This window comes from Glycine max, chromosome 5, assembly GCF_000004515.6.
Source record: "Glycine max cultivar Williams 82 chromosome 5, Glycine_max_v4.0, whole genome shotgun sequence".
Classification (NCBI taxonomy): Eukaryota; Viridiplantae; Streptophyta; class Magnoliopsida; order Fabales; family Fabaceae; genus Glycine; species Glycine max.
Window position 1 is genome coordinate 28,796,508 of NC_038241.2, and position 144,179 is coordinate 28,940,686.

At 34.0% G+C, this 144,179-nt stretch overlaps 5 protein-coding genes, 2 long non-coding RNA genes and 3 pseudogenes across 10 annotated transcripts; 6 read left to right on the forward strand and 4 right to left on the reverse strand.

Moving 5' to 3' along the window:
- The first annotated feature begins 4,280 nt into the window (after positions 1 to 4,280).
- On the forward strand, positions 4,281 to 8,831 carry LOC100787611 (AP2-like ethylene-responsive transcription factor ANT). 4 transcript variants are annotated; one of them, XM_006579896.4, is made up of 9 exons: positions 4,289 to 5,235; positions 5,355 to 6,033; positions 6,420 to 6,502; positions 6,702 to 6,710; positions 6,887 to 6,975; positions 7,097 to 7,170; positions 7,262 to 7,336; positions 7,428 to 7,507; positions 7,955 to 8,831. In XM_006579896.4, exons 1-9 carry the CDS (start codon positions 4,938 to 4,940, stop codon positions 8,590 to 8,592), a joined length of 2,025 nt encoding a protein of 674 aa, XP_006579959.1. In that variant the 5' UTR covers positions 4,289 to 4,937; the 3' UTR covers positions 8,593 to 8,831. The 4 variants fall into 4 exon arrangements, with proteins under 4 accessions (XP_006579963.1, XP_006579959.1, XP_006579960.1 ...); XM_006579897.4 differs by having other exon boundaries at positions 7,431 to 7,507; XM_006579899.4 differs by having other exon boundaries at positions 4,293 to 5,235; positions 7,262 to 7,312; positions 7,431 to 7,507.
- A 12,263-nt stretch (positions 8,832 to 21,094) lies between these two features.
- LOC121174855 (uncharacterized) lies at positions 21,095 to 21,849 on the forward strand (annotated as a pseudogene).
- A 291-nt stretch (positions 21,850 to 22,140) lies between these two features.
- On the reverse strand, positions 22,141 to 22,922 carry LOC102660742 (uncharacterized). Its single transcript, XR_414364.2, has 3 exons — positions 22,906 to 22,922; positions 22,740 to 22,785; positions 22,141 to 22,433 (listed from the first exon to the last, which is right to left on the reverse strand). It is a non-coding gene; the product is annotated as an uncharacterized lncRNA (long non-coding RNA).
- Positions 22,923 to 31,591: 8,669 nt separating this feature from the next.
- On the forward strand, positions 31,592 to 32,173 carry LOC121174856 (secreted RxLR effector protein 161-like). The gene has a single exon (XM_041015281.1). The coding sequence runs from the start codon at positions 31,592 to 31,594 to the stop codon at positions 32,171 to 32,173; it is 582 nt and encodes a 193-aa protein (XP_040871215.1).
- A 3,786-nt stretch (positions 32,174 to 35,959) lies between these two features.
- On the reverse strand, positions 35,960 to 36,565 carry LOC106798851 (transcription factor MYB61-like; annotated as a pseudogene).
- Positions 36,566 to 36,576: 11 nt separating this feature from the next.
- Positions 36,577 to 47,008, reverse strand: LOC100789204 (NAC domain-containing protein 75-like; annotated as a pseudogene).
- A 3,726-nt stretch (positions 47,009 to 50,734) lies between these two features.
- LOC100783342 (uncharacterized) lies at positions 50,735 to 61,406 on the forward strand. The gene is given in 7 exon segments (NM_001254621.2): positions 50,735 to 50,880; positions 50,965 to 51,074; positions 51,224 to 51,263; positions 51,797 to 51,838; positions 53,088 to 53,462; positions 53,754 to 53,809; positions 61,076 to 61,406. Coding segments are annotated over 6 exon segments (771 nt in total). The 5' UTR covers positions 50,735 to 50,880; positions 50,965 to 50,969; the 3' UTR covers positions 61,229 to 61,406.
- LOC106798730 (uncharacterized) lies at positions 53,820 to 60,624 on the forward strand. The gene is made up of 2 exons (XR_001388397.3): positions 53,820 to 54,489; positions 59,499 to 60,624. It is a non-coding gene; the product is annotated as an uncharacterized lncRNA (long non-coding RNA).
- A 28,790-nt stretch (positions 61,407 to 90,196) lies between the features above and the next one.
- Positions 90,197 to 92,319, forward strand: ACS2 (1-aminocyclopropane-1-carboxylate synthase). The gene is made up of 3 exons (XM_003525828.5): positions 90,197 to 90,489; positions 90,592 to 90,884; positions 90,998 to 92,319. The coding sequence occupies exons 1-3, from the start codon at positions 90,343 to 90,345 to the stop codon at positions 91,998 to 92,000; spliced, it is 1,443 nt and encodes a 480-aa protein (XP_003525876.2). The 5' UTR covers positions 90,197 to 90,342; the 3' UTR covers positions 92,001 to 92,319.
- Positions 92,320 to 137,425: 45,106 nt separating this feature from the next.
- Positions 137,426 to 140,620, reverse strand: LOC100791324 (uncharacterized). The gene is made up of 3 exons (XM_014776029.1): positions 139,421 to 140,620; positions 138,509 to 139,258; positions 137,426 to 138,325 (listed from the first exon to the last, which is right to left on the reverse strand). The coding sequence occupies exons 1-3, from the start codon at positions 140,618 to 140,620 to the stop codon at positions 137,426 to 137,428; spliced, it is 2,850 nt and encodes a 949-aa protein (XP_014631515.1).
- Between the last annotated feature and the right edge of the window lie 3,559 nt (positions 140,621 to 144,179).

Here is a 144,179-nt window from a genome sequence, read left to right on the forward strand (position 1 = left end):
CATATAAATTAATTAAAAGAAAAATGTTTGTAAATAAAGTATGCTAGAAAATGTATTTTTAGCACTCACGATGACCTCATGTGTCGTTTTTTTTTTTTTTGCACAGCCAAATTTAATAAGAACATAAACTCCATTTTAATGTAGGGAAAGTAAAGGGCGATCCTCTGTGTAAGAGTGCTCTAAACATAAACTCCATTTTGTATATGTGGAACTGAAAAAAAAAAAAGAGAGAAAAAAGGGGAAAAAAGAAATAGAATATTTATAATTGTTCTGTGTAAATATTGCACTAGCTACTAAGATAAATGAGTTGCTTCTCAAGTTCGATCATAAAGAAATGTGATCGTGGTTTACGTCAAAAACTGTTGGAAAAGGAATTTAATTCTGTTCAAACTTAAATACCTTTCTCATTGTTTTGGATCTTGGAATATTAGACAAGGAGTAAACTCACTGTAACAGTGGTCGTAAGTGTGGATCACTTTAATTTCTAACTATAAAATCTTCATTTTAATTTCTAGTGTTAAAAAAAGTTAGTCCACTTATTCTTTTCTATTTTACTTTTTATTTTTTATATAAAAAATACTAAAGTAAATGATTTTTTCTAAAATCAAGAATTAAAACAAATTTTATAAAGTCAAACTAAAGTAACTTACACTTTTAACTTTAAAAATTAAAATGAAAATTTACTCTTTTCTCAAGCGTATAGTGAATGTACATGTGTTTCGTGCAATGACCCTTTTCATGCAATTTTTTTTCTCAAATAAACATTCTTTTTCGAAATCGTAATCCGAGTGCCCGCTTGGCCCGGTGGGGTTGCAAGTGTGATTTTGCATGAAAAATTATTGCTTGGTTAGTTTAAAGTAATATGATTTTGTTACTAAAAGAACTTTTGTTAGGAAATGAATATTGTAACTTCTGTATTGAGTTAAAAAAAAATTACATTAAGTTTTATTATGATTTATTTTTTAGATAAAAGTTTTAACACAAATATCTTTCCTTCAAACTTAAGATCATGACTTAAAATCAAATTTATAAACGCACATCCAAATACCCCTCGTATATACGACAACTACTTCTAAATCCAAATGCTAATTAAAGACAAAGAAAAACAAGATTACTGAGCAAAGAAAATCAAATTTATAAACGCACATCCAAATTCCCCTAATTTAGTGGCTTTTGTTGTGATTCATGTGAAGTTACTGTAGTTTCACAAATCCAGACTTTATTATAATGGGATTAACCAATTCGCTAAATATCTATCTGCCAAGGATTGTACCAGCAATGCCTTGTAAGGCTTTAATTAATGTATGCATCACATAAAGGTATGTCTGTTGAGTGAAATTGATTGTCCCACACTTCCACTACATATATAGAATAAATTTAAATCCACTTATCTTTATTAAGGGCCATCACTTCATCATGCAAGGAATATCTGTAGCGCATAATTTATCGTAGGTTTCTAATCTTATTTCATCTTTGCTTCTCGAAGTGGTGAGCTTCTATTTATTAGCCTCACCAAAACGCATATGGCAATAACATAAGCACACACTTTTCACGTTAATGGTTCAATTTTTTAATTGGATTTGCTCCACATAAAATGGCACATTTTCCCTTAGCTCCTCTTGGATAAAATTCACCTTCTATATATTTCAATGGGAAACCAAGAAAAGATCCATGTTGGGATGTGTAAACTATATAAAGACTGCTTTATATATATGTTGAAGATGAGTCATGACAAATCACAACTTAGGGAGAAAATAATAATTGCTATAATTAATTAATTAAAAGATGAAATGGAAGTTTGTGTGGTTGCTATAATTAATGTGCTGATATAGATTGAATACGATTATCCACTTGCTAGTTTCCCTGTTGAAGAATGTTTAGTGACTCCACCTCTCTCTCACATTTTGTCTTGATGTTGATTGACTACAATCCGGGCCATCCCATTAAAAAAATGCACCTCAATAATTTTTTAGATTATTATTTTATTTATAATTTTATACAAAAAGTTCTCTATTCTAGATGCTTGATGAGTGGCCTAGACAATCATGTAACCCAAATAGCATTGGGTCCATTGGGGAACTTACATTACTATGACTGTGAGGGTGGACACTTGCATCTCTCATTTTTTAAAGTTCACTAAATTTGTAAATAAAATCTTATATTTTTGTATTTTATTTTATTTATATTTATATAACTAAACCCATTAATTTTATTTTTTATAATTTACATCCAGTAACTTAGAGTCTTGAATCTGTCGATCGGGCCACATTAGATCACATCCCATACATTTTTCTTTCTAGTGTTTTGTTCCGTATCCCACCCCCATCCCAACCCACGCTTTGACTTTATAAAGCACCATTCACCCTAATTAGTAGTGTGAACATTCCTGAAACTTAATCTAGCATGATTATCGTGAACCTTTTATGTTCTTGAATGCCAACAATTATAGGTCCCCCTAGAACTGTTAAGACCAAGTATCACAAATAAGCTTGCATTAATTTCTGACGCTTTTTCCCCTAGTCCCCTCCTTATTATAGAACTCCAACGAGTAATAACTAATAAAAATAAGGCTTTAAATTGTGGTTAGCATCGTGGTTGAGGTTTCATTGCAATTTATATAGTCGTGTTATTCATATAATAATTTATACAATATATTTTATGTCTATCTTTTTCTATTACGTCATTTATTAGACTTCATATTTTTTTGTTAGTTGTATCATTTGTTACATTTCTCCTATTATAACCATATATATCTATTATTATAATAAGATATATAATAATTTATATAAGAGGAGAAATCAACTTATTATAAAAGTAAATTTTTTATATTTACTTTTCATTCTAATAATTTATTTTTTAAAATCTAATAATTAATGACGTATAAGAAGAGGAATCAACATTTATTTTTTATGTAATGTATGTTTGGGTGGATGTTGCAACAGATTTCTTCTCTTTCCGATGCATAATTTTTCATATTCAATACTAAATGCATGTTTACTTTCAATTATTTACATGATTAATCACCTTAAAATAGAAGCGACAAATACTTGCTGGTGTGTAATAAGAGATTGAGAGAGTTGCATGTGGAGAGAGAGTCTTCGTTCCACCTTGCATCATCCGTTCTAAACATAGGCTAAAGCTTTGTATTGTAGCTTTTGCATCCTTTGGTTGTTTGATGATTTGTTGCATAGGATACATATTTCCAAAAACACAATATTTTGAAAAATTGTCAATAAATATAATTGATGCAGTCACAATTGCAATTTTGATCCCGTTGCAGAGACTCCAAAATCTTAATGTTATAATGACAACATCAAAACTTTGAATAAAAGTAGTAAATGGGTAGTGAAAAAAATAATTACTGTCATGTTAATTAGTTAACAAAATTGAGATGACCCCAGTTGGAAGAAAGTGCCAAGAGCCCAAAAACAAAGTCACTGGCCAGTGGTTGAAACTTGAAATATCACTGTTATTGGTTAGACCTAGTGGTAATTCGTGCGTTTGAGAATCAACGGCCAAAAGGGTGAGAGACTAGGCCACACCATATTGTGCAGTGGAGGACAAGAGAGTTGGACTTGAAGGAAACGACGTCGTAAGAGCCAACCCCTATAACGCTCAAGGGTAGCAGATACCTGTCCTGTAGTTGCAAAGTTGTAGTAGGGGTCCATAGCCAGAGAGCAGCAGGATCTGCAAAACTGTTTTGAAGTGACTGGAGGGAGGGACACGTTGTCCACGGCCCGTGAAATCTAATTCAACGTCCTCAGGAACTGAGACACCAAAACCAACCACGCCATCAAAATAGCAACACCCCATCACATTAAATGAACCTTCATTTATTCATATATATATATATATATATATATATATATATATATATATATATATATATATATATCATGAATCAATTGACTTAGATTTATTTCATCATAACTAATGATTTAGAGTTCAAATCTTTAGATATGAGACAGAGTTTTGCTTTTTATAATAATTATAGTACATGTTTAGTTTTCATTTGAAATTGTTACATTGAACAATGAACATTCTAATGCAAATTCAACGGATAAAAATAAAATGAAAATGAATGAAAGGATTTTGATCTTTTTTCAGAAGTATTTTTATCTCAAAAATTATTTTTCCCCTGATTTTTAAACATGTTCATATTCAATTTAAATATGATTATTTTTTCATTGGAGGATACAAAGATGTGGTCAAGATAAAAATAAAAGTAGTTTATAGTTTGTCAGTGTCACCAATAAATTTGAGAGAGAGACATGGTTTTGGTCTTTGAAGTAGCATTAGCATCCAGTGTGCAAAAATGAGGCCTGTTGCGGGATGCAGCACACTGCTCTATTTTGGATAGCAATAACTAATTGTTATTATTAATTTAATATAAGAGTGTGACTAGTAAGGTCTAATAGTAAGGACTAAGGAGTGTGTAGTTTCATAAAAGAGAAAAGGAAAGGAGGGAAGGAGCGTAGAATAAAGCAAAAGCGAAGGTCTTTCTCATACACGGATCCCCATGGAATCCGGGAAGGATGCCTAGCATTGCTTGCTGGAACACATTCTTTTTGTTTAGTTTAAAGGAACTTGCTTTGTTCCCTTTAGAAATCTGTCCAACGAAACACCCCTTATATACATTACATACAAGCCAACACACTCACATATAATAGAGGGAGAGAGAGAAAGAAAGAGAGTTTATAGATGATGCAGTTTCTTGCAGGACCTCGATAGATTTGTTTACATTGTTTGTTAGATTTGGCCCAGTCAGACAAAATTATTTATTTAGCAAAATCCAAAGGAAAAAAAAAATTGGTCTAAATGGTGGGGTGGGGATGCTAGAGAGTGGATATGGTTTTCCAATGATTAGTATTTGAGTAGAAAGTATATTTCTCTTGTTTGGTGAAGGAGGGAGTGAGTGTTTTGTTAAGAGAGAAAAAATGAAGAGTATGGAAAATGATGACAATGCTGACCTTAATAATCAAAACAATTGGTTGGGTTTCTCACTCTCTCCTCAAATGCATAATATAGGAGTTTCTTCACACTCACAACCTTCCTCTGCTGCTGAAGTGGTTCCTACAAGCTTTTACCACCACACTGCTCCACTTAGTAGCTATGGTTTCTACTATGGACTTGAAGCTGAAAATGTTGGATTGTATTCAGCTTTGCCAATCATGCCCCTCAAATCTGATGGCTCTCTCTATGGATTGGAAACTTTAAGCAGGTCACAAGCACAAGGTTAGTCCAAATGTGTTTTTTGCTATGTTTTTGGGAGACTTGTTTTTTAGTGCGTGTGCACTATACTAATTGTTGAACCTCTTGAGCACTGTTTTTAATTTTTATCTATTTTTGTGAAGCAATGGCTACTACTTCAACACCAAAACTGGAGAACTTCTTAGGTGGGGAAGCCATGGGGACCCCTCATCACTACGAATGTAGTGCCACAGAAACAATGCCTCTGAGCTTAGACAGTGTTTTTTACATCCAACCCTCACGCCGTGACCCAAATAATAACCAAACCTACCAAAACCATGTTCAACACATTAGCACCAACCAACAACAACAACAGCAAGAGCTTCAAGCATATTACTCTACCTTGAGAAACCATGATATGATATTAGAAGGGTCAAAGCAAAGCCAAACTTCTGACAACAACAATCTTCATGTTCAAAACATGGGTGGTGATGATGCCGTTCCTGTTCCTGGCCTCAAGAGTTGGGAAGTGAGGAACTTCCAAGCTAGCCATGCACATGAGTCAAAGATGATTGTTCCTCATGTGGAGGAAAATGCTGGTGAATCAGGGTCCATTGGATCAATGGCTTATGGTGACTTGCAATCGTTGAGCTTGTCCATGAGTCCTAGCTCTCAGTCTAGCAGTGTCACAAGTTCTCACCGTGCTTCACCTGCTGTCGTTGATTCTGTTGCCATGGATACTAAGAAAAGGGGGCCTGAAAAGGTTGACCAGAAGCAAATTGTTCATAGGAAGTCCATTGACACCTTTGGACAAAGAACCTCCCAGTATAGAGGAGTAACAAGGTTAATTAGTTCTCTTCTGCTAACATCACATTAATATGTTTATGTATTTTGAAACAATAATAAAGCTATAATAATATAGTTGAGCAAGTTGTTTGTGACTTTGTTCACTTGATTTGCCTAAGATTTTGTGTCATGGTTCATGGCTTCATGCATGAGCATCCTCACTTAATTAACATCACATTAATATGTTCATGTATTTTAAAACAATAAAGCTAAAATATAGTTCAGTAAGTTGTTTGTGACTTTGTTCTCTTGATTTGCTTAAGATTGTGTCATGGTTCATGCATGAGCAATGAGCATTCTCAACTCATTTAACTGTTCATCTTCCTTTTTGTGTTTTGTGTTTTATGATTTCTCTTTATTTCTAAAGGGTGTTTGTGTATCAGGCATAGGTGGACTGGGAGATATGAAGCTCATCTTTGGGACAACAGCTGCAAGAAAGAGGGGCAAAGCAGGAAAGGAAGACAAGGTAAGAAAGGGACTATATTCCCCATCACTTTTTCTTTTGTTTTTCTCTTGTGCATATTTTTGGTCAAGCATCTATCTATTTGAGTTCCAATGTTCCTTTGTAGCAAAGATCTGCATTTTTTTTAGTCATCACTCATTCTTTTTTGGTTTTATAACTTTGCGTTGCGGGGAATGCCACCGAAATATACGATGAATCTCAGTTTATCTAGGTAAGGTTTCTTAAGACCTTAATATCTTTTTATTTTCTTTTAATTCAGGTTGAAATTCTCAGAGCTTAGATTAACCAGACAGTTAAAGATAGATATCAATTAATATAAATGCTTATGATGTTAACAAAAGAGGAAAATTGATGTTTATTCAAGTCATTTCGAACTTTTGATTTTAGGGGGTTATGATATGGAAGAAAAAGCTGCGAGAGCTTATGATCTAGCGGCACTCAAGTATTGGGGACCCTCCACTCACATAAACTTTCCTGTAAAACTAATAATATATTTCTTTTTTCTCTTCCATGTTTCCACTCTCAAGTTGCAGTAACTGTGACTAAAATAATAATCTCATTGACATTTTTTTCTTTTCCATTCTCTTCTAATAACAGTTGGAAAATTATCAAAATGAACTTGAGGAAATGAAGAACATGACTAGACAAGAGTATGTTGCTCATTTGAGAAGGTAAAATCCTTGTTGTTATTTATCATTTGGAAATCAAATAGTAAACAACTATTTTACTTAATCATAACATCTATCACTTTTGTTCATTCAGAAAAAGCAGCGGATTCTCAAGAGGGGCTTCCATGTACAGAGGAGTAACAAGGTCTCATAGGCCAACAACCACTCAGTATATAATTACAATTTAATTAGTAATATACTAATATTTATATCTGCAAATGAAATTTCTAAAGTTTTTTCAAACTTGGTTCATTTGGTAGCAGACACCACCAACATGGAAGGTGGCAAGCTCGAATTGGTAGAGTGGCTGGAAACAAAGATCTATATCTTGGAACCTTTAGTGAGTTCTTTCGTACTCGTTGTATAACTCTTTTTGTTTTGGTTCTGAATGTACTTTTATTTTTTTACCTTATTTGCATGCATCAATGTGTTCATGTACCAATAACCGTGTTTCCCCATAGTAGTAAGCTGACAGAGAGGATGCTTTATGACTTTGAAAACTTAATCTTTGTTGCTCATCTTTTGAGTGACGATAAAGCTGATCATGAGCCACTAATTTTGTTGAGGACTGTTAGTCCCTGAGAGTCAGCTTTTACTAATGCTGTTATTCAGAATAATATACAATAAACATATTAATCTTATCCAATGTTTGTAGCATAGAAAACAATAAACTCGTATGTTTTTGACCAAATAGTACCTTTCCAATGTGTCTGCCCCCCAACCCCCCCCCCCCCCCCTTGTTTGTTGTCACAAAAATCTAATCATTATTACTGAAATTAAACTCTAGGTACACAAGAGGAAGCAGCTGAAGCCTATGATATTGCTGCTATAAAATTCCGAGGAGCGAATGCTGTAACCAACTTTGACATCACAAGATATGATGTGGAGAAAATCATGGCAAGCAGCAACCTCCTTAGCAGTGAGCTAGCTAGGCGCAACCGAGAGACGGACAATGAAACTCAGTGCATTGATCAAAATCACAATAAGCCTTCTGCATATGAGGACACTCAAGAAGCTATTCTAATGCACCAGAAGAGCTGTGAGAGCGAAAATGATCAGTGGAAGATGGTTCTCTACCAATCCTCTCAGCAACTTGAGCAGAATCCACCAACAATTGAGAGTGACAGAACTAACCAGTCCTTCGCAGTGGCTTTGGACAACATGTTTCATCAGGAAGTAGAGGAATCAAGTAAGGCGAGGACGCATGTGTCAAATCCTTCTTCATTGGCCACAAGTTTGAGCAGCTCAAGAGAAGGTAGCCCTGATAGGACAAGCTTGCCAATGCTCTCTGGAATGCCTTCAACTGCATCAAAACTATTGGCTACTAATCCAAATAACGTGAATTCTTGGGACCCTTCACCCCATTTGAGGCCAGCACTTACTTTGCCTCAAATGCCAGTTTTTGCAGCTTGGACAGATGCATAGTTCATAGCTCAATAGTCCTTTTAATTTTTTGTTCTCTCAAGTGAAATTTCAATCCTTTTTATTGTCTTTTTTTGCATGCATGAACAACACAAGAGGAAGGGGTTGTAGCTAGTCAAATGGAGGGTCTAAATATTATATCATCACATCACTGTCAGCAAGTTTAATTTAAACTTTCAAATCATTACATTTTAGCATTTTACTAGTTAAGAATTCCTGAATTTTCATTTTCATTTTCAATATATCCTTGTGGCCAGATTTTGTCAATTCATTCATTGATAGAAACGGACGAGAAGGGATATAAAAAGGTTATGATTGAGAGGGTGAAATTATTAAGGCAATATGGGGGGAGACACCATTCAATATTCATCATTAGTTCCAACATTGTTGGTCCTCCTAAGTACAGAACCCAGCTCAGAACGTGTCCCAATTAAGCAGAACTGGGCCTGAGATATATATGCAATTTTAATTTTAATTTATCCCTTTGACTGTAATGATCCTCTTGATCACGTCATTGCTACTGATTCTCCACGTCCAGGGTCATCATTACTTGCACTTTTTTATTGCTAAACTTTGTCTAAAGGAAGCAGATATTCCCTTACCTAATTAAAACAAAAGGCAGTGGGTGCAAAATTAGATTCCCTCAGAATGACTTTATGTGATCTGATTGATGACTTAATGGCATGCATCGTATTACAATTTGTCTGCTGCCTTAAGGAAAGCCACATAGTTGGAAAAACTTTTCACATATCTTTCTTATTATATTATGTTATGAGCACTCTAATGATGATATTGGCTCCTTAAAAGCAACCTTGCCTATGTCCAGTGTGGGCTTAGCTATCTTAAGTGGTCAAGCTCACTCGGCACGGGTACGTTCACACTTTGGTTTTTTTTTTTTCTTCTCTGGTGCCCATGATCTATGTTAACACATGTCATAAGGGAGGAAAATAACCTGTAATTGACCCCTAAGACCATTTTTTGTTTGCTTGTATTCCCGTTTGAGATTCAAATTAACATTGAACAAGAAATTACATTGTTTAAAGTAATATATACATCTTAAAGAAAATCATTAATTTGGTATAAAAAAGGTGATAGCTTAGGTAGGCACCCCAAATACTGTTAGGCATGACGCCAAATGACATGTTGAAATTATTAATAGAGACTCACTCAAAATATTATTGAGCATGCCTAAACTACAAACAATTTTACTTGGTTGCAATTATTTAACTAGTCTCTTGACACCAAAAGATTTCCTGAGGAGGATTATCCACCCAACAATATTTTAATTGCGTTAGGAGAATTAAACCCGCATCTACAGAGAAGATGAGAGTTAACTATTTTTAATAACACCGATTACTATTATAAAATAGTCCTTTTTAACTAAAATATCGTTATCAAGAGAGTTAAACTGTTAAAGTGAAGTCATCATTATTTTTTTAAAGTAACAAAAACTATGAAATAAAAGTGGCTGATAATTTGAAATGGTGAGAGCAATTGAAAAGCTCTAATATGATTAGTATTTCGTCATCCCCTCGTGGGCGACTCATAGTAATAATCACCATAAGTTATCATGCCAGTGGTTGTGATGCCAAAAGCCTTTGGTTAAGACAATAATTATGCATATATAGTTTTCTTCTTTTCTTTCCTCAGCAGTATATTCTGCATACTTATCCATGCCTCTCAATATACCATCACACGTACTGTTATTCTGACAAGCTTGTATAATGTATAGTTACTGAAAAATTATTGGCATGACAAGGAAATCTTAAGTATCCAATTGGTCACGCATACATATATATATATATATATATATATACACAATGTGTCAATGTGAAGACTACACCACCACATTCTTGGTGCAAAAATAGTATATACACTGTTAACCAAGGACCCTTTTGTTTTTTCCTTTTGCCTTTAATTAAGTGGGCGTGCCCTCCCAAATTTAAAAAGATAAAGTTAGCATATGGTAGCAAAATACCCTTACAAGGCAAAAAAGCAGCAAGGAAACAACCATATAAAAGAGAAGCATGCCGACGGCAAAATCAACGTGGACAGAATCAAGAGAGTGACACATTATTATGAAGTCAAAAAAGATCAGCCAGCCATGCAGAAGAAGAATGGAGGCATTTGCAATGTGTACGGCTTCATCAAAGAGAGAGTTTGGAAAAGTTTTAAGAGAAAAAAAAATTATACACTCATAATCTAAAACTATCTTACACCATCATCCTATCAAAACCCACTATTTTTTATAATAAGTTATTGACTTTTACAAAATTATTTTTAAAGTCATATAAATAATAATTTGTTGTTAGATGATCATATAAAATCAATTAATAATCATTAAACTCAGTTTATATATATATATATATATATATATATATATATATATATATATATATATATATAAAAGAATGATCTACTTATTCTAAAAGTAACTTTTTTAAGGTTAGTTTTCATTTTCATCATTTATTTTATTAAGATCTAATTGTTATAATAAATAATTAAATTTAATAATTGAATCTAAAAAAATAAATGATAAAGATGAATAATAACTAGTAAAATTATAGTTAGAAATAAGTGGATCTTTTCTCATATATATATATATATATATCATGTCCAAGATATTGTGCATAAATACAATGCAGTGGTTTAATTCAACTTTCACCTCTTCTGTTCGTGGATCCTGCATTTTCGTGCTGATGATTATATCACCGGATTAGATATCATTGGAAATTAGAGGGACTTTTAACTTTTGTGTTCGTTGTATATAGCTGTAATATCAGCAATTTTAATCATCTGGGCCTAGCATTAGGGAAAAAAAGTTAACATTATAGTCAACACATGTCCCAAGCAATAATGCAAAGAAGTCAAAATTAAAAGATATGGAAATATAAGATTGTGGTTATTATTATCCAGCTTTGATGATTTGAAGCAAAAATATTATCATCATTAATGGCTAACATCTTATCAAAACGTTGAAATTGTAATACATAGATTCTGGCATACAGAATAGGGGTGGGAATAGCGAGGTCGGTCTATAGGGGCCTACGACCTGACCTACATAAAGTCTGACCTGAGCTGACCTATTTAATTAAAAAGTTAGACTTAGACTTTTTTAAAAGCATATTAAATTAAATAGACCAGGATTAGGCTTATTAAAAAGTCTTATAAGCCTGATAGGCCGGCCTATATATATATTATTTTTTGGATACAATTAATTTTTTTTTGAAACTATCAGACTTTGATTACATATTATTGTTCCATAATTTCTATTCCTATAATCAAGGACTTTAATTACAATTTAGGTGTGAGTCATGTGTCCTTTTATATTCCTCATTATTTTGATTGACTTTCCTTATTTTTTTTAACTTTCCTACTCCATAAAATATTAAATATTTATTGCGAAGAAGGCTTTTAAAAAGGCTATCAGGTCAGGCTTTTAAAAAGGTCAGACCGAACCAAAATAAAAGCCTTTGATAGGCTATAGGTCAAGCTCAGGCCTCATAGATTCATCGTAGGCTAGGCTCAGACCTTTCAAAGCCTGATCTGGTTTGGCCTATTCTCACCCCTAATACACACTACTAGAAAATAAGGTTTCAACATCGGTTATTTAAGACTTTCAACATCGGTTATTAATTGATGTTGAAAGTACCGATGAAGAAAGTAGTATCGTTAACATCGGTTTTTCAAAACCGATGTTAACTAATAAATACAACATCGGTTATTTAAATAAGCGATGTTATATGATAAGAATTATGAAAAAAAAAGTCATAAATTTATATATCAAAATCGGTTTTTAAAAAAACCGATGTTGTAAGTGACATTTAACATCGGTTTTTAGAATAATCGATGTTAAATGTGACATGTGACATCGGTTTTCAAAAAAATTGATGTTGTAAGTAACATTTCACATCGGTTTTTTAAAAAGCTCATGTTGTAAGTGATATTTAACATCGGTTATTTAAATAGGTCATGTTATATGATACGAATTATGAAAAAAAAAAGTTATAAATCTATAAATCAACATCGATTTTTTAAAAAACTGATGTTGTAAGTGACATTTGATATCGGTTTTTAAAAAACTGATGTTGTAGGTGACATTTCACATCGGTTTTTAAAAATACAACATCAGTTTTTTTAAAAACCGATGTTAAATGTCACTTACAACATCAGTTTTTTAAAAAACCGATGTTAAAAAATGTTGAGGTAAGTGACATTTAAAAAACTGATGTTGTAAGTAACATTTCACATCATTTTTTTAAAAAATCGATGATGTTTTAGAAATTTTTTTTTAAAATGATGTCTGTTTTTTCAATAAATCCCAAAAATAACCTGCAAATTTTAAAATTGGACCACACAACATATAATTTTCATTCCATTTTGAATCAGTTTTTACCAGAAAATTCAATGAGAAATTTACTAATTACTATGAATTTAAAACATATTTAATGTTGAGACATGAATTGTAAATTAAGTAAGTAAATATAAACTACAATTACAAAATTGTCTAAACATCTTAAGTTTCATTTTTCATTTTCAAATAGTACTTTGCCCACTGGTTGCGAAGCGCCTTCAATCTTTCTGGTTCCAATGGTTTAGGATCAGTGAAATACTGCATGATATAATAAAACATAAGTTAATAATATATTAGCAATCATAATAATATGAAATTTGGTGAATTAAAAATTATCATTTCCCAATTATTCTGAAAATTTCCTAAGATTATAGTTGACATCCAGTGCATGACGTAAGACCCACACTCAGTGCTTCCTTTTTGTCTATTACACTAAATACATTATTAAATTTAGATATGCAACGTTCAGTACAAATTAGTCTACACAGTACTAAAATATAAGTAAAAACATATTGTTTAAATAACTTACTTTAACAACAATCCACCTAGCAGGAGGCTTGGATTTACTTTGTTGAGTATCGTCAAGTCCTTTCAAAGCATTATTGAATACAAACATAGATTCTTATTGTACATTTAAAATTTTGATTTACCTGACTAATGCTAATGCAAATGTATTGAAAAACAACACTGACCTATTAATTATGCCTTTGAGGTAGTTGTCTGGCTTATTATGCAACGAACAAAACCAAATGACAACATTTTCCTTAGGCAAAATGACGACCATTTACCAATGTGCACTGCAGTGGAGACCAATATAGGTTATTATACTATTATACATTATTTAAATTCATTTGTTGAGTTTAAGTTACCCATTCAGGTAGGCTCCTAGGTACACATCCCGTTTTGAATTTTGCATCCAGTTCTTAATGTAATTTTCTGATTCAAATTGTGATTAGTCAGATCTCTGGATAGACTGTGGCTCGAGGAATCCATACATATCGATATTCCCGGCTCGCATACTTGTCTTAGTCATATGCCTATTGTTATTAATACAAAGTAAATTATGCATGAAGGTAAAACAATAAATTAGGTAATTAACAATAATCTAAATTGACTTACAGAATCCACAACTATATAACAGATATGCTGAGACATTGACCACCGTGTGCAATTTCAGACAGATCTTCATGCTTTATGTACAAGGAGAAATTTTCATTAAACAGGCCAAACAAGGTAGCATCCCACAACGACCTCATCATCCGGCCTATCTGCAGGTTTCGCAAGTCCCACAACTCCCTGTTTATCCAACATAATTAATTGACATAATTTAATCACAGTAAACATTTTAATTGGAAAAATAAACATTTAATGACACTAAAATACCTGTTCTGATAAACGCTTGACAAGATGTATCGGCCAAGGAAGGAATGTGTTAAGAGCCTGTCTCATGACCTTAACCTCTTTAGTGGGTACAGGAATGGGAGCATCTGCATCTCTAATCTCCTTAACACCAACCTTGACTTGATCATGCAGCAAAGGAATGTTATGAATGGTTGTGGATCCCTCATAAACTCTTCCTAGGACAACCAGGCGAGAAGGATATTCTTTAATATACAACCCACATTTGTATGAGTCACCGGTGTCTGGATTGTTTCCTGAGGGATTAACACAACTCTCCTTTGTGCTGACACGAACAGCTGAAGGACCAACATCAGGCTCAAGAGGCAGTGCGAGTCCCTGTGATTGCATTTGGCTGAGGGATAACATTAGTCGTCGAGTGACTTTTTCTGTGATTGAATCCTCCAGTTGGTCCTTGATTTGTTGCGTCAACTGTTGCAGGTATTCGGGAGCAATGGAGGAGGTCCTTGAAGTTGATCCAAAGTATTGCTTGATGGTTATACCGACTCCTACAGCACGCACACGACCAGGGTCTTCTGGTCGCCCAATGGCAGCAGTCAGTATATCTTGATGTTCATGGGTAACAAAGGAACCCTGTGAGGCCTGCTCCTCAAGCGCATCCTGTGAAGAAAACATTTATTTTATACTTAATCACACAATAAAAAAAATTACAATTATGAATTGAAAGTGACTTACAATCTTGTCAGCAATTTCCTTTGCTGCTTCAGATGTCATGTCACCAGTTTTCTTGGTGTGGGCTAACTTCCACTTCACGTGTCGTTTGATGGGAGATGGAGGATCAATGACGGTGTTAGTGCTTCCGGATTGAGTAACTTCCTCTAGTTTTTTCTTTCTCTTCTCATCGATCAACTTTTTTTCTAAATATTCATAACCCCCACGAGACATCACGTGAGGGGCAGTGTTTTGTTTTTGGACAGCTTGTGCTTTTTTTCGGACATTCTATAAAAATGAAACATTAATGAAACTCATGATTACAATGTATTATAATAAGTTCATTTAAAGTTAAAAAAAATGAAAATCACAAATTAGTTACCTCCCATGAAGGGTCTCTACGGCTCTGACAAAATTGGGCCCATTTCTCCTTGCTAATGCCATACATTTTGCATACAGTGTCATCGACACTATCCTTGTCAGCTGTAAGTGCCCATTTTGACGTCAAATCAGACTTAAACTGTCTCCACCGCTCCCCCACAGTCTGAAGTATTTTCTTTTTTGTCCTTAAATCAGATGCTTCAGGGATATCAAATTCAGCCTAACAAAGAGTAAATTAGGTTTTATTAATACTAAATTCAAATATTTGGCTAACAAACAATATGGAACATGAAATAATACATGATACCTGAATATCCTCCCATATCAAATCCTTCTGAGTAATAGGGACATGCTTCCAATTTTCGTATGTGACATCCACCTTATCACGAGCAACGATCCCTAAATATGTTCTAAATTTCTTGTTGTGGAGAACATCTACTTTGCCAGTAACAGGATCCACATGGACAAGGGGTCCCTCTGCCCCAATTGGTCTAGTCGCCAATGATCTTAGGCATGAGGCCTTTCTAGTCCGCTTCAATGGTGGTGACGACGAATGCGATGCTACACCAGTAGAAGGAGGAGGAGGCGGAGGAGAGTTTGGTTGTGTAGCCATTTGGCTGTAAACAAAAAAAAAAACATTAATTCAATATGTTATCAAAAATAAATGCGTATGAATGTAATTAAATGAATTTAAATTAAGTACAAAATAAAAAAAAATTACATTAGACGATGTTAATTAATTCTCCTTCATCGTGATCATTACGATTAGCATGAACGTCGTCAGTTTTTTCTCCGACGACATTAGGTGACAGTTGTGTGGACAAAGGACTAACATAAGTATCAATGTATGAATAATCATCTTCAACATTGACACCTATTATTTTCCCATATAAAACCACTGACCACCTTTGATCACAAGGGTCTTCGACATAAAATACTTGTTTCGCTTGTTCTGCCATAATAAAAGGATCATTCTGGTAAGCGAGTTTGTTAAGATCCACCAACGTAAATCCCACATGATCGGTCCACACACCGGTAATACTGTCAACCCACTTACATTTGAAAACACAGACAGTGAATTTGACATAGTTAAACTCCCAAATTTCCTCAATGAAACAAAAGTAAGGGGATGAAAGCTACACAAGGATTGTCATCATGTACACTAGCGAAGTGTTGAGATTCAGCCCTTAGGGTAACCCCACTGTTTTGCATTGTACTTTTTTGGTCTTGTGCTTTTGTATAGAAGGAATACTTGTTTATATCATATCCTTGCCAAGTTATAACATTTCTTTTAAGCCCATCTGCTAGCTTTCTCAACATTTCAGAAGCATTATCATCAGCCAAGATTGTGTGTTTAAACCAATCTAGGAAAGTCTTGTTATGTTTTTTCAACACTGAGTTCTTCGACATTTTTGGATTACTTTGTTTGACTAAATTTTCATGACAAACTATGTATGGCAAAACTTCATTACTATTATTCAACACATACAAGTGAGCTTGTTGCAAATCTTCTACACTTGGAGTGATAACATGCAGTCCTCTTGAACCCTTACCTCTTACTCTTTCGTCATGCCGAGACTCGGGAAGCCCAACAGGTTTAACTTTTTCAATGTACTCTAAACAAAATTCAATGGCTTCTTCTGCAATGTACCTTTCAACAATAGATGCTTCAGGACAGTGTAGATTTTTGGTATACCCTTTTAAGATCTTCATGTATCGCTCAACCGGATACATCCACCGCAAATAAACAGGACCATAACATTTGATTTCTCTAACTAGATGAATAATTAAGTGAACCATGATGCCAAAGAATGCAGGCAGAAAATACTTCTCCAACTCACACAATATAATAGCAGTCTCATTTTCCAGTTCGTCTAACTTCACAGGATCAAGAACTTTGCTACATATGGAATTGAAGAAAAAGCGTAGCCGAGTTATGGCAAGCCTGACTTTGTTAGGCAAAATGTCTCGTATGGCCACCGATAACAATTATTGCATCAAGACGTGACAATCATGAGACTTTAAGCCTACCAACTTAAGATTCTTCAAATTCACAAGGCTCTTAATATTTGAAGAGTATCCTTGTGGAACTTTGACCCGTCGTAGGCACTGACAAAAATTGATCTTTTCCTTTCTGGACAAAGTATGACAAGCTGGAGGCAAGTATATTTTTCTACCATCAGACCTTGGATGTAACGACGCTCAGATACCCATCTCAGCTAGATCTTGACGAGTATTCAAACCATCTTTCGTCTTGCCGTGAATGTTAAGGAGCGTCCCAATGAGACTATCACATACATTTTTCTCCACATGCATAACATCAATACAATGTCTAACATCTAGATCAACCCAGTACGGAAGATCAAACAAAATCGACCTTTTCTTCCATATGCAAGTCTTATTTTTGTCCTTCTTTTGGATCTTTCCAAATATTGTATTTAGGTGTTGAACCCGCTGGAAAATCTGGTCACCAGTCAACGGTACCGGTGCATTTTCATGCTCTTGACTTCCATTAAATGCTTTTTTCAATCGTCGGTAAGGATGATGAGGTTTAAGAAAACGTTGATGCCTAGTGTACACTGTTTTTCTTTCATGTTTCAGTTATATGTAGCTTGTGTCTTCTTCACAGATGGGGCATGCACGATGGCCCTTAACACTGTAACCGCTCAAATTCCCATATGCTGGAAAATCATTAATGGTACAAAAAAGCATTGCACGCAAATTAAATGTCTCATTTTGAAACCCATCAAACACTAAAACTCCTTCGTCCCACAACTTTGTAAGGTCTTCAATCAAGGGATTGAGATAAACATTGATATCATTTCCTGGCTGTCTTGGGTCCGTTATCATCATAGACAACATCATGTATTTTCGTTTCATACACAACCAAGGAGGCAAATTGTAAATCACTAGCAAAACTGGCCACGAATTGTGTTGCATGCTTAAACTGCCATATGGATTCATTCCATCAGTGGCTAGTCCAAGCCTAAGATTTCTTGCCTCTTTGCCAAAATCTGGATACAAACGATCTATCTTCTTCCATTGCAAGGAATCAGCCGGATGACGAAGCATTCCATCACAGTTTCTCCCATTTGCATGCCATGTAAAGTCTTTTGCGTCGTCTCCATTAGCAAACAGACGCTTAAACCTTGGAATGATCAGAAGATACCACAACACCTTCGCTGGGGGGCCCTTGTTTGAGTTTTCATCACTACTACACTTCTCATCATCCTTGAGTTTGTACCGTGATACCCCACACCTAGGGCATTTCGACATTTCTTGAAATTGATGTCTGTATAATTCATTCGGGCAAGCATGAATCTTCTGATACTCCATACCCATGGGACACAATATTTTCTTTGCTTGATAGTAACTTTTAGGCAATGTGTTTTCCTCTGGAAGCATGTCGTGCACTACTTGAAGCAGTGAACTAAAGCTTTTGTCACTCCACCCATATCTGGCTTTGATATTAACCAGACTTAAAATCGCCGACAACAGCGTCAACGAATTCTTGCACCCCAGATACAAAGGTTTCTTTGAATCAGTTTGTAATGTATCATACATAGGGGCATGTGCTTGCTGAAAAGACTCTTGTCTAAGGTCACGAATCATATCCTCCAAGCGATCTCTCATTTCTACATCAAACGGTTCGGATTGCTGCCCACTCTACATGTCTGTCATTTCACCATGCCATATCCACGTCGTATAATTCCTCTTAATTCCATCACACAACAGATGCTCTTGTATGTCATCTAGTATTTGTCGTCTTCCGTTCAAACAATTGATGCAAGGACAATAATATTTTCCATCTTCATTCGGTTGACCTCTTTCTGAAGCAAATTGTAAGAATTGCTCGACGTCTTCCTCATATTCTGGGCTGATGCGACTTTCATTCATCCAACTTCGATCCATCTAAGTAATAACTCGGTCATACTCTCAAAGTTATTCGATGCATGAAAATCTCACTTTTTTATTATAGGTGTGGCCCTATCCCATTTGGGAAGACCGTCTTTTATGGTAGCTTCATACATCAGGGTTAATTCTATTTTGTTAAATTTGACAAAATTTTGGCAGCATTTCGCATTGGTCTCCAAGTACACCACATGAAATCGGTGAAATTAATTTTCCGATAATCAAGTATGCACCCAGAGAACAACTAGAAATGCATTACCAAAATTTCATCAAATTAAACAAAATAATTTTAACCTTAACACATGAATCTACCATAAAAATATCAGTCTCCCCAAACTGTCCAAACGGACAATTCAAGATTAAATACAATGATTAATGCAAACTGTCCGCAAGAATCATTGCATCCAATCTCAAACGGGAATCTAAGGTTCACTCATCATGAACACAATTTATATAGCATATATCAATTGTCATTAATGGTAGTGAACACGTAATAAAAATATTCATTGGTAACAAACATTTGTATCTGTGATGATGAGCAGTACGGTCCAAAATGAAAGCAAGAATCAAAGAAATAACTGAATGAACACCTACATCAATCATCATTCCGAAAAACAGATATCAATATGAATGCTACACTCAAACTCTGAAGAAGAATAAAGGATAATATGGCGGAAAGGATACAGTGTTGTTTGCACCCAAACTCTTACTAATGTGGCTAACATAATTTATGGAAAAATCATTTATGGAAAAATCCACAAATAGAGCAACATAATTTCAGGATCACTGTAAGCATTCATTAGTTTCAGTCACACAATAGTTTAACTATTTCGTCACATTACATAGAAATAGTTTCAGTCAACTATTTTTTATTCTGGAACAATAAATATAAAGTATCAAATCATTTAACCAATAACTTCATGTGATTCATGTCATATGGGAGTCAAAATTAATGGGCAATTTGTAGCAGACTATGATGCATGCATGTAGCCCATGGATTATGGATAGCAATCAGCAGCTAGTATTTTCCGAAACAGGGGAAAGAAAAATATGCAGCTACACATAATCCAAGTTCTTGACAACAGTAGTGCTAGTTAAAAAGTATTTTACATTTTTAAATATAATAAAATTTTTTATGGAAAAATATTTTTTATGCATTATATGTAGTTTAAGAAAATTGCTTATCTAAAGAGTTTGAATTATATTATAAAACTTTAAACTTAAGCTAGCTTTTGCAACCATTCTTTAGACATGTAATTTAAGAAAATTGCTTGATAAAAGTTTACACTCTAATGTACATAATTGTGCATTACTAAATCATTGAATATGAAGTTGTAATAGATAATTTGGTAACAGCGTAATGATTTTCATATCAATAATAGCATATTAAATCAAAAGAATAGCATCTATAATTACAACATGTTAAAAAAAAAAACTAACTGTAGTGGATGAACAATTTTTACGCAAGTACTATACTCTTCTCCAAGTTAAGAACCACATATGCAAGAGTCAACATAAGGACCCCACTCTCCCACTTATTATGTGGTGAGGCTAAGTCATCGTGTTGTGTATAGACAAATTTCCCATGAAAAGGTAAGAAGCACTAACGCCACTTCCCAAAGTTGGATGATGCTAGAGATGAGGAGAAGACCCAAAAAACAAAACCAAAACGCCACGTCTCTTGTGGTTTTCATTCAATAATACACCTCTTGGCTCTTGTCGGTGGCCGATGGGTGAGAACAGAGAAAGACCCTTTTATTATTATTGAAGTCCAAACAATATACAAGCATGGAACAAGATCGATGGTTTGAGCTCATCGACCACGCAATTCAGAAGCTTGTACACGACAACACCAACAAAGTCCAAGAATCCCTCCATAACAATGATGCTCAATACCAACACGCTCTTTCCCACCTTCTCTCTGTCTCTCAGGTATATTTGCAATTCATGCATATTGATATGCTCATATGCAAAAACTAGTTTCAAATTTTATTCTTGCGTATGGTGTTTGTTTATTATATGCATAGTTTGTCAATCTTCCTTAAAACTTTATTTTAATATTAATGGTATGTATTGAATGTTTTTAATGGTTGAGATAGGTAGCACTGACACAGAAGTGCTGAATTTATTGGCAGTTGAAAGGAGAAGAGATACTTGAGCAATTCGAAGCTTCTAGTTCTTCTGAGCCGGTCGCTTCTATAACTCAGGAAACAGAAAGTGAAAATGAGGATGCTGGGGAAAGTAAGGGAAGTGAAAATGATGAGATAATCAAAGAACTAAAGAAGGTGAAGAGGCAAAACTTCATGACTCATTGTCTAAAAACTCTTTAGATAATCCAAGTTCTTGACAATAGTAGGGGTGCCATGAAACACAGAAGTGTGTCGTGTGTGTACTGCTTGGACGCAAAAGCCAGAAGAATTAAGGTGGGGCATCAACAAATAACCGAATACAAACAATGTTTAGTGCTCTTTCATGAAAATGAGCATTCCAAATATAATATAAACAGAGATAAAAAGAGGGAGAATAACTTTTTGGTGGGTTAATGATCAAATAACAATAAATATAAAAGTAAATCAAGAAAAGCACATTTTCAGCATTTCAGCATTTCAACAATTCAGCATTTCAGCATTTCAGCATTTCAACAAAAAAGAATAACACATTTTCTTTTGAAAAGCAAGAAAATTAAAAAGCAATAAAATATCTTAATTAAATTATGTTTGACGAGTTATCATTCATATAACACATTATCATCAACAGCAAAAAATACACAATCCAAATGAATGAATGATTGTACGAAGTAAAAGCAAGTTAAGGGGGGGGGGGGGGGCGGTGACTGCTCTCACCTCAAAACACGTATTTGGTATTTCCAATCAGAAAACACTGCTTATTATAGATCTCTGTATATAAAAGTTCCCTGTCCCCAAGATCAATCTCAATCACCTTCAATTGAACTATACTCCAAAAACATTCATTTTAGGAGGAAGTGTCTGTACAGTAACCACCAAGAATAACTAGGAAGCACAGAGGATAACCTTATTGCCAACTAAAAAAAGTTCCACCTCTGCAAAATTCTACTTTCCTTGCTTGTTCTTTCTCTTTTCAAAACATTCCCTCAAAGCGTATACCTCTGTCAAGAGTTCATCAATGGTTAACTGTTATTATTATTATTATTATTTCGGTGCACAACTGCAATGGTTAATTCAAATACAATCATGGAAGGTAAACTTGCTGAAGAAAATATTTTACAAATTCTAATTCAATAAAATAAACTCAGACGAACAATTAGCTATTTGGATTCCAAGTGAAAAAATTTCCATGAATTCCAACAATGCATTCTTACACACATTCAACTAGAAATTTAGAAATCGAAAACACGTTACGCACACAAAAAGGATTAAAGGAACAGAGAGAGTGTGGAAAATGGATACAATACCTGGTTGGCATTCTTTCCAATTCCTGTTTGTTCGAACAACGCAATCCTGAAAATTACAGAAAAAGAATTTCCTCAATAAATCGACGAGTTCAATGAATCTAAAATTTGAGGGTTTAGGGTTTTAGAAAGGGGAAATAAGTAAATAACAAAGGGAAATGAGGTTAACCTGCATCAAGCGATAGATTTACACTGTTGATTTACACATTTTCTTATTTTTATAAATCTATAATTTAATTTTTATTTTTTAATTAAGATATTTTATTTTTTAAAAATTTGTAATTTTAATCATTGATCATTTCATTTAATTAAGATAGTTCGTCTTTTACTTCTAAAAAATTAAAATTAAAATTAATTTTTTTTATTAAAATAGAAAATGAAATATCTCAATTAAAGAATAAAAGAGTTAAAATTATGAATTTTTAAAAATAAAAGATAAAATATTTTAATTAAATAAAAAAACTAAAATCATGAATTTTAAAAAGTAGATGAACGAAAAATATGTTTTAATCAAATAAATAATGTCTGCATATATTTTGACTTTTTTGACAGTAAGTTATAGTATCGTAAATTTCTGTAATAATTATACTAAAAATTATATCAAAATATTTTTCAATTAATTGATATTATAAAAAAATTGTAACAATTTTTGTTTGCTACTAAGTATATAAATCAATTGATAAGATTGTTTTAATTTAACTAGTGATTTTAAATTTAAGTTTTAATACAATATTAAATATTAATAAGGATGACTTTTTTATAATAAGAACTCGGTGATAATCATTTCATAATTGATAATCATACTAAATTTGAGTTGTCGTGGTTACCAGACCTAATATGCTAATCTTGTTCTCAAACTTAGTTCGTGAATTAAAATTTAAAGTTTTATTAAGTAAATCTAAAAAAAAAATATTTAATTGAGTATTAAAATAACTTTTGACAAAAAATATTCATCACTATTTAAATATAACTCTTTTTCTTTGTTTCTTCTTTCCTAAATAATTTTTTTATTAAATTTATTAACAAAAAATTCACATAATTAACAAATGAAGTTAAAAATAATAAAAAAAATGACAAATATAATAAAAATAAATTACATGTGGATTATAATTAACTCTATATTTAAAGACTTAAAACATAATTTTCGTGTCTCATGAAAATATTTTTATTTTTGTTCTGAAAAGTTTGTTTAAAAATAATAAAAATATCATTTTTTTTTCAAATATAATAATTAAATAAAAATATATTAATAATAAATTTTATTTTTTTTACGATATAATTATTTTTACCAACATTCTATAAAAATTCTATAAAAGTTAAACTCTATTATTAAAAACAGTTTTTTTTTTCAAATTAACTAATATCAAATAATTTATATAAATGTGTGTTATATTTAAATGATAATCATGAAATAATAAAATTAAAATTACGAAATTCATTTTAAAAATTTAGTTTAATTTTTAAATGCTTACCTTTTGAATTTATTATTGTTTATTAATTATTATATTTTTTTAATTAAAATATAATTAATGATGCAATATATGATTTTTTTAAAAATATATAAATAATTAAAAAAAAAGTTTAGATTAACATCGGTTATTTGAACCGATGTCATTAAGCACTTACAACATCGGTTTTCAAATAACAGATGTTAAAACTGAATTTAGTGTGATTTTAACATCGGTTATTTGAAAACCGATGTTGTAAGTGCTTAACGACATAGGTTTTCAAATAACCGATGTTAAATTAACATCAGTTATTTAAAAATAGATGTCGTTAAACACTTACAACATCGGTTTTCAAATAACAGATGTTAAAACTGAATTTAGTGTGATTTTGACATCGGTTATTTGAAAATTCATAGGAATGTCTACTAAATATTGAGATACACGTCCATAAAATTAATTAGATACACATTGAACATTTAAAATTATTTCAATCCTTAGAAAGCTTGAATGTGTCTCATGTAAGACTTTTGCCATGAATAGGCTTCGGGTGTGCAGTATCTTTTCCATTGTGGTACAATAGGAGATAAAGGACAATTATCCCTTAAAAAAAGATACATTATCATACAAAAGACGGAGTTACCGAATAAATCAATATTAGTCTACAAAAGTAAATGGTATCTTTAATGGATAATGTATACCTACACAAAGTAATTTCTATTAACAAATCCAATTGAAATGTGACGGGACACAACTGACATAGGACTCCTAAGTGGAAAGAAGGTTCAACTTTGCAACCTAGATAAGCGGACCAATATAACATTATACCGACTTGCAATGACATAACCTATGTCGAGAATGGTCATCCATTTCGCTTCGGGTATTGGGCCATGTTCAACATACAAAGAGGTTATTAATTCCCATAATTTTTCTTCTGAGCCAAATAATTGAGCATAAAGAGAGTACCATGTTTGAAGTTTCTGAATCAAATCTTGGCAAACGAGAGACCAAGACACCTCACCCTAGCCTAGCAAAGCTGCAACTGTCCTGTAACCACAATTTCCATTCATTCAGTGTGACATCTTTAATGTTCATAATGTATTATTGCAACTCATTGGAAAATTCATCCATATAATGGTCCATTTTTGTCTTCTTCTTGTCACAACCAACCTTGTGAGCCATACTTGGAGTTCCTAAACTACCAACCATCATGCTCTTTTCATCGACACACTCCCACATTGAAGGTTTACGTTTGGTAGATTTCACAGACTTCAATGCACCCTTTGTTTTAACTTTCTATGGAGGGGAACACATTGAAGTGGTATTCAAAGATACAAGTTCACAAACTTTAGTCTTTAGGATGATTTTAACGCACCAATCTAGTTGTGAAAATCTCTTTAACAATGCATCAACCTCATGTGTTAGGGTTAAGTCCCCTCAAGAGCCATATGTGTCTTCTGAACTACGAATGGATAACATCTAATATACTTGAATAAACTTCAAGAAAATGGAGCCATATATACTGATAAATTGTTTAAGTTCACAAGTACATGGTAGACTATGAGTAACTCTAAGTGCGTAGTTGCACATTAACTTGTCTTTGTATTTTTTGTACTTCTTTCCCCCTCTCATGCTACTTTCCCACATGTTGAGCCCAATTTCACAATTCATCGTGCTCTTAAAAAACCTAAAAGAATCTAAAAAATCATTCAATAGCAAAATGCATGGCTTCATAAAACATAGACATATAAAAGCCATGAAATATATCTTATCAATCATGAATTAACTAGAAAAGTTAGAATAGTTAGGTTGCAATTGAATTTCAATATTTTTAGCATCCACATTTTCATCATTATCATTCTTGATACCAGTATCATTATCATTCTCTAATTTTGTAAACTAATTGTATGCATATTTTATTTGGTGTATTTTTTTATTTTTTTTATTTGGTGCATTTATTATTATTATTATTTAAATTCTCAAAAAGGCATTCTAAATTAATTATGCATCTTGGATATATTTTGTTTTCAGATTCAACAATATAGGCATTTAATCATTTTCTAATTTAAAAATATCTAAAGTAGCTTGACCAAAAACAAAATTTAAATTAAGAAGAATTTAATTTCCGTTACAGTATAATTAATTGAAGAGAAATAAAAATGAAAAGTGATATATAAGAATAATGAAACATAAAATTAATATAAATAGCTTATAATATGTTCAAATTTTCATTGTTTAAATTTGAATAAATTCAATTTATTATATTTCAAATCATATGATATATAATACTTACTTTTTATCATTAATAAATGAATAAAACAATGATTTCATTATTATTCTTTATATTTCAAAATATTTTTAATAAATTTGTTTAAACATTGGTATATTTATTTGTCATAGATAACTTTGGTAATATAAGATCATCAAGATTAGTATACTTATCAATATGGATATTGTTATTTCTTTATTTCATATTATTAGTATACTTATCAATTATTCAAATGATGTAATCAAGAAATAATGAAATCTTGAATCGAGAAAAAATAAATAATGAAATCTAAAATTGATATAAATTAAATAACTTATAATATTTTCCTTATAAAAAATGGTAATATTTTAAATTTTTATAGTTAAAATAAAATCAACTTAATATATTTCATACTGTATGATATTTTTACTTATTTTTATCATTAATTAATATAATTTTAGTAATTATCATTGTTTCTATTTGAAGTATACTTTAATAACTTTATTTCAGCGTTAGTATACTTATTTATTTCTATATTATCTTTATCCAATTCAAAATCTTCTTTCATACGAAGGCTGATGTCCATGTAAAAGTTTACTTGTGACTCTAATAAATATATATAAAAAAAATTATACCTTAGGTCATATTATGCTCATTGTCTTGCACCATTCAATAGGCCAAGAGGAAAGAAACATAGGGAACTACTCAATAGATAAGCTCTTATGATGCACAAATAAGAATTTACAATTATTTTCTTCTAATTTCAACTGTGCATGTGTAGGTGTATTTGTAAGTTGTTATTTAATAGAATGAATGTGTTATGTATCCAATAACATTATAAAGTTTCTAAAATCATCAGCCGAAAATCTAAAATAAGTTGATTGTAAAATCTCTACGATTTTTTTTTTTTTTGGAAAAGCCAATACTAATTAGATTGTAGTAAAGCACAAGGCATACCCTACATACACCATACACCATACACCCTGGTAAAAAGAAAATTGAAAAAAATGTGTTACTGCCTATAGACCAACAACCAAATTACAAAATTCCTACCCGACCCAACTCTAGAATACAATCTAAAAACATTATATATTACCGCTCGAACATGTAAAATAAATACCTTATTCATTACGTTTACCGTAAATCTGTACGCCCCATCACCAACAATAAGTACCAAAACTATCACCAAAGCACCAACATAATGAACATAGCATTCGTTCTAATTTAATACTAATGTATTGTTACGAAAATAACGCTTGAGAAATAACCTCAGAATCGAAAGTATAACTTTTTCTTGTCCTTGTGAAATAGAATTCGCTTGCAATCTACCCCCACACCAACATTCCTTCTTCAGCTGAACTTGCGCCCCACATAAAGCAAAACAATATGAAAACAAAACCAGAACCGAATAGAAACCAATCGATCTTCCCCTTTAGTTAAAGGCTGAAGAAGAACGTACCTATCGGCGTGAGGGATAAAAGAATTGTTGGGCTGTGATTAAAATTTATATGGAAGTTTATTCTGTAATTTTTTTCTGTTTTGTCCTCTGCCTATATAAGGCAAGGATGCCCTATTCTTTTAGGATAAGCTTTCACTTGTATATTGCTTCAATAATAAATAAAATTTCTCTGTTTTCCCTCCAGTGGATGTAGCCTTGATCAAAGGTGAACCACGTAAATCTGTGTGTTCTTTCTCATCTCTCTCTCCCTTTCAATTTGCTGCAAAATCTGTGTGTATGACATTTCTGTTCTGCTGCATCTACTGCTATTGTTCTTGATTGTTCTTCATCACTTCCATAACAAACTGATATCAAGAGCTCAAGTTGCAATCAAGGGAATTCAAGATTCTCATCTGAATACAAAGATCAAGTTGTGGGATTCTTGTTTCTAGTTCTTTCATTGCTTCACTGTGATCAATAACACTTAAGAAATCATGTCAAACACAATCAGGATTGAGAAATTCAATGGAAAGAACAGCTTCAATCTGTGGCGCATCAAGATGCGTGCTTTGTTGAAGGAACATCGTGTTTGGGCTCCTGTTGCTTCTGCATCTGTGAAGAAAGAAGTGGCTTCTGAATCAAAAGAAAATGCCTCTGTTTCAAAGACTGGAGAACTTGTAGAACAAGAAGAAAAGGCTCACTCACTAATCTTGCTTTCCTTGTCTGATGAAGTTTTATATGAAGTTGCAAATGAAGAAACTGCAAGTGACTTATGACTCAAGTTGGAAAAGTTGTATATGACTAAGTCAATATGCAACAAGCTCTTCTTGAAGAGGCGTCTATTTGGTTTACACATGAAAGAAGGTACATCTCTTAAAGATCATCTTGATGAATTGAATTCTATTTTGATGGAATTAAGAGATATAGATGTTAAGATAGAGGGTGAAGATGCTGCCATGATTCTGTTAGCCTCTCTACCATCATCATATGAGAGTTTTGTCAATTCTCTTAGTGTTGGTAAGGAATGTGTCACCGTGGAGGAGGTGAAATCCAACTTATACTCAAGGGAACTTCGATCTAAAGCATCTGGAAATTCTGAAGAACCAAATGGATCTGGTCTGGTGGTCTCTAACTCCATCAAGAACATCAAGAAAAAGGTGTTTAAAGGAAAGAAGAAGACTCATGTCAATCCAAAGGGCATCTGTAAATACTGCAAGGAGCCAGGTCACTGGAAGAAAGATTGTCCCAAGAAAAAGGGCAAACCATATGTTGTTGTTGCCAAGGAAGGTTCCACATCTAAAAATGAGCTTGTTCTCTCAGTTGCTGATCGTCACCAACATTCTGAAAATCAGTGGATATTAGACTCTGGCTGTTCCTTTCATATGTGTCCTAACAAAACCTGGTTTGACATCTATGAAGAGAATTCGGGTGGAAATGTCTTCATGGGAAATGATGTCTCATGCAAGACAATTGGAATTGGCACAATAAAAATCAAGATGCATGATGGAATTATCCGAACACTCACTGAAGTTAGGCATGTTCCAGAGCTAAAGAAGAATCTAATCTCCATAGGTATTATGGATGGAAAGGGGTTCAAATGCAGCACTGAAAATGGGGTCATGAAAATTCAGAAAGGCTCTACAATGGTGATGAAGGGTATAAAGAGGGGTAATCTCTATATACTTCAAGGTACAACATGTGTTGAGGATGGTCTAGTAGTTGTTGCATCAAGATCTAATAAGAGCATACCTGACTTAACTCAATTGTGGCACATGAGGCTAGGTCATATGAGTGAAAAAGGTATGATGATACTTCAAAAACAACAGCTGTTCGGAAATCAAAAACTGGATGAACTTAAATTCTGCGAACATTGTGTTTTCGGCAAGCAACATAGGATCAAATTTCCTAAAGCAATTGACACCACCAAAGGAACTCTTGATTACATTCATGCTGACTTCTGGGGGCCTGCAAGAGTACCTTCACTAGGTGGTGGAAGGTATTTTCTGTCCATAATTGATGACTTCTCAAGGATGACATGGATCTACGTCATGAGTCATAAGAGTCAAGCTTTCAAATGCTTCAAAGAATGGAAAGCACTAATTGAAAAACAAACTGAAAGGAAAGTTAAAAGACTCAGAACTGATAATGGCTTGGAGTTTTGCTCAACAAAATTTAACAAATTCTGCAGAGAAGAAGGAATTGCTAGACAATTTACTGTTAGGAACACTCCTCAGCAAAATGGAGTTGCTGAACGAATGGACAGAACACTCCTAGAAAGAACAAGATGTCTGTTATCCAATGCTAGTCTCAACAAAAGTTTTTGGGGAGAAGCTATCAATACAACTTGTTTTCTGATCAATAGAACACCCTCTACTGCTATAGGACTTAAAACTCCTATTGAAATCTGAAATGGAAAAACAGCAAACTACTCAAACCTAAGAGTATTTGGTTGCAATGCTTATTATCATGTCAAAGAAGGAAAGCTGGTACCTAGATCAAGAAAGGGTTTGTCCATGGGTTATGGTGATGGGGTGAAAGGCTATAGGATATGGTCACCCTCAGAAAAGAAAGTTCTTCTCAACAGAGATGTAATTTTTGATGAATCACATTTGTTTCATCCCAAGCTTAAGGTTCCAATTGCTGGAACACAGAGCTACCACTCTCCTCAAGAAAAGGATGTAGAATCTATAACCAAAGACTCAGAAAAAAGAGGTCATTTTGAAACATCTCTTGTGGTTCTTCAAGAAGGTGAGAAATCAGAAGATTCCAGTGCAAATGAGTCTCATTTGGCTGCTGAAGCTGATCCTTCACAGCTCAATTCTGGAATCAATCAGAGACCAAAAAGGGTCACTAAACCTCCTGAAAGATATGGTTTTGAATACATGGCTGCCTATGCATTACATGTAGCGGAATAAATAGATTCAAATGAATCAGCCACTTACCAAGAAGCTATCAATCATCCCGAAGCTGAAAATTGGTTGTTAGCTATGAAAGAGAAAATTGAATCTTTATATAAGAATCATACCTGGAAACTTGTTGAACTACCTAAAGGAAGACATGTGGTAGATTGCAAGTGGATATTCAAGAGGAAACTTGGTCTTTCAGAAAAGGAAGGGATAAGATACAAGGCTAGGTTAGTTGCCAAGGGATTTAGCCAGAAATAAGGAATAGATTTCAATGAAATTTTTTCACCCGTGGTTAGACATACATCCATCAAGGTTCTTCTTGCTATTGTGGCAAGCCAAGATTTGGAACTTGAACAGCTTGATGTCAAGGCTGTTTTTCTCTATGGAGATTGGAAGAAAATATTCTAATGAAACAACTTGAAGGATTTGAAGTTCAAGGAAAAGAAAGGTATGTTTGTCAACTGCAGAGGTCCTTGTATGGATTGAAACAATCTCCAAGGCAATGGTACATGAGGTTTGACAACTTTATCACCAGCCAAGGATTCAAAAGAAGTCTCTATGATTGTTGTGTTTATCACAACAAGGTGGAGGATGGATCAATGATCTATCTTCTACTCTATGTAGATGACATGCTTATTGCAGCAAAAAGCATGTGTGATATACAAAATCTGAAGATCCTCCTGAGTGGTGAATTTGATATGAAGGATCTAGGGGCTGCAAAGAAAATCTTAGGAATGGAGATCTATAGGGATAGAACTTAGAAAAGGCTATTTTTGTATCAAAAGGATTACATTCAGAAGATACTTGTGAGGTTTGAAATGACTGACTCTAAACCTATCAGCACTCTCCTTTCAGAAAAAGAGAAGTTGTCTACTATGATAAAGGTTCAAGATCAAGTTGATCAGGACTATATGTCAAAGGTTCCATACTCAAGTGTTGTTGGCAGTCTCATGTATGCCATGGTCTGCACTAGACCTGACCTTGCTTATGCTGTTAGCATGGTCAGTAGGTTCTTAAACCAACCTCAGAAGGAACATTGGAAGACTGTGAAGAGAATTTTCAGATATCTTAAAGGGACTACAGATATAGGTTTGATCTATGAATCTCACTCAGATTGTTGCCTCACTAGCTATTCTGATGCAGATTTTGCTACTGATCTTGTCAAAAGAAGGTCCCTAATAGGGTATGCTTACACCCTTGGTGGCTGCTTGGTGAGTTGGAAGGCAACACTTCAACCTTCTGTTGCTCTCTCAACTATTGAGGCTAAATATATGGCTCTTATTGAAGCTGCAAAGGAAGGAATTTGGCTGAGAGGTCTGATAAATGATCTCGAAATTAATCAAGAATATGCTAACATCTACTGTGACAGCCTTAGTGCTATATGCTTGGCCAAGGATTAGGTTCATCATGATAGAACCAAGCATATAGATGTTAGATATCACTTCATTCGGTCAGAAAGAAGAATCAAAGTTCATAAGATTATCACTCTGCACAATCCTGCTAATATGTTTACAAAGCCAGTTCCAAAGAGCAAGTTTGATCACTGCTTAAGCTTGCTCAATGTAGATTGTTAGGGTTAAGATCATGTGTGTTCAGAGGGTGCAGTTTGTGTCTTATATGGATGTTAGTTCAAGGTAGTGAATCGTTGGGCTGTGACTAAAATCCATATGAAAGTTTATTTTGTTATTTTTTCTGTTTTGTCCTCTGCCTATATAAAGTAAGGATGTCCTGTTTTTTTAGGATAAGCTTCCACTTGTATACTGCATCAGTAATAAAGAAAAGCTCTATGTTTTCCCTCTCGTGGATGTAGCCTTGATCAAAGGTGAACCACGTAAATCTGTGTGTTCTTTCTCATCTCTCTCCCCCTTTCAATTTGCTGCAAAATCTGTGTGTATGGCATTTCTGTTCTGTTGCATCTACTGTTGTTGTTCTTGATTGTTCTTCATCACTTCCATAACAAGAATGATATTATAACACACCAGGTAAGAGGAAAGAAGAAGAAACAAAATAGGATTATAAAATAGACGCAAATGATTATAATGAAAAAAAAAAGTGTTTTACCTATGATGAGGATGAAGGCAACTTAGATTGAGTTTAGGAAAAAGGAGAGGATGTGGTGGTTTCCATATTTACCTAGCAAAAAAAAAAAAAAAAAAAGAATAGTTCAAAACGAAGTTGAACAAAGGATAGAAAGAATATGAGAATTCGGAAAGAGGAAGATGCCTTATAGAGAGTCAGATGAGGAAAGGGGTTGTGTGTCTCCAAATGCAATCAATGTCTCCTTTTATAAATCACGAAAGTGAAAAGTGGTTAGAAATGAGCCAAGGATTTTCCTCCAAAGTCAAAAAGTATGTCCACATATAATGAATCCCAAATGTTTCTAGAGCACGTTTATAGTTTATACAATTATGTGCCTAGGAAAGACCAACTACTCGTCGATTTAAAATGAAAAAAAAAATTGAACCGTTTACTAGCCCAACAACGGAATTAATAAATCTACCTGAAAAGACAATTAACCAACTTAACGGAATTATACAATTAATAGGATTTATAGTAAATGGCCTCCAACAAGGCACATGTAAAGTGATTGATCATTGGTGTTTCATTTAAATTTGTCACCTATTCTCCAAAAGGAAAAATGTGTTTTTATACCATATAAAGTTATTTTAGTTAAATTAACTTATAAACTATTCAAACTAATTTATAAGTTAATCAAATGACTTAATTGCACACAAAAATTTTATTATATTTTTTAGTTATCTATGTGACACATGGTTTAGAGTCATGATTATCTATTAGAATTTAATAGGTAAAACAGAATATAATTAAACCTTTCTTGGTGTTATCCTCTTCGTAGTGTTACTATGTGTTTGGATGGGGAAATTAAACTAGGTAAAGTATTTCAACAGGGATATTAAAATGTTTTTCTATAATGAAATCTGTTTGGATAAGATATTTTAAAAGTAATTAAAATGTTATCATTTTTCTAAAGCATTTTAATATACTAACTTGACAGAATTTCAAATTCTCACCAAAAATAAAGGAATTAAAATTCCTCACTCTTTAGAAAAGAGGACACTCTCACGCACACTAGCTCTCTCTCCCTCTCAGCACACTAGCTCTCTCTCTCTCCCTCTCAGCACACGTACACTCTCCGTAGCTATCTGTCTCTCCCTCTCAACACACCTTGGTGTCACCAGCTACCACCTCCATCGACAAGTAAGTTTTGCTTTCTATTCATCACAATCTTTTCTTCCTCTCACTGATAGGTTTCTTTCTCGCTCACTCATCTCTGTTTTTTTCTTTTCACAAGTTTATGTTTGTTTGATTTTGATTTCATTTTTGTAGCTACAAGGGTTGCTTGATTTTATTGATTTATGTTTCATTTTCTATTTCATTTATTTTGTTTCAATGATTTTGATATGTTGGCGGGTATGGAATTGGATGGGTTTGGAGTTGAGATAGGTTGTGAGCACCATATGTTTGTGAATATGCATCAAAGAGAAATAGAGAAACAAATATGTTTGAATTTCTCGAACTGCATGATTGCTTGAGAATATGAATGAGTTGTTCGATTAATGTCCTTCGTTCTCTCACACTTAAACTGATTGTGATAATTAATTGTCAATGTAATTGGGATTATTTGTCTCCCTTTTGTTTCATTAGGAATTTGTTTGGAAAACTTGTAACGGAGTATTTGAGATAATAAAGTATTTGGAGTTTCATTTGATTGCTAGATTCCTGTATTTTTATTATGTTCTCAAAGTGTTGTATTGGTACCTGCTGGCTTGGAGCTTGTTGAGACGTCTAGTAGTAATAATACAATTGTCATAAAGAATTTGTGACTTGTGAAACAGTTTCAATAACCAGCTATAAAATACTATATATTTTGGCTTGTGAATTGTAAAGCCTTGTTCTGTGCCGTGCTTTTACTTGGATATGTATGATTTGGTTGAAAGTTGCTACAAATTTTCCTCCATTCTTTAAAAACTCCTCTTTCCTATAACCAGAAATTAAAGACTGACAAAGGTTTGTTTGGGTTTATTTTTATTTGCTTATGTGTACTGAGTGGGATATAACAAATTCATGCACATTTCTATTATAACCCAAGTTTGCGAAAAGCTATGCTTGTTAATGGGTTCCTAATAACTAGAATATGCCTAAGTTTTTATTCTTTTGAAGGTAGAAAGTAAACTTACGCTTGATTGAACCAAAGACACAAAAATAATATATGGGATTCAAAGATGTTCATGGTAGCCTAATTGGTAGTGTTTAATGAGTAGCAGACAACCAACTTTTCCAGAGAAAGACTTTAGGAGTAGCATGACCTGAGTGATTGAGGAGGAGATTAAGAACCATATTTTGGTACCCTAGCAGTTGTAGCCTGTAACTCAAACCAGAAAAAGTAGTGTTTTAAGCTGTTAATTTAAATAAAAGTATTTTTTTAATGCAGTATGAAAAAGATGAAGATCAAATGAAGAATTGTTGGGTGTCATCTTTTCAGATGTTAACATACAATTAGTAGCATCCAGTATGAAAATTCCTAGAATCCATCAAAGCAGTAAATAATTCTGCTAATAGAGAAAACAAAAAGTGGAAACATGAAGAAGATGATTTGACTGTTATACATTATCACCCTCTCATTTTACCATTCTGCCCTCACCTACCATCTAGGTAGAGAGTACACAAACGTAATACATAGGGAGATGGATATATATAGTACATGTATCACACAAAATAGGGTCATAGAATAGCATTTGTGCAGCCTTGGCTAGCTAGCTAGTGTTACCTGGACCATCCAAGGATTGTAGGATCAAAGAATTGAGTATGTGCTTGAGAGAGGGGATTCTTTGCAGAACAGAAAAGGGTGTGTTTTTTTTTATGCATGAAAATGTCATTGTCACCTGCAGATGGTAGTTGTGCTGGTCCTGCCCAAAGGAAAACAAAACAATTACAAAACAAAAGGCCCAGACACAAAAGCAATATGTGTTTGGCATATGCCCTCACATATCCTTATGGTATAGTACGTTTACTAATTGTATTGTTACTTTGTTAGTTCACATAATCACTAAGCTAAAAGTCAAGGGCATCACATAAATCATGATATTAAAACTGAATAAGTCCCAACCTGTACTTCAATTGAGAGTTGAGAGAAGGCATGTGAAGTAGAGTTGAGAGGATGCATATCAAGCAGAGATGAGAAGAGGCATATCAAGATAGAAAGGGGTGTTGTTGAGATATTCAGACCATTTAATGTCTTATTGTTCTGCCTTGGTGGCAAATTCTGCTTACTGCAACCCCTATGTTATTGTGTTGTTGCTTTGTAATTGGATGTTGCAGCTACTGCTCCCATTGTTTTTGCTTGCATTGTTGTTGTTGTTGTTGTTACTGATGGTACCTGCTTCCTAGTTTTGAACATCATCAGAGGATATTGAAGAAGGGTTGTTATTGTTGTTGTTGTTGTTAGAGTGAAGACTAACAGTGGGTTTTACATGTGTTGGAAACATAGAATGGAACATGGTGAAATTCAGCTCTGACATCATTTGAGAAGAAGTGGAACTTGGTATGAAGCAAAGTGGAGTGTTGTTGGGAGTAATAGTGAGTCCCATGTTTGGTCCATAGTTGAGGTGCTGGAAAGGAAAATATCCCATTCCCATCATATCAAAACTAGTGATGGAGTTGTTAAACCTGTCAAGGGTGTTGTTGTTGTTGCCACTGCTGATCTTGGAGGTGGAAGAAACTTTAAGGGGATATCTATCCATAAGCATAGAAGTAGTCGCAGTAGTAGCCATAGGCATAGAAGTTAGTTGTAGTGTATATATACCTCATCAAAGGTTTTCTTGAAAGGGATGAAGCTAAAGTGATCAAGTTTTAGTTGTTGAATATCCAAAGGATGATGAGTAGTGAAACTTGTCATTGGAGGGACACCAACAACAACAGACATCTCATATCTGTGAGTAACAATTTCCTTAGAAGAGCAACTTCGACTTCCACTGTCCCTTCTACCAGTACTATTGTTGTTAGGTTCTCCACTTCCTTCACTAGTTATTGCACTTTTATTTGACCAGTTGCACTGCCTTGGTTGTGTCTGGTAGAATATCTTTGACACCATTACCTCTCCTTTCTCTTCCTCGTGCTGCCCCAAATGGTATTGGTGCATCACCTAGTTGGTTTTCTCGAGCTTTTTGTTCTTTCCAAAGTTGGAGTAGAGGACTAGAATTTTCTTGCAACCCTTTTGTTTTCCGTTCACCATCACTGGCTTGTGCCACAGGGTTTCTCCACCTTGCAAGTCACATTCGTTTTGAATCTTTCTCCTCTTTCTTGTCCCAGTTGTGTAAGCTTTTGAAGGTCCATGGAAAAAGTGCTTGCTCAACCCATCTCTTGTTACTCCTGTTAATTAGATGCATATATCAACCACACACCCAAAATCAAACTTAGGCCGACTTTGGTGAACTGAAAAATAAAACCCTTTTTCATATTATATTAAGCAAGTGGAATTATAAGATTAATTTAATGATAAAAAAGAAAGAAAAAAGAAAAGATGGTGGATTTAATTTTTACCGCTAACAAAAAATTAATAATTAATAAATAATATTAATTAATAAAAAAATAAGTTTCTTGAAAATACCAATTAAAAGAAAGAGGGACCTAACTGGGACTTAACAAATAGTATGGAACTTTGAATAAGATAGTTAGAAAACAACACTAATTAACACTGCATGTTAGAGAATAATGAGAGTTAGAAATTAATGGGAGGTGAATTAAATTTATTTTTTTCTAGTATATTTTCACGCTGTGTATATCTCACACCTAGAAGCTTCTCTGGATGGGTATAACAAATTCCATCTTCTCCTTCAATAGCGGGAATGAACTCATCTATCAAAGGGTGTGATTTCATGTTCTTTGCCTCCATTTTGGCTTCAAGATGTTCTGTTAGCTCTTGGTCTATGGGATCAAACTTCACTCCTGCGGGCAAGCCTAGCTAGTCCTACAGTCTCCATTGAAATATCAAGTGAAAAACCAAAATTAAAGCTAAAGACAGAGAGATAAGAGGAACAAGAAGAATAATACAATGGAAAAAGAAAATAATGATGGAAAATATTAACTATTTCTATGCCTATGGAAAATATTAACTAACAAAATATACTAGTACTTGTTGCCAAGGACTGTATGAAGTTCAACAATGGAGTTCTCTTCTTGCTGTGAGAATGCTCCTCTCTTCAAATCAGGCCTGAGATAATTTATCCACCTTAATCTGCAGCTCTTGCCACACCTTTAAAAATTACGAGAATTCAACACCCAAACCTGGTATAATCATCAAATTAGAAGATAATATGTTTTCAAAATATATATCATAATCAATAAAAAAGGTGTGATAGGATAATAATGTACAAATAATTCATTGGCCAAAAAAACTGCAACATTTTCTGCAATGTTGTTCAACATCTTTGTCTACTATTATTTTATTGATCCTAATATACGAAACTTTGTTAGTTTTTTTTTTTCTAGTTGATCATCTTTGCCTATACTCTAAATTGCACTAGTATCATTGTTTTACATCTTTTACCTAGATATTTGTTTTAAATCTCAAAATAGTATATGCACATATTATCTTATATCATTATCATGCAGTTCAGATTGAGAAGAAATGGATCCTAACATAGTTAACACTGCAATTACTTCAAGAAGACGTAAAAGAGAAGAGTATAAGAAGATAATCTTATTAGTTGCTGCTTGTGTTGTTCATATGGTCATTGGTGTAGTGACATGGTATCATAATAATTATTTTGTTAAGGAACCAACCCATAATTAGGAACTAGAACGTCGCAACTTCCTTAATCATCTTTATAGAGGGACAGAGAAAGATTGCATTGAAAAGTTGAGGCTTAGTAAAAATGCATTTTTTAACCTTTGTAGAATTTTAGAAGAAAAGGGTGGATTAGTAAGAACAAGAAATGTTCCAACAACTGAAGTAGTAGCAATGTTTTTACATATCCTTGCTCACAACCTAAAGTATAGGGTAGTGCAATTTAGTTGTTGTAGATCTAAAGAAACCAAAAATAGACAATTCAACGATGTCTTGAGAGTGGTAATAAAAGTGAGCAAAAACTATTTGAATTTTCAACCCTATACTTTAGAAGGTGCGGAAGCAAACAAGTGGAGATGGTTTGAGGAAAGTTTATCAATTGTTAGGAGAGATTAGTTAATTATAAAATTTTCTTAGAATCTAAAAAAATTGTCTTGTTTGTAGAGATGTATTGTAGCACTTGATGAGACTCATATTCTGGTTACAGTTTCTCCTGATGAGAGACCTAGATATCGTAATAGAAAGAATGATGTCTCTACAAATGTGTTAGCCGCTTGTGGTCCAGATTTAAGGTTTATTTATGTGTTACCTGGGTGGGAAGGATATGTAGGACACTCTCGAGTATTACAAGATGTATTACATTGTCAAAACAAACTTGAAATTCCAACGGGTAATATTTCTTGGAAATAATTTTTTTTCTTTTTTTTTTTTTGTCTAGTTTAAGCCTATGATTTTTATTTTAAACATTGTAGGCAAGTACTTTCTTATGGATGCGGGATATACCAATGGTCTGGGATTCTTAACACCATATCGAGGGACTAGATATCATCTCAATGAGTAGATTGGAAACACCCCTCAAAGTTACAAGGATTTATTTAATCTTCGTCATGCAAGTGCCCGAAATGCAATAGAAAGGTCATATGGGATCTTGAAAAAAAAGATGGAGTATAATAAGAACTCCTTCATTTTTTGATATAAAGAAACAAATAAGAATTATCAATGCTTGTTTTGTGTTACACAATTTCATAAGAGACGAACAACAAACTGATCACTTTTAGAAGTTCAAGACTTAGAATTCTTATCTGTTGTTGACGAAGTGTTAATCCATCAATCAAGGGAATGAGTTCAAAATAATGTCATAGATGATATCACAACTATTCAAGCTACTGAGGAATGGACAGGATTTCGAGATACATTAGCTATGAATATGTTCGCTAACTATCAAGTTAGAAGAGACTTTGCTTAAGGATAGTTCTTTTTTTAAATGTAATTTGCTATTGTAGAAAAACTTTGTGTCCTTTGTTACTATTGTACTTTGCTATTGAAGATAGACTTTTATGTACTTTGCTATTGCATAAAAACTTTTCTTAAGATATTTTCTATGATTGTGCAGTGGACTAATCAAATGAATAAAGTAGGTTGTATCTAATATTTGTTATGTGCAGGTTAAATAAGTGACATTAACTTCAATGGAGTCATCTAATGAAAAAATGACGGGCAAAAGAAAAGTTTTAGGAAAAAATAATGAGGAAACAAGAAGTTATTTTACATGAAATTTGGAGATGGAACATGTATTGGCTAATGTAGAGAAATCAAAGGAATTTGGACAACAAGGGTGACGGAGGTTGGGAAAGGTCAGCATTGAATGTTGCAGCGGCAATGTTGTCTACAAGCTTCAATGTTAATGTCACATCAGATAATATCAAAAACCTCAAATTATGAAGATTGTGGTATGGTATTATAAGTGACATCCTTGGCCAGAGCGGGTTTGATTGGGATGACACTAAGTACATGTTCACAGTTGAGAATGAAAATGCTTGGAATGAATATTGCACTGTAAGTATTCTTTAGTATATTGCTATTTGTTATGTAAAGATAGAGCCACTGGTCATGGAGCTGAAGCTGCTATGGATGCTGATGAAGCGATGAGTAGAGAGACAAATGAAGTGGAATTCATGGGGTTAGGTGCTACTACTACTATAGACTTAGAAGAACCAAGCTCTAATACAAAAGAAAAAAGACAAGGTTCAACTTCTTCTGGCACACATTCATTCTCACAAGACAAATATTGGAGAAAAAGAAGGAATAACAGTTTCTTTGGATAGAATGACCAACTCTTTTGACCGAATGGTAGAAGAAATGGATGGTAAAGTCGATGATGAAGATATTCAAGGAGTGTTTACGTGAGGTATCTTTGATACCAAATCTTAATAGACAACAATGAGCTAAAGCTATCAAATGGTTAGCTAGATATCCAAAGTAGTTAGCTATTGCGAAAGCCTTTCCAATTCACGAAAAGACTATGTTTTAACACATCTAAAATGAAACTTGGTGAGTAACCTTTTGTCTACATTTTCAATTTCAACTTTCAAATTATAAAATTGTCTTTTTTATGCCTAGTTGAAGTGATATTTTCACTATAGTTATTTGTCTTCCCTGTTGTGACTTATATTATTTTGTTTCTTCTATGTCTTGCAAACGAGGAATAGAGAGGAATTGCATTCTTACAAAGCAAGAAAAAAAAGTTGATTATTCTAAAAAAAATTTATTATGTTATTTGTTTTGGACCATCTAATTTGCAAAATAATTCGTGAATGATTGAGTATTGATAATATATGATTTTAGGTCTTGATATGGATTGAAGTATTTTCTTCTCTTACGAACAATGAAATTAATATCAATATTTGAATTTTTTATGAAATAATTGTCCTTAAATTATGTAATTTTTTAATTTCAATATTTTTTTTAAAATTATTGCGAGACTATGTAATTGAATTTTTTTTAACAAGAACAAGGAATTACATATCATTCATCTTTAATTTTGCAGTATTGTTTAATCCAATTTTTGTGTGTTACTACAAGAATATTGTGTAAGATTCAAAATTGTTTAGCATTAAAATTATTTTGATTATTTAATTATTAAATATTAAAAAAAATTGATTATTCAATATAGTATAGCATTAAATTTATTTTGAATATTTAACTGTTTAAAAAATGACTCATATTTATTTTCATTCAATATTGAAATTTTAATTTTTAAATAAATATTTAAAAATGAAAATTTGAATTTCATTGAAATTAAATTACTTTATCCAAATAAGGAAATTAAAATACAAGAAATTGAATTGCCTCATCCAAACAAAATATTTACAAAATGAAAGGAATTTAAATCAAGACAATCAAAATGTTGTGTATTTGAATTTCTTAGAAATTTTTAAATCCCTCATCCAAACACATGGTTACTATGTTTTCAATGGAAGAGAATTATTGGAAGAAGACTATTTTTTACAATGGTTTTGAGAGATTTTGTATGATAATTTTTAATTGTTGTTGAAGTCGTCGTAGTAGAAAATCAAGACTTTCCACAACAATTTTTGAACCGTCTTAGAAGGGTAGAATTTCTACGACAGTTTTGTTCTAAAACCATCTTAGAATATTTTTTTTAAAATTAAAAAAATTGATGATTCTAAGATGATTTTTCCAAAAATTATCTTAGAATGCAGATTTTTTAAGATGATTTTTCAAAAAAATTTCTTAGAATGTTTTTTTTAAATAAAAAATTGGGGATTCTAAGACGTTTTTAAAAAAAACCGTTTTAGAATGTAGACTTTGAAAAACCATCTTAGAATGTTTTTTTTAAAAAAATTAAAAAATTAAGGATTCTATGATGATTTTTCAAAGAACCGTCTTAGAATCTCTTTAAAAAAAATTAAAATTAAATTTCATTTTGTTTTTGGTGTGTAAAATTCAATTCCAAATATTCAATAATTCACCAATGGTCACAAACAAAATGACATTCGGCCCAAACACAAAACACATACCGGAAATGAGTTATCACATTCGTATAAAATAAAACACTAGAGTATGTGAAACATATAAATACATAGAGCTAAATTTACATAAACAACATCACTCCATCAAACCACACATAAATATTCACACTTATTCAAGTTCACACACTCCAAAAAATAACACAAAAACCTCAATCGTTAACTCAATGAAAGTTAAACACAAGCGTTATGCAACAAATATACTAGACTTAAGCCTACATGCAATGTGGTACCATTTTCAGTGAAAAATCTCTTTGGGTGCCTAGGAGTACATGACAAGACATGCCTCATAGTGGGTAAGTCAGGTCACTCTCACTATGTGAAATCACAGGGAGATCAGTCAAGGTCACTCTATTTTGTCAGAATACTCCAACCATGCTGGATCGACACAGGCTTAAAGGAATATTTCGATCAGGAGCACTCAAACCGAGTGTGTATTCTGGAGAGTCCGTCAGGGTCTCTCCCTCCTGATTCAGGTCCAACCCATAAAATATTTTAACACACAGACTTTACCTATGAAATATGCAATACACACAACTACTCAATCGCTTTCAAAATCTCAATTATTTCCAAAATCATTTTAACTCGTCACGCCTCAAGTGATTAAATTCGTCGAGTTTCCACAATGGAACCCACCACCACAAAACTCATTGCGCCTTAACTTTTTGTCCTTAAAGGATCTTACAATTGAGTGATTGCACTATTTATAGCTCACAACTTAATACACATGTATCTCAAATCTAACCATAATATTCTCAAACTCCAACACTTAATAATTTTCAAAATCATACTATAACAACACTACAATATTATAAACATCAAATATTAATATAAATAAATATATAGCTATATATATATATATATATATATATATATATATATATATATATATATATATATACACACACAATATGCTTAACAAATATATAAGCATGTATTATAATAATAAAATATATCTAACTTCAAAGCTTTAGTTGTTTATGTATGGGGAAGGTGTTAGCACCTCACGTGCTCGTCATGAAGACGACAACCTTTAATCGAGTGTGCTAAAAATAAAGTGACTTTTTAATTATTTATTTTTCCTTGAGAACATGAGTTATGTTCGTTATATCTTTTGTTTATTTAGGAAAAAAAGAAAGTGAATTTTATTTTTTTAGGAAAAAAGGAATTTTATGTTTTTTTTTTAGTTTTTTAGGTCAACAAGGGGTTTGCCCTCGCTCGTACATATCTTTAGGTGCAATGAGAAAATCAAACTTACATAGTTCTTTGGGTAGAAAACAGTTTGTGTGTTGTGTTGATTTTTTTTTGAAAGATTTGTTTTAATTGCGTGACAAAGAGTCGTTAAGGCGTTGGACCTTGAAACGACGTTAAATTTTAAGAAAACAGTAGAGAGAATCGCTTAAGGCATTGGACCTTGAAGCGATCTCGAGTAATGTGCAAATTTTATGGAGAAAAAAGAAGAATTGAATGATTATTTGTTTGTGAAGAAAAGAGAGAATCTCAAGTATACTTTGTAAAGTCAAGCAAGTTGGAGACCCAACATGATTTTCACAAAATTTTACTCACACATTATTAAAACACCACCAAGCAAGTCAAAGACCCAACATGGAGTGCACATAATGTGAAAAAAGGACTTCAAGTTTGCGATATACTTCGCAAAGTCAAGCAAGTCGAAGACCCAATATGAAATTCGCTAAATTTACCCACACATTTATTAAAACACCACCAAGCAAGTTGGAGGCCCAGCATGGAATGCACAGAATGTAAGCGTGTACTAAAGAATACTAACATAGAATTTCAGAATGATTAACATAACGTTAAGTAATCAATAGACGAGACACACAAAAATAAATCGAATGTGAATAGAAAGGGATAGAATAAAAGCAGGAAATACACTTACTAATTAAAGATGCGAGGTTAAAACATGGGAGAAATAAATAAGTGACAGAATATTTATAATACATTATGAACTAACCAGACAATTATAAAAAAAAAATAATAGAGCCAAATCGAAAAAAGGATGGTGTAAATAGCAGTTTTTACTTCATTTTGGCTATGCTCGAAAGAAGTGGGATGTGCCTAAAAGTGTGGAAGCAATGTCTTCCAAGATTATTTTGATGATGCCAAAGAATCAAGAGTTAAGCAAATTCCAAAGATTCAAGAATCAAGTTTCAAGAATCAAGATTCAAGAATAATCAAGATCAAGATTCAAGACTCAAGATTCAAGAATCAAGAGAAGACTCAATCAAGATAAGTACTAAAAAAGTTTTTCAAAACATTGAGTAGCACAAGAAGTTTTCACAAAATCATTACCAAAGAGTTTTACTCTCTGGTAATCGATTACCAGAAGGTAGTAATCGATTACCAGTAGCCAGCATTGTTTTCAAAACTAATTTACAAAGCTGTAATCGATTACCATGAGCATATAATCGATTACCAATGTTTTAAAACGTTAGATTTCAAATTTCAAGAGTCACAACTTGTGATAAAAAAAATTTCAAATCATTTCAAACTTGTGTAATCGATTACACAATACTTGTAATCGATTACCAGTGTTTCTAAATGTTTTGATTTTCAAAATTTAAAAATGAAGAGTCACATCTATTGATGCGTAATCGATTACACCTTGATGGTAATCGATTACCAGTGACTGATTTCGAAAAATAAATTTCCAAAAGTCACAATTCTTAAACTGACTTGTTTCTGAAGATTTTTTCAAAAGTCACAATTTTTTAAGTGACAGTTTTAAAAAAAGTCACAACTTTTAAAAGGTGACTAGTTTTAAAGAAATTGTCAAGAGTCACAAACTTTAACTTGAGTCATCAAGTGATTATAAATATGTGACCATGGCATGAATTTAATAATAAGTTTCATAACAAGTTTTTTTTACAGATTTTTCTGATTCATTTTCTCAACTTCTTTCTAAGAGTTTTTGTTCAATACTTTCTCTTCCAAGAAAAGTTCATTGCTCAAAAACTTGTGCTATTCTTCTTTTTCATTCACTTCTCCCTTTGCCAAAAGAATAGAAGGACTAACCGCCTGAATTCTTTTGTGTCTCCCTTCTCTCTTTCCAAGAGAATTCAAAGGACTAATCGTCTGAGAATTCTTTTGATTCTTCCCTTCCCCTTAAACAAAAGATCTCAAAGGACTAACCGCCTGAGATATCTTTTGTTTCCCCTTACAAAGATTCAAAGAACTAACCGCCTGAGAATTCTTTGTCCCAACACATTGGATGGTACATCCTTTGTGGTACAAGTAGAGGGTACATCTACTTGGGGGTTGTTATACTGAGAACAAGAGAGGGTACATCTCTTGTGGATAAGTTCAAGTGGAGGATACATCCACTTGGTTATTCAAAGAGAACAAGGGAGGGTACATCCCTTATGGATCTTTGGCTTGTAAAGGATTTTACAAGGTTGAAAGAAATTTCAAGAACCGGTTGGTTGTTTGGGGACTGGATGTAGGCACGGATTGTGGCCGAACCAGTATAAATCTTGTGTTTGTCTTCTTCTTTCCTACACTATTTAATTTTCGCTGTGTACTTTTAATTTCCGCTTTACTTTTGGTTAAGTTATTGTTCTTTACTTTCTTAACTTAGTAGTAAAAGCCTAATTGAATCTAGTAACATTAAGAAGAATAAATTTTTATTAGTCAAGATACATTAATAATTAATTCAACCCCCCTTCTTAATTATTTCGAGGTCACTTGATCCAACAGAATGGAGGTGTGATTAGTGTTCTTCCTTTCCTTTTTTTGTTTTTTTCCTTATTTTTTTCCTTTCCTTTTTTTCTTTTTCTTGTTCTTTCTTTTCCTTTTTTTTTTCTCTTTTTCCGTTTTCTTTTTCTTTCCTTTTTTTCTCTCTCTTTTTTACTTTCTTTTGTATGTTTTCTTTCTTTCCTTTTTTTTATTTCTTTTTTCTTCTGTTTTCTTTTTTTTTGTTTTTTTTGTTTGTTGTCTTTTTTTGAAAAATTTGTCCGGACAAAATTAGGATCTGACATCTGTCAATCAACGTACAATAGTCAAAATGAATCTGCATGTTGTATCCCTTTTTGATCGTTGTCCTATACTCAATAAATTGCAATAAAGACCATGATCATAGAAAAAAATAAGAGATAACGTTTTGAGAACCATCCTTCAACTTGATAGTAATTTTGGCATTTCCCCATCATAGGGATATTTGCATTCTTACCAAATCTCAGTAGATTTCCCACACATATGATTGCTACCCCCAGTATCCAAATACCAAATATTTTCATTTTCAGAACAAGTATTACTGGCTAAAAATAAATTATGTTGTGTATTAGAATTATAACCAACATTTTGGCTTTCCACAACGTTTCCATGTTGTTTGATTCTACAATAAGCTCTATGCCCAAACTTTCCACAATAGAAGTAGTTAAAATTTGCTCGACCTTGGTAGTTGTTACCTCGACCTCTTCCTCGGTTAGTTGCACCAAAAGTATTTTCATCTCTTCCTTGGTTGGATGGTACAAAATTATTGACTTTTCCTTGATTAAAATTCCCTCAACCTCTGCCTCTATAATTTCCTTGGCCTTTACCTCTGAAATTTCCTCTTCCTTTACTGTTGAAATTATCATGGGCTCTAATTTTTGCACTCCCACTAGTTTCCGCAACTTTGTTGAGATTCACCTGAATATTTAGTGCTTCTTCATTTACTTTTTTTTGTCTTCTCCAAGATTCTGCTCACATGGCTTTTGATGCTTCCCTATAACTTTGCTACCATCATGGTGTTTGTGTCATGGGACTTAATTATTGTAGTCACCATATGATCAAACTTCATATGTAACGCCCTGAAATTTCCATAACTGAAAATAGATGTTTGATGTATTTATTGTATTATTTAATTACTTGATTAATTCGGATTAGTTGAAGTGTTGTGTGAATTATCCTTGTGCAACTGCTTGGTATGGTTGTTAGGTTATGTGGAGTTTGATTGATCTGCATTGGAACTGTGTGATTTCGAGATTGACCCAAAACCTATTTCGATAAAACCATGATCTCATATTTGTTAACCGTGGGATTGCCTTCAAATTTGGATTGTAAGCTCGCAACCCACATTTGCGTGTTTTGATCATTGGGATTTATGAAAAAATATAGAGTGTGAGATATGACCTTTGCATAGAAGCAATGAAACATGTTGGAGTAGGGATTCTCCCAGAACTTGCCCAGGCGAGTCTGAGTTGGACCAACTAGCCTAGGCGAGCAAAGTTTCACCTGGACAAGTCTTGTAGGTTACAAATATGTTTAACAGCGTAAAAACACGCATTTTTCTCCCCTCTTCTCCCCCAAACCCTCACCCAACACCCCAAACCTCCTCCTCCACCACCCACGACCACCGGTGACCGCCACGAGCCGTTGTTGCTTGCCGCCGGACCACCGCACGGAGAGGAACATTTTAATCGGATTGAAATCCTCTAAAACCAACTCGAGGATTCGGTAGAGTATGAAGCTCTTGACCTTCCCTTCGCGGTTTCTTCGAGGTAACAGTGATTTCTAAGCATTCTCTTGATTAGTTTGAGCTTATCTTTGCATCTCTTATGACTTGGGTACCGTTATTGGATGTTTTTACACTTCCTTTGAAAAATCCTTGAAAATGAGACGTTGTAAAATTTGCCTTGTTATAAAATAGACTTCGTTTTGGTAACCTTCGCGAATGAATTATGTTCTCCTAGGTTTAGATGCATGTAAAAGCTGAATTATGTTCTGACATGTGAATGATGTATAATGGTTTAATGTATATATGTATTTATTCATGTATTTGTGTGTGGTTTGGTGAATGTATATCATGGAAAATTTACCCTCGTTTTCATAATCAAATTAATGAAGTTTTCACTTAAATTGAAATATCGCATTTTAGAATTAGTGATATCGTAGCGACGAGGTGAGTCATTACATCATTGACATCGTCTATAAAATTTTGTCTACCACCTTGTTATCAAGGTTGTCTTCTCCATACTCCCTGATCTTATGTAAAAAATATTGTTCCACAGATTCATAACTAGACATTTCATACCTTTCATATTCCCTTCACGTAGATTGCAACTTTGATTTTTGAGCCTTCTCCACACTTTTGTAAGACAATTTCAAAATATCCCATGCTTCTTTAGCAGTTTTGGCCTTTACGATTTTGTCAAAAATGGAATAGTCAACCCCTTGTTGAATTCGTGACAACACTAGCTGATCTCTCCTCCTAGCAATATCATCTACTCCTTCCAGTAATCTCATCTCAGCAAAGCTCTAGATATTGTGAGCTCTCATATGTGTAGCCATCAAAGTTTCCTAATTATAAAAATTTAATTTCTTGTCTAATTTAGGACTAGACCATACAATATTGTAATTGTATCCATCTCTCTCTCAAGTATATCAACTCTCTATTGTTTTTACCCATTAAGAATGCTCTTGTTCCTCATGCACTCTTTTTTTTTACTCACACTACCACTCAAACTTTGTGACTCTGATACCAATTGTTAACATTGAAATAAAAAATACACACTCTTGTACATAGGAGAAGAGTTTCTCACATTAATCTCTCATATTCATTCACTATTTTTTTTTTACTCTACCCAAAATGTTACATAGGCAACCTTTTATAGGCAAAACTAAGCAATAAAATAAGAAACACTTAATGGCTAAGTAACAATTCCTATTAGCTTAAGAAATATTGTAGGCGGTTCGGTTAGGTGGTGAAGGAAATTTCCAACATCTACAATATTCTTGAATCTACTTTAAAGTAAATTTTAAATGATTATTATCTAAGATTAACCGGCGGTGCAACAACTGTAATGTTTGAATTCAACTTTTCAAACTTCTAGTAAAACAGTGAATTTTTTTAACTTGATTTAATTAACCGACAGTAGGCACAACTAGTTTTGTTTTGCTGTTCTTTGTCTTTAGGTTCCCATACATAAAAAAGAAAGTGCCATATACAAAGTTGCCAACAGAATAAAGCATTTTATAACTTTTAAATTGGTAGCAGGAGTTATAAATCAAAATAAACGTTTGGATTAAAAAGGAATTAATTGCCATTATTTCTACACATAATAATCCTCAATAGTGAATATATATAATGAGAAGGATATACAATATTATTCATCTTACAAAAAAGAGAGATTAGAATTCAAAAGTAAAAATCTTTTTAAAATGACTTTTCTCTTGAAAATCTTATTTGTTGTTTTGGTTTTGACTCTAAGTAATTGAAAGAAAGAAAATAGTTTTATTTTCTATTTTTTTTAACATATTATTCACATGGAAAAATGATAATTTGTATTATATCTTGGGTTATTTTTTAAAAAACAACAAAAGTTTATATATATATAGTTCCGTATAATTTTATGCTAAAGTTTCACATAACAAAATTAAAGCAAGGATTTTTCTTCATAATATTGTGAACTTTGTTCTTGCAGAACCAACCCAGGGCGATATTTCAAGCACTATAGACTTATTGAAACATGCGAGCCACTTTGAAGTGTTTTTTTCCTGCAGTCCCCCGAATTGTTTTCTGCACTTCTCATATTATTTTCAGAATTCCAAAAGCAATATGAGAAATGTAAGAAACAATTTGGGAAGTATTTTGAAAGCAATATCAAAAGTGCAAGAAGCAATCGGGGAAGGGCATGAAACAATTGCTGTCATTTTGTTTTAAAAAGGGTTTACACATCATCTCCTGTGTTAAAGGTGTTTGATATTGTAAGAGACCGTGTTAAAGGAATATTTATAAAACTAGAATAAAGTTGATTTATTGCGTTAAAATAAAACACTCACATTTAAAATGATGAAAGTATGAAATGCTAGATCTCCCTCTTTTCATAATTCATAAAGAGTCTTATTTATAATTATCTTATCAATATTGTATTTTGAACATCGCAAGCTATGTTCACTAATTTAACCCAAAAGTGCTTGGGAAAAGAATTTTTACAAGGTATGATCTTAGCAATTTATTTAAAAGTTTTATAAAATAACATAATTTATATCATGATATAGGTTATTAATATAATAAAAATTTAAATTAATAAATACAAATATTATTTATATTAATATACTAATTTATAATTTATAATGTGATGTAAATTATTATTTACAATAATATACTAATTTATAATTATTAGATTAATATACTAAAAATATATATTATTTTATATAGTAAATCTACTATCATAATGTGCATTATAATTTTTTTTACTAAATATAATAATAAAGATAATAAATTTAATAATGAATATTTATATTTCATATATTTACTAATTGTAATGCCGCGTTTTAGTAGAATAGAATAGAACAGAATGAGGGTAGTGCGGTTTGCCGGTGAGATCTGTTGTTTAAGTTTAGTGCTGCAATGTAATGTCTTGCTATTGCTATATCTTTTCTTTCTCATAGATAGATTTAGATCTATAAACTCCCTTCGTTGCTGAACGCGGTTAAGGTTATGATTTATGAATGCGATCTAATTAAGGTGCTTCACTCTCCCTTCTTCATTTTCATTTCTTCAATTCCATTATCGATCATGGTGATGTGATGTTTGTTTTGCAATTTGCAGGCACAATGACAAGGAGACAAGCAAGTTCCACGAGACGTGGCGGTCTTTCAAGAATCTTGCATTCCAAATCCAAATCTTCTCCTCTACTCTCCATATCCCTTGTCCTCTTTGTAACTTTTCACTTTTCCCATCTTGTTTCTGTGTGTGTGTGTTTTATTTTGATGCTATTTGATACATGGGAACTGGGATGATGCTGTTTATGTAGTACTATAATTACGATGATTAACAGTTTTACTTTTTTTTTTATTGAAAATCTCAGGGAGCCATCCTTCTCATCCTTTATGCTTGTAGCGGGTCAGGTAACAAGGTTTTTTTTAGCCTATTCTTTTTAATGTTACGCTTTGTTTGTCTTTAATGGCTAGTTTCTATATTCCTAAAAATGGGGGGTGACAATCAATGGATGACAAATTCTTATGTGAAATCACCGCAAAAATTTATCCCTCAATTGTTTTTTAGTTTAATTTTAAAGCTCTTCCTCCCTCCCCAAGAGTGTATTGTGCGGGATTCAGATCCCACAAATTTCGCGTGTGTTGTCAACTGAGCTACACCCATTGGATAATTAGAAAACATTTTAGATATGACATGTAAAGTAATTATTATAAAAATTGACAATTTTCAGTTATACAACAATATGTGATTGGATGACAATGTAAAAAGTTAAAATCTTTGCAGGATGACAATGTGAAAAGCTAAAATCTTTACACTATCAGTGTATTCTAATTATACACATTTCTCTCCCCATTTTTATGGATATACTAAACTACCCTGAATGTAAGTAACTTATTGTACTAATGTTTATGGGCTGGTTAATCTTATATTTTTAAGTGGACAGGTGTTTTGGGAGGAAGAAAGGATGTGGTTAGCAGGGTTGAAGGTAAGAATGTTACCATGTCTTCAGAATGTTATTGGGACTACTTTATTTTAAATTATTGGTTGCTTTTTGCTGTTTTTATTTTTACTTTTTAGAAGCAATAAGGCTTGATAAAAAGCATTAGCATTTATTTGCAAGGATGTTAAGGGGAAGCAATGCTAATACATTACAAATTGGAATAAGTTCCACGCATTGGGAAATTATTTTAGGCAACAATTGCAAAATAATATGGTGATTAGCAATACTCTAAAAGTTCCATGTCATTAAATCAGGATGCACCTAGGGAACATGGAAAATTTTCATGATATGAAGTTATGAAACCTATGAGTTGAGGGCTCTGGTTGCTAGAGCAGCTCCTCATCTCGTTGATTATAGAAACTGCTATCATTTTTACTATGTTTTATGGTTTCTCCATCAATATTTAGCACCCATTTACATAGGGAGGAACTTGCCCCCTATTCTGGGTTTTATATTAGATGATAATCTTCTGAGAACAAATTATTCAGACAACAAGGAAAGTTTTTTCCACTATCTCTGTCATAGTAATCCCGTACAACACAGCTGATGCAGCTGCAGTTGAGTTGACTTAAAAAGGTTTAAGAGGGTCACTCTATTTCTACCTTAGCAGTTTTGCATAGTTTGTGCTGGAATTGTTGTATAAGTAGTATTTCTCTAAGAAAAGTTGTCTGTAATGCCGATCAAAAAAAAAAAAAAGTTGTCTGTAAAGTTTATAATCAGAGGGAAGGTTTATAATTGGAGAGAATACGTTAGCATGAGCATGGAGGATGACTAGAGGTTTATTAGATTTAGAAAAATAAATCTCTATCTTATAATCAGAAGTTGGAACATATTTTTTCCTTTTAAATTGAAATATGTATGATCGTCTTGCATATTGAAAAATTTCAGGGCCATATGCAGAAAGATGCCTTTATTTTGATCACTTTCAAATGATGACATCTCTGCCTTTCTGGTCATTCCCTACCCCAATTATTATTATTATTAGTTTTAAATTAATAGATCCTTGAAAAAAATCTGCCTTGTATTCTTGCTCTTTGCCACTGTGAAATAGAATGAACAAACTTGTGTTTTTTTCATACCTCACTTCTTAAAAATATTGACTGATCCTAGTAAAAACAGGTCAAACTGCAGTTTGATTAGCAAAAATGAAGTTGTTCTTTCACATGCATTATCTTGGAAAGGCATTCCTTAAACTTCTCTTGTTAACAAGTTTCAAAATTGTTTTATCTTGCAGGTGACTTTTCATGCACTTTTGAAGTTTCAAGTGCAATTCCTGTTTTGAAGAATGCATATGGTGGCAGCATGAAAAATGTTTTACACGTAGGCCCTGAGAGTTGTTCAGTGGTCGCCAAATTTTTAAGAGAAGGGGAAACTGAAGCATGGGGTGTGGAGCCATATGACATAGAGGATGCTGATAGGAACTGCAAGGCTCTAGTGCAGAAAGGCATTGTACGTGTTGCAGATATAAAATTCCCTTTACCATACAGGGCAAAGTCTTTTTCTCATGTTATAGTGTCAGATGCTTTGGATTACCTGTCTCCAAAATATTTGAACAAATCTCTTCCCGAGCTAGCAAGGGTATCTGCTGATGGTATTATTATTTTTGCAGGTACTTCATTTTGAAATAAATGTAACCTCCCAAACTCCGAATGCAACTTTTTGCCAACTAAATAAATTTCCATTCAAGAGTATTGTTTTTCTGTGTTTTGGATGTGCTATGCCTTTCAATGATTTTAACTCTATGTTGAGTTTGGTACACCTTTAAAAATAGGGATTACATACTTGGATTAGTTTTATAAGTAAAATTGTCTGAAAAATTTGTCTCCAAATTTTTTACCTATTACCAAACTGACTTTTGAATAGAATTTTAACTCTATGTTGTGTTTTCCTGTCTTTTCAGGCTACCCAGGTCAACGGAGAGCTAAAATAGCACAATTATCCAAATTTGGCCGCCCGGTGAGTAGCATTCTCCAGCTGGCTAACACCTTTCTAATACTCTTTGCTATTGATTGGACTAAAATCACTTCTTTCACATGTTCTAAATTGCATTTCATATTTTCATTGATTAAAACCTGATGTCTTCTGATCCATTTTTGATATGTGACCTGGTGTTTCATCTTCATAAATGGGTTTTTATCTACTAAAGTTATGCTTCACCATACTTCTTTTTTCTTTTAACATGAAATCGTTCGGATTTAAGCAGATGATGAATTCTGTTTTTAAATTATCTCCAGAACTTTATTCATAAGATGATAAAAAGGACTTAAGTTTTGGCAATCAAGGACTCAAATAATGAAATATCATTTGTCTAACCACTAATATTATTGTTAGGATCCAATTTCAAGGTATGAGATTTGAGTCTCACATTGGAAGTATGGGACTCTGGTGTGTGGTTTTATAAGACCTTGGACTCTAACTATAATGGCTACCTTTTGTTGTGTGATTTTTTAAAGTTCTTATAAATTGGTATTAGAGCTTTTCACCATATTTCTCATATGCAAATGAGCGGCATAGGTGGTGATGTTGGAATTTAAATGTTCACTTGGGACTAGTCAAAGGGTTAGTGCATAGTCAGTTTATGTGAACATGTGGGCTGTAGATTGTGGTGGAATGTTAGAATCCATGATAGGGCCCAGGTAAATAATCCACAGTCACAGTTAATTCATCATGCCAAAGGTGGACCCAAGATATGGCAAGTTTATTCTAGAAGGGGTAAGAAGGTCAATAGTGACTAGCAGTCAGTGACGTGGCTGAGAGTGAGGGGAGCAACCAATCATTTCCACATTATAAGGAGTAGGCAGTTAGAGGAGAGAGGTATCAAAAGTTTATTGCTAGATCTGTTAGAATGAATAGGGGGCTCTAGCTGCCCTATAGGAGCCTCGCTCTGGTCAGAATTAGGCTTACTGTGTCCTAAGTCTGTAATCACTCCATTATCATCAATAAAGCTCTTAATTCCTCTCATTTGTATTGTTTTTCTTTGTTTCCCTGTTTTGATACTTTTCTGGTCCGTAATAAACTGGTCCGACCTGCCGGATATCCGACGACGGAGCCAGTGGATGCCACCAAAGAAAACTAACGTGCTCAAGCAAATGGAAGCTAGGGTCGAAGCGTTGGAGAGCGAGCTTTCTGAAGTTCGTTCAACACTAGCTGATGTTCAAAACACAGTGAAGGAGAACCACGCGAGCTTGTTCGCGTTGCTGGAAAAATGTTTGGGTAAGACGTTGCACGTCGGAGAAGGAAGTACGGGGAAAAGTACGGCGACGGTGGACCAGGGGTCACCGGAGAAGATGAAGGGTACTGGTGGATCGTTCAGTAACCTCAAAGGTGACACGATGACGGAGTTTCGTCAATCCGTCAAGAAGGTAGAGCTGCCGGCGTTCAACGGCGAGGATCCGGCGGGGTGGATCTCGCGTGCAGAAGTCTATTTCAGGGTTCAAGACACCATTCCGGAGGTGAAAGTGAACTTGGCTCAGCTATGCATGGAAGGACCCACCATTCACTTCTTCAACTCGCTGATCGGAGAAGATGGTGAACTAACGTGGGAGAATCTGAAAGAGGCGCTGCTGGAAAGGTATGGGGGGCATGGTGACGGTGATGTATATGAGCAGCTGACAGAGCTGAAGCAAGAGGGGACAGTAGAGGAGTACATCTTGGAATTTGAGTATCTCATTGCTCAGATACCCAAACTTTCAGGTAAGCAATTTTTGGGGTACTTCTTACATGGTTTGAAGTCTGAGATAAGAGGGAAGGTAAGAAGCTTGGCAGCAATGGGGGAAATGAGCCGCTCCAAATTATTGCAAGTGACACGTGCTGTAGAGAAAGAAGTGAAAGGAGAAAATGGGTCGGGTTTCAATCGGAGCTCCAGATTCGGAAATGGGTCACAACGACCCGGGTCGTTTAGTGGGGGACGGGGCAGTAATGATTGGGTGTTGGTAAAAGGAAAGGAAGTTGGAGGGTCCAAAGGGCCATCTATTGGGCCTAAGAGAGATGGGTCAACCCATGGAGACAAAAAAAAACATGGGCCTCGTGATAGGGGCTTTACCCACTTATCCTATCAAGAGTTAATGGAAAGGAAACAGAAGGGGCTGTGTTTCAAGTGTGGAGGAGCCTTTCATCCAATGCATCAATGTCCTGACAAGCAGTTGAGGGTCCTGGTGATAGAGAACGAGGAGGAAGAAAACTCTGATGCGAAAATCCTGGCAGTGGAAGTGGAAGATACGGATGAGGAGGAAGGTGGGGAGTGTAGCATACTGAATTTGCATCACATTGCCCAAGAAAATCATCACACCGTGAAGTTTCAAGGCATTGTGCGTGGTGTTCCTGTGCTTATTTTGGTGGATAGTGGAGCCACACATAATTTCATCTCCCAAAAATTAGTGTATAAGATGGATTGGCCAGTAGATGATACCCCGGAGAGGAGGATTAAGCTAGGTGATGGGTACCAGACCATTACCAAAGGTATATGTAAGAAACTGGAAATGAGCATTGGGGATTTCACTTTGAGCCCAAATTTACATTTGTTTGAGTTAGGAGGTATTGATGTAGTGTTGGGTATGGAATGGCTCAAAACATTGGGGGATACAATCATTAATTGGAGGAAACAAACGATGAGTTTTTGGATGGACAAGCGCTGGGTTACCCTGCAAGGCCTGGAAAACTGTAGAGAGTCTATGGTGGCGTTGCAGAGCATTTTAAGGAAGTCCAAACAGGAGGTACATGGTGGATTTTGGGGGATGGAGAAACACGAACAAAGGAAGGAGAATCAGATCCTAACACCAGGGCAACAAGAAGAACTGGAAAGGTTGCTCCACAAGTTCTCACAAGTTTTTCAAGAACCAACTGGTCTACCCCCCATTAGAGGAAAAGAGCACGCTATTAACCTCATGGAGGGGCAGAATGCAGTGAATGTCAGACCTTACAGGTATCCCCATCACCACAAGAACGAGATTGAAAGACAGGTGAAGGAAATGCTTGCTGTCGGAATCATACGCCACAGTACCAGTTCTTTCTCTAGCCCAGTAATACTAGTTAAAAAAAGGATAATTCATGGCGTATGTGTATTGACTACCGTGCTCTTAACAAGGTAACCATACCAGACAAATTCCCTATACCTGTGATTGAAGAGTTGCTAGATGAACTTCATGGTGCTCAATTTTATTCCAAGCTGGATTTGAAATCAGGCTATCATCAGGTCAGGGTGAAGGAGTTTGATGTGCATAAGACAGCGTTCCGAACTCATGAGGGGCATTATGAGTTCCTTGTGATGCCTTTTGGGCTCATGAATGCTCCCTCGACATTTCAGAGTCTCATGAATGAAGTGTTCAAATTGCTTTTGAGGAAGCATGTCCTTGTGTTTTTTGATGATATTTTGGTTTATAGCCAAAGTTGGGGAGATCATTTACAACACTTAGAGGAAGTGCTGCTGGTTCTGGCAAATAATAAACTGGTGGCAAATGAAAAAAAATGCCAGTTTGCTCAAACCAAGGTGGACTATCTGGGCCATATCATATCTAAGGAAGGGGTGGCTGTTGACCCTAGTAAAGTAGCAAGTGTCACACAGTGGCCAGTACCAAAAAATGTAAAAGGGGTGAGAGGGTTCTTGGGACTCACTGGATATTACCGAAAATTTATAAGGGACTATGGGAGGATAGCAAGACCCTTGACTGAGCTTACAAAGAAGAACAATTTTATTTGGGGAAAGCAAGCTCAGGATGCCTTTGAAGAATTGAAGTTGAAACTCACCACCTCTCCAGTGCTAGCTTTGCCTGACTTCAGCAAAGGCTTTGTGATTGAATGTGATGCAGCGGGCACAGGAGTAGGTGCTATACTGATGCAAGACAAGAAGCCCATAGCCTATTTTAGCAAAGCACTTGGAGTGAGAAATTTGACCAAGTCTGCCTATGAAAAGGAGTTGATGGCTGTGGTGATGGCTATACAACATTGGAGGCCATATTTACTAGGAAGAAAATTTACAGTATCCACGGACCAGAAAAGTTTGAAACAACTGCTGCAACAAAAGATAGTCACTGCAGAGCAGCAAAACTGGGCAGCCAAACTGCTTGGTTATGACTTTGAGATTGTGTATAAGCAAGGAAGATTGAACCAAGGGGCTGATGCGTTATCCAGAATTAATGAAGGAATGGAGTTAAGCAACATCACTACTTTGGTACAATGGGACCAGAAGCAACATGTGATGACTGAAGTAAGTCAAGATGAGGAGTTGCAGAAGATTATTGCAGAGCTGCAGCAGAATCCTGATTCCAGGCCTGGATATGTGTACAAGCAAGGAATTTTATTCTATGGAGATAGAGTGGTGATATCCAAACATTCTACTTTAATCCCTATACTGTTACAAGAGTTCCATGCTACTCCTCAAAGTGGACATTCAGGTTTCTATAAGACGTACAGAAGGATAGCTGAAAATGTTTATTGGATAGGGATGAAGAGCAAGGTTCAGGAGTTTGTCAGAAGCTGTGATGTCTGCCAAAGACAGAAGTATTTAGCATGTTCCCCTGGAGGATTTCTGCAGCCATTACCCATTCCTGAACGCATATGGGAGGATATTTCAATGGATTTTATTACTGGGTTACCCAAGTCTAAGGGGTATGAAGCTATATTTGTAGTGGTTGACAGGTTATCAAAATACTGTCATTTTATTCCCCTCAAACACCCCTACACTGCAAGAAGTTTAGCTGAAGTTTTTAGCAAGGAAATTGTCAGATTGCATGGCATTTCAGTTTCTATAGTAAGTGACAGAGATCCAGTGTTCATGAGCAGTTTTTGGAGAGAATTGTTTAAGATGCAAGGAACACAGCTGAGGGTAAGCTCTGCCTATCACCCAGAATCTGATGGGCAGACAGAGGTGGTTAATAGATGCTTGGAGACGTACCTCAGATGCTTTATCTCTGATCAACCTAGGACATGGATGAACTGGGTTCACTGGGCAGAATATTGGTTTAATACCACCTTCCATAGTGCTACCGAGAAGACTCCTTTTGAAATAGTTTATGGGAGACCACCTCCAGCTATGATAAGGTGGGGACAAGGTGAAACAAGGGTGGAAGCTGTACAGCGGGATCTCCTGGATAGAGATGAAGCACTCAGGCAACTAAAACTTCAGCTAAAAAGAGCACAAGACCGGATGAAGAATCAAGCTGATAAAAAGCGCAGTGACAGAAGCTTTGTGCCAGGAGAATGGGTGTTTGTGAAACTCAGAGCACACAGACAAAACTCTGTTGTTACTAGGATTAATGCCAAATTAGCTGCTCGTTATTATGGGCCTTACCCCATCTTAGAAAGGATTGGAGCTGTAGCATATAAGTTGAAGCTTCCGGAAGGGTCAAAAGTTCATCCAGTTTTCCATGTCTCGTTGTTAAAGAAGGCAGTAGGACAATATTTTGAGGAAGAGGATCTCCCAGATCATATGGAGGGAGATTTGACTGACACAGCAGAACCTGAAGCGGTGCTAGCTTCCACGAAAGTGCAGAAATAGGGAGAGGTGGTGCAGCAGTTACTAGTGCATTGGAAGGGGAAGGCAGTAGAAGAGGCGACTTGGGAGGATTTGTTGATGTTCAAAAGTCAATTTCCTAAGTTCAACCTTGGGGACAAGGTTGAAATTGAAGAGGAAAGTATTGATAGGGCCCAGGTAAATAATCCACAGTCACAGTTAATTCATCATGCCAAAGGTGGACCCAAGATATGGCAAGTTTATTCTAGAAGGGGTAAGAAGGTCAATAGTGGCTAGCAGTCAGTGACATGGCTGAGAGTGAGGGGAGCAACCAATCATTTCCACATTATAAGGAGTCGGCAGTTAGAGGAGAGAGGTATCAAAAGTTTATTGCTAGATCTGTCAGAATGAATAGGGGGCTCTAGTTGCCCTATAGGAGCCTCGCTCTGGTCAGAATTAGGCTTACTGTGTCCTAAGTCTGTAATCACTCCATTATCATCAATAAAGCTCTTAATTCCTCTCATTTGTATTGTTTTTCTTTGTTTCCCTGTTTTGATACTTTTCTGGTCCGTATTAATCCAATTGTAAGGTATGAGACTTGAGTCTCAAATTGGAAGTATTGGATTGGCCTTAGGCTCTCTCCAACTACAACAGCTAGCCTTTGTGGCATGGTTCTCCTAAGGCTCTTACAATTGATATCAAAGCTTTTCACCGTGTCTCTTAACTGCACTCGGGTGGTGCAAGTGGTGGCGCTAGCATTACAGTGTTTGCTTGAGCCTAGTCAAAGGGACGACTATGGAATGTGGTGGATGTTAGGATCCAATTGCAAACTGAGACACAAGTCTCACATTAGAAGTATTGGGTTCTGGTGTGAGGTTTATAAGGCTGTAGACTCTCCAACTACAGTGACTAGCTTTTGTGGTGTGGTTCTCCGAAGGTTCTTATCAATTGGTAATAGAATTTTTCACCATGTTTCTGAATTGCAAAGGGTGGAGCAAGTGGTGACACCGATTATTTGTATGGGGACTAGTCAAAGGGATGACTGTGGAGCATGGTGGGATGTTAGGATCCAATTGTAAGGTACAAAGACTTGAGTCCTACATTGGAGAAGTATGAGATTTTGGCGTGGGGCTTATAAGGCCTTGAACTCTCCAATTACAACTAGCTTTTATGGTGCGGTTCTTCCAAAGTTGTTATCGATTATCTTTCAATTTGGCTCCTCTAAAGTGAGGTAGGAGATATTCTTTAGAGAATAAAGTGCAGTTATTTTTGGTGATTAGAAAACAACTAACGATTGAGATGTTAACAACTTTATAATTTGTTATTTATGTGTTTCATTTGATCGCAATATTATATGTTCTAATAAACGATTATAATTGCACTTTATCTTCTAAAGTCTACTTCTTACTTTAGAGGAGCTAAATACTATTATCTTTGAATTTTGGAACCATTTTGCAATGAAGAGGATTTTCTAGCAGTTGGACCACGTAAGATAATCAACCTTTCAACAAAGCACATGCATAATTAACTGTTAATGACAAATGCTAATTGAGCTAGCTGGATTACCCGTATAATGATATCGGTTCATGTTGTAGAGCTCAATATAATATTAGGCAACAGTTTCCTGAATTTGAACCTTTGTTTGTCACATTACAAGGCAGCAAATCAACTTTATAGTCACGCCAGGGCTCACCTTATAAATGATAGTAATATTGTTTTAGAAGATCATTTTCTTATCCTCACTTGTATATAAGCATTCTGCTTTATTTGTTAAGGCTAAAATGCGGAGTTCAACTTGGTGGCAACAATTATTCACTGAAACAAGCTTAGAAGAAAATGAAGCTGCCGTCAAGAAGTTTGAGCAAGCTGCGTCGAAGATGTCCTACAATCCAGCTTGCCAAATTTTCCACCTCAATTCATACCATTGATAATTTGATTGTTCACCATATCCAGAATTTTATATTTTTTGTATTCCTATAAACATGTGAGTATCACTCAGGCAATTCTGTTTTACCAGACATGGACAAGCATTAAGATATGTCTGTTTGCTAAAACAATACACAAAATCCAGTAAACATACACAAAACTAGAAGTAATTTAGCTAAATATTCTTGGGTGGCTTAAAGGTGTATTTAACATTTGATCAAACTATAAAATAATAAAAAACGACATTCGATTCAATCATCATATGCCTCCTTTTATCAACTTGAATAGTATATATAACGAGTGTGGAAGGAAATGTAGTAGTATGGATTAAGGACTTGAAAAATAGGCAGACTTAACATTAAAGGGAGAGTAAAACTTTCTGCACCACCAAATTTTGCTTCTAGCACCCCATTACATTACAGAATGTCCAATCCATAATGTAAAATTACATTAGGAAATGGACATTCCATAATGTAATGGAAATTAAAGGGAGGCAGGAAGCAACACTCCTAAAGGGAACGGATAACCCAAGTCTTGTGGCCAAGAAAAGTTGTCTCACCAGTGGGTAGTGAGGCTAGAGTCTAGACAATGGGTTTGGCTGACTGGGCTCAACTGCTTTAGTATGACCTAAATATCCCATATGCCCCTCTCATTTAAGAGTAATGCCAATGTACTCTTTTCAAATCTTTATTATTTGGTGATATCTCACATTCTCACTAGAAAGAAAATAGAAGTATTAATTAAAAAGTGGATCCATACCATATATAAAATTTAGATTGACTTCACCTAATCTAATAATGTGTTAAAAGTATGTTAGCAATATTTAAAAAATAAGATTGATCGTTGAACAAGTAATGACATTAGCCGAGTAGTCGCTGCTCACAACATTGAACTAATTTTATGATTTGTAACAAAAGAATCTGCAGTAACTTATTCTATTCGCCCCCTATAGTTATTTAACTCTAATAACTTGTTCCACATATACTACCTTAAAGTAAAGGATATGGCTCTTCTTAAATTAAAAGCTCTAAAGCGCATAAGAGATGCTATATTTAATCTTAAATTAAAGTGAACTAAGTTCGCGAAATACTTTAATTTAAATTAGTAATAAGTGTGTTGTGCACTCATAATATTTTCTCACTTATAAAATACCTATGTCGGCAGGATTTTCTTTTTTTTTTTCTTTTACAAGCAAGTTGGTTCCCAAAAATCTTCTCACTTATAAAATGATGATGATCAACCAAAAGTTGGAACAAATAATATTGACTTGTGTTTTTTAATTATGTAGTCTAGGATTCAAATCCTGATAGATTGTTGAGTATGGAATAAATTATGTTGGAATCAGAATACTTATTTTGTATGCGTTCACGGTCCTGACAAAAAATACTTACTGCTTTTGATAGGAATAATTTCGTAGTAATATTATGGTTAAAAAAAAGTATGATGATTATCATGAATTCAACACTGCATGCACATATCAATCCACTCCTATATTAATTGTTGGTAAGGGACTCAGAAGAGAATAAATAAAAATTGGCTACATGTAGGAGATCCAAGGGATGATGAAGTTGAATGTGGGCCGAAGAATTGAAGAAGACTGCATGCATTCACATCAAAGTTGGGTTATTATACGCGTACAATTCCCAATCGGAAAAGAGGAATGAAATACGACCCTTGGTGGGGCTTCTTCTCTTGTTTGATTTGGACTAGTTATGCAAATAATTGTCCCCCAGAGGTTGCTTTGGAACAAAAGTGAGAGACCCTTTTGATGTTTGATAGGCCAACAAATCAGAACGCAGTGAGACATGCTATTGTCTTGTTGATATGATAGTCAAAAACCATGACCCACGTGAAGAACGCAATGAGACAACATAGCCATTGGACTCAACAAATCAGCCCAAGTCCATTTCATGGTCATTCACTGTTTACTTAATTGGGTAGCCTTTTGACTTGTTTTTTTTTCCTTCTTCTATATTTTCATTAATAATTCTAAAGTTTTATTTTATTTTTATGTAGTTTCGTATTTTAAAGATTTTTCAAACAAAAAAATAGAGAAAATAAAATTTAATGATTTTTACCTCATTGGTTTATGTTTTTTCTCTTATAATTATTATCCGGATAATAAAGTCTATTATTTTATGCACGAAAATTATTATTATTTTTAATTTAAAACTAGCTAATTATCTACAAGAGATGATTTTTAAATGAGTTATTTATCTTAAATTTACGAGTCTTAAAATGTCACAAATTTAAAATTTTTACACAAAAATTACTTTAATATTAAAATTGTTAGAGTAAGTAATTAACTTAAGTCACATTAAATTTTAAAATTGAAAAAATATTTTTTAATTGGTAAGAATAAATTAAACAAAAGTTGTTTATATAAACAACTTAAACACGCACTGTCAAGTCATGTGCTGTGCTGCAATAATAAAAACTTGTTAAACAATGATACTTAATTTTAAACCACTCATCAAATAGCGATGTTAGAGATGCTATTAATCATCTTAACCATTTAAGCTAACCTCAAATAATTCTTACGTGTGAATTTTAAGTGCGATATTTTTTTGTGTGTGCTTATAATTAATGTCATAGCTAGAGTGGAATCTTATGGACTGTTGACGTAGAAATCGGAGTACGTCGTACACTTCATGAAATGCATGTCATTTTCTAGGTAGTTGATATTTCATACATATGTATCCATCGATAAGACTCAGAAACAGGATATTAGAACAACGTAGAACGTTATTGGAATTTTTGAAAATAACAATTCCTTTCACGTAGTTTTACTTTTAATTAGATATGCTTGCCAGCTTTGATTGGGCATATGTAACCATTTTTTTCAACTATATCTATACTTTTGGTAACTGATATACGATAATTCGCAGCAAATTTTGCGCAGTATACATGCAACATTATAGCAATGATTCCCCTGATTTCAAATGTCAATTTTTCTGCTACAAAGTACAAATTTTTACCATTTTAGCAATATTTTGATATCATGGTTTGACATCATGCAGCTGTTCTCTACATAACAGGCAACAATTAATATTCTTCTTTAAATATTGTTTTATTTTCTTCATCTTTTGCAACGCATGCAACTCAACTTTCTATAACATGTTCGTGTATATGTTAAGCCATATTTCAACAAATGATCTATAACTATGACACACTGGTAACTATCAAAGCATTAGATACTTACCAATTAAGACACTGAGTGCACAAAGATTGATGTGGTTAGCATCAAACACATATATTATAAACTACCAAACTCAAATGTCTATTAAAGCATCCATGCGCATTTTTCTCCCCACCCATGTCACCTCAATCAAGCAAGCGCATTATCATCGATCCAAGTCTCCACCATCAACTGCAACAGTCTATCATTCTGCCATTTGTCTACTGCATTTATTCCCACTGATAAACCCTTTTCCCTCAGTGATAAATTGAAAGAGAAGTATTAATTAATGAGAAAGGATAGTTTAATGATAAAAAACAATACTGTTTTAATTATAGCCAAGTTTACTTTCATGATCATTTCAGCAATGGTTTTACAGCCGCTATATTATAAACCCAAAAACATTGCAAATGATAGATTGATTACCTATCAGAAAAGTAAAGCCACTTTTGTCTAAGGATATTAAAGGCAAATAATTTGGTTACTGGCAAACGAAAATATATCTTCTTATTTGTCTGTAAAAGTTGGCAGAATGAGATAAAAAAAAAAGTTGTCCTTCAGTTGTATTAATTAAAATGAAGAGGCTAGTTTAATTTGCATATCAACTACTTACATCCTCTATTAATTAGTTTTTTAACATATTATTTTAGAGAGATATTAATTTTTGTGTTACATAACTTATATACTCCCTTGTCTTTTTTTCAACTCTGTTCTACTTTTATAATAACATTTTTGCTACACAAATATTACGATCCAAGTGCTGTAACAAAAGTTAGGTCAGAATTCAAATTTATAATATGTTATCAGAGTATATCTTATATCTTACTGAGATGTCATTGATCCATTTGTAGATGTCCAGTCTTATAAATTTTATGTTTGAAATGTCGAATCTTTCAAATAAGAAGAATGTGTTTGTGTATTAAATTAACCACATGTACAGTACTTTTCTTTTTTTTTTTTTGCACATAGGAAGAGGATTTCCTTTATAATCACTTGCCCAGTCTTGCATTTAGAATGATACACTGCCTATTTTTTTATAAGACGATATTATTAATGAGAGTGCAAAGTAATTAGCAGTGCTTAACAGATTTCTAAACTATTTTCACTTGCTCTTTATGATCATTAAGTCAGAGCTTCAAACTCGTCAACTACTCCTTCCCTTAAGAAGAAGAACCACATGCATTCACAACTACAATTATTCGAGTAGGACGGCAGAAAAAAAAAAAAAAAAAACTGTTTCGGATAGAGGCGGTGACGATTAGTCTCACCCAAACATCATGAAAAAAAGTAAAATCCTCGTACGACCAAAAGTAAAAAAAATAGGGAAAGATTTCTTTGAACCCATGCTATCATCAGTGTTGAATTTGGACCCTGCCTAATTTTGTCATGATTTGCATTCAAGTCCACGGATTTGAAAACCAGTCTCTAGATGCTGCATTGTTGCGCATACATTTTTCCGTTGGATAATCTATCTAGTCACTCTAGTGGGGTAATTTTTCCCTATCACTTTTTTGAAACTTTATTTAAAAATATCAAAGTTAAATTTAACTCGAACCAACAATATTTATTGTTGATTTTATTCCACTGGTCTAAAATTCCATCTTTCATAATCTATCACGGATTATATATATATATATATATATATATATATATATATATATATATATATATATATATATATATATATTGATTTGAAAATGTTTAATTATCTTTATATGATTCGTTAGACATATATACAGTGATCCATTTCATCCATACATGCATGTGTACACATTATACGCAAAGTGGAAAGAGCAAGACTGAGAAGGGAACGAGTGGGACCCACGATATTGAAAGAAGGGAACAAATGGGGCATGTTAGTGTCTCTTGGCAATAGGGTGAAGAATGGACTAACGTGAGCTTCATGTTAGTTGTCATGGTGGACTAGGCTAGCTTTCTAATGGTCCCGGTGACTAATGTCTATGTACGTTTCGGAGGGTGTTATGGGGGCATTTAAGCGAGGGTTTCACATGATCTAATAACGTTCTATGACTACAAACCACGTGGTCTCTTGTTTTATTCGCCCCCTCTCTCTCTTTATAACTCTCACTTCTGCGTTTATCTCATGGGTAATTCAATCGAATTCTAGATATGGATTGTTCTCATTTAATTTGGTTAGAGCAAGGTTCCAAATTTAAATTAATGGGGCATTTCTTTTATGGAGAATATGAAAAATATCGTATAGTGTATATCCAAGGTCCACTGCTTCGTGATTTCCTGTATAAACAAATGTATAAAATGAAACTATGGAAACATATATTGTATATGCTTGAGTTTTTAACCAATTAATGATTTGGGGGTGTTGGAAATTTGTTGGATAGTACAAAACTTGAGGACTATTGTTTGATGTCTTTAGTTTCAATCAATTTCATCAACTAATGTGTTTGGATACAAGTTAAAATCATGTTGAATGGAAAAATTACACATTTTAATGCACAAATACAAAAGTTATGTGAGTGGTGGATTGAGCTGGATGTAGATGTAACTGTAGTCCAAACATATCATTCTACTAAATGAAAGGCCCCATTTAAAGTTGTTAATTACTTAATTTGTTGGGATAGTATAAGAAGAGTAGTAATATATTGTCGTATTAATGAACTTTCATAACTTGAATTTTTTTTATAATTTATTTTGTAAAAAAAGCTACTTAAAAAAATTTAATGAGTATGATTTAGTTAAAAATACTCGTTGAGGGCTATTGTTTGATGTCTTTAGCTTCAATCAATTGCATCAACCAATGTGTTTGAATAGACTTAAAATCATGTGAATGAAAAAAAAATTACACATTTTAATACGCAAATGCAAAAGTTATGTGAGTGGTAGATTCAGTTGGATGTAACTATAGTCCAAACATATCATTCTACTAAAGGAGAGACTCCATTTGAAGTTGTTAATTACTTAATTAAGAGTAGTAATATATTGGAGTATTAATGAATTTCACTTGAATTTTTTTTTATAATTTATTTTGTAAAAAGAGCTAGTTGAAAAAACTTAATGAATGTGATTTAGTTGAAAATACACATTGGATTTGTGTAAGAAAACTTATATTCTTTCCCGTAAAAGATATTTTTTTAAAAAAAAGATGAAATATTTTAAGTGTAACTAATTAAAAGTTAAAATTCATAGAAATACTTTGAAATCTTATCTAAGAATTAAAAATCTTAATTATGATAAAAAAAAAGAGTTAAAAATGCTGTGTAAAATATATATTGCTAGCACCTTCCAGAGTTGTCCATTAATTTGGACGATGTTATCAATCGGCATTGCCTTCCAATGTGAAATTAATGGGTATTTGGGACGCCCGACCACTACGGTTAACACCCTTTGTATTTGTCAAACCCCATCAAATCGTTACTTTGCTTTGGTCGCTTTCAATTTTTTTCCATGGCATTTATGTAATGGGACCAATTTTTAAAGATTCTTGTCTTTCTATATATAATTTATTACATATAGTTGGCCGAGAAAAATGTAAGAGACATTAAACTCTATTAAACACAAAAAAAAAAAAGAGACAAAAGAAATATAAATATAATATATAATATAATATAATAAGAAAAAAATTATAAAGTATTTTAATATATATAGAAATGTCTATATATTATCACGTACTTTATCATATTTGACAACAATAAAGGCTCTATTTGCATGTGAGGAGAGAAATGAAGTAGACATAAATAGAAGAGAAGTAATCTAAAAAAAAATAGAAAAGAAGTAAAATATAATATTAGATTATTTAGTTTAAAAGAAAGAGTGAAAATAATATTGTAAAGTTAAATGTTATGAATAAAATGATAGGAGAGAATTAAATAACTGAACAAAATTACAATTCTGTCCTTATTACAGTCATGTCTGTTGATCATGAATAATTGATTAACATTTACATATAAGCAACTAAATTGGTGTATTTAATTAATTATGTAATTGAATAATCTATTGTAGTTAATAAAAGTGATTTTCGCCTCAAAAAAATCAATTATAGAGTAGAAATAATTGATTATAGTTATGAACTTTTTGTTTTGTTTCACTCACATGAAATAAACTCAAGTATGGGTGATAAAATATTTTTCCACTTAAAAATAAAAATTGAAGACTCTCTTATCTAGCCACCCGCGCATGAAAAAAGAGAAAAATTACTTATATAGGTTCAATGTATTTCAAACTTAACTCTCACCTAAATCGTTTATACCAAACAATTATCACATATTTTTGTCTCTTCTAACATATTTCTGTCCTTAAAACTAAACAACCATGAAGTGGGACTCATTTTCAAAATGTCAAATCAATTACCGTTAATATCAGTTGAGTGCAAATTAAAAATATATGTATTTCATTTTGATGCATGATGTCATTCAATTATATGTATTATTTATTTTATTTTATTTTTGTAAAAGTATTTGTCAAAAATGTCTATTTATCAACATTATTAATATTCATATATATGTTTGTATTAGTCAATTTGAGTTTAACATTAAAAAATTTAGTTAAAAGTAATTATTTATCCTAAAATAATTTATAGCAAACATGTGTTAACTATGTCAGTGATGTGTCTGAAATTATTAGATTTTATTCAGTTAGAAAAAAAAAACTAATTTTATTATTGAATTGTAATTAAAACAAAAGTTTAAACTCTACGGTTTACTAGTAGCTTAAATACAATTGTAATAAAATTAATTTACAATAAATATTATGCTTTTTTATTAAAACCCAACATTACCCTTAGGTAAATTACCCAAACAGAGGTTCAATCCCATCATTTGCCAATGGTTGTGCAAGGGTTCCTCTTTGAAACTTCATGTGTGACTGTGTGTTCACTGCTCGTCTCCGCCATCATCGGCGCCACCTGCAGCCACCTCGCTGCCGACTACGCCGCTTCCATCCACTGTCGTCGCCTTAACTGAGGTCGATGCCGCCAACCCGTTCGAGGCACTGTTCAAGAATGTTGATGGATCGATGAGTTAGGGGTGCAAGGACCCAGATCGGGCTTTGTGGGGTTCTTCTGTTCTGTTGTGGTTTCAATGCCGATCTGTGACCAAATCTGTATTTTTTTTTCATAGCTGGAGTAAAAGCTGAACCCGTGAGGAATGATTTTGATTGGAAGGAGTTCTATTTATTTTATTAGAGTTGTGGTGGAACAGGATCGATGTGTATTGTAACATTTGCGCAAATAGAAGGTGGACGTTAAGGGAACTGAAGAGTTTTTGATTCATTAGATTTTGCCTTGGTTCAACCATAGGAATTTGCAGTATACATACTATTGGGTGGAAAAGAAGGTTTTGTCAACAATAGGAATTGCAAGACATTGAGAGATCTCGATGAGTCATGTGGACGCATAATCGTAATAAGGCTTCGGGCTCTTAGGATTTTATGTATATATAGAATGATGTCTTTAGAGAATGTGATCGGGGCTTTGCATTTTGGGCATAAGATTAATGTGGGGGTGCGTTTTGTGCTAATGTAAATCTTTGATTATCTTCTTTTAGATCTATTCTAGTTTCAATAGCAAGAAGGTTTTGTTAGTGAGTTAATAATAAATGTGTTGTTGTGTTGCTATCATCACCTTCTTCTGGGAGAGCAACCTTGTTTGCATGGTTGTAAGAAGCTTGCAATTCGTCCCAGCATTCCTATGTTTTGTCTTCAGGGGGAAGTCCAGACCATTACACCAACACTATCTTGGTTGGGGAACCAGCCAATGCGTCCCATTCCCAATCGAGAATAGTCATGGGTTTGACTATCAGATGGTTGTCAAAGGCCATAAGAGGAAGGGAATTTGGACAAGAGGGTGAAGTTCATTGGTAGTGCTTGAGAAGCGATATATGGAAAATCGGATGTATCTTGGAAGATTACGGTAGCTTGAGGCGATAAGCTACTTGCCTGATACGTTCTTCAATTTGAAAAGGTCCATAGAATCATTTCCCTAATTTAGTGTACGTGGGGGTGAGGGATGTTTGTTGATAAGGACAAAGACGAACAAACACCGAGTTGTGATCGAGAATAGGACGCCACGGCTATTGACATTCACGTGGTGCTTCATAGCGACCTGAGCTTTTGAAAGATGGCATTGTAATGAGGCGTAAATGGTGGCTCTGGTGGTCAGCAAAGAGTCATCTGCCTCCACCGTTGAGCTTCCTAACAAATAATTAGGAACAGACAGCAGTGGTTTTCCATAAATTACCTTGAAAGGCGAAAGACCAGTGCCAAAATGAACTGAGGTGTTATATGACCATTTAGCGAGTGCCAAGAAGTTGAACCACTGAGTAGGCTTGTCATGAACGAACACTCAAAGGTATTGTTCGAGGATGCGATTTAGAACCTTTGTTTTCCCGTTTGTTTGAGGATGTTATGAGGTGCTCATTTGAAGTTTCTTGTCACTCATACGAAAGAGGTTACGCTAGAAGGAACTGACAAACAAGGAATCCCTGTCGAACACCAAGTTGTGAGGGAATTTGTGCAATTTGCTAACAATATCCATGAAGAGGACGACGACCTTGCTGGCGGTATAATGTGGGGGAAGGGCACCTAAGTGAACCCCTTTTGAGAACCGATCCACAACCACTAAAATGGTGGTGAAACCATGTGATGGTGGCATACACGGCCAAAAAAAGCTGGCCTCAAGGCAGTGCAAAGTTTTAGCCACTCCCATATGGCCACCAAGAGGGGTTTTATGAAACTCTTCCAACAGTAGAAATGTGAATTGACTGTTCGTAGGGAGCCAAATTTTCCCGTGGAAGAAGATTTGCTCCGATAGTTCATGGTAACTTGAATTTCCCAACAAAGATTTCCCGAGTTGTTCCTCAAACTCAAAATTGGGAAGAGAAAGTGAAAATAAATGGTTGTTGGGAATTCGGGAGAGAACGTCGATGACGACATTGTTTGAACCTGCTTTGTATTGAATTATGTAATCATAGCCCAACAATTTAGCGAGGTGTGTCTGTTGCTCTGGTGTTTGTATCGCCTGTGGCATTAATTCTTTGAGGTTGCGATGATCAATAATAATCACGAAATGGTGACCCAACAAGTAATGTCTCCATTTGCAGACTGTCGTGGTAATGGCATGAAGTTCCCAGACATATGTCGATGTCCGTTGAAGACGAGGATAGAAGGTCTTGCTAAAGAAGGCAATCAAGTGGGAATTTTGTAGAAGGACAGCTCCCATGGCGAAACCAAATGTGTTGGTTTCCAGGACGAAAGGAATTGAAAAATCCAACGAGGTTAATACCGGAGTTTTGGTCATGAGTTGCTTGAGGTTTCAAAAGCTCATTGAGCATCCTCGTGCCAACAAAATTGGTCCTTCCGTAACAGAGCCGTCAGGGGTGTAGCCATCACAACATAGCCTCAGATAAACTTTCGGTAAAATTATGTTAAGCCAAGGAAACCTCGTAGTTCTGATTGGGATGCTGGGATTGGCCAATCAACCATCGCTTGAATTTTGGTTGGCTCTGGTGCGACTCCCTCAGTCGATACAATGTGACCCAGGTATTGTAATTTGTTTTGGGCAAACAGACACTTAGAACAACACAAGTAAAATTAACCCTATGAAAGTGAATTGAACACTGCTTCCAAGTGTTGGAGGTGTGAGGAGAAAGTCAAACAATAAACAAGGATATCATTGAAAAAGACAATGACGAACTGGCGGAGAAATTGTTTGAGGAGTTCATTCATGGCTTCCTGGAACGTCGAGGGAGCATTACAAAGTTTGAATGACATTACTTTGAACTCGTAGTGGCCTTGATGGGTTCGAAAAGCTGTTTTGGAATATCTTTATCGGCCATGTGGATTTGGTGGAATCCTTGGCAAAGATCAAGCTTCGAAAACCAAGAAGCTTTGCCCTGTTTATCGAGAAGCTCGTCAATGGTGAGCATGGGAAATCTATCTTTAACCGTGATGACATTCAGAGCACGGTAATCCATACAACAATGCCAACTTCCATCTTTTTTTATAACTAGAAGCACTGGCGAGGAGAATGGGCTATGATTGGGTTGTATGAGGCCAACATCTAGCATGGAGGCGACCTGTCTTTCGAGCTCTGTCTTTTGGCAGTATAGGTAACGATAAGGCCTTACATTAACGAGATTTGAATTTGGTAGAAGGTGGATATGGTGGGTGATTGAACGGTATGGGGGTACATGGGATGGTTACTGAAAGATAAGGTCAAAATGGGAAAAAAAGGTTAGTGATGGTCGGGGATGGGGGAAAAAGCTCGAGTGAGGAAGATGGTTTGGGTGCTGGTGGCCTGTGTCTGGGAGCTGGACTAAATGGAAGAATGCCGAGACACTTTGAGTCTGAAGATATCACTTAAATTGTTGGGTTAAGGCTGAATCTGGACGGAGGGGTATATTGGTGTGGAGGATTATAGGCTAGCCCAAATGGGTGAAGGACATCGTAAGGGAGGTGTAGTCAGCAGTGACAAGGCCCAAGCTTTGGAGCCATTGGACCCCGAGGACTATATCCGCATCGGAAAGGAAAAGTTGAAATAGGTCAAGGGTAAACTGATGTCCCTAGACGGTGAGGGTCACTTGAAGGCAAACAGTGTCGCAATCCAACAAATTTCTATTACCCATCATAACCTGTAAAGCTGGTGTCGATGATGTTGGAGGGTTGAGGACTATATGTGAGTACTTTTGCCATCAACCAATATAGTAACGTGGTGGTGAAGGATATGGCCATAAATGCAAAACATCTCGATGGCAAGCATCCCAGAGTGTGTGTTCAGGCTTAATTGTGATGGATTGTTTGGAAGATCGTCGAAAGAAAGAGCTGCCAGAGATGCGTCGACTGCTATTGAAGGATCAGAATGTGAGAGGTTCTTTTCGTTGACAATGAAGAGGTGAAGTCTTGGCTTGCATCTATGGCCAATGACCCATTTCTCCTCACAATGGTAGCAGAGACCTTTATCGCGAAAGACAACCATCTCCTCTGGTGAAAGGCGTTTGATTGGAAACCTAGGAGTAGGGGCCGCAGAAGAACTCAACAATAGGTTCATTGGAGAAGGAAGATGAGACTGGGCTCTGGAATAGCGATGAAGATCAAGAAGTTTGTCTTCCTGGAGCTTGGCCAGAATAGCCACTTGGGGAAGTGAAAAAGGCTTGAGAGCCTGAACTTCATATTGCAATTTTGGATTCAAGCCTAAGACAAAGCAGCTAAGAAGGAATGGTGGGGCAAGGCCCACTATTCTATTTGCAAGACTCTCAAACTTAATGAGGTACTCATTAACTGAGCCTCTCTTAGAGAGTTTGAACAAAGCTCCTTGTGGACCATCATAAAATGAAGGAGCAAACCTGGATTCAAGTGCTTGGAGCATCGCAGGCCAAGATGTGAGGAAATTGTTCCTCCGCATCCATTGATACCAACAGAGTGTTGGTCCTTCCATGTAGAAGGAAGCCACTCAACACCCCATTTTTCGTAAAATAAATTAAAAAGGATTTTATCTAAAAATAAATAGCGTTTTAGGAAAATAATGAGATTTTTGTAATTACATAAATATGGAAAAATAGGTTCATTAATTAAAATAATGATTTTAAAGTAAATAAAATAAATATATGTTCTTAGAAAATAAAAATGTATGTTTTATTTATTGATTTGATATGGAGTAAAATAGAGTTACTTTTTATAAAATAATGAAAAATAGAGTAAATAATAGGCTAAGAGTATCCTAACTATAAATAGAGACATATTAGGTCAATTTTTATATTTAGGATACATATCTACCCTCTCTCTTCCTCTTAACTTCGTTTTTCCTTCCCCCTCTCCCAAAACTCTCCTTTTCCTACATACATTCAAACTTATCTCAGTATAACTATGATATCAGACTCGTTAACCGTTGGATCATCTTGAAATTTTAACACCCGGTTCTGATCTTATTTGCACACATCTCCACCATTGGGATTGACGAAATAATGTTTTGCATGACAGAAATGTTCCTCACATGGAGCTTTTTTTCCCTACATATAGCTAGACTTGTCCTAGTAAAACTACAATCCCAGACTCGTTAACTGTTGGATCATCCTGAAATTTGAACATCTGATCTGGATTTCAGTTTTTCACATTTCAACCGTTGGGATTTGCGAAGTAATATCTGTGGTGAGAGAAATATTCCTTGCACGAAGATAGTAAAATGAAGGTTTTAATCTCTTATCCTTCTCTATAATGCTTGAAAATCCTAGCAGAGCAACCAGAGGAATAGCTTGAGGAATCTAAAGGAACCTCTAGAGACGTCTCTATCGCTGTCAAACTATACACATGAGCCCACTTAGAGGTAAAGGCTGAGTTTATTGCAATTGGGGTTAGAATGAATATATCTAGGGATCCTTAGAGAATTAAATTGAGGTTTATTTTGGGATATTTGTTGAATTATAATTCTTCCTTTACGATTAAAATTACGATATTGTTGTGTTTGACAAACCAATTGATGTCTTGATGCGAATTTGTTGATAAAATTGAGTGCTCTTGGTGTTTCGTATTTTTTACCTATGATTTTGATATGATTATATGAAATTGTTTGAAGGTTTTACTCTCCATGTTGTGAGAAACATTTTTGTATAATTTTTGTGTGTTTTGGACAAGATTTACTAGATTAGCGTGATAAATTATTATATTAGGATTATGAAATTATGTGTAAGGGATAAATTGAATATGTGTTAAATTGTGAGTTGTTAAAGTTATGGACATGGAACTTGATTGTGAATAAGTGTGTGATTAATACTTGAGGTGATATTAGTTATGTTGTGAGTTGTGAATTATACAATAACCTGATTGGTGTTTACCTTGAAAAAAATGTTTATGCGCGAGGTGTTACAAGGAAAGTGTAGAGTTCCAAGTTAGGGACCTGAGGTGTTAAATTGTAGCACAATGCATGAGGTGTTAAAAGGAAAATGTAGGGTTCTAAATTAGGAACCTGAGGTGTTAAATGTGTTTGAAAATAAGTGTGAGGTTGTGTGTATTGTATAATTCATGAACAATGTCGGCATACAAAAGTTGTTTTAGGGGTTGGACCTGAATCAGAAAGATGAGGTCCTGACAGATTCTTCGGAGTCTAGGCCTTGGGGGTAAATACATTTGGTTTGAGTGCTCCTCTAAGCCTATGTTCTTCCTATATGGTTGGAGCATTCTCGCAAAACAGAGTGACCCTGACTGGTCACCTTATGATTTTACTTAATAAAAGTAACCTAACATACTCATTGTGTGGTGTGTCTTGTTATATACTTCTATGCGCCCTGGTGTTCTTTTTCACTAACATGGTACCATATTGCATACAGGATTGAGTCTTAGTGTATCTGTTAACGCTTGTGTAATGATCATTGCAACTTGCTATGTAATAGTGGATGATGAATTGTGTGAGTGTGAGATGTTGTGTTGTACTTGAGATTTATTGTTCTGAACACATGATTAATGTGAAGGTGTGGAATGTAATTTTGTGATTAAATCCTTGGGACAAGTGATGTTATGCAATGAGTGGTAAAATGATGAGAATTGTGCTAAGTTGAGCTTGTTATACTTATACCCTTATTTGATAAGTTTTTTGATTTGGTGATTAAAGAGAATGTGACACTTTTACCCACATGAACTCTTTTATGTTCATTGAATACAATCTCTTTAATTAAATTTTGCATTTTTAAACGTTTTTCGTATTTATATGTATGTTGGGCGATAAGCCTTTCGTGATCAGGAATATCCTGATAATCGAAAAATTGAGATATCTTGAATATCCAACCCATAAGGTCTTGGCCGTAAAAGCATGGTACCTCTAGCTTTATGTAGAATGAGTGAGGGAATTGTAGGTGTTTGGAGTGATTTGGGTGAAGAATGAGTGATTGTCAGGGAGGATAGGCATTCCAAAATGGAATCAATCTTGGTATTCATTGTGGATTATGCCTGGGCAACGACGGTATGATTTTGCTGCAGGGTTGTTTGGCTCTACGTGAGGCAGTTGTCGGCCTCCTTAAGGCGGTCAGTGGTGGTTTGAAGGGTGTTGTGTTTAGGCATGGAGGCAAATCAGACCAATTGATACGTAAGAGTCCTAAACTAAACTATCTTAAGGAAAATTAAGGGGAAAATTCTCTGCCCATTCTTATTACTCATAACAGTATTTATAATGTTCACAGGAAAATAAGATAATGCCAATCATTGGCCAACATAGGGAATAACATAATGGTAACAAAATTGATAAGAATCTAAATTGATTATAACATATTTGTTAGAATTGCTAATCCTTCAATGAAGAAATGTGCAACAACTTTTGTCTTCATCTACTCCTGGACTATATGTAGTCACTGAGGTAATTGGGCATCTTCTTTACCCTCCTAGGCTTGGTGTGTGTTGTTGTGCTACTATCAACAAGGGTATTTTACACAAAAGCATTCCATTAAAAGACATGTGTTAGGCACATCATCGCACATGATGCGATGGAGTTAACACAATTGACTGTGTTAAAGATTAAGGGTGCTAGTGTAATAAATAGTAAAAAGTTAGGAGTTTCCTATAGGATAAAAAAAAGAAGTTGAAAATGCATGTGTAATTAGTGAAAATATCACGGGGTGTGATAACTGCGAAAATTGAGTTAATTTGATAGTTAATTTTGGCTAAGAATGATTACAATTTCTTCACTTTACTGTTGTTTTTAATGAAATAACGAAGAAACTAATATCTTTGCAATTTTTTATCAGCAGAAGTTAAAAGAAGATTTCAAGTGCTTTGGAGGAAAATTGATGCAAAAACGGGAAGAAAAAGCCTTGAAGAAAAGTTAAAGATTGGGATAGCTCGCTTAACGCACAAGACAGGCCAAGTGTGTCTCCTCGCTTAGCGGTCAGCTCACGCTTAGCATGAAGAAGGCCCACGAAGAAGCCCAAAGGCGCACTTAGGGCGAAAGCCTACTAAGCGCGAGGTCGCGTGGAAATTAAGCTATCTTAGGCCTATAAATGGAGTAATAAGCAAAAGGGAAAGACATACCCAGACACTGAGACTCTGAACTCTCTAATGAATACATCCTAAGCCTGAGTATCTCAAATAGGGGAAACCCTCCTTATATGTCCTTTATCCCCTGATCACCCATATAGTATTTAGGGGGTAATGTATTGAAAAATGATTATTTTCTAAAGAACTAGGAAAGAGCATCTAAATGAAATCATTGCTAGAAATAAATTGATATTCGTTTAGCCTATTTTCATGCATCTCTAATCTTAATGTGATTTACTATTTTTATCTTTGCAAAGAAATTTGGGAGAGAAAAATAGATAAAGTAGGCTCTTCATGTTGGAAACCAAAGATAGAGTGTCATAGTAGATGTGGATGGAAACTGGGATAACATTAGATAAAGAAAAATCATTCGCATTGCTTCACAAGTAGTTTTGGCATGTTAGGCCCCAACATATTTAAATTCTAACTCAATTTGCACGAATGAGTTGACTCATTTGCACGAATGAATGACTCAATTTCATCACTCACTAAGCCTTCTCTAAGAAATGAGTGACATTGAGATATAGAAAAGCAAAATCAATCATATTGTTCATCCAAGCTAGCTCAAGAGCAAAATTTGGTCGTATAATATCATAACAGACAAAGAGGCATGACACAAAACACTCTTTCTTTACATGCAAATAATCCCTTTGTTAATTAAGAGAAAAGAACCAGCGTTGGAGGTGAAGAAAGAAAGCAGCAAAATAATTTCTAAGTGAAGCAAGGTCACTGCACTATGCCCAAAGGTCTAACCTAGTTAGTATCTAATCTATGAATATCGGAGTTGATATCTTAAGGAAAAGGACAAGAAAATAAACGCCTGATCAATAAAGTAGATAAGCAAATCTTATGAGAGTTCACGGTCACCAGATTGAGAGGGTGTTTCCATTCATTCCTTGTAAAGATTGTCTTTCTTTGACAAAGCAATGGATTGCTTCCATCTTCCTGCTTTCTTGTAATTGTAGGCAACAACATGTCTCATTTCAAGAAGTTCATGCTTCTCAATCTGCTCATGTTTATTTTTGAAGCCAATCAATAATAATTCAAACATTTTAAATTTTCCATAACATTCTGATCTCAATTTTTCCTAATTGTCAAAATAAGACAAAAGATAAGCAAGATTCACCTTTTGTGCAAGAATTATTTGATCAAAGTTGTCATGCAAATCCGTTGATTCTCGGAGTCAGTCATAGTCTTCTTCCTTAACATAAATTCCATTCAAAGCTTCATTAAGAACAAACACATTGTTGCTTTGAATTGCAACCATGTACGACTTAACTAATTTGAGGTGGCCAACCTGAAAATAAAAAATCCAAGCAACAAACAATATTGTTACAGAATAGCATTTGAAACTAGCAAATTATCTCACCAAACAAGACTGAAATTGTAGTCATTTGGCAATAGGGTATGAAAATTGCAAACCTTCCGCATTATATCTACTATGTGAGTATGGTTTACACGAACAACAATCGCATTTAACATATCATTTATTATATTTGGATGCTCTTTCAAGTAAAAGTGAAGAACCTTATAGTACAACTCCACACTGGCAACTTTAATTATCACATCTTTGAATTGCATGTGGTCCCATGCTTTTGGAGAGTGATTCATTATAGTGATTGCAACATTATCAAACTCATCATATTGGATGTATGGGTATGTAAGTTCTTTCCAATGTTGTTATTCATCACATGCTCGAATAAGTTTTGGAATGTTAAGCCAAGTTGAGAACAACTTAATGTCTTCCATTAGCTTTTCACGATGATATCTTGCATACGGAACTTCCAACTCAGTAAAGATACCCATATGTGCACACTCCAATCATAACCCACTCTTCATTATAGATATGAGTTCATTGAAGCATCCTTTGTTTTGATAATACTCGCTAACCTCCTCCAAATCATCCACCTTTGATATAAAACAAATAGTAAGTATTCAGACAACTCCAAAAGGTTAGACAAAGCAATCAAAAGTTTTTTTGTCACTTGTTTTTAGTATTTTTCTACTAGCTGCATCCTTTAATTTGCATTTAAAGGATTTCCAACATGGTAGGATTTGTGTAGTAATTTTGGGGTAAAGAGGGGGAAATCATTCCTTGCAAGTCAAAATTCCACATGTTAAAATACAAACTAGAAAATGGTGTCACTTGAATGATGACATTGAGACCACAAATTTGAGCTAAGAGGAATTCCTCAGCATCAACACAGGTGAAATAAACTTCCTTCCATGTTTTTTAACTGTTTGGTTCTTGGCGGCATCAACAACACCTTGGAACTATTTAAGCTTCACCAATGTGATTGCCAACTTAGCCTAGTTAGAAATAAAAGCAAATATAATTTTGGCAGCCTCATACAAAGCCTTATCATACAAGCGGTCCCTAACAAATGTAAAAGTTGAAAAGAAATTTTTTTTTTCTAGAGATTGAGTCACATTGAGTTAAACTCAACTAAATTATAAACACACACCTTAGACATCTTTAATGAAGGATCTCAGAGATGGATCTTGCACTCAAAATCTATTCTTGCCAAGATGCAGCACTAGAGATGCAGTTGGGATCTCCATGAAGAACCTCACTGCTTTCAAAAACAAATAATTTTTTAATGGCTATCAACCTATCATGTAACAGCTTTGAGAGGGAAGGCAACAAACTAAAGAGGCAAGGGAAGAATAACAAATGAAAATCAAATCCTGTCCAAACAACAACAATTCTCATCCAACAAAAGAATTAAAATAATAAATGAAAAATTTAAACAATACATTAAAAAATCCAAACAATTCCCCCAAACCTTCAATCCATAGGCTTCCAATGGCTTTAAGGTAGTTGTTGTCGGCAATCTTCAAACACCAAAAGGTTTCGAGTCTAAGATAGTGACGCACTGCAACCTTGTTCTCTTTATTGTGTTGTTCTCTTCTCTTTGAGAGCGAGACTCACAGAGGTTCCAAATCTATATCCATGGATGAGGCATTTCGCTTGTAGGAACGAAGTAAATCTAAAGAGGCGCCGCCATTGCAAGAAGCCAACATCGACAAAGAGGTGCTGATGATAGAAGCTTCTCAATAGATCCAATATGATCTCAAGTGGAGAAAAGGATCAAGACAGGGAGAAGGGTGCAGAGGGTGAGTTGCATAGTGGGGGTAGTAGAAAAAAGGTCGAAAACAAAGGAGGGTGGGGGTGGTGGTGTGGGAGGAAGACAAAAGGGAAGGTCTGTGTGGGAGGAAGATGAACGAAAGAGGGTGGGGCGAAGTGGGTTCGAGGAGGGGGGGTTGAAGTGAGAGAGAGGGGTTTTGAGACAGAGAAAGGGTTTTTATAAAGACCTCAACATCGATTTTTTAAAAATTGAAGTTATCTAAGCACTTACAACATTGGTTTTTAAAAAAATGATGTTAAAATCGTCCTTGTTAACATCGGTTTTCATCAAAATTGATATTAACAGAGAGATGTTAAAACCTATTTTTGTAATTGTTATAATATTTTCTTTTTTCTCTCTCTATTTTTTCCATTTTATTTTTCAAATTACTTAACTTGATGACTTGATTTGATTCAAACCAATTATAATGGGTCGGATTGGGTTAATTCATAGAAAATATAATAAATATAATTGACAATCTTCAATTAGTTTGCATTTAAAGTTCTCCCAAATTAAACCTTTATTTATCTCTTATATATTTAGGTCAACATAATTGATGTGATCCTTACTAGGAGCGGATTGCTTAAGACAGGATAAATAGTTTTGGATGACGCCACTTCTAGAGAGGGAAAATAAGTCAGGATAGACGCCACAAGGATTACCTTGATAAGTCTGAGATTGGTTCAACAAGGAACCCAGAGAGAAACTCTCACCAAATTTTATCAAATGCTAAAAATTCCCTCTATTGAAAACGAAATAGATACATATAATGTATCTAAACAAAAATATAGAAATAGACATGTGCCTTCAAATCAATTTGGGCCAAAATGACAATGAAAAAAAATAGAAATATAAAAAAGAAAATATTTGGCATGGGCCTTCAAATTAGCCTGGGCCTTCAGTAACAATTAATATTCTTAGTAGTGCCTCTGCCTCTGGGCCTTAATCCTTCTCCACTTGGGCCTTGTTAAGTATGTATGCTACCATTTGTTGGAGGGTATCCATTGATTGTTTAGTCTTACTCCTGGTCATAAGTCCTTGTATTTGAGCAGTTTTAGGATTCTCATCATTCCCTCCTTCTTGGAAACCATTTGCCCTCAAATGTTCAAAATCATCACCTGCACAAATGGAGTCAAGTCAGCAACATTAAATGAAGAACTTACTCCATACTCACCTGGAATATCGATCTTGTAAGCATTGTCATTGATCCTCTCTAGTACTTGGAAAGGTGTGTCTCCTTTAGGTTGAAGTTTGGACTTCCTTTTATTAGGGAACTTCTCATTCTTCATGTGTACCCAAACCCAATCACTTGGTTCAAGTACCACTTTCTTCTTGTTCTTGTTGGCTTGCTTGGCATAACTTTCATTCTTCTTTGTAATTTGAGCCTTCACTTGCTCTTGCAATCTTTTCACATACTCAACTTTAGCCTGTGCATCCTTATGCTGAGTCTCTTGGGGATTGTTTTTGTAAGCTAGCCTGTTAGGCAATGAAGCTCTTGGAAGGAGGTCAATTTAATGTTCTATGCCTCTTGAAGGTGACAGTCCATGAGGATTCTCCTTGGGAAAGACATCTTTAAATTCTTGCAATAAGAGTTCAACACTAGGAGAAACAGAAATAGTAAGCTCATTAGAATTATCAACAAAAACTTTATTGTCTTTGTAGTATAGTAGATAGAGCGGCTCACGAGCAAGTAACAGCTTCCTCACTTCACTCGCCTTTGCTAAACAATTAAATTTTCTCTTAGGTGTATCACTCTTTCCCTCACGTGTATCACTCTTCTTTTTCCTATTCCTCTTTGGTGCTTCACTTTTTTCTTTCTCTTGTTCTCTTTTTTCTCTCATTCTGATTTGGTCATCACACACTTCCCTTGGGGATAGAGGTTCAAGAATAATTTCCTGGTCATGATGCTGGAAAGAAATCTTGTTGGCGAAGCCATCACGCACTACTTTGGTGTCATACTGCCATGGTCTTCCTGACAGTATATGAGTCACCTCCATTGGAACCACATCAGACGACACCCTATCATTGTATTTTCCAATGGTGAGACACACCTCAACCTATTGAGTCACTTTTACCTCTTCATCTTCACTAAGCCACTAAAGTCTGTATGGCCTAGGATAAGGCTTAGTATCCAAATTCAGTTTGGACACTAACCTGGAACTTGCAACATTGGTACAACTTCCTCCATCAACAATTAAAAAGAAAAGCTTACCGTTAATTGTACATCTGGTGTGGAAAATATTTTCTCTTTGGGTGCATCTAGTGGCTGCATCTGACTTCCCAAGAGCCTTCTCACCATTAGCATATCACCCTGCATAGCTTCCTCCTTAAGCTCTTCTTCCATCTCTTCTTCTTCATTGATTTCAGATTCACTGATGATTTCTCCATTTGCTTTCATGATCATGGTCCTCCTGGTTGGATAGTCTAAAGCAATATGTCTTATGCCTAAGATTTTGAAGCATTTTATGTTTCTGGTACCAGTGTTGGATGATGAGGCAAAATCATGCTTGGTTCCAACACTTGACAATGCTGACTTTCCATGTGGAGAATGTGTTGATGGGTTGGACGAGTTGCCTCTTTCCTTCTTGGATCTGTTGGTTCAGTTCTGGTTGAAGGTGTTGGAGGAGTTCCTTCTTGCTGCATTTTTCCTCTTCAGCAGCTATTCAACCTGGACTGCCTTATGTGGTAAGTCATCCAATTCCATGTACTCATGTAATTCAACAACATCTCTAATGTCAGGATTTAGGCCACTCAGAAAACGAGCCATTGTGTCGTTAGTTTCCTCTTCAATGTTTGCCTTCACTAGTGTCATCTTCATCTCTTTGTAGTACTCATCCACAGCCAGACTTCCCTGGGACAACCTCTGGAGTTTCTGTCTCATGGTTTTGTTGTAGCTAGTTAGAACATACCTCTTTTGCATAACCCTTCTTATCTCAGTCCATGTATCTATCTCCCGCCCTTCCTTTCTCATCATCTCTCTTTGATTTTTATTCCACCAAACAAGGGCATAGTCTGAGAATTCAGCTACTGCTAACTTCACCTTCTGCCCTTCAGTATAATCACTACAGGAGAATACATGCTCAATCTTCATCTCCTAGTCAAGGTAGGTGTCTGGGCCACTCTTGCCTTTGAAATGAGGTACATTGAGTTTTACTCCCTCAATTCTGTTCTGCCCCTCAATTCTATTTTGCATGGGTCCATCATTGCCCCCTCTGTTCCCACCATAAGGTCTTCCAGCATTCTGATTCAGTTAGTGCTCTAGTCCTTCTATTCATCCATAGAGTTCTTCATTGTTACGGTTCAGCAAACGTTGCATTTGTGTAGTCATCACGTCTAATAATAATCGCTGAGGTTCGTCTAGTTGATGATATTCACCACCACCATCACCTATTCCTGCCATAATTAAGGAACAAAAAATTTTGCAGTAATTTAAACAAAGGTTACAGGACCTCACCACACTCTACTCACGTGTTTCTCTCTTTGATGGTAGTTCTCTCATGTTTGATGCTCTCAATATAGGCTTTTGTGTGATGTTTTTTCACTCATGTCTTTTACCACTCACTCCCTCTTAAGTTCCTGGATGAATCAAATTGGACGCACAAAGGTAATAGAACAAGAAAGACAAATTAATTATGGAATAGTAGATTGGGTAACAAACTAATAGATTGGATAAAAAAACTTGGATAACAAACTAACAGATTCAATAACAAACTTGGACAACAAATTAGGATAACAAACTAACAGATTGGATAACAAACTTGGATAACAAATTAACAGATTGGATAACAAACTTGGATAACAAACTAATAGATTGAATATCAAACTAACATACTCAATAACAAATAGAAGAAACAAAGAAACTACTTAATTAACGAAGATGACATGTAAACTTCAAATGGTCATAAATTTTGCTACAGTTGTTCGTTTGAGGCCCACTATATGTCAAATGCTCATAATTCAAAGGAGAATCTTTAGGCAAATTCCCATGGTCTGTGATTTTTGCCAAAAAAATGTCTCTAACTGCCTCAAATTCGTATTCAAAGATCAAACTCCACTCACTTTTTTTTTCAAACTTTCTGCAACTTTTTTTTATAATGCTTTCTTTTCAAATTCATCTAGGATAATTTAGGCAATTCGCTCAATAGGAAATCAGGAAATTTGTTTAATTGGAAAATAGGCAAATAGATTCAAGAGCCTACTAAATCCTAAACCCCTAAATTCTTCCAGTAAGCCAAATTGTCCCCAAACATAATTTGAAACAAAATTCAAACAGATTTTTTGACACATAATCTGAAAGAAACAAGAACAAGAATGAAAACAAGAACACAAACAAAAACGCAAACAAGACGCAAATAAGATCACAACAAGACGCAAACAAGAACACAAACAAGAACAAAAATAACAGAACAAAACACGAACCTGAGACAAATTACAAAGAGAAAAAAATTGAATAGGATAGAACCTGTAATAAGAGTCGAAGCTCTGATACCAGATGATGTGATCCTTACTAGGAATGGATCGCTTGATACATGTTACAGAGTTTTGGATGACGCCACTTCTAGAAAGGGAAGATAAGTCAGGGTAGACGCCACAAGGATTACCTTGATAAGTCTGAGATTGGTTCAACAAGGAACCCAGAGAAAAGCTCTCACCAAATTTTATCAAATGCCAAAAAGTCCCTCTATTGAAAACGAAATCCATACATACAGTGTATCTGAACAAAAAAAATAGAAATAGACATGAGTCTTCAAATTAGTTTGGGCCAAAATGACAACGAAAAAAATAGAAATATAAAAAAGAACATATTTGACATGAGTCTTCAAATTAATCTGGACCTTCAGCAACAATTAATATTCTTAGTAATACCTCTGCCTCTAGGCCTTCATCCTTTTCCATTTGAGTCTTGTTAAGTATGTCTGTTATCATTTGTTGGAGAGTATCCACTGACTGTTTGGTCCTAATCCTGGTCATAGGTCCCTATATTTGAGCAGGTTTAGAATTCTCATCAACAATATTAGTGCATAAAAAAAGTTATCATAATATTAGTGTGAAACATTAACTGATGTTATTGATGATTAATCCCTTTTAAAAAATTAGATTGATCACATTTAATGGAATCACTTCTCTCAATTATATTTTTTTCTTCCACAAAATTTGAGCTTGAGGATTACTGAAGAGATTTGAATCCAGTTTCACTTCAACTAACACCATGTTGATTTTTGTATACACCTCTACTAAAAAGAAAATATATTTATCTTAAAAATAAAATAACTAAAATTATTATTATAATTTTAAAATAAAACAATAAACTTTAAATATCATAGTTGTTTTGTATTAATATTCTTTGTTTTTTAATAATTAATAATCGTTGTTATGTGTCACTATGTATGCTTTTAGCTGCTAGGCAGGGCTAGTGTAATATTACGTGGTTTCTTTCAAGGCAACCCACCCCAACCTTGAAACGCCAAAGCAAACAAAATGCATCATTAGTTGGCGCTCACAATTCTTGGTAAAAATGTTAAAAACAAAGGGTTTCGCTGAGGAAAAAAAAAAGTTTAAAACAAAGGGAGAAAAACCACCAACATAATATATTTTTATATGAAAAAAGGATATGCACAAAAAGTATTACTTAGTCTTCCAATTATAATTCATTACATTATAATTCATCATGATAATTTCATTAATTTTTAAAATAATTATTTTAAATTATTTTATGATTAAATAATAATGTAAATTTGATTTATACTGTCATCATATAGATATTAAACTCTTTATATATAATAAATTAAATTTGAGTTCTATTAAAAATACGATCGTTCCAATATTTACATTTCTCACATATTAACAAGTATTTTACATTTTAAAATACATGTTTTATGTATAAACTTTCATATGAAAACAAATTAATATTTAATTAAATTAAAATGATAAATTTTAATTTATTTAATCAACCCTAAATATAAAAAAATATTTATAAATTACTACTAAAGTATTAATAAACTATTTTTAATTTATTTTATATTAAATCTGCTGTTAGAATACTCAATTAATGCACAAACTATGATTTTGAAAATGTATGCAACCATAATTTTGGTGAAACATCAAATTTTTTATATTTGATTATCTATTTTTTATCCGTAAAAATGAAACATAATTAATAAATAATTTATAAAAACTCACATATTTTTAACTAACCGAACAAAACTACTTAATGTTTTTAGAGTGTCTTGGATCACAATATCAGTCATATTTATTCTCTTTTCTTTTCACATTATTGAAAAAAAAAACTCTGATTTCAATTTAAAACCAGTTATATTTATTCTCTTTTTTTCACATAATTGAAAAACAAAACTCAGTTCAATTTAAAACCTTGATAAAATCTACAAAAAAGAAAGAAAGCAAGAAGCAATGCAAAACAGTGAGCGGGGATACTCTTGGATCTACAGTGGGGGGCAGTCACAGTCAAATTCACTACTAACTACCTCACCCGGCTTATATATTTTAACGGTCAGTGTGATAACTTTATTGCCTAAAATGGATCAACGCTTTCACCGTTGTTTCTACTTTTAACAGTGCCAACCAAACTAATAGGGATATAACTCAAAAGAGGCCAATTGCTTTATTTTTTTTTGGCTTATGTGACCCCTATGACTTCAGTTCACCTAATGCATGTGAATTATCGATTTGAATACTATCATGAAATCAGGTAGCTAAAAAAACTAAGGGCTGATGACAGGTTGCATTGCAAGTGATCGATAAGCAATTATTGCTTCGTTTCCATTATTTTAAAAACCTTGGCACCAACTTCGTAAAAAAATTTAAGCATTGCTTTTCTTTTTACTACTACTAAATTTATGCCTCTTGTTTATACAAAAACCTAGGGGCGAAACTACACTCCGGACTTTTTCTGTTTCAGATTTGCTCTTTTGAAACGAAGAAAAGAATAACATATTTTTCTTAATTTGAAAAGAATATATACATCAAATTTAACTTTGAAGAGAATTGATGTACCTTTACTTTTTTACTTTACACATTTTCTTACTTTAAAAGTGTCAATCTATGTATTCCTCAATCTGATCTATATTTTTTTTCAAAAAAATAAACAACTAAAAAATATCAAATAATATTTTTGCTCAACAGAGGTATTTTTAAATTTATACAAATTAAAAATTATAAACAATATAAATACTAAGAAAAATTATTTAAACAATACTAATATACATAATTGAATTTTAAAAAAGTAAGATAAATATGATTGGTTGAATTTTTTTAAAGAAAGAGTAATGGAATTTTCAATGAAAAAAGAAATTAATCTAAGAATATAAGTCATTGAGATTTAAGAAAAACAAAATTTAACACAATGAAATTAAAAATGTTTAATACATTTAAAAATTTGAAGTTATTAAAGATATAAATAATGATATACTATGGATTTAAATATAAGAAAAAAATTATTTCATGCTAACCAATAAAGTTGATTAACAATATATAATTATATCAATCTCAATTAAAAAATAAGTTATTTCCCTAAATAGTTATTCATTAAAATTTGATATAAAAAAATAAGTCATTAAAATTAAAATCCCTATTAAATGAAGAGTATTTTAAAGATAAATTCATAAAATAAAATAAAATTAGTTAGAATTTATTTACATTTAAACCTAAGACCAAAGTAGTTTTTTGTTTATATTCAAATTTGGAGGGAGAGTATAAAATAACATATTGTAAAATATATAATAAAAGATATTTTATTATCAAAATGAAAACTTTTATTTAATAATTATATTGATTATTAGTAGCAATCCATTAGTTTTAATTAACTAAAGAAATTTTCTCCAACATTATGTTGGTCTGTGTAAAGTTAGGCTAAATCTAAATCTTTTAAGTAAGATTTTTAGATTGAGTTTTGAAAATAAAAATGACATGATGAATAGAAAATATCTTATTAAAAATGATCGACTAAATTCTATAATAAAAATTAATTATCAATGTTAATAAATATTTTATATTTATAAATGGTAAAAAAAAATCACTGTTTTTTGATTCTCAGCTCAAGGGTCACCTTTCTCAAATTTGTTAACATTGTAATTATTTATGTTTGAGTTATTGTTTTTTTTTTATCTCACCTTCTACATTTTGTATTGGAGTTCTTCCCATGAACAAACTCACCAATCTTCAACCTTTATAGATATCTAGAAAGTATTAGCCTTCATCAATTCCTTTTAGTGTGGGCCTCACCTGATTGAGAACCTTTGTTGTTGTAATTCTATATTCATAGAGAACAATCTATTATTATCGTCGTTACATCAAAACCTGGATTTTAAATTAACGTATTTTTTTAATTATGTAATCAATCTTTATTGGTTGAAGGAATAAACAGTTCTATTTCTTGTAAGTACGGTTGGAATTTAATTTTTTGTGATAAATAAACAAAATTTATGCATAAAGTCCACGACTAGCTTTTGAATATCAGAGCCTTGAACCCCAAAAAATGTTCCTTCTCTTCTATTTCAATTGCAACAATCTACCAAACAAAATTAAAAGGGAACTTTTTAGTTTTGGTCATAAAGGCAAGACCTATTTTAGGTAAACAGAGCGGGCATTGACTCATGTCACATGGCAACTTGCATTTCTATATACACAATTTTACTTGCTTAGCTTTCTATAGTATATGGTTCAAAACCCATTATCGCGATAACAATAATATTAATAAAAAATCCCAAAGTTTGACCAATGAAAAATCGATATGCTTACGTGATATTCCGTAATCTCTAGCTACGAGAGCATAATTGAAATGTATATGGAACGGGAGAAACATATCAGCGATATTGTCTTGATGCCCAATTGAGATTCTATATTCATGACTCCAAATGAACAAATTTGTTAGTTTGCTATAGTGCCAATATAGTAAACGAGGATCAAGAGAGAGAAAAGAAGAGCATTGGGGGCATGTTTGGGGAAAGGTTAAAAAGTGGGTTGAAGAAAATGGCCGACACAAAATTGGACTGGGTTAGGGTTAGAGGGAGCATATGGGTCATACCATTGGGTCATTGTTAAGCCTCGAATGGACCTCGTGGGTCACACTGACCCACTTTCCATGAGATTTGCTGTCGGTACAATTAATAGGAGTTGAGTTGATGGCAATAAAAACAAGAAACAGGACAAAAACATTCATTATTTCTTGACTCGCATAAACTCGAAACACCACGCGAGATTAAACCCGGTGGGGGACACTTTCCTCAAAATAGTGTCAATAACATTTTTAGTCGCTGCTCGTTATTGAGCGTGGACTTCTCGTGACATGGTTGGGGCGGTGCACAAAAGCGCTTTTAAAATTAAGCCCATTTATTCAGAGGTTCTGTCTCCTTCTTTTTCACTGTGGACAAAAACAGTTTTTTTCTTAACCGAGTTTACCAGAAAAATAAAATCTTCTTTAATTCAAAATTTAATAAAAAATTATTTTCATCAAATATTAAATTAAATATTATTCGAACTATTCAACATAATTTTAATAATTATAATGTATTAATCACTTCTATCCCTCATTTATTATTTCTCTCTTCTCAATAAAGTCTACATATTTTATTAGTGAAAATAGTTTCTGCATTACCACGGCCTCTACCCCTTTAGGACTTTGCATTATAAATATATATTAACCAACCAACCTTACTACACCACACACCAATTCGTCTTCAATAACATTTCACTCCAAACATTCTCTTCTCTTCTCCTTCTCCTTCATACCTTCCTTGAGAAACCAACCTAGTTGTGACAACATCTTCATTCCTTCCCAATTCCTACCATCCAAAACACAAAGGAAAAAATGAGACTTTTGTCCACAAAAGCAACGTGCAATAGTCACGGCCAAGATTCTTCATACTTTTTAGGATGGCAGGAATACGAGAAAAACCCTTACGACAAGGTCCATAACCCCAAAGGGATTATCCAAATGGGTCTCGCAGAGAATCAGGTAGTTCATTTTTCTCACAAGCCCAATCTTTCTACAACCTTATAACAAACTTTAATGTTGCATAACATGTTTGACTCACAAAATTTAATTATCTTTTTGCAGCTCTCATTCGACCTCCTAGAGTCATGGCTCGCCAAGAACCTTGACGTGGCAGGGTTCAAGCGTGACGGCAAAACCATATTCAGAGAACTCGCTCTCTTCCAAGACTACCACGGTCTCCCTTCATTCAAAAAGGCATTGGTGGATTTCATGGCCGAAATCAGAGGAAACAAAGTCACTTTCGACCCCAACCACATCGTTCTCACTGCCGGCGCCACCTCCGCAAACGAAACCTTAATGTTCTGTCTCGCTGAACAAGGCGAAGCATTCCTCCTCCCCACTCCTTATTACCCAGGGTGCGTAATATTTACATTGTTTAAATTTTATCACTACCTTGGTGAAACAAGTTATAGTGTATTTTATGTCCATTCATTCATTCCTCTGACTTGGGTTTATGAACTTTTTGCAGATTCGACAGAGACCTAAAGTGGAGAACCGGGGTTGAGATTGTTCCAATACAATGCAACAGTTCCAATAGCTTCCAAATCACGGAGGCAGCATTGCGACAAGCGTACGAGGATGCGAAGAAGCGCAACCTAAGAGTGAAGGGCGTTTTGGTCACGAACCCGTCGAACCCGTTAGGCACCACGATGTCTCGGAGTGAACTGAACCTTCTCGTCGACTTCATCAAAGAGAAAAACGACATGCATTTGATAAGCGACGAGATTTACTCCGGCACAGTTTTTAGCTCCCCGGGCTTCGTTAGCGTCATGGAAGTTCTCAAAGAACGAAACGACGTCGTCACTGACAACGGAGTCTGGAACAGAGTTCACGTCGTCTATAGTCTCTCAAAAGACTTGGGTTTGCCGGGGTTCCGCGTCGGCGCTATTTACTCCGAAAACGACACCGTAGTTGCCGCGGCAACGAAGATGTCGAGCTTTGGTCTTGTCTCTTCTCAAACGCAGTACCTTCTCTCAGCCATGCTGGGGGACAAGAAGTTCACCAGAAACTACATCGCTGAGAACAAAAAGAGGCTTAAACGACAGCAGAGAATGCTCGTATCGGGGCTATTGAAAACCGGTATTTCATGCCTTGACAGCAATGCGGGGTTGTTTTGTTGGGTAGACATGAGACAACTTTTGCATTCGAACACGTTCAAGGCGGAGATGGAGCTGTGGAAGAAGATAGTGTACCAAGTTGGGCTTAACATTTCGCCAGGCTCCTCGTGCCATTGCACCGAGCCGGGGTGGTTCCGCGTGTGTTTCGCGAACATGTCCGAGGAGACTCTGGCCTTAGCCATGAAGCGCTTGAAGAACTTCGTGGCGGCTGAGTCTCAGAGGAATAGTTCTAGTGGTTGTAGTGCTGGTGCTCTGTTGAACAACAACAACGGAAGCTTCAAGAGAAAGTCCCTCACTAAGTGGGTTTTTCGGTTATCGTCTCGCGATCATCATCGTGAACAGGAAGAACGGTAGCCTGGTCGTCTGCTAGTTTGTGTCACTCATGCACAAATTCATTTTGATTTTAATTCTTTTTTTCTTTTTCGGCCTCCCCAATATTTTTGGTGGAGTAGTCCAAAAAAATGTCAATTTTTTTCTTTATTTTTTTTGTGATAAAAAATTAATGTAGAAAGAGAGAGAGAAAAAAGAAAGCACTCTGCCCATGTGGATGTGAAGTGTGGGCTTTCTAGTCAGCCTTATTATTTGTATAATTGTTCTTCCATATATCAGTCATTAATTCCCCTACCTTCAAAATCTCCTAAGTATCACATTAATGAAAACTTTTATTTATACTGTTACTTATTTATTTCTCCTATCATATGCAAATCTTCTTGATACAATCAATCAGAAGTTTGATTACTCTGTAATGTAATGTTAGCTCATGTGATTACATTTTAGATCATATTACTTTAATAGACTATGATCAATTTACTCATCATACACAGTTGAATATAAATATGATGTTTAAGATAATTATTATAAATATATTAAATAATATCATAAAATCATAAAATATTGTAAACAAAAGAAAGTAATATGTATGAAGTTTGATATACCATGCCGTATTATCTTATTGTTATGTGTGCTTGTGGCTTCTTTGCCATGTGTTGAACACGCACATTTAGTTACAAGAGCTTACTTATACGTAATTAACGGCACCGGCGAGATAAACGGCCGAGGACGATGGGTCGGGCTGCCGACGTTGACGGCCCGTTATCAACAAACCGACCTTCATAGCCATTTCACCGTTTTCAACCATTAACATTTTTCTAGGCGTGTGAGAAGGAGAATTTGCAGAGTGTGGGTCAGAGGCCGAAAAAGTCAATAAGGTTTGATATATTTAGAATTTTTGGTATTTCGTAAATAGTAACTTTTTTTCTTCTTCCCGTTTTATGGGTTATGCTTTAAGACATGGCCGAAGGTAACTACACCTTTTTCTCTTGGACAGCAAGAAAAGGCCACTACACAATGTGCTGTAAACCAAGTAAAATGTGAGTAATTAATTAATTGTGTTTGTCCCTGTTTTTCGTACAATAGGAAAATAGGAAAAAAAAAGAAATTATACAATAAAGATGGATAATTTCGATAACTTATAAATTATATAACTGAAATCTGTGGGGGGGAGACGTTGAAGTTTGAACAATGGAATTACGGCTTTTTAAAATCTTGAAACCTACCAACTACGCAATCAAAAAGTGCGCTGGAGTTCCTTGCAAGAAATCATATTTTTTAAATTGTTCGAAAAACACTTTGGTTTGTTGAACTTTCTGGGAGTAGCCATAGTCATCACTGCTGAAAAAGTGATTTTGTCTAATTGTCTCGAACAGGTTTTGCGGTGACGAGTACGTTGTGTATGTGCTGGCTGTCCCTCAACTAATCACACAAACTCTACCAGAGGAGTGAGCTTTTTGTTTTTGAATCGCTTTTTTTGGTGAATTAACAAAGCAAAAAGCTGTTTGATTTTATGTTTTTTAATTAATTTCTACGAACTACTATGTCCAGGAAAAATACTACCTAATCACATTTGTAGTTCATCTACACACAAATGACACGTTCATTTAATTGACACATGCAATGTGAATGTGCAATCAAATGTGTCACTTCTATACGATTGTCCTGAATATCATCACAATGAGCAACTTACAAAACTATTACTTAAAATATTTAACGAAGGTGTATATTAAATTTAAATTTAAATTTTTTGATTAAATTAAAATAATCTCACATTATGATCCATATGTTTGGTGATAAAAAATCTCCTGTATATCAATATTTAAATTTGAGATCTTTAGTTAAAATAAAATAATCTCATATCATTTGATTTATATGTTTAATTATCAAAAGTCTTCCGTATATTTAATTTAAGAAAATAATTTTGAGTTTTATTTATGATGACAAAAATGTTGTCTTTTTTTTTTTTTCTGTAAAACTTTAAAGATTTATAAAAGTTACAAAAGCAAAATAGTAGTACTACCTAATCAGTGAATAGAATATTTTAAAAATAAAATATTGTATCAAATTAGTAAATAGATCCCTAATCTTCCTAGTTGGCTATGCCCATGTTAGCAGCATACCCTGCCTTTATATCTTCCGTTATGGTCATGAGTTCACACTTTGAATAATATAATACAATCTCCCCTACAAGTCTACAGCGCACACTCATACAATTGTTAAAGCACCAACCTATCACAAAACTAGGATATAGTATTCTGTATTATTTATTTGATATATATGCGTATAAAAGACAAATATTTTATTAATAAAAAAACAAATATTATTCATGTATGCCAAATTGAAATTGCATAACAACAAAACAACATGGAGTGGATACATTTAGGATATTCTCTTTCCAATTCAAATCGAATCTACTAACGACCTTGATGATTTTTTTTTAATAAATAACCATTTAATTTATATAACTGATGTATTTTGATAATGTCTAGAACTTATGAAAAGGATTTTTTTTAAAAAAAAATTATTCTACACCTAAAGATTAATTCCTTTTACAGCAACAATAGTCTAAAGATTAATTCCATTTAAAGTATACAAATTTATGTAATTTGTTTGTTTGTTTTATTTAGATAACATACAGGAAAAAGAACTTGAATTACCGGATCATGTCAAACAAATTTTAGGCTAAAATATTGCCTAGCTATAATGTGATCGCGAGAGAATTTGCTAGGAGTCAAAGCCTCGAAGGCCATTCCAAAGTGAAATGTAATGCAAGAATAATTGATATATCAGTGGTTGAAGAATATGTAATAAGGTGTATGTTGGTACTTACATTTAGCAGCCATTAAACATGGACCCGATCGGCTTTACTTATCACATAATCAATTATATTGCCCACAAAAATAACATAATCAACTATTAAAAACTAGTTATAAATAATTTTATACTTTTATTACAGCTTCACTAATTGTGTTGTACTTCAATTCAACTTTTAGTTTAAAAGAACATCTGTGGTAAGATTGAAATAAAAAAAAAAATCAGCCATAGTAAAACACTTAATTAAATGTATTAAAATTTTTAATTATGTGTCGGAATTTTGTTTATAGGAAATAGTTATTAATTGTTCAAATTAAAAGGTCTTTCGAAATAAAAAAAACAATTATTATTTTATCAAAAGAAATTAAACCAAACACATTATGTATTTACTCCTAAATTATTTAACATTTTTATTATATTTCTAACACCACAAAAATCATTTGTAATCCAATTCACGTACTCTCTTTTTCTCCCTTGTTGACAGAGAAAAGGAAGAAAATTTTCTTTCCCTAACTAGCTAGTTAACAATATCAGTGCGACACTAATTATTAGTTGCACTGATTCCTTAATCTAGAAGGTGATTACACTTGATTCATTTCATTAGAGATGAATGTACAAATTTTCACTTGAGTTTCTCATTAAACAAATATTTTCCCCCCCTTTTCATTTCAAAGAGATGTTGATAGCACAAATTAAACCTGTATACATCGCTTTTAGCATAGTCAAACAATAATATAAAGTTTTTTAATTTAATATTATATAATTTTTTTGTTTTCTTACAATATCCATCACTTAATCAACTGCTGAGATTCTATCTTTTTAAAGCAAAACATCTTCTAAAAATTTTCATATACAAAATTTTCAATCAACCTCATGAGTTTTTTTATTAAAATAAAATCAACCTCATGATGTAAAGACTACAATCTTAAAAAACTAAAGCCGTATTCTATACCAAAAAAAGAACTAAACCGTGTTTGTATAATAAAGAATAGAATTTCGTTTTCTGAATTTTTTATAATTAAATCTTTTAATAGTAAATGAGACACAAATAAGTCTATTGACAGATTCATAACGTAACATTTATTCAATGCAAGCTAGAAAAAAAAAAAGGTAACAACATTGTTTACGTCGGAAACAAAAAACAAATTTTTATCTTAAAAAATTGGAGTGTCACATTTCATATATATTTTGTCAATTCAATATCTTGATCGCATGTAGACAGGTGTCAATTATCGAGGTTGCTGGTTGCATTAAGAAACTTAAAATTTAATTTGCAGTATCCCATCCTATATATCCCATGGGCTATGTTATGACTTGTAGATGGAGACTGTGGATCCACTTGATCTAATAAGATATTGCCGTATTAGTATGTGTATATATAAGATCTCATTACTTCTCAATAAAAGATTTAATTCTTTGATTTCTTAATTTCTGATTTTCTGTAGTCTAGTATTTTAATAAATAAATAATTGTTCTTAATTGCTTACGACCTTAATGATAAAAGCTTCCCAAGTCTCAGGACTCCATTAATTATTAATGGCAGACTCGTAGAGCAATTTAATATGTTAAGTTAACAGATTATTATTATTATTATTATTATTATTATTATTATTATTATTATTATTATTATATTGATCGAGTTTATTAAATTTTAAGCTTTGGGAATTTTGGTCAATTTCAACATTCTTGTCAACTACATGCATGTGCCCAAGAAGTTAAATAATCTGTTTTTTTGCTACATATACGCCCTTCACAGAGCATTATAATGCTCTGTGGGTACACCTAAATAACATATCATGAGGTTCGTTTCTGGTAGGTTTGAGCATGATTATATAATCAAGCATTAAAAATATTTGCTCTTCTCATAAAATAATTATCGTCCCTAAGAACTCAAAACAGAAAACATGTCAACACGGTTTTCTGTTAAGATTTGTAGAACGCGTCTCAGATTTCGGACGGCACCGGAACATGAAGTATATCTATTGTATTTTGGAGAATCCAAATATATACAATATCATCTAGGACTAAAGATCAATAAAAGCTTGTTGAACCATAATTCTAGTTATACGCACATCCAATGGGGGCACCACTTCAAGATTTTCTTCTGTGATTTGATTATAATCTTAGCTACTTGTGATGATTGATCGATCAAATGATTTTTTTTTTTTTTTGCATTAATCATTTGTTGTATATTATATACATAGAGAGATATGTACACGTATACTAAATTACTAATTATATAGAATATATAAAAGAGAAAACAAATGAAAGAGGAAGTATTCTATTTTAGAAGAAGAAAAAATTTAATGAAAATGACTAATGAATTGGTGATTGATTGACTTTTTATATTGGATATGAAAAACTCTATTTAACAAACATGCCTAAATATGTTTAGACATCAACAATACGTGTCACCTTGACACTTAAGAAATTAAAACAACAACATATGAACACTCTATACGTTATTGAACCAAATTTCTGAGATAATTATATATCTATTTTTAAATTTCATAAAACAGAAAGTGAATAAAGTTGTATATGCATTTATAAAGCATAAGTGTTAATCATCTAATAATTAATGTAATTTTTTTTATTATATATAATGTTATTATTGATACTTAGCCAATTTTGTGAATAACTAATCTTCATCGAAAAGTCTATAAGATTGACATAGTAATATAACATATAAGATCATATTATAGAGAAATAATTTATTTAATAAAAAAATTTATATTTAATTTTTTGTGTATAAAATTTTCTTGGATTAGTGATGACAATCATACACCATGAATGATATTAATTTTTAATCCAATGAATTAGGAGACACCATAGTTTTGACTTAAGACAAAAAATTTTAACGATGACTGATCACGTTTGTTTAGATAATCCTTCCACTACAATTTATATTATATCAATGTAATTTGATTTCATCCTATAATATAAGTGAAAGTCTAATTATTCTAAGATCAATTTCTCCCAATAATATAGAAGGAAATCTAATGAAGTAATTTTTTATAGAATTACTTTATTTTGACAGATTTTGATAGAATTATTATGTTAAAACACTCTTTGTAAATAAAGATTTCAATAACTTATCTGTTAAATTATTTTTTTATTAAATAGATTAAATCTATAACATTTTATTAAATTTTAACACTTCATTAAATAAATTTAATTTAACTTACAATATATTTACTTTTTTAAAAGATAAGTAAATGTCGACTCTAAATTTTTTTAATTAAAAATGGCCAATTTAGTTAAATTTTGGTATACATAATTATTAAAATAATATCAAAATATTCAATAATTGAATTATTGAAATTTTACATATACAATAAATTATTAAACAGAGTAACTTTACAAAAAGTAATATGACACATATATATTATTCAAAAGTTATATAATGTTTGAAAAAATATAAATAGTGCATGGATGATTCATCACACAACTCTTTAAATATTTTAAAAAAATTAGTTTCTAATACACTAGAATTTCTATAATTATACCCATTAAAATTTGCAGATTGATGGAGGGTATGTGTAATTTGTAGGAGGTTCTATATTTAATTAATTTTTATTATTGTCATTTTTATTTTTATTTTTCTAAATAATTATAAGAGTTTTTTTATAAATAAAAATTGAATATTTTTAGCAAAAAAAGTCTTACCTCTCATTATATAATAAACATAATTATTCCTACAATTTCCCTTCATAACAAATAGCAGCTTTCTAATAAAATTAATGGATTTGGAACATATTTATTAAAAAATATAAAATAGTGAACCATGTGGAGATAATCAAAATGCTATCTAAATCCACCTTTAAAATACACAGAATCTAATTTTTAAAACTCAATTTCGTCATACAATCTATTTTAACTTATCAAAATTAATTATTAAAAGGAACTCGTCATATAATATCAAAATAATGAAGACAAAAACATTTGTAACAATTAAACTAGCTAGGATTTTAACCCCTCCTTAGTTTGATATAGATATTTGCCTATTTAATTTGGGCAGGATGTGACAATTTGATTACGTGGTATGGGTGACATGTGGGTTTCACATGATGTAGCACATGTTAGGGAACAGAGAACACCTGCACAATTTGAATAATGCAAGTAGGGGAGGGGGGGAGAGAGAGAGAGACTGTTAGGGTTTCCTTGTTCCTCATGGTAGGAGCTAGGTAGCAAGCTGCAGATAAAGGCCTTCCGTTGTTGATGGCGACATGAAGGGTCAAATGAACATGGCCTTTTGCTTCTCATAATAATGTTCTTTCACCCATAAGCCATACAAGAAATTTTAGTATTCTAATTTTGGGCCCCATGGGTCTGCTCCGGATAATCCATGATGATGATGATGTAGAGATTTCTCTAATGAATGATTGATCAATTACTTAATTGTCTCTGATCGAAACGATTGATTTGCATAGCCTTGATTGTCAGGTTAATTACCTTGTAACAACTATCATGCTTATATAGTTTCATTCACGATGAAATTTAAATCTATATTCTATATGATAAGAGTTCAACACCAGCTCAAGGTCATTTTCCGTGGGTTTAATTTGTTGCTCTAATCCGCAGCATCTTGATTGAGCATGGAGTGTTGCCTTCACCAAGTGGGATTGGTTTGTGATTTTGTCTTGGCTTATTTCGGCACTTCTTGTGCTGCTCTAACCATTTGCAGTATAATTATTTTAGTCCTTCAAAATTAAAAAATAAAAAACAGCACAAGGTGGCGATCGAGGAATATTCTTGATAGAATTCAGAATCTCTAGTGAATTTTCATGAGACCAAGTTTGGTCACTTTGGTGTCATTTCCTACAAGGATTTTGAAACTCAAATCATTATATTTAAGAGATTGATGATGAAATAAGGTAAAATTAATTATAGTGTTGTATATCTTAAACTTGGTAGACTTAATTATAAGGTTCTCATTGAGTATGAGTGATGATGTGTGAAGGCTATCCAAGAAGGTTCTCATTGAATATGTAAAGAAGGTACTTGAGTAATGAAGGAAGTTGAATGGCCTTAGAATAACATTTTTTTATTCATAAAAATAAAAAATAAATACAAGAAATTTATAACCCAAGCATAATTCTTAACTAAAGAGAGTTAGAATTCTTGACTTGAGCGGCTTATGTTTTGGGTTTAGTAATCTTTGAGTCACTATGTTGACTTTATTCAATCATATAGGCCAAGGTGGGCTTAGTAATGACGTCGAACAAGAATAAACTTAAGTAGATGGATGAAAGAAGTTGAATCATGATCATATTATTATTATTATTATTATTATTATTATTTAATCCAATAACTTTATACAATTTGTTTATAATGAAAAATTACATTTTTATTAATTTTGCTTGTTTAAAGAATGATAGGCTCAAAATATATACAAGTTTTAGTGAAATTAATCGAGAATAAAAACTTTTAAAAAGTGTAAGGTAAATACACATTAAAATTAATAAAATAAAATCAACATGAATAAAACAAAAACTTTCATACAGTTGTATAATTCAATCTTGGAGTTGTGGGGGACCAAGGCTCTTCCTTACCCTCCAATGGATCCACCACTGATAGAAGTTAAGATAGCGTTTGAATTTCCATGTTGTTGCATATGTTTGACACAGATACAACAAAAAAGTTGGTGGATGAATAACGTTAATTATGTAAAACAAAAAGTCTCTTGAATTTCCATGAATTTGTGTGAGCTTGAATATGACGCTACAAAAAATTTCAAAATATATTTAATAGATCAGAAAGCGATGCAAAATTCAATATATCTAGTAGTAGTATATTCTTATTGACGTGAAAAATGCTAAATAGTATAAATTTATTTTCAAAAAATAAATTATGAAAGAAAAAATTAAAAGAATTTGTTTTAATTTATCAATTACTTTTTTTTCATTGTTAACCTTATTTTTCCATCTACAGTTCTACAATTATATATGATTAATTATCTAGCTGCATTGGATGCATAATTTTATATTTGACAATTACTCATTTAAAAAGTAGCATATATATATATATATATATATATGTATATATATATATATATATATATATATATATATATATATATATATATATATATGTATGTAACAGCATTATCCATTTTCTTATTATGCACAAATTAAAAAAAATTGAATTATACACCAAAGAAGAGGAACATCAAATTAACTTAAGCATAATTGGTGTTTCAAATAAAAACTCCATTTCTTTAGTATAAAATTCAATTTCTTTAAATTAAGGATAACAGCATTATCCTTGATCTCTTCTAACTATGAGAGATTTCCCAGAAAATATAATTATATGCTAGCTCTTCATATTCTCTGTAATAAATCTTTAAAATCTTTCATCGTCCTTCAAAAAGAAAATGTGAAAGAGGGCGGAAAAATGCTAAAGGAGTGCTTAAACTAGATAATTTATTATTTCTGCTTACTCCAAATATGATTCGTTGGCTGCACTTATTGGTTATATAGTCCAACTGAGAGTATATTATTATTATTATTATTATTATTATTATTATTATTATTTGATTTATCTTTTTCTCATGCGCATGCAGTTCAGCAATTATCCATGAACTTGTTTTTCTAAGTCACGCAGTGTGTCCTGCAGATTCTGTCCCTTGACTATCACGATCCATCACCATTAATATACAAACAAAGAATTAGTATGTTTCGTCCACTAAGAATTGATAGAAAGTTCAAAGCTGAGGATAACGATGAGTCGATGACTTCAATTATGTATCCCTATTGTCTAGTTATGAAAAGCATTTTGGTCTTCTATTCTAACTTTGCCTTGTCCAAAGGGGTAGCATTAGTTGAATTAATGGGAGATATTATATAGTCAAGACATTAGGCTATTTATATTCAAGCATTTGTACCCTCATCGAGCATTTGTTTTTTCAAATGCAACAATGAAAAAGGAAAAAAAACATGGGGCACTAGCCATATGGGTGGGGTGAACCTTTTTCAGATATGAGTTGAATTGGATTGGTATGCTTAATTGATATCAATGTTTTGTAATGTATACGGTTGGGAAAGTAATTAATTAACACATGGATCGGAATTTCCAAGAAACTTCAGAGGTACACACTAGTAAGAAGTTTTGGCAGAATTCCACTGTGTGACATAGGGTATGTGAGATTCGTGTCTTCTTCTAAGATTTTGGACAATCTTTTGGTCGCTGCTTTTTCTTTTTAGAACAAACTTTTTTCATGGTTCATAAAGTGGTGTAGATATCCCCCATATTCCGCTCAAAGGTTCTCCAATAATGTGATTTCTTCAGTGATATGTGGCGGTGCCCAAAATCCAAAAGCTAATAAAATGAAACACTCCCAACATTTCTTTCATGCAAGATTTTTGTCGGAGTTCATGTTCTCTTTAATGAATTGGTAAGAGTTAATTATACCTAACGTACGACGGTCTCTAATTTTCTATACATCACAGCATCCATCTATTGCTACAGGGTAATCATACATGCAAAAGTAATACACTTTATGATATATATATTTTTTTTTTTTGCGCAAATCATATCCTAACTTGTGCTTTACTTTCTTTCTCTTTAAATTATCTTCCAGCTAGGTTTTTGTCAGTGTCTGGTCTGTACATTGAGTTCATGTTTTTGTGGACTTTAGGGTGGCGATAGTGTGAATATTCTGAAATGTAAACTATGATGGTGAAGTCCTAAAAAGTTTTTCTTCTTGCTTTTCCATAAAAATTCTACTTGTATGTTACTCATCAACTGTCGTTCAAAGTTTTCTCCAGCTACACAAACTGAGTGCAGTACATAAATTCCAACACAACTAAGCTTTCCTAAACCAAATTTTACGTACGATTGTTCACGTCATGTCTCAAGTTAATTTTAAGTACGGGTTTAACTTTTAATTAAATTGTTTATTTTAAAAATAAGTTTGAGCTATATTTTGGGTTATTCCATCTCAATGGGGCCCCTCTTATATTTTTAATTTATATATATATATATATATATATATATATATATATATTTGTTAATAAATGAGACTTCTTAGTTAATAAACTATATTCTGTATAATATGATATTATTTGTTTTAAAATATATATTATAAAATAAATCTTAATTTTAGTTTTTTATTTATTTAATTTTATAATTTATCAATATATATATATATATATATATATATATATATATATATATATATATATATTAAGGTTTATACATTTTACCATTGTACCAATAAATCAAGATAATGTTAATTTTATTTCATATATTATTAATTCTTGGAGAGGACTAAGAATTAGGTCTACATAGATAGTCCTGTCAAAATTTCGAATTAGGTTGAAGCAAAAACAAAAGTAAACATATACCAACCTATTAGATCAACATTTATACCTAATGAGTTTTTTTTTTTAAATGTTTATTTTTTTCAAAACTTTTGTGGAAAGCCTTAATAAGTTACCGATAACTATTTTTTTATTAAATTGGAGAAAAAAGGGGATGGAAGTTAATGGTAGAATGTTGTAAATTGAGGGCATAAAATATGTTGTAGAAATAATTTTATTAATTAAAATAATGGTTTAAAAGGAAAATAAAAAAAGATGTTTTATTTATTCATTTGATAAGGAGTAAAATAAAGTTTTTTTTTCATAAAATAAAAAATAAAGTAAATCATAGACTGAGAGTATCCTAACTATATATAGATAGACATATTAGGTCAATTTTTATATTTTACGATATATTTCTACACCATCTTTTCCTCTCAAATTCGTTTTCCCTTCCCCTTCTATCAAAACCCTCTTTTTTTTTCCGCATACACCCAAACTTGTTCCAATAAAACTACGATTCTGGTCTCGTTAACTGTTGGATCATCGTGAAATTTGAACATCAGGTTAGAAACTCATTTTAGCACATTCTCACCGTTGGGATTTGCGAAATAATATCCGCGGTGTGAGAAATGTTCCTCACACGGAGATAGTGAAATGAAGGCTCTAATCCCTTCTCATTCTCTCTAACGCTTAGAAACCCTAACAAAGTAACCAGAGGAAAAAACTTGAGGAATCTTAGGGAACCGCTAGAGACGTTGCTATCGTTGCTAGACTACACATGTGATCCCGCTTAGAGGTAAGGGATGAATTTATTGTAATTGAGGTTAGAATGAACATGTGTAGGGATCTTTAGAAGATTAAATTGAGGTTTATTTTGGAATGTTTATTGAATTATAATTCTTCCTTTACGATTATAATTACGATATTGTTGTGTTTGATGGACCAATTGATGTCCTGATGTGAATTGGTTGATAAAATTGAGTGCTCTTGATGTTTTCGCATTTTTGACCTATGATTTTGATTCCTTTGATTTTGATATGATTATGTGAAATTGTTTGAGGAGTTTTACTCCCCATGTTGTGAGAAGTATTTTAGTATAATTTGTTTGTGTTTTGGACAAGATTTACTAGATTAGTGTGATAAATTGATATATTGAGATTATAACATTGTGATTGAGATTGAGTGTATGTAATAAATTGAGTACGTGTTGAATTGTAAGATACATGTATATTAAGATGTTGTGTGCATTGAGTTGTGAGTTATGAACCGTACAATCACACGACTGTAAGACCCTTTAAGGGTGATGAGTTAATGTGCGATGAGTATTGTGATGGGAACCACTGCGGAAACCCGACGAATTTAATCACTTTGAGGCACAACGAGATAAAATTATTTTGAGAAAAATTGAGGAGTCGTGTGTTTTGTACAGTTCATAGATAGAGTCTGCATGCTAAAATACTTTTTGGGTTGGACTTGAATCAGGAGGGAGAGGCCCTGACGAACTCTTCGAAGTCTAGGCTTTGGGGGTAAATACGCTTGGTTTGATTGCTCCTTTAAGCATGTGCCGATCCCACATGTATGGTCTGTCTTGTCATGTACTCTTAGACGTCCGGCGAGATTTTTCACTGACATGGTACCACATTGCACATATGATTTAGTCTTAGTATATTTGTTGCATAACGCTTGTGTGTTGATCGATATTGATTGATTGAGTGATATTGTGTTTTGATCCTTGAGTACGTGAATGATGTGAAAATGTGTGAGACATGTAGTGTTGAGATGTGATGTTACACAATAAGTGGTGGAATGACGTGAACTATATTTAAGTAAATTGTATTTCATTTATATGATATGTATATCTACATGTTGTCTCGTTTCTCTCTATTAGTTATGAATGTAATAACTCACTCCCCGGGTGTTGCTTGTGTTTGTATCCTATATTAATCTCAAATCTTGTATTTGTGGGAGCAGATGATTAGGTGGATTGCTTTCAGAAACCTTGTGATGGAGGATGTCAGGACATAATGCTCTGATAGGATGTGACATTGGGGCATGAGTTTATATTTCAATTGCATGATATTTTGAGCCGAAAATGTTTCTGACAAGTTTTATTTGGTAACAGTGAAGTGAATATGAACCTTTTACCCACGTGAACTCTTTTATGCTTAAAATAAAATCTCATTTTATGTAATTCCGTATTTTCATGTATTTTATTATATAAATATGTATATCGGGGTAGAGAATGTCACAAAAAAAATATTTCAATGCTAAGAAATTGTGTTTATATAAGAATGATTCTTATACCAAGCCCACTTCAATGCTATTCTTATAATTCTATTAAGAGTTTAAAATAAGATTAAAATCAAATTACACTAGCACTTTTTAAAATTATACACAATCCTTATTTTTCATATTCCTACACTAACATTTTTTATGTTTGAAAATATTACATTGACACCTCTTATATGTGTACACTAGCACTCCCTTAATATTTGAAAACGTTACATTTTCACCCCTTATATATTACACTAACACCCTCTACAAGGGAGGTTAATGTATTGATTAAAAAATAGGAGTTTGTATAATTTCACAAAATCTCAAGGATGATTAGTGTAATTTACTACAAGAGCAATGGTAGTCCTTCAACTTACATGCAATTGGTGCAAAATGTTTTCTTATTTACTAAGAATAAAGAGCAAGTGAATTCCTTCCATTTGTATGAAGATAAACCTTGAATTATTAATGTCGCACCACTATTGACAAAAAAAAAATTGATATGCCTTACCATCAAAATCACCTAATATAGCAAGTTTTAATCAGATAAAAAAATATTTAAAAATTACTTAAAATATTTTTATAAAAATTAAAATAATGAATAAAATTATATTTTCCATCACTGAGTCAAGGGGTCAAAAGTTGGTTTTCGCTTGAGCTAATGTTGAAACAGAGTTTGCAGGAAGCACTTTTGAATCAATGATGTTTTAGGCTAATGAGTTAGGAGTTCTATAATTGAAGCACCTCAAAGGTTGAGGGAAGGGAAGAAGAAGCCTACCACTCTATTGTATAGGGAACACTCAATGCAATGTCATATGGTGAAGCAGGCTTCAACGTTAATCAAGTTGGTGAAAGGGTTATTGTGGGTGCCAGTTTGGAGGCAAAATTTAGTGAGGGAGAGAATGTGTGGGGGACGTTATGTTTGTAATTTTTGGTAGTAAAAAATTGCTTATAATTGTTAAATTTGAACAAACTTCGTATACAATTTTGCTCAGGGGAAGGGGGGAGGGAGGTTAATTTGCAAAAAAATATATTTAGACCATCATAAATCATGATGTCAAAAAAAAGTTAACTCCATTAGTGTGTAAACCATTTTTTATGAATGTTTCCATTTGTGTAATTAATATAATGGTGATTTTTAATTTCCACTATATTTAAAAATGGTCCTTTGTAACATCATCGTCACTTTCACATATCACACACAACAACGATTTGTCTTCGCTCTTCTTTGTTGTTGCCATCAAATCTCTTTTCCCTCATAACCCCATAAGTTCCTCTACTCATATTCTCTTGAATGTGAGACCCTTGGTGACCCACTTAGGACCCCTTCTCACCACACAACATCCTTTTAGGAAACCCTTTCACTAGTTGAACAAGGTATGATAACTGAGGCTACAAGGAGGCTCTATGTTGGCATCATTCCACAGTGTCACCAATAATGAGCTAGCAAGATTGTTGAAGAGGATGGCACAATTGAGAAAGCTAAGGTATTTTACCCCTTCATCCATGTTTATGTTCTCCTTTTCCTAATTTTATGTTGGATCTTTTATTTTTCATGTTGGACTACATTTTATTGAATAAGTGAATTTGGTTTATATTTTTCTTATTGAATGAATTAAATCTTGTTCACTCAACCTTGTTTGCTTATGATTCCATAACTTTCAATTTTTGTTAATGGGGTGCAGTGATGATAATGATAACCTCAATGATGAGTTCTAGACCTAAAACACCAATCACTGCTAAAAAAGTTATTTTTCACGACACACATTCTAAGACGGTTATGCGGAACCGTCTTAGAATGTCACGCAGTGACAATTTTGTAAATAACAAAAGTTATATGACGATGGTTTTATAAAAATCGTCTTAGAAATTAAGTATTCAAAATATTCAAAGACGGTTTTGTTAGAAAACAATCTTTGAAATTTATCTCCTCATTCTTGCACACCTTCTTATTTTGACGCTTAGTCTCCTATTTCTTTGCACATTTTGTGCCCTAGAAGCTTCCATAGACTCCCCTTTCAGCTCGGAGCCTCTTTGAACTATGGTCTCCCACAGCCACCTCCTCCTCCTCCTCCACTACACCAAGCTCATCTCCCCTTCGCCCACCAACTCTTCGTCCAAACCCCACCGTCGCACCGAAATGTCGTCGTCTGGAATACCATCATCTCCCTCCACGCGCACAACAACAACCTCTCTGCTTGCATCAACATCACCATTTTCAGTTTAATCAAAGAGATCCACGGTTACGCCCTCATCATCGTCATCAATAGCCCTAGCGGCATCGGTAGGGACACCCTTATCGCACGCCATTATTATGGTCACTCCTCTCTTTCACTTTTCCAAAATGTTAACATAGCATGCCTTCCCTGCTTCTTGTTTCTTTGAAATTTTTTAACAATATTGTTGCAGTATTTATTTATTTATTTTGCTTTTCACTTTGCAAAACTTCATTGGGGAGAAAATTGGCCCTGATGAAAAACTTGCTTGGGCCTAAAGGGTAATTTGAAGAGGCTTTACGGGTGAGGTTTGGCTAATTTGCTTGCACTGCACTATAGATGAGAGATCATAGAAAATTTCCCCCAAGAATTTGTCCTGCACTAGTGATCTACCGCACAATCAAAGAAGGTGATTTTCAGTTACTTTTATGGCTTAGTATTGCTCATCAGCACTACAGTGCATCAGAAATTATTAAAATCGTGTAAGCTATGCAAAAATGTATAAGTAAAAACATTTCAAATTTATAATATAAAAATTAATTTACAATTTAAAAGCATATGGAATTTCAAATATAAAAAATGGGAGAGAGAAAAACTCCTATGAAATTTACTTCTGCAAAAGTTGTTTATTTTTCTTTAATAAAAATTACTTTCATTTTTAATAATCTTTTAAATTATATTTAACTCAGTTTGTTTATTTAAAAAGAAGACAAACAACATTAGTATGATTTGTTGACTTTAACAGTTTTAGCTATCTTATCTTATTCACAGAAGTTCTAGAAACATAATTTTATTACCAAATTCAAATCAAACTTCTTTTACTTCTATATCCTATTATATAGTAATCGAACTAACCAACTTATGATTATTCCTTGAATATATGAATTAGGTATGTCTATCAAAAGGCCTAGATATATATTCATTTTGAAAGATACTTGATACTAAGTCAAGTTGTATTATATGCATTTGCTATTTTAGGCTAGACAACTAAGAAAAACCTTAGGTGGTGGAATGATGCAGGTTGGCATCCTTTGTGCTGCTGCACTCGTTGCTTTGCAGGAAAATCTTGGAAAGCAAAGTGATCACAATAAAGCTAAACTTTTGGCCGGTAAATGTCATACAATTATTTTAACTATCCTTATCTTTTCGAATAATTACAATTTATATACATCCTTTTTTTATTCTTTCCCCCCCTTAATTTCACTTGTTTTTCTCATATAATTTTGTCCTTTTTGTTTTTTGATGGATTAAATGAAATTTAAAGACTAAGAGTGGATATCTCTTCTGTGGGAACCAATATCATGAGTATTATTATCCTGCACAACAATGTAAAATTTACTGTTTTATAATTGAACATTGATGCGTAAGTAACTATATATGTGTGAGATTTAGGATGTTAAATGGCTGTACATTTGTTTTTTGGTTCAGATTTTTGAGGTTTGATTTAGTTCATATGTGTTTTAGTATGGAAATTTCCTTTTCTTGTCCTTTATTTGCTGTCTTGCCTTGATGACAACAATAGTGTGCCTTCCTATCTTTCTCTTACTGTGTTTTTGTCCTTTGTATGAGAAAAGGAACATGGTATCTTTGATGCTATTCTTCGTGGCCATATTTATTTCGAATCAGATCCTTGGCCTTCCATACTGAGTAGTGCCATAAGATTTGGTCAAGAAGATGTTATGAGCTGACCATAAACAAAGGCTCTCATATTGACTCCATGGGTTGTGGTATATCAAGTTGTCATGTAGTTAATGGAGTCCATGCCCCAGGCAACTTTCACCCCATTCGGATGAATTCTGAGAATGAGTGACTACTTTCTCAATTTCACATAATTCCTATATGTGACTCATAGGGGACAATAATACAATTAAGATTGTCTATAGATGGTCTTGCATGGCTAGCTTTTTTAGTTGTCTGAAATGTGTAAATGTGTGTTTTGTGGTTAAGTAGTCAATGATTTCATCAATGAACTGCGGTCATATGACTGATATTGTATTTCTAGCTGTTTATGTTTCTGCATTATGTACATTTTATGCCAAGATTGTAGTAGTTGTTCTGCACTTAAATATTAGTTAAATTTATGTTATTTTGAAAATATTGGAGCTAACCTCACAAGATGTTGTTAGACAAGTGGCCTCAGATATCTTAAGAAGGGGGGGTTGAATTAAGATATTCCAAACTGTTTCCCCTAATTAAAAATCTATTTCACTTTTTACTCAAGTTATGAATTCCCTTAATGACAATCTTCTTAAATATTAATTCAAATGAAACAATTTGAATATGAATATAAAGCAATAATAAATAAAGGAGATTAAGGGAAGAGAAAATGCAAACTCAGTTTTATACTGGTTCGGCCACACCCTTGTGCCTACGTCCAGTCCCCAAGCAACCCGCTTGAGAGTTCCACTATCTTGTAAATTCCTTTTACAAGTTCTAAACACACAAGGACAATCCTTCCTTTGTGTTTAGAGATCCTTTACAACAAGAGACTCACAGTCTCTTAATCCCTTAGAGAATGAGAAGAAGAAGAAGAACAAATCTCTCTAGAAAGAGATGGATTTTACAGATTGAGCACTCAAATAATTCCTTAATGAATTGCAATTGAATTGGCCAAGGAATTCTTAAGAGGATAAAATGAATTTTCTCTTTGAGAGGATAAACACTTTGTTGTTCTGAAAATCTCTAAGCAATTTCGTGTTTAAGTCACATATATATAGACCATTGGTGGTCATGAATAAAGCCTTTGAAAAGTTGTGACTCTTGAAATTATTTTTCTGAAAATCCTGTCTGGTAATCGATTACAGTAATTGTGTAATCGATTACAGCTTTTAAAATTTGAATTAAAACGTTTACTAACTACTGGTAATCGATTACCAAAATTGTGTAATCGATTACACAGTCTAAAATTTTGAATTCAAATTTTTGTAGCTGTTATAAAACGTATTTGGCCACTGGTAATCGATTACATCCTCTGGTAATCGATTACCAGAGAGTAAAACCTTTGAGAAACACTTTTTAATTTAAATCACTTGGCCAAACCTTTGCTAATTCAATTAGGAATTCCCTTCCTAATATTCTAGTGATCATCTTGATGTTGTGACTTGTAATCTTGAAGTATTGTCTTGAATTTTAATCTTGAAAAGCCCATTTGCATCAATTGCAACACATCATCATGATCATCATCAAAACATCAAAGCCAATTGCATCTACAATCTCCCCCTTTTTGATGATGACAATACAATTCCTGAAATCAAGATTCAAGCAAGCAACAAACAATTGTATATAGATAAAATGTGCATGCGTTTACTCCCCCTATATTTCGGAATATATGATCACTTGATTTCTAAGTTTGTTAAGCAACCTTTTCTCCCCCTTTGGCAACATCAAAAAGCCAAAGAACTCGGAAATCAACACAGATATAACAATGGAGTAGCAAGATATAAATATCAGAGTTTTAAACACAATAAGCCAAACTCACAAACAAGAAATAATCAAACCAGAATTCAAATAACATAAAATGTCAACAACCACAAAATATCCAAGACTGAAATTTAAAAACCAAAAGATAAATAAGCAAAGTACTTAGCATAATAATGTAAATTCTAAGAAACTAAAAGCCAAAATACACGGCTTATAAAAAGACATATAGTCAGAAACTAAAATCTAAGAAGATGGAGGTGGTGGAGGAAGATCAAAACTCTGACGAATGTATCCGACATCCTCTTCAAGCTGTGTAAGGCGAATGTCCATACCGGCAAAGCGTGAATCTAACGAGTCGAAGCGGTCACCAACATAAGAACGAAGACCCCGTAATTCGGAGAGGACTTCATTCATGAGTGCAGAATCTTCACGTTGAGGGGGAGGTGAAGGAGTACGTTCATCTTGAGGAGGGAGTGCATCCTTCTTCAGCCATTGTCCATTCCGATCTTTACGATACCCAAAGGAGGTTACTGCACCAGCACCAATTGCAAAGGAACGCTTGACTTGAACAAAGGGTTCATCATCAAGCGGAATTTGAAAATGACGCAAAAACAGAGTAATCAAATGTGGATAAGGAAGAGGTGCATTGGCCCGTAATGCCTTATGCATTCGGTACCGAACCAAATAGGCCTAGTCGATCTGACGACCAGTAAGAAAAGCCCACATAAGAATCAAATCCTCCTCAGAGGCTTGTGCTAAATTTGAAGACCGAGGAAGCAAAATTCTAATAATGATATAATGCATGATGCGATTATCAAAAGTTAATGACCCGGCCAGCAATCTACCGGTCATTTCAGCTTGATCATTGCAGACCATGCGACGAGCATCATGACTTGAATAATCGAATTTCTAGTCATCAACAATGGTGCCCTCAAAAGGTGCACCTTGACTGGGTAAATGAGTCAAAGAAAAGAAAAGTGACTGATCAATGACCATAGAAGTACCATGCACCTCAGACATAATAATACCATCCTGAATTTTTAAATTGTAGTAGAAGACCTTAACAAGTTCAGGATAATATGACAATTTTAATGACATGAAATCAACAAGACCAAAATTTTGAAACACTTGATAGCAATTAAACGTTTCATCATTAAAGAACTCTACGTCTAGGTACTTAGGATCTGATTATTCTAGAAGAAAACTGAGAAAGGTACCGTAGACGTTGATCATCGGATGAAAACAGTGTTGATGATCTTGGAGAAGACAAAGAAGGAGGAATAGGTGTTGTGGGTGCTCCGGATGGGCCGTGACGGCGATGGGCAGCAGCGGTAGCGGTGGAGGATGATCCCTTTCTCTTCTTTGATGGCTCTGCCATTTGATGAAGTTTTTCTGGATTTTGATCGGTGGAAGTGAAAGAGGAGTGAAAAAGAGGAAGATTGGGCTTTACGGGACGTGATTTGGTGAAGAATTGAGTGAGAATCGAAGGTTTGAAGTTCTAGGTATGGAGGAAAACGTGGAGGATGCTTTGGCTGCGCAGCAGCTCTGATTTCGTGAGTATTTATAGAAGATGACGCATTGTAATCGATTACAGGTATTGGTAATCGATTACATGCCCAATAAGCCTTCTGGTAATCGATTACAGGATGTTGTAATCGATTACAGGCTGCCTGTTCATGTGTAATCGATTACACTGGATGGTAATCGATTACCAGAGCCTCTCCTAGGCTAGTTTCTTAAGAGAATATCCATGTTTATGCTGAAATACATCCTATATGACTAATTTTCACTACTAATACACTAAATTCAATCATTCAATTATTATATACACAAGAAATCATAAATTCTATCATAAAAACAAGAATTCAAACAAGATCAAACACAATAATCTACAATCAAAAGGTAAGAGTAAATCAACCAATCAATCAACCATTCAATCAACCAATCAATCAATCAATCAATCAACCAATCAATCCCTATTTTTCTAAATCTCTTACATCTAAGAGACCTAATTCTCTTCTAATAGAGAAGAACACTTCCTTGGGGAGAGGTTTAGTGAAAATATCAGCAAGTTGATTCTTAGTATCAACAAATTCTAATACACAATCTCCCTTTAGGACATGATCTCTAAGAAAGTGGTGTCTAATCTCTATATGTTTAGTTCTAGAATGTTGAACTGGGTTTTTGGATAGATTTATGGCACTAGTATTATCACACTTAATAGGTATGCGATCAAGAATGATGCCATAGTCAGATAATTGTTGCTTCATCCATAAAATCTGTGCACAACAACTACCGGCAGAGATATACTCCGCTTCAGCAGTAGATAAAGCAACACTGTTTTGTTTCTTACTATGCCATGAGACAAGAGCCGATCCAATAAATTGACAAGTTCCACTTGTACTTTTTCTATCAGTTTTAGATCCGGCAAAATCAGAATCAGAATATCCTATTAAGTTACATGTTGAATTCTTAGGATACCATAATCCTAAATTGATTGTTCCTAATAGATATCTCATGATTCTCTTTATTGCACTTAAATGTGATTGTTTGGGGTTGGATTGAAACCTAGCACACATGCATACGCTGAACATAATATCAGGTCTACTAGCAGATAAATAAAGAAGAGATCCGATCATACCTCGATATTGTTTTATGTCTATAGATTGACCAGATTCATCTTTATCTAAGTAACAATTAGTGCTCATCGGTGTAGACATGTGTTTTGCACTATCCATCCCAAATCTTTTGATCAATTCCTTGCAGTATTTGGATTGATTGATGAATATACCTTCTTGAGTTTGCTTGATTTGTAATCCCAGAAAGTACTTTAGTTCTCCCATCATTGACATTTCAAATTCACTTTGCATATCAAGGGAAAACTCCTTACACAATGAATCATTAGTGGATCCAAAAATTATATCATCAACATATATTTGAACCAACAAAATATCATTATGCTTTCTCTTTATGAACAATGTGGTATCCACTTTACCTCTGGAGAAATCTTTTTCTAGAAGAAAATTGCTTAATCGTTCATACCATGCCCTAGGGGCTTGTTTCAAACCATAAAGAGCCTTTTGTAATTTATAAACATGGTTTGGTTTATCAGGAATTTCAAAACCAGGGGGTTGTTCAACATATACCTCTTCTTGAATTAAGCCATTTAGAAAGGCACTCTTAACATCCATTTGATAAAGTTTAAAATTCATTATGGATGCATATGCCAATAGCATTCTAATGACTTCTAATCTTGCAACAGGAGCATATGTTTCTTCATAGTCTATTCCTTCTTCTTGATTATACCCTTTTGCTACTAACCTGGCTTTATTTCTAATAATTATGCCATGTTCATCTAATTTATTTATAAAAACCCATTTTGTTCCTATGATAGGATAATTTTCAGGTTTTTCTACTAATTTCCACACATTATTTCTTTCAAATTGGTTTAATTCTTCTTGCATGGCAATGATCCAATTATCATCTATTATGGCTTCTTTTATATTTTTAGGTTCAATCATGGATACAAAAGCCATATTATTGCATAAATCTTTAAGAGAGTGTCTAGTTGTTACCCCTTTTGAGATATCACCAATAATGTTGTCGAGGGGATGATCTCTTGAAGTTTTCCATTCTCTTGGGAGTGCATCATTGGATTTGGCTTCTTCTGGAGGATCTTCATTGTTTCCTTTGTCATTTCCTTTGGAATCTTGTTCATGAATGTTCATATGTTCTAAAGAATCTGCAATGTCATCTAGCATATTCTTTCTTGACAATATAGCATTAGATTCATCAAAGGTAACATGAATGGATTCCTCTATATTCATAGTTCTCTTATTATATATTCTATATGCTTTGCTTTGTAATGAATATCCAAGAAAAATGCCTTCATCAGATTTTGCATCGAATTTTCCTAGATTATCTTTACCATTATTAAGTACAAAGCACTTGCAACCAAAAACATGTAGATGAGAAATATTAGGTTTTCTACCATTAAATAACTCATATGGGGTTTTCTTTAAAATAGGTCTTATCAAGGCCCTATTCATGATGTAACATGCAGTATTGACAACTTCAGCCCAAAAATACTTTGGAAGAGAAGTATCATTTAATAAAGTTCTTGCAATTTCTTCCAATGACCTATTTTTCCTCTCAACAACTCCATTTTGTTGAGGGGTTCTTGGTGCAGAAAAATTATGTTCAATACCATGTTCATCACAAAATAATTCAAAATCTTTATTTTCAAATTCACCCCCATGATCACTTCTAATGGATGCAATCTTGAGATTTTTCTTGTTTTGTATGACTTTAGCAAGTTTCCTAAATGCTTGGAATGAATCACTTTTATGTGTAATAAATAGTGTCCAAGTATATCTAGAGAAATCATCAACTATAACTAGAGCATAGTAATTTCTTCCAAAACTCATGGTTCTAGATGGACCAAATAGATCCATATGCAATAACTGTAATGGTCGAGTGGTTGAAACAACATTTTTAGGTTTGAATGAGACTCTTGTTTGTTTGCCCTTTTGACATGCATCGCATAGTTTATCTTTTTCAAATTTCAATTTAGGCAAACCAACTACTAAATCTTTTGAAATTAACTTATTTAAGTGATCCATGTTTATGTGAGCAATTCTTTTATGCCATAACCATGGATCATCATCTTTACTAAGAAAGCAATGATTGTTTTCTTGTTTTATGCTTAAGTCTATCATGTAAACATTATTGACTCTATGTCCTACATGCTTTATATTAATGTCATGCTTATGTTCTATAAGACATTTTTGAGAATCAAATGATACTAGATAGCCTTTGTCACATAGTTGACTAACACTAAGCAGGCTGTGCTTAAGGCCTTCAACAAGTAGAACATTTTCAATGGAGTTTGAAGAATTTGTACCTATTTTACCCACTCCAAGAATTCTACCTTTGTTGTTGTCACCATATGTTACATGCCCGCTTTTCTTTGGAGATATATATGTAAAATTTGATGCATCTCCAGTCATATGTTTTGAGCATCCGCTATCTATGTACCACTTCTTTCTCAAAGATACCTGCATAATCAAGTTTTGGACTTAGGTACCCAAATTTTATTGGGTCCTTGCATGTTAGTATAAACTGAGGATCCTTTTGGGACCCATATCATTTTAATGTTACTGTAATTTTTCTTGAAGTAGCAAGTTGATATGCCATGTCCTCTTCTTCCACAGTAAAAACAAGTGATAGAATTAGAATTATATTTTTGTGTGGAAGTGGAAAAGTTTTTATGAACCTTTTGTTGTTTTTCAGATTTATACCCTAGTCCATTTTTATTAGACACATATCTTTGTTTACTTAATATAACATCTAAATTATTTCTACTATATGAAAATTTTGCAAGTGAATTTTTCAACTCTTTAATTTCTTTTACATATTTATCACAACAACTACAAGAATCTGTTATTTTCTTGTCATTAATAGTGGAGATATTAACTTTTTCATTTGTTCTAGAGATTGAGACTTCATTTCTAAGAAGATCTAATTCTTTGTTTAATTTCGAAACTTCATTTTCTAAATTTGAAATTGTTTTCTTTGATGATGAAACTAATTTTGCAAGTTTAATTGATTCTTTATGCAAATCAGCAAATGCATCTTGCAATTCATCAAAAGAAATAGATAAGTTGTTTGAAGATGTTACCTCTTCATCACTTTCGTAACTTTTGGCCATAAGGCAGAGATTTATCTCTTCATTTTCAGAATCTTCAGAGGATTCCAAATCATTTTCATCCCATGTGATGTATGCTTTCAGTTTCTTTTCACTATGATTTTTCTTTTCAGAATTTTCCATCTTTTTCTTGAAGATGGGACAATCAACCCTCAGATGTCCAGGTTGATTGCATTCAAAGCATTTTAGAGTAGAGGATGAATTTTCTGTCCTTCTCTTTGATTTAAAATTTGGTCGCCTCTGATTTCCTCTTACTTTAAGAAACTTGTTGAATCTTTTTACAAAGAGACTTAGATCATCATCATCATCTGAATTTTCTTGTCATTTTCTTCATTTTGGTGCAATCTCAATAGTTCCATCTCGTGTTCCTGCAACTTACCAAATAAAGTGGCAAGAGACATGTTAGACAAATCTCTTGATTCAGAAATAGCCGTTACTTTGGGTTGCCATTCTCTACTTAAACATCTTAACACCTTGTTTATAAGATCCTCATTTTGAAATTCTTTGCCTAAGGCTGCTAGATGATTTACTATATGTGTAAATCTCTTTTGCATACTCTGAATATTTTCATTTGCATTCATTCTAAATAATTCATACTCATGAGTTAGTGCATTTATCCTAGATCTTTTAACATCTGTAGTTCCTTCATGTGCTAATCGAAGAGTGTCCCACATTTCCTTAGCACTCTTACAATTTGAAACCCTGAAATATTCATCCATTCCTAGGGCAGATGTTATTATGTTTTTGGCTTTTAAGTTGTATTGTACTCGTTTTCTATCCTCTTCAGACCATCTATCTCTAGGTTTTTCTATGGTTATGCTTTCACTTGATGAACTACCATCTATTGAAACTCTTTCTACTGTGGTGGGTATATAAGGCCCTATTTCTATGGCTTCCCAGATATTTAGATCTATTGCCTCGATAAAAATTTGCATTCGGGTTTTCCAGTAGTGGTAACCCTCTCCATTAAAGATTGGAGGTCTATTGATAGAATTCCCTTCCGGAAATAAGGAATTTGCTGAGGCCATCTTTTTCTTGAAGCTTCTAAACTTTATACAAGAATGAAGCTCTGATACCACTTGTTAGACAAGTGGCTTCAGATATCTTAAGAAGGGGGGGTTGAATTAAGATATTCCAAACTGTTTCCCCTAATTAAAAATCTATTTCACTTTTTACTCAAGTTATGAATTCCCTTAATGACAATCTTCTTAAATATTAATTCAAATGAAACAATTTGAATATGAATATAAAGCAATAATAAATAAAGGAGATTAAGGGAAGAGAAAATGCAAACTCAGTTTTATACTGGTTCGGCCACACCCTTGTGCCTACGTCCAGTCCCCAAGCAACCCGCTTGAGAGTTCCACTATCTTGTAAATTCCTTTTACAAGTTCTAAACACACAAGGACAATCCTTCCTTTGTGTTTAGAATTCCTTTACAACAAGAGACTCACAGTCTCTTAATCCCTTAGAGAATGAGAAGAAGAAGAAGAACAAATCTCTCTAGAAAGAGATGGATTTTACAGATTGAGCACTCAAATAATTCCTTAATGAATTGCAATTGAATTGGCCAAGGAATTCTTAAGAGGATAAAATGAATTTGCTCTTTGAGAGGATAAACACTTTGTTGTTCTGAAAATCTCTAAGCAATTTCGTGTTTAAGTCACATATATATAGACCATTGGTGGTCATGAATAAAGCCTTTGAAAAGTTGTGACTCTTGAAATTATTTTTCTGAAAATCCTGTCTGGTAATCGATTACAGTAATTGTGTAATCGATTACAGTTTTTAAAATTTGAATTAAAACGTTCACTAACTGCTGGTAATCGATTACCAAAATTGTGTAATCGATTACACAGTCTAAAATTTCGAATTCAAATTTTTGTAGCTGTTATAAAACTTATTTGGTCACTGGTAATCGATTACATCCTCTGGTAATCGATTACCAGAGAGTAAAACCTTTGAGAAACACTTTTTAATTTAAATCACTTGGCCAAACCTTTGCTAATTCAATTAGGAATTCCCTTCCTAATATTCTAGTGATCATCTTGATGTTGTGACTTGTAATCTTGAAGTATTGTCTTGAATTTTAATCTTGAAAAGCCCATTTGCATCAATTGCAACACATCATCATGATCATCATCAAAACATCAAAGCCAATTGCATCTACACTTGTTGAAGTATGATATGGACATTGCATAAGATGAATATTGAAAATTCTTGATTCATGATATTTGATGTTTGACAAATGGCCATGTCTACCTAGAAAGTGGGTCAATTTTCTCTGAAGAACATATGCCTTTTGTAAACTAGCAACATCTTATAATATGATAAGAACATCTAATGATATGATTTTAGTAGCAAAACTAGCAACATCTTATGATATGCTAAGAACATATGCCTTTTGTAATCAGAAGCATGATGTGTTGCATCACTTCTACCTTAACTTTTTGTAATCCATGATGTTGCACATCATGACATATTCATGCGAGAAAGTTGAGCTTTAGCTTCGAGGGAAGCTAGTACAAACTTGTGAAGTGACTACACAATATATGGAAGTTATGACATTGGTGATATCATGACTTTATGTGTTATGTATATATCTTAGAACATTGTGCTTATTGGCTGGTAATGACTGGTGGCTTTTTTGTAGCACTCAAACCATTTGAATATTTTTTTCCCACTACCTTTGATGAGCAGTAAAATTCCAAGGTTACATTTGAATATCATCAATCAAGTTTTGTAATTCCTTGCAGGTCATTGATGGAATCAAAATTGAAACTGGAACAACCTTCATTGTTGACCGTTATTCTTATTCTGGGGTGGCTTTCTCATCTGCCAAGGGACTTGATTTTGAAAGGTGTAAGGTAAAAGATTTAGCATGGTTGAGGACTTTTGGGAGGTCTTCCGTGCTAGTATATTTTAGAGTTTTCTTAATTACTTATGTTCATTCTCTATTAGAGTATTTGTAAAAAAAAAATTTAGGTCCCAAAGATTGGATTGTCGGCACCAATTGTGGTAGTGTACCTTGACATATCTCCAGAGGTATGCAACATTTATAGTTGCGTGGCTAGTAAATAGTGTTTTGTTGTGTAAGTTTTAAGACAGTCTAAAAGTTGTTTTGTTTGTCAGAAATACAGTTTAAGAAACAAATTTTTCGTATGCATTAGTTTATTTCCTTTGTTGTAGGTGAAAAGTTTGTATTCCATAAAACTATGCTTATTTTCTAAAAAAAGTGTTTCCCTGTTTCCTTTTTTATATTCCAATATGCTGTTGGGATCTAAGATTTTAAAGTAAACAGAGAGGGGAAGGGGGTTAATTTACAAAAGCTTGATGTGTTACTCACAAGAGCGTGGTACATAGATAATCCAAATTAATGGGATTTTTTTTCAGGTGGGTGATGGTGACATTGACCATTATTTTTTTTTTTGCATATTTTTCTGAATAAAAAAATAATACATTATGTTTACATTTTCACTAGAAAAAAACAATACATGTGGCTACTAATAGAAATGAGATCGATTGCAACATTCTAAGACAGTTTAGGACGATTCTTTGAAAAACCGTCTGAAAAAGTCTATCCTTCTAAGACGGTTTTTAACAAAGAACCGTCTTAGAAATGTATCATTCTAAGATGATTTTTAACTAAGAACTTCCTTAAAATGATACTTTTTTCTAAAACGATTTTTCTATATAACCGTCATAAAAAGTGAAGGCTTTCTGACGTTGCTTACGACGACGATCATTAACCGTTGTCGAAAGTATCTTTTTACTGACGTAAAAAACGTTTTATGTAGTAATGAATGTTGATGAGCTTCACCATGTTACCTCCGGTGGTTAGATAGTATGTTAGATTAATTGATAATTTTTCTTTTTTTCCATCTAAAATCATCGTATATTTTTTTTATCTGTGAGAAGATTAAACATCATCACATACCACAAATTGAAAAAGAAATTGATAATAAAATTTTCAATGTCTACAAAGATATCATATCAGAGCTCTATTGCCAATTTGTTATGAAGTGAAAAAAAAATCAACTATACAAAATACAAAAGTGACAAACAAATTGTTATGAGACAATATTGAAATTAAAAAAAAATATTGAGAATTACTATCTCACAACTTTCATCTCAAAGGATTCGAATCTTTGTGTTTTCTGAATTGAAATATACTATTTCATTTTAAGTATTTATAATAGAATACAAGTTAAGTAATGAATCTCGTTCAAAAAAAGTGAAGTAACAAATCGTGTATAATAAACATTCTTATTCTTTTTTTTTTCCTGCAAACATATTCTTAATCATTTATTATGGATAAATTATATTCATTAAATCTATTTATTGCATACACTCTCCTCCAATCATAAATTTATGTTTGAATTACTTTAAAATAATTATTTTAAAAGTTAATAAACTTATAATAGATGATAGATTATGATTGAATGATTATATAAAGTTTTTTATATTGATTGTGTATAACCTTTTTTTCTCATAAACTAATCCATATTGGAAAAAAAAATTATTAGTTATTATTTTTTTTAAGGTAACAATTGGATTTTCATTGATAAAAAAATTGTACATCAACAATCAAGAGGGAATGCACCTGAGGTGGTGCTCCCTCAATCCAATAACGTTCCCTAAAACCAAAAGCTAAATTCACTAACGAACCATATACTTTGTTTCCTGTATGCTTTACAAAAGACATTTTGAACGTATGAAAACCTCTACTCTGCAGCTCTCTACAATCATCAAGGATGCCTTCAAAATAGGAAGTTGAAAACTTCCTTGTGTTGTGCCAAGTCTAAACAATCTTCAAGCAATCTGTTTCCATGACAATGTCAAAAAAAAAAAAAAAAAAGAGGTCCTTAGCTATCTTTAAGGCCCATTTGAAAGCTACAGCTTATGCCATGTGTGTTCGATAACAATGGTTCACCATGCTCATGGCAACCCCTAGGATCTCCCCGTGATGGTTTCTACAATTAAGCCCATTCCTATACCAAAGTTCTCCTTTGTAGCTTCATCAAAATTTTGTTTGACCCCTTCATCCTGCAAAGTTGGGCTCCTATGGGACGGATGGTTCAAAGCTTGGTCCCTTTTAATTTCGAGGTCAGGATAGGTGACCCAAAAAGCTCTATCAAGGATGAGCTTTATAGGAATACTTTTTCCTTCAAAGACCCATTCATTTCTACGCTTCCATATGGACAAAATCATTCCAAAAGTCTTTCACAGAAAACTCATATCATCATATTCGAAGCACTTTGTCATCCACTACACAAAAGACATATTCTGATAGCACTCCATTCTTCCACTAATTTGACTTGCAAACCAGAGATGAATCACCTCCTTACGGAAAAGAAACTCATGTTCCACCATCTCCTCTTCCTTTCCACAAAAAGGGCAAGTTGGGTCAAAAGATTCTATTTTTGCTTTGAGATTCTTCTTAACTGGAACAACATTCCTCCATAGTCTCCACATCTAATTTTCGCACTTTGGGGATACATTCACTTTCCAAATCTTCTGCCTGCAAAAACTTGATATAGTACTTGTGGAGTTCTCTTCATTTGTTAGGCCAACCATTGCTCTGTAGTAGCCAGACTTCACCATGTACCTACCATCTTTAGCATATTTCCATGTGGGCTGATCCAACTGCAAAGTAGAACTTAAGGGAATAGCCAAAATATGGTAAGTTGTTTACACGGGGAAGATATTGCAGATGGAGGGTACATTCCAAGAGCTTATCTCAAGTTGGATTAACTTGAAAACTCTTAAATGGTCATGGATAGGAGTAGCCCCATGGTTCCAGATTCTATTTATCATAGGTGTCTAGAACCTATTTATCCACCCCAACTCTAATGCTTAGCTCATTTCCCACCTTCCAGACTATACCATCGTCCATAACACCTTTGGCCGAGTAAATACTTGTCCAAGTGCAGCTAAGACGATGGCCTTTGTGAGCCTCCAAAGGTGTAGATTAGGGAAAATACTTGGACTTGAGTACTTTTGTCATCAACGAATTACTAAAAGTCAACATTCTCCACCATTGCTTGGCTAAAAGATGCTGGTTGAAAGCCATGGACATATGAAATCCTAAGCCTCCCTTCTTCTTAGATGTGGTAAGTTTCTTCGAATTGAGCCAATGCATTTTCCACTCTTGGGCATTCCCACTCCAAAATAATCTTGCAGTGAGGCTTTTTATGTGATCACAAATGGCATTTGGTAACCGAAAGCAACCCATGACATATGATGGTATGGCTTGAATAATGGCTTTTATAAGGACCTTTCTCCCTGCTTGTGATAAAGTTCTCTCCTTCCACCCATTCAAATTATTCCACAACCTTTGCTTCACAAAATTAAAGATTTGGGATTTGGACCTTCCAATGATGATAGGTAGACCCAGGTACGTCATAGAGCTTTCCATTGCCTTAACTCCAAGAAGCTATTGTAGCTCATTTTGTCTGGAAGTAGGAACATTTCGACTACATGAGAGCTTCGATTTGTGAAGGTTAACTTTTTGCCCGAAAGCATTTTCATACTTGCTAAGGAGGCAGGCAAGATAATTTGCTTCTTCAATGGTTGCCCAAGCAAAAATAATGCTATCATCTCCAAAAAAAAGAGGTGAGAAATCATCAGGGCTCTCAGACAAATCCTCACCCCATGTAAATGTTTTTTTTCCACAGATATTTTAATAAAAGTAGACAAGGTTTCAGCACAAAGAATAAAGAGATAGGGAGTGGATTCCCCTATCTCAATCCTCTGAGGTTGAAAGTGCTTCCTTGACCTCCTCTTTTGTAAACTGCATGGCTAAGATATCTCGAGTTACTGACATGACTCTTCCTTCCACCAAAGATTTATATCAGCCATGTTCACTGGGTTTGAGGACATGAAAAGAGAGAAGAAACCCATAAGTACATCCCCAATGTCTTCTTCCTGGGTAAACACATTCCCCGTATCATCTTTAATTCTTTGTATAGAATTAACCTTGCTTCTCTTATTTTCCTTTTGGTGATAAAAGGTAGTGTTTCTATCGCCTTCAAGCTGCCACGAAGCTCTCAAGCGTTGATCCCAAAAGACTTCTTCAATGCCCAATAGTTCATCAAGGTTATTTTCCACTTCCCTTGTCTTTTCTAGAACCTTTTGTGTTAGAGGTGCTTCATTTAATTTTTTCAGTTTAGTTCTCTCCTCCTTGATCTTGTGGTTTAGTGACCCAAACTTACATTTACGTTACTCCTCAAGGTTGCACCCTATTTTGGTTATATTGTTAGTAACACGACCACCTTTTACCTAGGAGTGCATCATGATATCTCCACACTTATTATCTTGGGCCCATATTTTCTCAAACTTATACTGCTCGTGCTTCTTCCTTCTCCCATTATGGTTTTCACATTCCAGCAAAATAGGAGTATGATCCAACTGATATCTGGCCAAAGATTGGATCCAACTGATATCTTGTGAGCCTGGAAACACCCCCACCTGCACTGGAACTTACATAGGTGGTGGCCCCCTTCACTACCACAAAAACAAGCTTCTACATCGGTGGAAAACCAGTATCTACGACGGGCCCAACACCGTCTTTGTTCCAGGTGTCGTTGTATGTCGACAACAACGACATCGATCAACTAGCACCCGTCTTTGTAATGCAACAATACAACGTCAGTGGCTACAAAAGAACAGACGTTATAAATAAGGATTCAACGACGCACATTATGAAGAACCCGTCGTTGTTGTGATCCATTTCAACGACGGGTAGCCCAAAACACGTCATTGTTTTGTCCCATTTCAACGTCGGGTAGCCCAAGACACGTCGTTGTATGCTTCCATTTCAACGTCGGGTTAGAAAGGCCCGACGTTGTTTGCCAGTATGTCAACGTCGGTGTCCCTAGCACCCGTCGTTGTTGGTAAATAACAATATAAAGACGGGTTTATAGGACGACCGTCGTTGAAGTATTTTGCCTGCTGACGAAATTTGTGTTATGCCATTCAAATTTAAAAAACAAAGCTACATTTATATACAACAAACATATATAAATACATGCATGCATGCATGCATTGTTTATATATATATGAAAACAAAAAAAAAACCAAAAAGGATACTTCAGGTCATACTAGCAAATGGAATATAGTTCTTATAGTATCAATCCTAATTTGGGGTTCCATATATTTATATAAGTAATGAAGGGTGTAATAGTTAATGTTTGGATCAATATATGACAACGACTACAGCTCCAACCTGAAAGAGTGAAGTCCCATTACTATGGCAATAGCTCTAATGACCCTGAAATCACATGCAGATAAATCCACTGTTTCAAAGCTATAGCTCTAATGACTATAACTTTTTAAGATTGTGATGTTTCAACTTTTATGTAAGAAACACCAAACTTTTAGTGAGTCAATTAAAACGTTTAAGTTTCTTTCTTTGTGCCTAAAACAAGATATGTTCATTGGGAGTGAATATGAGTATTGAGTACTTACCCTCCAAGATATATTTTTTTTGCAAGGATGAAGGCACCCATGATGGCTACGATAATCATCATCAAAGGGCTGAAAGCAGTAACGAAAACAGGCCCTTTTTTCTGCATGACAATCCCTTGAACATAGTAGGTGATACCTGATTATATTATTCCCTAGTTCAACAACAAATACACAGAAAAATAGAATAAAAATTATTGTATATTCCGAGACTAGGACATGTCTATAATCTTGACTCCTGATCAATTTTTATGTCATAGGTAATTGAGGTTTCTTTTAATTTTAAAAAAATAATTAATAAAACTCGATTATGTGTTACTTAAAAATTAATTGGAATCAGATGATCTTAGACCATATATATATATAATAATTTATCAGATAGATCATAGATGGATAGACAAATAGAGAGAGAGTGGCTTACAGCATAGGTTGCAGCAAAGTGTACCTAAGGCACACACAAGTGCTGTGAGGGAGAGCTGAGCAGGGTATTTCCTTAATGTCGCTGCCTGCATTAATCATAAATAATGTACACAAGTCACTCTCATTAGACCAACAATCAAAGTAGTAAAGACTTAATTACTTGCCTGAAGGATGAAGAAGCCCATGAAAGGGTGGCAAGTACGAGAAGAACAGAACCCTTGAACCAATCCTTTTCACAAGAATCAGTGTTGTTTTTAGGTACATAGTTTGTTGGGTGATGCATGTACTTAGACCCGAAGAAACTGATTACTTGCCCTTTGTACAATGTCATCAACATGGCCCCAACAACTGTTACTACAGTTCCAATCACCTTTGGTTGGCATCTTACTTTTCTCACGTTTAACTTCTCCATCCTAATCCATCCCAAGCAAAGAGTAAAACCATGTTATCTCAAAGCAATACAAAAAAAAAATAGTACTAATAGTAACAAATGAATAGAATTAAGATTAACATTAACATTAACTGATTATGCATTTAAATTTACCTGAAAATAGCAGCCATGACAAATGTCATAGCAGGGAGCATGTTGCTTATCGCACATGACAACACAAGTCTGAGGAAACTGAAAATCAGGAGCCTGTTTGACATAAGGAAAATATTTTCTATTTTTATTTTCACTAATAACTACAAACACCATTCCTAAACATAGAAATGCTAGCAACACTGTCTCTAACACATTCTCTTGAACACACTCTTTATTGTTGGCTCAAATTTCTTAAAAATCACAAATTTGGCAGGTCCCACTAGTCATTTGATGAGTCATTCTTCTGATTTTATAATTCTCAATAAATTTCAACCACCAGTGGAGAGTGTTACAAAGAGTGTGTTAAAACTCTAATAAGATTTATATATAAAAGTCTATATATATAGTGCCTCTTCTTAATAATTATACCTAACACGCAGGAAATCTTATTAGTTAATAACATGTACCTCTACCAAGCAACCATCCAATGACTGTGGACACTTCATTTGTTCACTTAACTGATGCAGTGCCAAGCTTGGTGGTACTATAGCTGCACTAAATTGTTGTTGTGGTAATCAAATGCAGATGCAATGCAGTAGAAGGGGGTAAAGACAATATATTACTACAATTATATGAAATTTAGTAGGTAATACTAAGAACAGAAAACCATTGCACGCAATCACCATTATAGGAATTGTGATTCATTATGAATCACAGTAGCATGACCGAAAATAAAATAGCCGCTGTGTAAAATAGCATAACAATTGTCTCAAATACAGGAAAAAAAATACTCCTACGCCATCATTAGCCATTTTTAGTTATCGCTCTCTTTAAAAAAAAATGTTGCCCATTTCTTTCGAATTGTGGTGATGATGTCGATGTCCAACGGTGTGTCATTAGCAAACCACTGCAAGTATTCATAATTGTAAGTTAGTACTGCAAATATAAAAATTCAGTTCCAATTGCACTGAAGTTTATGCATACCATGGACCAGTCACTCTTTACGTCGCTGGTTATGATGTTCCAGATCCAATGCATTACGTAATATCCACATTCATAACAGCCGGTTTGAACGTGACTCTACATATGGAAAACATTTGAACATCGTATACATTACATAATTTCGTGACTTAACTAGACAACAATAACGCATGGTACATAGCTGACTTACCTTTACTTCAATCCACTTAGGTGCAACTGCCTTAGTTTCAGGAGACAAGGTCGTCTTCAATTTCGTCATTACACTGCTTTTAAAAAACCACATCAACCAGTGATATACAACAACATGTCAATCAATAATGACCATTAAAGAAGGCTTGTAAAAATTTATATGGTATGAGATAACCTATTAATTGTAGCTTTGATATGCATATCAGGTTTCCTACGCAAGGAACAAAACCAAACAACAACATGTTGCCTAGGACACAAAACTACGAGTTGCCAATGTGCCCTGCATGTCATGCACATTAGATACGTATACACCCAAACATCATTTGAAGTATGTTTGTTAAATAACACTTACTGATGGAAGTAAGGTCCAATGTACACCTCTCGGTCAGATTCCTTAAGCCATCTTTGAAGATATTGTTCGCATTCGCTGCGTCTATCCTTTGAACAAACCAACGACTGTGGCTCAAGGAATGCATACATGAAACCTTGACTGAATATCTGACTCCACTCATGCATATACCTATTCACATGATTTGAAAGTATTGTAGTGGATCATGATATAGAATGAATGAGGAATAAATAAATGAAGGATTTCACTTACATTAACCATAATTGTATGACATATATGTTCAGACTTTTGTCTCCTGCTATTATTTCACTAACATCTGAATATGTGATGAATATCGATGCAGATGCATCTACAATTCCAAGAAAGCTCCCATCAAAGTTGATTTCAAGTGGGTTGTCGTAAATATCGAAACTGTACTTTATCAATCCACGCAACGGATCATCTGTGTCCACATTAGCTGGCTTCGGCACATGTGCATCCTCGTTGTGTGGAATACTTTGTGGATCCTACATGGTTAATGAAAGTGGGTGAGTATTTGTACTGTAATGTATGAATGTTTTACTTTATGTATGTCAAATCAAACATGTTACCTCATGTAATACAGCTTTCACAAGGTGTGTGGGCCAAGCTACAAATGTATCGACGGCCTGCTTCACATATTGTATTTCTGAGGTGGCATAGGGGACCTCAGCCTCAAGATCAATAACTGTTTCTACACTTACCCTGACAACATCATCTGCATATGCCACTGTGTGTATGATTGAATCCCCCTCCATTATTTTCCCCATGGCCACCAACCCTAAATGAACCATAAACAAAGCAAAAACTAATGCATATAAAACACAAACTAAATGATGAACAAAACACAAACCAAACCCAACAATTACAGCAGCAAGAAAAAACAAAAGTACGATTAAATTGTAAGTAAGGTAATATTTCTACAAACCTTGTTGTACCATCCTTAAGCTGCACATACAGTCCCATCAATGGTATGGCATCAGCATGATGTTCTTGTGAAGCCTGGACATTGGTAACAACATTACTTCCCTGTGTGCTGACACGCGCACCTACTTGTTGTATGTCCGGCTGAATTTAGAGTAGCTCTGGGGATCCTTTATTTGACAACTCTTTTTTAATAGCCTCTTTCAATGCATTGGTCATTATTTCCAAGCTCCTTTTATTTTCCTCTTCTAGCTGAGTCCTCAATTCTTCCTTAATTTGAGTCCTCAATTCTTCCCTAATCTGCCCAATCATGTCTTCCCTAAGCCTTGCAACAACTTCATCTAGTTGTTGTTGGCTGATGGATGTGGACGAGCTGCTGCATGTCCTTGATGCCCTTCTGTAGTACTGAGTAATAGTCACACCTGAGCCTGCTGCCCGAACGCGACCCCCATGGTCAGGTCGGCCAATGGCAGTGTTCAGTATGTCTTGCCGACCATGGGGTACAAACGAACCCTGCGTTACCTGCTCTTCTAAGGAGTCCTACACAAAACAAGTGATACAAAAATACACAACGTGCAGTCATTGTCATTACAAAATACTTAAACATTTGAACATTGCAACATATTGGTGAACCTACTATTTTATCTGCAATTTCCTGTGCGGACTCAGATGTCATATTGCCAACAGCCCTGGTCCGAGCAACCTTCCACTTAACATGTCTTTTTATTGAAGATGGGGGTTCATCAATGCTTGCTGCATTTTCACTCAACAATGCTTCCTCTTGTATCCTTTTTCGTTTCTGGTCTAACAATTTCTTCTTAAGCAAATCATATCCCCCACGTGAAAGTATGTGGGGGCAGTCGTTGTGTTTTTGAATTGATTGTGCTCGTTTCCTAATACCCTGTAATGTGACATACATAATTGCGGAGACTTTTTCCAAATTAAAATAATCAAATTGGTAAACAAATATTCATTTTAAGTTACAATAAACAAATTCAACTAACCTCCCAGTTAGGTGTGAGCCGGGTTTCTTCAAATTGTTTCCATGCTTCAGGATCTAGTCCATATTTTGTCACAACATCTTGCGTTTGTTGACCTTCACTCTTAGCAAACACAAATTTGCTAGTCAATGTGGACTTAAATTGCCGCCATCTTGTCGCTACTGTTGACATAACCTTCGTCTTCACCTTCGTAGCTTCTGCGATATCAAACTTTGCCTACATAAATACATTAGTCAAAATAAAGGGTTAAAGGCAGCCAAATGTATATCATTATACAATACTAGCAATCAACAAGTAGTCAATGATAATGTTCTGCCACAATACACCCAATAAAACAAAAACATGCAATCAGCATATAATGTAAGTTTAGCATGCAATGACAGCCTTCAAATTTAACATCCAAATTGAAGAAATAATAAATGAAATATTTTTTTTTTCAAACTGATAACAGTTATTGCCTTAAAGTATGAATTCCTATCAAAACTTGTTTTCATGGTTTGTTAAGAACATGGTTCAGCCTTCGCAGAAACTGTCAAAACTTTAGCCAATATGAAATATGACAAATGACTAGGAAGAAAATTTATCTTTTTTAATGTCTGATTTAGAAGCGATTAGCTCGGCAAGACCGACGAACATCAAGGGATATACCTAAATTCATATCTAACTTTCCCATTTGCAGATCGTGCTTTTTAAAACAAGTCCACTTATTAGGCAGCGAAACAAAAATATCGTTCAAGTCATACACCATATACTCAAATAGCAAGTAAATAGATGATTCAACAACATATTGTCCAACACTTTAACTCTATATGATATAAATCTATGAAGCTGTAATAAATTCAAATATCATTTGCAAGGGATGAAAGAATGTTGACAAGAGTAAGAGCCAAAGGATATAACAAAATTTTTCAAAGCTTAATCGTAAAAGTAAAAGCTAAAGAAGATTCAACTAATTTAGACTCCAATTAACTCTTATTTCTATTAATTTGAACATAAATTGAACAAGTAATGGTATATGTAAACTGAAATTCTCATAACATAATTTGTCTTTTGTCATTTCAGACTATCAGCAACTTGTTATTCTTGTTCCCTAATTACTAGCACCAAATCCTTGCAGCATTTCCATGTCATTGACACGAGTGCAGGGCTTCAGACCTTCAGACGAAGTCTTTTAGGTACGTGGGACTCACAATCCTCTTTTTAGTTTTACTCACTAATTGCACCTCTTTGTTTGGTTGGTGTACCCCTGTTGTTGCTACTGTAGCATCTTCTTGTTGACTTGCTATGTTATCCCCTGTATTTCATGAGCTGTCACTTGCCATATTCTGTAGTTAGTTTTAATGATTGACTGCATTATAAAAAACTAGAAAGCAACTGTGTGTCTTTGAAAAGGAGATGAATTAATGAATACATTGTGATCTTGTTTCAATTCTTTTGTGGACATATTGCAGTAGAGGTGTTCAATAGTCTACTAATATTGCACAAACTGGTTTAAGTCAGCATGCTTTAATTTGCCCTGCGGTTTGTATGTGGTGTGGTGGATCGGCTGGTTTTATGTATTCACTTGGTGGGTCCTAGGCTTTTTTGCTTACTCTGAGTTTCATTTACCAAATTAGTGCATTGCATATAGTTTGATCCATATGTAGCTTTTCTAAAGTGGCTAAATAAATCTAATTTTATCTTTGATTCTGTTGTAATGTGTGTTAATTTGGTATTTCCAGATGATGGTGGCATAATATTGTTTCAGCATATTAAATAATTGTAGAGAGAAATTATTGAAAGATATGAATGAATTGGGATATGTTGCCCTTGGGGCAAATGATTTCAAAAGGAAACTTTACAAACTACTAGACTAATGGAAAATCAAAAAATTTCAACCATAGGAGGGCATAACAGGGTATCTAACAATACACCCAAGCACATCGGGGCTGTACTTAAATTTTCTTCAAACCCAGCCAACTTCAAAATTATTAAAATCCATAGAATATAAAGCACTCCTTACACTGCTTTCTCAATCACAAAAGTCTCCGTAAACCGTTTACAGTTATTCCTATTTATATGCAGTTGTTGGTCTACAATTCATAACCAAAACCCATCCTTAATGGGCTTAATTAGTTGCAGGTGCATTCTCCTTCTTTTCCTACATGACGAACTAATGCCACTAACTAACTAAAAAACTAACTATTCCACTATGGGTTATCTAACAGAATATGACTATGGTCTGTATCTAAACAAATCTCTACTAATGTGTGCACTGCCAAACTAATTGCATTACATTTCTGTCTATCTAGAATAGCATCCTAGATATGAAAATAGATACTACTAGAGATAGCACTGGTAGAACATAAAAAAAACTGATATATTGAATAATATCACAATAAAGCACCCATATATATGTTGATATCCTGTACTGTCAAATCAGACAAAGAACTCATATGACTGTGTCTCATTCCTTATACAGTAGCCATAAAGCCAAATGAAAACAACCTAAGACTAAGGCCTAATGATTTCAAAAAATAATACATTAAAGTACATGCTTCTTTTACTTATTTTGACAGTCTCATGCTATCATATATAAACATATTATGTGTAAAGATATTATTTTGACAGTCTCATGCTTCTTTCATGTTTTTTTTTTTGGCATTCAGCCACAAGTGTTTTATTTTTGTATCCTTATACAAATTAAATGACTTGTAATTAAAAATGTATGTGTCTTGTAAAATAATTGGTGCAATGGCCTGTTGAAGAGTTAAACACTCTCAGAGGCAAAGAAGTTAACATAGACAATCAAAGGCTTGAGAAGGGAGATTATAGTGAAGTAAAAGGAATCACTACAGCCCAGGTCTAATTCTTAATTATGCATTAATGATTGTATGTTCATACACATAAATACATATCACGGTATTATATAACTGCAGGCACATGTTAAAAAATTGTGTTATTATAAATTTATTAATATTTATAAAAGTAAGTTAAAATTAAAAATGATAGGTATCGCAATTTGTGACTAGCAAGTCATTTATATTATCTGTATATCACCTTTAAATTCATATTCATATTAAAAAAACGACCTAAGTAGAGTAAAAAATTAGATATTGAAGTAAACTTGTAATTAAAAAAATACCAATTAACTTCAAAGTTACATTTTAAATGACTTGTTTAGTTGTTATTCCTTATGGTTCGAGTAATAATAACGATAACAATTCAGCCTAAATTGTTTCATATTGATTTTCTTTTTTGCAGAAAACAAAGAGGGAAACGAGCAACAATTTGAAGGTTGTACATTCAGGAACTAAAGAATTCAAAATAGCTAGTAATAAGAGGGATTTGTTTTTGGGATTTTCTGAGCACCAAGAGGGGCTACGCAAGAAGCTTGCACTTGAGGAGTGAAGCATATTTGCAGTTAATGAACAACTTTCTTAACTATTTGTCGTTCAGATTGGATTGTTTCTTTTGCTAATATGTAAATATAAATAGTATAAGGCTATGGCTTATGGACATGGTCTTTTTTACCCCTAACAATCTTAGAAGTAAATATAGACCATGTTTTTATGCCATAGCCTTATACTATTGTGATTTACATATTAACAAAAAGAAACAACAAAGTCTGAAAGGACAAATAGTTAACAAAGTTGTTCATTAGCTGCAAATATCCTTCCCTCCTCAAGTGCAAGCTTCTTGCGTAGCCCCTCTTGGTGCTCAGAAAATCCCAAAAACAAATCCCTCTTATTACTAGCTATTTTGAATTCTTTAGTTCCTGAATGTACAGCTTTCAAATTGTTGCTCGTTCCCCTCTTTGTTTTAGGCTAAAAATCAAATCAATATCAAACAGGTTTTTCCAGCAGAGATTTTCAGAACCTATGCAGTGCAGGCCACAACTGAATGGGATATCCTTTAGTAACATTGGCCAGCAGCAAAATCAGATGTTGGTGGGTAATTTTTATGAGCAGGAAATAAGGGCTTTCAACAAGGCACTACTTGGAAAATGGAGGTGGGAGATGCTTCAGCAAAGTAACAAGTTATGGTCCAAGATACTGGATTCCAAGTATGGTGGATGGAGATCATTGGTGGAAGGCAGTAGAAGGAATAATGAGTCAGGTTGGTGGAAAGACTTAATGGAGGTTACACATGACCAACAGATGAATTCTATCCTCCAAGATGGCACTACTTGGAGGGTGGGATGCGGGGATAAAATCAAATTCTGGGAGGACTCATGGGCTGGACACGGAGAGGCTCTAAAGATGAAATACCCAAGGTTGTATAGGATATCTCTTCAGCAGCATAAACTGATTCAGCAGGTGGGAAGTTTCAATGACTCCTCATGGGAATGGAACCTCTCATGGAGAAGGTCTTTGTTCGATAATGAAATCGCATCTGTTGCAGGTTTTTTGGAAGAAATTTGTCAGATTACAATCCAGCGACATATAGCAGATTGTTGGAAGTGGGAAGCAGAGCCTAATGGTTGCTACTCTACAAGGAGTGCATATAACATGTTACAAGAAAGTTCAGTGGGAGCAAATCCGGATGAAGCACTGCAGAACCTTTGGAAATTATAAATCCCATCCAAAGCTGCAATTTTTGCTTGGAGACTCATCAAAGATCGATTGCCGACTAAATCTAATTTGAGAAGGAGGCAAATAGAGATAAATGACAGCACATGCCCATTTTGCAGAATTCAGCAAGAGGATGCAGCCCATCTCTTTTTCAATTGTACCAAATCTCTAGCCTTATGGTGGGAATCCTTAGCGTGGACTGTAATAGTTGGGGCATTCCCCATAATCCCTAGGTACCATTTTCTGCAGCACCAAAATGGGATGAATGGAGGGAAAATAAACAATAGGTGGAAGTGCTGGTGGGTAGCCTTAACGTGGTCAGTGTGGCAGCACAGAAATAGGATCCTATTCTCGAACAAACCATTCAATGCTACTAAGCTGATGGATGATGCTTTGTTTTTACTTTGGTCTTGGCTTCGAGCATTAGAGAAAGACTTCACTATGCACTTTAACTATTGGTCTACCAATATGTTTTTCAGCAGATTATGAGGGTTCATTAGCTGTGGTTTTTATATTTTAGGAGGGCTCACAAGCCATGGCTTTGATGATGTATTCTTTTATATAGGGTGGTTCATATCAATCTGAAAGTAACTTGACATGAGGATCCACTAGGATTTCTTTAAAACTTTGTAATTATCGTACCCCTGGTACTCTTATATTTATATACATATCATATTTTGCTGATAAAAAAAAAATCAAACAAAACATGGATACAATTTTCATCATGATTATTACTTGAACCATAACGAATAACATCTAAAAAAGTACTTTAAAATGTAATTTTTTTATTTTTTGGTATTTTTTTAATTACAATTTTACTTCAATAAGTAATTTTTTCATGTACTTAGGTGGAGGATGTTGATGAAGAGAAGGACAAGGGAGAACAAAATAAAAAGAAGATTAAGGAAGTGTCACATGAATGCTCCTTGGTGAACAAGCACAAGGCCATTTAGATGACAAAGCCTGAGGAGATCACAAAGGAGGAGTATTCTGCTTTCTACAAGAGTCTCACCAATGACTAGGAAGAGCATTTGGCTGTCAAGCACTTCTGAGGTGAGGTACAGTTGGAGTTTAAGCCTATCCTCTTTGTTCCTAAGAGGCCACCTTTTGACAAGTTGACACAAGGAAGAAGCCTAACAATATTAAGCTTGGTGTGATTTAAAAGTTGGGATGAGTTAAGAGTTAATTGACAAGAATACATCATCAATTGGAGAAGAGTAGATTGGCTCCAAGCTTTGTTCTGTTCCTTCCCCTCACTTGCAACTGTAGCTTTTTATTGGATGTTGCAGGTTTTGAACTGAAGACTTGAGGCTTGTGACATTTAATTAAACAAGGAAATAACTTCTGCCTGCTGGTACAAACCTTAACAATATTTTGGTTTTTGATTTCCTATTTTCCTAAATAATTATCATCTTGTGTACAGTTTATTTCTGACCTTCAAAGATTTGTATAGAAAACGGTGAAAACAACCAAGTTCATGTCACATTTTAATATTTCTTTGCGAAAACACAGAGTGAAAGCAGAAAATCTGGTAGGAAATATTTATTTTATCAATTAGAAACTAAATTGAGAAATTGAAACCTTTTTTATATTATGTTGGGAATAGCTAATCAATCACAAGGTAATACTTGGAAAAGTAGTTTATCAATGACAAGTTAAAATTGTTAGAACTTCAACCTGAAGAAAGACCCTTCTGGTCTTCTTTGTCCATCATTATTTCCAAACTCAACAAAATAACAGAATAAGAAATTGGAAGAATAGAATTTTCATTTCATTGGCAAGGATTAAACCTGCGTGGAAAAAAGGATCTGATACCTGATTTTGTGTAGAAAAATAACGAAGTTGAAAGAGGAAATTGGTAGTGGTCCAGATATGCAAGAGACTAGAGAGAGTGACCACTAGCACATGGTGGTGGCGTGGGTGTGACAAACTGAGACAGAGACAGAAACAGAACACTTTCCAGAAACATTTAGCGTTGCCTTGAAATTGAAATATGGCAAAAGAGTAAAAGGTAAGAAGTGATACCTTAAATTTGACACTATTGCATAATGTCAAGGATTGAACCAGTGATTGAGGTTTGATGTGGGGCAAAAATGCCTTTAGAGATTAGCATTAGAAGGTGCTATTCTTCCTTCCCAGACTTATCTCAACATGTTCCACCGCTAGTAGTGGATGTTTGGACCACTATAAAACACACACAAGTACACCCATTTTACTATCCACTTATTTCCCAATTCAACCATTTCTCACTCTTTCTCTTTTTCATTTCATCAATCAATTCCTACATTACTCAATCAATACTGATCCATCTTCCACGTATAAAGAACACTTTACAGAAACATTTACCTTATTCAAATAAAATTACTTGCATAAATTCTGCTTATATAAACTAAATCAGCTAATAATAGACTGTCTACTACTACTGTTCAAGAAAGCAAATCAAAGTTGCTGATATTTTAGCAAAACACTGTCTACTACTACTGTTTTACAATTTTTGACATTGTTCCTTATTTCATTGCTATTCTGTTGTTAGCATATACATGTTTCATCCACGTGGTTTAGTTATCAATTTAAATTTGTGAAGTTATTATACACATGATTTGTTCTGTTCTCTATCTTTGATCTGCCAATATTTGTTCTCTACCTCATCTAACTAACTAATATTCATATTTAAAATAAAAACTGCCCTTGTGCCGTTCTTTACAAATATAGGAGTCTAGGATATCAAATCAACTATTCAAATAAAGGACAAGTCATTTAAAATAAAGGGCAGCAAACACGTGTAGAGATTATAAAGGACAAATATTTGTTATCCTCAATTATGTTTTTAACAGAAAAATTGATGGGGAATTCAAATATACTATTTGGTATGAAGGACTTACTAGAATGTCATTCCACACTATGTCCTTTAGCGTTTCAAGTACGTCTTTCCAATTATTGTGGATAATGGGAACCTTTTCTCGTGCCACTACGCCTAGGTAGCTGTGGAACTTTTCACGCATCGGTCCCGATGCTCTCCCGGTAGCGGGATCCACATAAACTGCCGGTCTGGGCTGATCCACGGTTCTTTATGTCAATGTTCTCAGCTGTGTCATTGTTCTACTCCTCTTGGAAGTTGCCTCTGATTGACCATCGGACTGCGGGGGAGACGGCGGATCTGTGGCCATGATCCTGTAAAAAAAATACACAATTAATATTAATCTTCAGATTCACAAATTAACCAAAGCAAAGGCGTACTAGTAAAATAATCATTATATTTACACAATAAGCAAAGCATTACTTTCGCACTCAGCCTGTAGGAATGTTTTCCCATAGACCTTCATCATGATCTACACGATTTGCATGCCCATCATCCACTTCATCAGCTTCATTCATTGAAGGCAATTGTTTTGAAAAACCAGACATTTGACCAATGTCAAGGGTTGACTCATCATTATGGTAATTCATTCCACTTGGTCTTCCTTGAAGAACCACACACAAACTTGAATTACATGGATCTTGTACATAGAAAACTTGTCTGGCTTGTGCTGCCATAATGAAAGGTTCCTCCATATATGTCACCTTACTAAGGTCTACCAAAGTAAATCCCAATGGATTTTGAAACACACCCGTTGTCCCGTTGACCCACTGACACTTAAAAACAGGCACTCTAAATGCTGTATAATCAACCTCCCAAATTTCTTGAATGACACCAAAGTAAGACATGGATGCTCGAATGGGGTTGTTGTCCGATGTACTGCAAAAGTGATCCGAATCAGCATCAACACAGACCCCACTGTTTTGTACCGAAATTTTATCATCTTGGGACTTTGTGTAGAATGAATAATTGTTAATGTCATACCCCTTCCATGTAGGGACATTCAGATTTGGGCCAATGGCTAACAATGTCAGTCTTCTGGAAACAGTTTTATCAGCAAGTATTGTTTGTCTAAACCAATTTATGAAAGTTTTGTTGTGCTCTTGCAATACCCTCATCATGTTCATTTTGGGGTGACTATCTCTAACATGTTTTTTGTGAGCCTCTATATACGGAAACACCTCTGTTGTGTTGTTTAATATATACAAATGTGCTTGTGACACGTCATGTCTAGTCGTTGTCACAACATTGTATCCATGAGTACCCTTGTCGGCTTTTGGCTGGTCATGCCGGGATGCAGGAACACTGACAGGTTTCAATGAGTCAATGTACTGTTAGGCAAACTCAATGCATTCTTCAGAAACGTATCTTTCCACTATTAAGGCCTCTGGTCGATGTCGATTCTTCGTATAACCCTTTAAGAACTTCATGTACCGCTCAACTGGATACATCCATCTAAAATACACAGGACCACAAGACCTTATTTCCCTTACCAGATGAACAACTAAGTGTACCATAATGTCAAAAAATGAAGGAGGGAAAGACATCTCCATTTGACAAAGGACAATGGCAACCTCATCTTCCAAAGCATCCAACTGTTTAGGGTCAATGACCTTCGCACATATAACATTAAAAATGAAACACAAGCGATTGATTGCAACACGGACCTTCTCAGGCAATGTTCCGCGGATTGCAACAGGAAAAAGTTGTTGCATTAACACATGACAATCATGCGATTTCAAGCCAACCAACTTAAGCTCATTCATAGACACAAGACTCTTGATGTTTGAAGAGTAGCCTTGTGGGACTTTCATATTTCGCAAGCATTCACAAAAACTTCTCTTTTCAGCTGTTGACATTGTATAACAGGCTGGGGGCAGATATGTCCTGGTACCTTTTGAGATAGGATGCAAAACCTGACGTATACCCATGTCAACCAAGTCTTGACGACACTTGAAACCATCCTTTGTCTTACCTTTCATGTTTAGGAGGGTCCCAATTAAAGAATCACAAACATTTTTCTCGACATGCATCACGTCTATACAATGCCTAACATGATGATCAGACCAGTACGGAAGATCAAAGAAAATAGACTTCTTTTTCCACATGTTTGAAGTGGATGATGGTTTTTTTTGGGACTTGCCGAACATATTTTTGACATCCTTGACCCGCTGATATACTTCATCACCAGTTAATGGATTTGGCGCGGTTTCATGTTCTTGACTTCCATCGAATGCCTTCTTCAATCGTCGATATGGATGAAACTATTTGAGAAATCTTCGATGCCTAGTATAGACAGTCTTCTTTCCATGTTTAAGTTGGCGGAAACTTGTATTTTGCTCACATATAGGACATGCGTGATGTCCTTTGACACTATATCCACTTAAATTTCCGTAGGCTGGAAAGTCATTTATGGTACAAAAAACCATTGCACGCAACTTGAAAGCATGCTGCAAATTTGCGTCCCATACATCAACCCCTTCATCCCACAATTTCCGTAAATCGTCAATTAAAGGTCTTAGATATACGTCGATATCATTACCTGGTTGTCTTGGACCAGCTATCATCATACTCAGCATAACATACTTTCGCTTCATGCACAACCACGGAGGGAGATTATAAATGAAGAGCAAAACGGGCCACGAGCTATGGTTAGTAGTTAAGGTTCCAAATGGGTTCATTCCGTCTGTTGCAAGACCAAGCCTTAAATTTCTAGGCTCGGCCCCAAAGTCAGGATACAGACGATCAATTGCCTTCCATTGCGGGCTATCTGCAGGATGTCGCATCAATCCATCTGATTTTCTGGTATTTGCATGCCACATAAGGTTTTTTGCATCTTCCCCATTAACAAACAACCGCTTAAACCTTGGTATTATTGGGAGATACCAACACACCTTCGCTGGACGGTGGTTGGCGGCAGATACTAGTACAGTAGAATCTCCGTTGGTCGTTTTGTACCTTGAAACCCCGCACACAGGGCAGTAATCTAGTTCAGCAAATTCATCTCTGTACAAAATGCAGTCATTACAACATGCATGAATTTTTTCGTACTGCATCCCAACTGGACATAAAATCTTCTTTGCTTCGTAGTGATTCTTTGGCAACACGTTATCAGCAGGAAGAATTGTTTTCAACAACATCAGCAACTCACTAAAACTCTTGTCACTCCACCCAAATCGAGCCTTCAAGTTAACTAGAGCTAACACAGCAGACAACTTTGTGAAAGATGTGCAGCCGGAATACAAAGGCATTTTTGAATCAACTTCTATGTTGTCATACAACGTTGCATGTGCCTCTTCAAACCCCTCTTGCCCAAGATCGCGAAGCATATCTTCTATAGGATTTCCACTGGCTGCAGTAACATCGTCAGGCTGTGACATGTCAGCTGTATCGAGGGATTCCCCATGCCATATCCATTTTGTGTAGCTACGAATTATTCCCTCACAAATAAGATGGGTTCTTATGTCATCAATTGTTTGGCGCCTCCCATTTCCACACTTCACACATGGACAAAAAAATTTCCCCCACATAGGTTCCGCTTTACTTTGAGCAAACTGCAAAAACTCTTCAACACCATTCTCGTACTCTTCAGTTATACGTGATGCGTTCATCCAACTTCGATCCATGTTACACCTTCTATGTCAAACGTTAGTGGCTTAGGGATTACTTGACATGCATCACAAGCATAGGGCACCAATTGCAGTAGAAAACACAGCAGCACTGCACCTTTTGTACAAAATGTTGCATTACAAAACACAGCAGCAAGTGGAGTTAGTTGGACCAACAATGCTAACAAGTCAAATGGTGCATGGCTATTTCAAGGGATTTGGCATTTTTCACTTTGTTGGCCTCTATTCTACACCTAAGGTCAACGATGGTCAAATTTGGAGGTTGTCAAACTCATGAAAGACAGCATAAAGGGTTCTTTTACCAATGCTTATAAGAAAAAATCAACAAAAACTGCAGAAACGACAGCATCGAAATTGAATGACGAAAGTGGTGCAATTCAAATTCAGCTTCATTTTTCAAACATTTATAAAATATCAAATCAGCTGAAATTGGGAAAAATAGTCTGTGTCAAACACAATTTTCATAGTTACCAAATTTATTGGGGAATTAGAATCTATTTATAGAAAGGTTTGAGGGGTGATGTGATTGTGGTCCTAGCTGATGTAGTGTATAGGGTTTATAGACTGATGCAGATTGCTTCGCAATCATCGTAGACTTCGAAGTTATAAAGCCTGCGTTACTGCAATTTATAATGTAATTTTCACTTACATTGGGGTGATTTGGCTTTCCACAAATGTACTGAGTACATAACGTAATATGTATCAAACTCACCCGACCGTAGCTATTTCCCTATGGATATTGAATTTTTCTATTAATTAATTTATGCTGTATAGTATGGGATGAGTTAGTAATCAGATAGAAAATTATGGAGGCAATTGTTGTATTTAGAAGTGAGATACCACTTCGTAAGATGAGGGACTGCTAGCTTAGCTCCAATTAGCTGGATTTCTAGGATGTGGAAAGCTCTGTTTGTTTAACCGAGTCCTGTTTAGAAGATCGTGCTTACAGTTTTCCTTGTCCAACAGAGCTGCAATTGGAGTAATTAAACTTGAGACATACCACTTCTTCAATAGTTATTCAACTTGAATGCTCTTCTCCCCCATTAAGTTTGTGCAGATTTCTGTCCATTAAAAGCAGCCTCCTTTAAGTAGACTTTTCATCTTAGTAACAGGAAATGAAAAGTCCCATTCGTAATGACATTTGGAAACTATTACTTTTGTATTTGGAGATTAAGATTATATTTTTCATGTTATCTTCTTCAGACATTTCTAATAGAATGCAATTCCCATACAATTTTCATAGTCTATAATTGCCTCTAGGTTTCTAATTGGGTTAGGTAGAAGTTTTTATGAAGTCTTACATGCAGCCTTAGGGTTTTTTTCCCCTTAAGTCTTACATGTAGGGTTTGTTAGCTCACTTGCTATTATTGATAATTTTTGTTGGCTGTTGGGGCAATCCATTACATCTTTTCGAATCATTGTTTGAGGGCAATTATCGTGGCAGAGGTTCTAGAGGGTCTTGGAATGGAGCAAATGATTCTAAACATGAGTATTACAATCTTGTTTTCAACTTTAAAGAAGCAGTTTTTCGCATAGAAAAATAGATAGAGATACGTCGATTAGATAGCTGTGGAACTTGCAATGGTTCAGGGGCTAAACCAAGGACTACACCATCGTATGTAGCAGTTGTGGAGGTCAAGACCGGGTTGTCTCATCAACGAGAACTCCATTAGCCATCTTCCAGCGGTCAATGACATGCTCTGCATGCAAGGGGACTGGAGAAATTTGAACAACTTGCAATACATGTTCTGGGGATGGTCGGGTAAGGAAATAAAAAGGCGGAGATGAAGAGATTTATTGTAGCCTACTTCAGTACACCTAGTACTGAATTTTATACATAATATATTTGATTTTTGCCGTGCAAAAAAAAAAACAACAAAGGAAGGGTAAATGCCGAGACCTCTTCCAAGAGGTGCAGCATACATGTACTTAAGTTATGGGCTGTAGCTGGTCCACAATACCATCCTCTAATTTCATCTTTTGAACCACAACACTGGGGTTTAAACTATACTTGTACCTATAGTACCTGTGGTACTCTGGTAATTGTATGATATTGGCACAAAAAGACATAATAAACATCATACTAGACAACTCAAAAGAACAATTACACCGCATGAATATCAAGGCATTAGACGCATACATGTTTTCAGGCATCATACATGTTTGTCATTTGTGGAATTTAAAAAACATATTTTAAACTATTACTACAAACAATAAACACACCTACAAATAATTAAAAGAGTTCTTTGGTGATTCTTTGGTGTCTGATTCAGCCTGAAAAATAATAAGACTTTTGTCAATCAACCGCATCTATGACAAACATTTGTGTAATATGTAGAAAATAATTTGCGGCAATCAACTTCATATTATAAAGAATTAAATTGCAAGTGGCTCACTAATGTTTGCTTCTATAATTTATTCTCAATTGTAAGGTTCTTCCCCAGTTTTAGTAACCTTGAATTCAGCACATGGTTGACTTCAAATTTCAGAGGTCTATTTTTGCATGTTTCATATCAGGCCTTGCTGTATATGTATAATTTTTTAAAAAAATAAACCTATCCACCACATTTAATGATATGATAAATTGGGAAATACGTAGGGTCACACATGGTTTTCGTAAAAGGAAGGACCCCATGATGGCATACTTACTTGAAAAAGTATCTGTGTTTGTCTGCTTGACAAATATAGATAGAGTGATAGACCCGCTGAGATATGTTCTAAAGTTTGACTAATGACTTGAATATATGAAAGGACTAATAAAGAATAAAATGAACCAATACCAAAAAAAACTGCAAATATAAACTGTAACTACTAAAAACTAGTCAGACAGGTTTCAATTTTTTTTAAATAAAAAGAATTTACTCAGACAACGCCATTTTACAATATTTTTTCAAGCGGCTAAATAACATTGTTGTAAATAATGTCATGTGTGAACTTAATTTTGAACGTAATTATAATGGTACAAACTTGTGAATGGAATGTCTATTACTGATAGTGTGTAATGTTATTATATAATTTGAGTATAAGTGAATATCACTTTACTAGTTCGACTACTATTTGTGTAACTTTTTAACTTTTTTAGCATATAATGTAATATAAATTACTTAATTTATATCTATAAATTTCATAATAGTGGTTATTCCACTATCTACTATCCTACTATACCAGTTATGGGGTCAAATGCTCTACATCAGTATTGAGGAATTGATAATGATGCTACAACTCTCATTGACCATATTAGCCTAGAAAGGGAGCTTGGACTAGCCTAGCCTGAGTCTAAAGGGTGAAGGTTCCATCTCATGGGGTTAAACTGCTGGTATATTGATGGAAAATTTAATGGGAGCTTAAATTGTGACCAGTCCTGATATCAATTGGTGGGAGGTATTGGTTTGATTGAGTTTGGGATATTGTTGAAAATCAAACTATTGTTCTTATGGAATTAGAGGTCAATTTGCTTTGTTAATAGGGCAGAAACATTTATCAGGCTGGAGGGGTAAACAAGTGAATGTGCAACGGGATGGGTTGAGGTTGAGTATATTTTGGATTCTATATCCAA

Excerpts from the sequence above, each read along its gene's own strand:
- LOC100787611 (XM_006579896.4), top strand. The coding sequence starts at position 4,938 with ATGAAGAGTATGGAAAATGATGACAATGCTGACCTTAATAATCAAAAC. Across the intron at positions 5,236-5,354 it reads AAGCAGGTCACAAGCACAAG|CAATGGCTACTACTTCAACA; the intron begins GTTAGTCCAAAT and ends ATTTTTGTGAAG. Across the intron at positions 6,976-7,096 it reads CCACTCACATAAACTTTCCT|TTGGAAAATTATCAAAATGA; the intron begins GTAAAACTAATA and ends TTCTAATAACAG.
- ACS2 (XM_003525828.5), top strand. The coding sequence starts at position 90,343 with ATGAGACTTTTGTCCACAAAAGCAACGTGCAATAGTCACGGCCAAGAT. Across the intron at positions 90,490-90,591 it reads TGGGTCTCGCAGAGAATCAG|CTCTCATTCGACCTCCTAGA; the intron begins GTAGTTCATTTT and ends ATCTTTTTGCAG. Across the intron at positions 90,885-90,997 it reads CCCACTCCTTATTACCCAGG|ATTCGACAGAGACCTAAAGT; the intron begins GTGCGTAATATT and ends AACTTTTTGCAG.
- LOC100791324 (XM_014776029.1), bottom strand. The coding sequence starts at position 140,620 with ATGGATCGAAGTTGGATGAACGCATCACGTATAACTGAAGAGTACGAG. Across the intron at positions 139,259-139,420 it reads CTTTCAAGTTGCGTGCAATG|TTTCATCCATATCGACGATT; the intron begins GTTTTTTGTACC and ends TTTCTCAAATAG. Across the intron at positions 138,326-138,508 it reads CTTCATTTTTTGACATTATG|TACATTGACTCATTGAAACC; the intron begins GTACACTTAGTT and ends TTTGCCTAACAG.
- LOC121174856 (XM_041015281.1), top strand. The coding sequence starts at position 31,592 with ATGACTGACTCTAAACCTATCAGCACTCTCCTTTCAGAAAAAGAGAAG.